At 41.3% G+C, this 142,789-nt stretch overlaps 10 protein-coding genes across 15 annotated transcripts in view; 6 read left to right on the forward strand and 4 right to left on the reverse strand.

The window, feature by feature from the left end:
- slc16a1a (solute carrier family 16 member 1a) overlaps positions 1–7,935 on the forward strand; it is an 18,845-nt gene extending 10,910 nt beyond the window's left edge. For both annotated transcript variants that reach the window (XM_048256041.1, XM_048256040.1), the window contains exons 2-5: positions 389–650; positions 5,704–5,847; positions 6,035–6,817; positions 6,995–7,935. In XM_048256041.1, the coding sequence (XP_048111998.1) occupies positions 434–650; positions 5,704–5,847; positions 6,035–6,817; positions 6,995–7,230 (1,380 nt within the window). In that variant the 5' untranslated portion in view covers positions 389–433 and the 3' untranslated portion in view covers positions 7,231–7,935. The remainder of the gene's footprint in view (positions 1–388; positions 651–5,703; positions 5,848–6,034; positions 6,818–6,994) is intronic.
- Positions 7,936–21,463: 13,528 nt separating this feature from the next.
- On the forward strand, positions 21,464–42,812 carry sycp1 (synaptonemal complex protein 1). Of its 3 annotated transcripts, none has more exons than XM_048255873.1 (35): positions 21,464–21,606; positions 21,865–22,008; positions 22,776–22,866; positions 23,006–23,049; positions 23,154–23,318; positions 23,412–23,479; positions 23,598–23,671; positions 23,756–23,814; positions 23,992–24,058; positions 24,194–24,267; positions 24,394–24,502; positions 24,623–24,717; positions 28,655–28,839; positions 28,948–29,015; positions 29,132–29,193; positions 29,304–29,420; positions 29,649–29,753; positions 29,861–29,964; positions 30,183–30,300; positions 30,410–30,480; positions 30,585–30,666; positions 31,013–31,075; positions 31,165–31,227; positions 31,310–31,372; positions 31,576–31,674; positions 32,054–32,164; positions 32,304–32,396; positions 33,923–33,997; positions 34,091–34,165; positions 34,284–34,355; positions 34,489–34,659; positions 34,774–34,848; positions 34,945–35,052; positions 35,191–35,259; positions 42,550–42,812. In XM_048255873.1, exons 2-35 carry the CDS (start codon positions 21,865–21,867, stop codon positions 42,688–42,690), a joined length of 3,180 nt encoding a protein of 1,059 aa, XP_048111830.1. In that variant the 5' UTR covers positions 21,464–21,606; the 3' UTR covers positions 42,691–42,812. The 3 variants fall into 3 exon arrangements, with proteins under 3 accessions (XP_048111830.1, XP_048111831.1, XP_048111832.1); XM_048255874.1 differs by having other exon boundaries at positions 31,313–31,372; XM_048255875.1 differs by having other exon boundaries at positions 21,865–21,993.
- si:ch211-105j21.9 (sialomucin core protein 24-like) lies at positions 42,754–46,308 on the reverse strand. Its single transcript, XM_048255876.1, has 4 exons — positions 46,184–46,308; positions 44,479–45,173; positions 43,927–44,082; positions 42,754–43,788 (listed from the first exon to the last, which is right to left on the reverse strand). Exons 2-4 carry the CDS (start codon positions 45,161–45,163, stop codon positions 43,580–43,582), a joined length of 1,050 nt encoding a protein of 349 aa, XP_048111833.1. The 5' UTR covers positions 45,164–45,173; positions 46,184–46,308; the 3' UTR covers positions 42,754–43,579.
- A 479-nt stretch (positions 46,309–46,787) lies between these two features.
- On the reverse strand, positions 46,788–69,433 carry slc5a8l (solute carrier family 5 member 8, like). Of its 2 annotated transcripts, none has more exons than XM_048255574.1 (17): positions 69,399–69,433; positions 57,770–57,899; positions 56,449–56,703; positions 55,961–56,026; positions 55,598–55,649; positions 55,179–55,246; positions 54,041–54,195; positions 53,517–53,657; positions 52,795–52,924; positions 52,523–52,611; positions 51,165–51,277; positions 49,929–49,996; positions 49,607–49,693; positions 49,218–49,408; positions 48,396–48,499; positions 47,995–48,083; positions 46,788–47,327 (listed from the first exon to the last, which is right to left on the reverse strand). In XM_048255574.1, the coding sequence occupies exons 3-17, from the start codon at positions 56,644–56,646 to the stop codon at positions 47,208–47,210; spliced, it is 1,671 nt and encodes a 556-aa protein (XP_048111531.1). In that variant the 5' UTR covers positions 56,647–56,703; positions 57,770–57,899; positions 69,399–69,433; the 3' UTR covers positions 46,788–47,207. The 2 variants fall into 2 exon arrangements, with proteins under 2 accessions (XP_048111531.1, XP_048111530.1); XM_048255573.1 differs by having other exon boundaries at positions 56,449–56,832.
- tshba (thyroid stimulating hormone subunit beta a) lies at positions 58,656–61,072 on the forward strand. Of its 2 annotated transcripts, XM_048255576.1 has the most exons (3): positions 58,656–58,975; positions 59,501–59,702; positions 60,766–61,072. In XM_048255576.1, exons 2-3 carry the CDS (start codon positions 59,529–59,531, stop codon positions 61,045–61,047), a joined length of 456 nt encoding a protein of 151 aa, XP_048111533.1. In that variant the 5' UTR covers positions 58,656–58,975; positions 59,501–59,528; the 3' UTR covers positions 61,048–61,072. The 2 variants fall into 2 exon arrangements, with proteins under 2 accessions (XP_048111533.1, XP_048111532.1); XM_048255575.1 differs by lacking the exon at positions 58,656–58,975 and having other exon boundaries at positions 59,368–59,702.
- Positions 69,434–76,153: 6,720 nt separating the features above from the next.
- slc25a55a (solute carrier family 25 member 55a) lies at positions 76,154–82,751 on the forward strand. Its single transcript, XM_048255557.1, has 10 exons — positions 76,154–76,261; positions 77,266–77,372; positions 77,521–77,646; positions 78,045–78,100; positions 79,590–79,680; positions 79,804–79,922; positions 80,086–80,275; positions 80,478–80,632; positions 80,945–81,020; positions 81,360–82,751. Exons 2-10 carry the CDS (start codon positions 77,353–77,355, stop codon positions 81,517–81,519), a joined length of 993 nt encoding a protein of 330 aa, XP_048111514.1. The 5' UTR covers positions 76,154–76,261; positions 77,266–77,352; the 3' UTR covers positions 81,520–82,751.
- A 3,617-nt stretch (positions 82,752–86,368) lies between these two features.
- tspan2a (tetraspanin 2a) lies at positions 86,369–104,478 on the reverse strand. The gene is made up of 8 exons (XM_048254680.1): positions 104,216–104,478; positions 96,683–96,785; positions 90,993–91,090; positions 90,512–90,586; positions 90,295–90,384; positions 90,131–90,190; positions 88,128–88,211; positions 86,369–88,011 (listed from the first exon to the last, which is right to left on the reverse strand). The coding sequence occupies exons 1-8, from the start codon at positions 104,282–104,284 to the stop codon at positions 87,946–87,948; spliced, it is 645 nt and encodes a 214-aa protein (XP_048110637.1). The 5' UTR covers positions 104,285–104,478; the 3' UTR covers positions 86,369–87,945.
- Positions 104,479–110,794: 6,316 nt separating this feature from the next.
- On the forward strand, positions 110,795–114,292 carry mrto4 (MRT4 homolog, ribosome maturation factor). Its single transcript, XM_048254679.1, has 8 exons — positions 110,795–110,897; positions 111,433–111,491; positions 111,743–111,846; positions 111,954–112,035; positions 112,896–112,963; positions 113,115–113,266; positions 113,368–113,444; positions 113,885–114,292. Exons 1-8 carry the CDS (start codon positions 110,870–110,872, stop codon positions 114,029–114,031), a joined length of 717 nt encoding a protein of 238 aa, XP_048110636.1. The 5' UTR covers positions 110,795–110,869; the 3' UTR covers positions 114,032–114,292.
- Positions 114,293–114,407: 115 nt separating this feature from the next.
- akr7a3 (aldo-keto reductase family 7, member A3 (aflatoxin aldehyde reductase)) lies at positions 114,408–119,422 on the reverse strand. The gene is given in 8 exon segments (XM_048254678.1): positions 114,408–114,913; positions 115,154–115,283; positions 115,626–115,664; positions 115,666–115,723; positions 116,120–116,216; positions 117,256–117,360; positions 117,893–118,080; positions 119,087–119,422. Coding segments are annotated over 8 exon segments (1,065 nt in total). The 5' UTR covers positions 119,373–119,422; the 3' UTR covers positions 114,408–114,751.
- A 3,103-nt stretch (positions 119,423–122,525) lies between these two features.
- The window catches only part of megf6b (multiple EGF-like-domains 6b), a 93,647-nt gene continuing 73,383 nt past the window's right edge, over positions 122,526–142,789 (forward strand). Inside the window, exons 1-4 of the mRNA XM_048255921.1 lie at positions 122,526–122,830; positions 124,334–124,468; positions 127,743–127,852; positions 142,260–142,364. Coding sequence (XP_048111878.1) covers positions 122,742–122,830; positions 124,334–124,468; positions 127,743–127,852; positions 142,260–142,364 — 439 coding nt within the window. The 5' untranslated portion in view covers positions 122,526–122,741. The remainder of the gene's footprint in view (positions 122,831–124,333; positions 124,469–127,742; positions 127,853–142,259; positions 142,365–142,789) is intronic.

Raw genomic sequence — 142,789 nt, forward strand, 5'->3', positions numbered from 1 at the left:
ATACTGTTGTCAACTGGAAACCAAGCTAAGCACAGTGTAAAAGACATCCTTGGCTTTCTACCTAAACAGTTAAGCATATCACACAGGACGAAGGAAATTATTTGCTTTGAGAATTGTGCTTAGATAAGCTCATTCTGACTCCCAAGTTTTCTGTTATAACAAGAAGTCTTTTTCCACTTCTTCAAGATAGTACAATTACATGTTGGTTGCCCCTCATTCTTTTATATTTTTTGGCTCCTTTGTGTACCAGGAACCCAATGTTTTTCTTTTTCTTCATGTGAACTCACTGAAATGTAAATAGGTCCTTTCCTCCCTCTGTCTTTCTATCTCATTGTCTTTTTTCTGCGTTTGACACCAATAATATGTCTGTGTTTCTGTGTCCCTGCAGATCTACATTGCTTCGTTCGTGTGTGAGAACTGCCACTGAAGAGCCATGGCACCTGCCGTAGGTGGACCGGTCGGGTACACCCCGCCCGAGGGAGGCTGGGGCTGGATGGTCGTGGTCGGGGCCTTCATCTCCATTGGCTTCTCCTACTCCTTCCCCAAGTCCATCACCGTTTTCTTCAAAGAGATTGAGGTCATCTTTAACGCCACCAGCTCCCAAGTGTCCTGGATCTCGTCCATCATGCTGGCCGTCATGTACGCTGGAGGTCAGTTAGTATCAGGATGGCGGTCCTGCACATTTCTTTTTTGTGTTTTTCAGCAAGAAATTCAAGTAAAATGTATTCCCAATGTGTTGGGGGCCATTCACAACGAGATGCTTTCCTGCTAGAAATGGTGTGCCCTGTGAAAGCTCAGGGACCCAATCATAATAAAGTTGTTTATGATGTTCTATAAGGAACCCCTGTCAGGGCAGCAGAACCCTTAGAACCATCCTTACTTTCCCCTACCTTATGGTGCCCCTGCCCTTCTTTTAAGGAAAACGCTACAAAATTGTGACTCACATTCATTTGAGCAGTAATGGCCCTTAACATACATTCTTTGCTTTCCAGTTTAGAGACTCGAGTGAATTGATCGAGGTGGAATTGAGTTTTAGCTTTAGGAATGGGGTTAACACGGTTGGCTGTTAGATTTTCCAGTAATTTAGAAATTCAGTTTCTAATATCTAATATTCTTTGTGACTCATACCACTGTTCTGTTTCTTTTGCACAGGATTAAGTCATCTCGACACAGTGTGTTAGTGTGTTTGGCCGTTGCTCATGAGGCGGCCATTGTTTCCCCTTTCTTGAGAGAGTGTTCCTCCTCTGTGTGCCAGATTTCACATTAACGGGTCTATCAGGCTTTGTTTCCCCTCCACCTCGTACATCCCACCGCTCCCAGTCTTGGGCAGCACAGTTGAGACGTGGTGTACAAGATGGAGATTAAGCACATTGTCTCACATGAAATGGCTTGAATGAAATAGATGCCATTAAACCAAATGCGACGGGCCATTAGGTGAGTTGGCAGCTCTTGCCCACGTATTGAAATGCTGCATTATCTTTCCCCCGGGTCTGTGTTTGGGCCTCCTCCACGGTCTCCCTTTTCACACAGTGATGGGTGTCAGATGTTTGCTCTGGGAATGTCGAAAGAGATAACGAGCTTCCTCTCAAAAGAACATTGGACTTTTCTTTTCAGTTCGTTACAGAGCGTGGTTTGTACAAGAGAGGTTTGTACTAGTTACGTCAACTTGATTCTCTATCCACTTCAGCTCTTAAAGCTCTGGAGGAATTTGTAATACTTATAGTAACATGTAGTTTACTAAACAAATCCCTCAAACTGCTTCCTGTTTTGATATGGTAGCATATTTACAACTGAAACACTTCAAACAAAAACATGTTACAACTTCCACTAAACTTTAGGGGCAGCCGTGGCCCACTGGTTAGCACTCTGGACTTGTGACCGGAGGGTTGCCAGATCGAGCCCCGACCAGTGGGACGCGGCTGAAGTGCCCTTGAGCAAGGCACCTAACCCCTCACTGCTCCCCGAGCGCCGCCGCTGTAGCAGGCAGCTCACTGCGCCGGGATTAGTGTGTGCTTCACCTCACTGTGTGTACACTGTGTGCTGTTTGTGTTTCACTAATTCACTGATTGGGTTAAATGCAGAGACCAAATTTCCCTCACGGGATCAAAAAAGTATATATACTTATACTTACTTAAAAACCACTGGCCTCATAGACTTTGTCCAATGGTTGCATGCTGCTGGATTAATGCTGATTATTGTTCTGTCATGAAGGATAGAATGCCATGCCTTATAGAATTCAGCCACATCATGGACGATAGGTCAAAAGATCAGGCCCACGGTCTAGCAAGCTTTTCCTCAGTATTCCCTCCTCCATGTGTGGCAACTGCTTAGCTCACGTCTTTCCACGTGACAAGTAGTCCACTGTGTGATTAGCACATGATTAGACCACAAGCCTGAACACTGTACGCCACGTACAGAGCCTGAGCAAAAAACTTCTTCAGGTAGACTCCGATCGCCTGTCTGAGCATGCAGTGCGGGATGACATATGGTACACTGTCCATATGCAATCAAAGCCAATCATGCATGCTAAGCACACACCATGTGGTTATTTCAGGAATGTGTCCTAATCGGTTTGTCATCTTGTCTCGTCTCGTTTAGCGTGATACCTGTTTTCACAGCAGGATACAGGGGTCACTTGCTTTTCCTGCCAACTGTTTCCTTTCAACAGACTGTGTAGTGTCCCTTCATCCTCTCTCACTCGATGCAGTCTTCAACAAACAGAGATTTTCATCAAGCACACACCTATTGATCCACATTTTCTTATTTTCCCCAGCCAGTGTCCCTCAAGTAATGTCCATTGTATTCTTTATTTCCTTGTTTAGAGGGGAAAGTGGAACTCTCCGCTGATTTTTCCTTTGGCTATTTGTAAGTGTACCAAATGCTCCATCTTGCTACCCTGTAGCAAATGAGAGTGGACTGCCCCTAAGCAAAAACTGTCCAACTTTATTTGTCTCCCTCCCAAGATGTGTTGAGTATATGGCGGAGAGGCTAAGGCATCTTGAGATACTTGAGTTAATGAATCCTCACCGCCATCTAGGTTGTTATCCATTGGGTAGTCTTCAAAGAGGGCTCTGCTTCAAACCATGCCTAGCTCTGTGTTGCCATCTCCTCATAGTACTTGTGCTTAATTAACATGCATATCTAACCAGCCAATTGAGTTTAATTTGGAAGAACTTCAAGTAATTTAGTGATGACCGACTTTGTTTAGGAGGGAAAAAAGGTCCCAGAATTGCTTCTTTAGATGCAGAGAGGGACTCTTTTCTGCTCTTTCTTCAATGCGTGAGTAAGCAGACTAAAAACCTTTCACAATTCCCAGACTCAGAATTCTATAGCGAAAGAGCACATAAAACTCCTTTAAAGCTCATTAAGTGTCATTAGGTTGTTGAGTTCCTCATTAGCAGCACGAACATGCTTCCTCGCATGTTCCTGAGCGCTCCTTCCTGCCCCAGAGATTGAATCCCCCCAAAGGGGAAAACAAAGGAGTTCATTGTAGGGGCAAACCTGAGGACGTGCTACTCTCCATATGCCCCTCTACAAGCTTCTCCTGCTCCCTTATTCTAGGATTAACACTTTGTCCAGTGTACTGTGATGAACAAGGGTGACCACATAACAGCAAGTACAGACTTTGACATCTTCATCTAAAGTTACCTTAATGTAACTGTTACGTTTCCATATTGAATTGACACATTCCCTAAGATGTACTACATAGACCTGAACACTTCTGTCTCTCTTTCTCTTTCTTTCTTTCCTTCTCTGTCTCTCTCTCTTGCTCTCTCTCTCTCTCTTGCTCACTCTTGCCATATGACTTGCATTGACTTGATATACTCAAAAAGGAAGGGAAATGTGGTTATATGATTCAATGTTTCAATATTTTATTTCCCCCCCAACCATAATGATTTGTAGGCTGCCTATGCTAACGCATAATCCATTTGTGCTGGGACAGAATGACTTATCTGAGTCATATCTCAATACCCAGCATATGTCTGGCTCACTTCGACCATACCCATATAAACAATCTGCCATCATTAATTTTGCAACAAAATCATCATGACCACCATCCACTCTATGACCGTCCAGCCCATTCAGTTATTCAACCTGAGGAAGTGTGAGTGTGACCAGCAATCCCTCAACTGTCCATTAATTCTCATGAGGTCTGACTCCGAACCATGCAGCCAATTTTGCTTTTGACACAAACTGGTTCAGGCGGGAATGAAAAGAGACTGTTCTTATGTCCGATGTCCCATCAAAGCATCACTGCATACCATGCTGATGTGTCCGCACTTTATAGGTACTGGGACTATATAGTGGATACCGTACAAAAAAAAAAAAAAACATAACGTATGCAGTTGCTTGGATTAAATTTGAGGCCTCTTGAAAAATGCCTTGATTGTCCATTACTAACATAGGGTTCTCCATAGAGACCTCTTTCATTGTTCCTCCCCTGATTCATCTTATAGACTCTGATAAGGAGGCTAGTTATTGAACTCACTGCAAAGCGGAGATAGTGAATTCATTCGCCATCCGTTATAGCAATCAGCAACGCAGTCCCACACATGCAAATGTATTTCCAAGATTGATATCACAATGACACTCAGGATTACCCTCCCACTTTGTGAAACACATTTGCTGGGGGCATCAAATTCTGAGAAATTGCTGCAGTGCAGCAGCAAAAGATTTTCATTGCAGAAATTACAAGAATTCTACCAAGGCGCCATCTTACGGCTGCAGCTATGGGTCCCTCTAGTGGCCAGATGTATTAATGTTTCTCTGGTTGCACTCTTTGAGTTTCTGTACAGTCAGTGACTGATTGGTGTCACATTGACTTGGAGACAGGAAACAATCCCGTAGTGCCTTGAGCACAATGCTGGAACAGTCCTTGAACATTCCACCAGTCCAATACAGTCCAGGCACACACACACACACACACGCATACACATACCAGTGTTGTAGTCAAGTCACTATGCCTTGAGTCCGAGTCCAGGTTCGAATCTCCAGTGTTCAAGTCCGAGTCAAGTCCAAGTCATTGAAAAAAATTCCAAGTCAAGTCCGAGTCGAGTCCACTACTCATCCGAGTCAAGTCCGAGTCGAGTCACTATTAAATGAAAAACTGACAACCTTCAGGGCATCCATGTCTCCAGGCATTTGGCACCATTAAAGTTAACGTCCGTTATTGTAGGAACGTGGCGTGATGTATGATGTAAGACATGAAGCAGTTTTTAGATATTCATTTAGATATTACAATCCTATACCAAATAATATTCTAATGACATATTACAATTATAGCCTAATGATATGACAAAAAGTCGAGTCCTCGTCTCAATTTCCATGTCTGCATGGTCTGAATGTACGAGTCCGAGTCCAAGTTCGAGTCATTCAGTGCTCAAGTCCCAAGTCAAGTCACAGGTCTCTAAATTTAGCTCATGACTCGGACTCGTACTACAACACTGACACATACACACACACACACACCACCCCTCCAAGCCAATTTGGTGTCATTGACACACCTGGTATGTGTTTCAACTGTCAAAAAAAGAAGGGAAGCCCAAGCATAAGGACAGATCCAGAACACACACACACACCCCAACACACCACTGTGCAACTGTGACACAATTTGTTTACATCATTTTTCATCACATGATTGGACATGTATTTAACAAATGACAGATGCTGACCTTAATCTGATATGTGTTAACCACCTCTCAGGTCCTGTCAGCAGTATCCTGGTGAATAAATATGGGAGCCGGCCCATCATGATGGCTGGCGGGTGCCTCGCTGGTATCGGCATGATCTCTGCCTCCTTCTGTGACACAGTGGAGGGCTTGTATTTCTGTGTGGGTGTGATAGGAGGTATGTCATCTAGATATTGTTACATTATACAACTATTTCAAGTCATGTCTGAACTCATGCAGTATACTATCTTGTCGAGGTGATTTGTATTTAAAAGGTGAACTTTTTATTCCATTTAGAACATGTTATGTAATAATAATGAAATGAGGAGTATGCATTTTAATTGTATTCATATGTGACCTTCTAGGTCTAGGGTTGGCATTTAATCTGAATCCAGCGCTCACCATGATTGGCAAATACTTCTACAAAAAGAGGCCCATTGCCAATGGCATTGCCATGGCGGGAAGCCCAGTCTTCCTCTCCACACTAGCTCCCCTCAACACCTGGTTCTTTGACCACTTTGGATGGAGGGGCAGTTTCCGGATCCTGGGCGGGATGTTGCTGAACTGCTGTGTGGCCGGCGCCCTGATGCGGCCAATCGGGCCCAAGCCGCAGCCCCCAGAGAAGGCCAGCAACAGCACAGCGAGCACCTCACTGGTCCAGAAGATCAACGGCTTCATTGACTTGACGCTGTTCAAGCACCGAGGCTTCCTCCTCTACCTCATGGGCAATGTGGTGATGTTCTTTGGCCTTTTCTCACCCCTCGTATTCCTCAGCAACTATGCCAAGAGCAAGGACATTCCTAAGGATAAGGCCGCTTTCCTCCTTTCCATTCTGGCCTTTGTGGACATGGTGGCACGGCCCACCATGGGTATCGTAGCCAACACCAAGTGGGTGCGGCCCAGGGTGCAGTACTTCTATGCTGCCTCAGCACTCTTGAACGGGATCTGCCATGTGCTGGCGCCCCAGTCGGTCGACTACACTGGTTTTATCATCTACGCCTTGTTCTTCGGCTTTGCATTCGGCTGGCTCAGCTCGGTGCTCTTTGAGACACTCATGGATCTGGTGGGCGCCCAGCGGTTCTCCAGTGCTGTCGGACTGGTGACCATCATAGAGTGTGGGCCTGTGTTACTTGGCCCTCCCTTGCTTGGTGAGACTTGTAATTTTGAATGTACAGCAGTATTTCATATGAATGCTTTTATAATGTGTAACTATTGGCATAGTTTATTAAAGATGCATATTCCCAAAGCATTTGCAAGGAGTCAGACCAACATATGTGGGATTTGTAAAACTACTGTTTCATTATGTGTGTTTTTGTGTTTAACAGGGAAATTCAATGACATCTATCATGACTACAAGTACACATACTATGGCTGTGGAATCATTCTGATTGTGTCCAGCGTGATCCTGTTTATAGTCATGGGGATCAACTACAGGTTGCTGGATAAGGAGGCCAAAGAGGAAGCCAAGAAAGCTAAACTGGAGGTCGAGCCCAAGGACAATGGGACCAGAGAGCGGGGCCGAATGGATGAGGATGGCAAAACCGCTGAGGATGCTGTCTAATGGATTCTGACAGCCACATGTGGGACGTTACGGTGGAAAGCCAGTGGGAGAGATAAAAACACTCTGCAGTGAAACTTCACAGCAGCTGTCTCCTTTAGAATTGACGAATCTATGAGGTTGTTGTGATTTTGCTTCTTTTCTTACCTTCACCATTTAAGTGGTTTCATAATGTCCATCATGGCACTATTAAACACCATGCCAAGGAATTCATGTCAGTTGCAATTCTCTGTGAATGGAGGGGTGTAAATAAGTGTAGGTGGGATTCTACAGTGGACATTCTCAGAGTAGAATGCACTGCCTTTTGGAATATATCCTTTCATTTTTAAATAATATTGGTAATTCTACTGATTGCCACCTCCAAACGTTAACTCAGGCCTGAGGTCAGGAAGGTAAATTAAGTATAAGATGTATTTACTACCATATTTGCCAAATGACAAGAGGACATACCACTGACCTCATAGATCACCATTAAGATTTGTTTCTATTTTGTCAAAGCATCACCTTGTTTCGTATTGAATGTACTAACAACATTACAAGACAACACAAAAAAATGTTTGATGTATGAACAAAGTGATGTTAGAATAATCGGAATGTAATTGTTTGTGTGTGAGATGTTTTAACTGATTTTTCATTATCCTATTTCTTGTTAGGCCTACTTGTTTGAATTCTTACATCTTCTTACAAACAAGATATTGTTATACCCACTCTGATACTTCACTGTCTGAAAAGTTTTTTTAAGAACAATTTGGATGGCTGAGCTAGGCCTATTTAGTTTAAATGTCAGCTTTGTTTTCCTCAGTGGTTTAAGAGAAGAAACATTCAGTGAAAAAAGATTTCAGTAGATAATTACTGTAGTGTCTACACTTTGCAGTAGCCTTTTAAGTTATCGACTACCTTTGGCCTAGGCTATTTTTTTTTTTTCCTGTTTTCAAGGACTCAGCTTATATAAGGGGTCCCCAACCTTTTATGTACCACGGACCGGTTTGATTCCTATTTTTTTTTTCACGGACCGGCGGGGGGGTTCGGGGTTTCCATGTTCCATATGTGTTGTGCATGCATTACTTGAAAAGAACTAGCTCCAGTTATGTATGAACAGTGAAGGTAACGATCTTTTAAACATGTGAAAAACGTGAACTTGAAGAAGTGAAAACAATAATTGACAATTGAACTGACAATTGAACAATATGAACTATGAATATTGAACAACTTGAAGCTACATCTATAAGTGTGAACATGCTTAACAAAATATGGGAACAAAACATGGGAACTAAACGTGCATTATGAATATAATCAGTGGGAGCCCTGTGCTTGTTTCCCTGCAACAAGAAGGTTCCATCTGGGGGTGATGGAAGACAGTGACACCCTCAGTGTGTTTGAAATGTCCAGTCGATTGCGCAATTTGGTTTTAGTTGCAGTCATTGCCGAAAACCCGGCCTCGCATAGATACGGTGGGAAATGGTAGCAACGTTTTCAGCGCTTTTACGGCTATCTCGGGATATTCTGCTTTGGTTTTGATCCAAAAACCCGCCAGAGAGGTTTCCTTATACACACTCTTAAGACCACCGTCATTTGCAATTTCGATCAACTGCTCTTCCTCCTGCGTTGACAAGTTAGGACTATTCGGGATATTGACAAATAGGTTGCGGACCCACTCATTGGTTTGCCGTGGATCTTTGGTGGATGGGAAGTAACGCTCGAACTCATTTGAAAGCGCAACATGGTGATCGCGCACCAGCTGCGAGAGAAAGGGCCCTGCCTCAGTCGCTCCCAAAACCCCCACTAGGCCTACTGTTTGGAACATATCAAATACACCCCGGTCCACTCGTCGTCCCCACAAATCAAGCTTGGCTTTAAATGCAGCGACTTTATCTGCCAGTTTAAAGACAGTCGTCATTCTCCCCTGGAGTGAGGTTGAGGTCATTAAGCAACCCGAATGTCACACAGGTAAGCGAGTTTTGACACCCAGTCCTCATCACTAAAATGTGCAGCTAACTGTGACTTCTTCTGTAAGAAAACTCTGCAGCGGCTCTCGCACACACTCTGGCCAGTGACCTGCTAAAAATGCTTGTTTTTTGTTGCTCATTCTAGCAGTTTAGCTAACTTCGTGTGACACTACCGTTTCGCCAAGAACTGATCAAGTGAAGTGGGCTGACCCGAGGCTGCGCGCTGAAGGCAATATAATAAGTGTTGAAGGCGGGACAGACACGTAAGAAAATAGACCTTGCAAAATGCAAACATGCGTGCAATCAAACAACTGCATATAGGCCTATGCCATGTAAAAACGTGACATTATTGCGAATTAAATTTAGTTTAGTTTGCATGCATTTTTTTTAAACTCATGCTGAGGCTATGGCCCGGTTAGTAGACAGGTCATCTGCTGGAAACATTAGCCCTAGTTTTTGTGTCAAAGTTTTCTCCATGGATTCCTGGTCAGAACCCCTATTGGAACAGATTAAAACTTGGGGCATGTTGAATTTTGTCCAAAAATCCAATATGGCTGCCGCATTCCAAAATGGCACATTTTTACACACTTTTTCCTATGCTATGGGGACATTTTCAGTAAAAACGGTGTCATTTTAGCAAAAAACTGTCCTTTTCTATCAAATACATATTTACAGAGGTTAACTGATGATTTTAAAACCCTAAGTATTTTTCTAACAATTTTAAATCATTAAAGGAACCATATGTAAGATTGTGGCCAACACTGATACTGCAATCACTTTCAAATGACTGTAGAGCGGTGTATCCTCTCCCCCTCCCGGCTGACTCGAGGTTGCAAACCTGGATGCCGAAACACTACTGACTTTGTGATTAGTAGATAGGTAAAGGGTGGCGCATCAGGCCAAAACACAACATGACATGACAAAACACAACATCATCAGTTGAGGGCTGCAACTTCACTTTTAAATGACAATATCCTGGCCGGACTACTGTTTGTCAGTGATATAAGTATTTGATATTAACATGATTTCTTAATGTCTAGTGACATATCAGGGCCATTTTATGATTAATTGAAATACATTTTTTTACATACGGTTCCTTTAAAAAAAATCATAATTTTGTCAGATATTTGTCAAATATCAGATATAATCAAATTTCCTTCAAACATAAGCCTCTTACAGGTTAAATACAGTTCAAATAAATTGGGTACCTTAACTTAAACAGATTAAAACATATGGCATTTAGACATTTTCCCAAAAACTCAATATAAATTCAATAATATTCCCAAAATGGTGAATTTTTGGGTCTACACTTTTGGCTAAGCTAGAGGTTTTTTTTCTATTAAAAACATTTTGACAAATGTTAATTGATATAAGAAACAAGATAGTTCCATAAAGGTGATGGAATTACAAAAAATATTATTTTATCACTCTGCTAGAAATATTGTTACTATTACTATATTAATGATATAGTAATACTTAGAGCTGCTGAGAGAAAATGACGTAACTAGAAAATGTAATTTCGAGGAAATTACCAGTGCATGAAAATATAAACATACTGTATATTAACATAAAATTCCATAAAATTGCATTTGGAAACAGTTGGCAGGAGTCATAGTTGATAACAACTGACAGTTGAAATGGCTGAACAGTTAAATAGTTGAGTAGTTTAAATAGTTAAATTATTTAATAGTGAATTATTGTAGTGAGGACATTTATTTTGAAACAGTTGTAGGCAGAGGAAATAGTAGTCTTAAAGGAGAATTCCGGTGTGATATTGACCTAAAGTGTATTGAAACATGATACCGAGTGTGAACGTATGTCTCATAGCCCATCTCGGCTTGTCCCCTGCACTCCAAAATCTGGCGCTAGTTAGCCGATGCTACCAACAGCTTTTTCAATAGTGGTGCTTGACATCGGGCTAGCCATGCAAATAAATCACTGTTTTACACCCATTTACGAGGCTCAATGTATCTCCACACTTCATTGGTAGACTTCCGAGGGCCCTGACATTTAAAACGAGACATTGAGAACTTTGAAAAAGCACTGGTAGTTTACTTACAAGACGATTTATACAGACAGTATCTTCACGAAGTTTAGCGTTTGCAGCCATCTTGAATTTAGTCACGATAAGTCGAGCAACGAGTAAGAATGAACAGGTATGATAAGGGATCAGATTCCAAAAAGAATTCAGTGGAAATGCATGGATATCGTGACTAAATTCAAGATGGCTGCAAATTTCTAATTTTGTCAGATATTTGTCAAATATCAGATATAATCAAATTTCCTTCAAACATAAGCCTCTTACAGGTTAAATACAGTTCAAATAAATTGGGTACCTTAACTTAAACAGATTAAAACATATGGCATTTAAAGTGTATTGAAACATGATACCGAGTGTGAACGTATGTCTCATAGCCCATCTCGGCTTGTCCCCTGCACTCCAAAATCTGGCACTAGTTAGCCCGATGCTACCAACAGCTTTTCAATAGTGGTGCTTCGCATCGGGCTAACCATGCAAATAAATCACTGTTTTACACCCATTTACGAGGCTCAATGTATCTCCACACTTCATTGGTAGACTTCCGAGGGCCCTGACATTTAAAAGCGAGACATTGAGAACTTTGAAAAGCACTGGTAGTTTACTTACAAGACGATTTATACAGACAGTATCTTCACGAAGTTTAGCGTTTGCAGCCATCTTGAATTTAGTCACGATAAGTTGAGCAACGAGTAAGAATGAACAGGTATGATAAGGGATCAAATTCCAAAAAGAATTCAGTGGAAATGCATGGATATCGTGACTAAATTCAAGATGGCTGCAAACGCTAAACTTCGTGAAGATACTGTTTCTACATTAAAGCTGAAACAAAGTTTCTACATTAAAGCTGAATTAGACGCAGAAATTTGGTGGGAAGAATAAGAAGAAGAAGAAGAAGAAGAAGAAGACTTCGGATAACAGAACAGTGCATTTTCATGCACTGTAAATACAGAGATGGAAATGGTCTTAGTAACTACCAGTCTTTGCTATCATCTTTTTCATTCACTGTTACACTTGCAAAAAAGACATTCTATCAGAGCAAGATTGAGAGCGCCTGACAGTAGAAAACTTTTTCAACTTTCAAGTCTCTTCTCAATCCTCCACCACTGCCATACTTCACTGTCAGCAGATGACTTTGCAACATTTTCACTGAAAGTTGCTTCACCCTTGTGTTCGTTTTATGTTTACTAGTTTTGTGTTCCCGGTCAAAAATGACAGCTGCATTATAACTTGTTATAAATACACAGTAACACACATATTATCATCTAATGTTGTGATAGACCTTTGTATCAACTTGTGTTCTATTGGATATAACCAGTTTTAAACTTCCATTTGGTATGTATGGCCTGCAGGCCTCACTGACCTGAGCTCATGCAAGTCAGAAAGGGGAAGATTCCATTGGGGAAAGGTTCCAATCGGGGCTGGCATAGAGCTGGTAAGCCCCGCCCATCCGCTAAACCCCTAGTGGACCTCTAGATTGAAAAATCGTCAATGCAAGTGAATGTGAGAAAATAATTATTTTCTGGTCCCGTTTGAATTGTGCCATAAATGTGAACATATGTTGTCTGTGTGAATTTTTAATATAATTTTTCATGTTACGATTTTGACCATATATTGTATGATTCTTCGGCTAGCAGTTGTGGAAAAGACAGAACGTGAAAGACTACATGTCGCGTATGTGACTTGAGCTAATCGCTAACATTAGCTGAGATGCTAGTTTTTGTAACGGCAGGCATAAACACACATGGTAACAAAAATATTTGAAACATGTCTAGCTTCACTCAACACATTAACACTATGATACAGTGTAATTATCAAGTTGTATGGTTCACTGTGTTCAAAGTCGATCTTAATAACCCTCTTCATTTCGACCATCTGATGGTTGTTATGGGAAAGTAGTTAGCTGTCATCTAGGGGAAAGTTGTAGTCCACAAAGTGCTCTCACACAAAGTCTAACCGCATCAAACTTCTACCCGCTAAATTGTAGCGTTCTTTACACAAAAATGTATATTAAAAATTCACAGACAACATATGTTGACATTTATGGCAAAATTCAAACGGGACCAGAAAATAATTATTTTCTCACATTTACTTGCATTGACGATTTTTCAACCTAGAGGTCCAGCTGATCCATCTGATCAATAAGTATGTGCCTGGACTCAATTTTATACACCATTTTTTCACCCATTAATTTCTAATGGCCAGTAATTTTTGACCGAAAATACACATGGGTGTTCTATAAAACAGTTAAAAAAGTTAAATAGAACACTCAAATTGTTATACAAAATATCAAAATTTGTTTTGTGTGTTCAGATGCCCTGTGTTAACAAAGCAAAGAAGCCTCATGTTAGTGAGAATAAGTTAACAATATTTTTTAGAGAGAAGAATTGTCAATCGGTCATATTTGATTGCAAACACAACAGGATAAGTGCTCAGTTTGATGAGTCCATTAGGAGAGCTTTGCCTGTGAATTGTTGGACTCTTTCTCTCCTCTTGAAGAGGTTTCTCTACTGCTTCAGCAAAGTCATCCAACAACATGCCCTTTGGATCCTGTCCCGTCTATTCTTCTGCAGTCTATCACACCTGCTGTTCCGCCAGCAGTCATGCATGTGTTTAATACTACTACACTCAGTTTTGGAATAGTTTCTTCTTCTTTTAAACAGGCAAGGGTTATGTCTTTGCTAAAAAAAGCCCACCTCATACAATTGATGAAGAACTACAGACTTGTCTCCCTTCTTCCTTTCTTGTTGGCTTTGGAGGAAGTGTTCTTCAAGCAAGTCTATGACTTCCTGTATCAGAACAAACTGCTAGACCGTATATGCAGTCTGGTTTCAAGAGTGGTCATTCTACTGAAATTGCTCTGTCTGTGACTGAAGCATTGAGAGTAGCTATGTAACCTATTTACATTTACTGTTACTGTTTAACCTGCGTGGTTCAGCCCTGCACACGCCCGGACTCAAACCTGTAAACAGCAGCACCTCAAATCAGGAGTCTGCTTAGTCATAAATCTACTAGACTTACCTGCAGTCTTTGATACTGTAAACCATGACATTCTCCTTTCTACTCTGTCTGAACAGGGAATTTCTGGGAAAGATCTTGGTTTGAATCCTACCTTAAAGGGCATTCTTTCAGTGTGTCTTGTATCAAAGTATCATGACCTCCCCACAGGTGTGCCATAAGGATCAGTATTAGGCCACTATTTACACCACTTCCTTGGGTGAGACCATTCACTCCCATGGATTTGACTCACTGCTATGCGGACGGCTTTACCTGTCTTTCCCACCTGAGGACTGTTTCCCATCAGATTTCTGCATGCCTGATATTTCAGTCTGAATGACACCTTCAGTCAGACACCTTCAACTTCATCTCTCAAAAACTGAGTGTTGTGTTCTATACCAGTGGTTTTCAAAGTGGGGGCCTCAGCAAGTTGGAAGGAAAAATAAAAACAACAAATAAATACATTTGAAAAATGTAAAATATACCTATTACTATAAGGGGTTGTTATACAATGCCATTATAATAATTTGTCGCATATCTGAACATTATATTTTCCATGATAATGACTGGTATTTGGGGGGCCTTGTCGTGGAAAAGTCTGGGAACCCCTGTTCTATACATTCGCCAGTAGGTGGCGAGAACGTATTACGCGTTATTCATATGTACATGTTCTGATATGAGAGAAGAAGAATACATGGAGAATGAATGAAACGTTACTGCTGTACTGCGTACTTATTTACTTACAAATTACTTACAGTTACTTTGCATACCTACTACCTTACAGTTCTTATTACTACTTTACAACCTAACAAATTGGCGACAAGGTTTTTTTTTTCTTCTACCCACTACTTTCAATGATGGCTGTTTCACCTCCTTTTTCTACACCGTTTTTACAATGCCCTGGCGAACCTGCTCTGCCATTCCACACGTGGCTGAACATGTTCCATAACTATTTGCAAGTGGTAGCTACAAATACAAATGGATGGCCAGATGCACGAAAACGTGCACTCCTTCTACACTGCCTGGGAACCGAAGGTCAGAGACTTTTCTACACACTGCCTGATCAAGGTGAGACCATGGAGGATGCTGTTAATACTTTAAAAGCTTACTTTACTCCACGTCGGAACATAGTGGCTGAGCGTCATGTATTCAGAAAGCGTGCACAAGCTTTCCACGAATCAGTGCTACAGTTGCAGCGTTGCAGGACTTAGCAAGTACGTGTGAGTTTGAGTCCAACTTAGATGAAATGCTACGAGATCAGTTGGTGGAAAATGTAAACAATCATCGCATACGCGAACGACTGCTTCTCGAACCTGACTTAACTTTTCAGAGAGCCATTACCCTTGCCACACAGATAAAAGCCGTTGGTGAGCAAGCTAAACGAATTGCTGGCGATCGCTCAGCTCCTGTGCAATCTGTGTCTGCAACCTCTACTGCACGCCGCCACCGCCGACCACCACCACCTCCTCCAAAGCCATCTAGTGCGCCTTCTCATTTTCCTGCCTCTGCTCTGTATCTTCATGCATCCAGCCGAACCTGCTACCACTGCGGATCGGACCGACATCTTGCAAATGACTCATCCTGCCCTGCTGCATCAGCTAAGTGTAAAAACTGCAATAAGACTGGACACTTTGCCAGAGTGTGTCGTTCATCACAAACACGTTCTGTGCGTGAAATTGACTTGCCAGAAGTTCAGATTCTTTACTTGCATGAGCACACAGCATTTGACAAGATACGATGCACAGTTAACATACAGACAGAGACTGTTTCAGTGCCTGTGGAGCTGACTGTGGATTCTGGCTCCTCCGTGTCGATTCTGCCTAAATGTCTGTATGAGAGACACTTCAAAAGAGAACAGCTACTGAATCCTACAGTTAAGTTAGTGACCTACTCCCGTGCTCCAATTCCAGTTATTGGCTGCTTACATGTTACTGTGTCATGGAATGATGCTACATGTCAGATGTCCTTCTTCATTGTGGACTCTGGTACTGCTCTGCTGGGCATGGATTTGATAAATGGCCTGAGCCTGTGCTTCAAAGGCTCTACTGTCCAGCCCGCCACTTTAATGACCTCTGCTCCTGCTCTGCTCTGCTCCACTGCTCCGCTGTCTTCTCTGTCTGCTCCTGGCTGCACTCCTGTGATGACCACTGATCCACTGTCTCCGCCTGCTCTTGGCTGCGCAAAAGGGTTTGTGCATAAAGTAAAAGTGTCACAGACTGCTACACCTGTCCGCCAGAAATTACGCCGCCTGCCTCTCTCTGTCCGAAACGCTGTGAGTGCTGAAATCCAACGTCTTCTTCAAGCCTGTGTTATCGAGAGAATAGATGCTTCCCCGTGGGTCGTGGTTGTGCAAAAGAAATCAGGTGCTATTCGCATGTGTGTGGACCTACGTGAGCCCAACAAGGCTGTGGTTGTGGACTCTTTTCCTCTCCCGCACATAGACGAAATGCTGGGTCTGCTGCACGGTGCTACGGTGTTCTCCACCATTGACTTGGAGAGTGCCTACTTCCAGTTGCCACTCCATGAGGAAAGCCGTGACCTGACCGCCTTCATCACTCATGAAGGACTGTTTAGATTCTGCCGTGTCCCCTATGGCCTTGCCTCTGCTCCTTCTGCCTTCCAAAAGATGCTGGCCACAATTCTGAAAGGCCTGCCTAATGTTGCTAACTACCTTGATGATGTGATCTTATGGGGCCGTACACAAGCCGAACATGACTCCACACTGGAAGCTGTGCTGCAGCGTTTGAAAGATGCAGGGCTACAGCTGAATACATCAAAGTGCCACTTCAACAGGTCAAGTCTGCGTTTTCTTGGACATACAGTGACCGCTCATAGAATTCAGCCTGATGAGGATCACATTGCTGCCGTTCTACATGCTCCAGTCCCTACTGACGCAGGCAAGCTAAGGTCATTTCTGGGACTTTTATCGTGGTACAATAAGTTAATTCCCAACTTTTCTACTGTTGGGGAGCCACTGCGTAATTGCATTCGTCAGGACGCCGAGTTTACTTGGTCAGAAGATGCACAGCGTAGTTTTGATACAGTGAAAAAGCTACTAGGGCACAGTCCAGCCCTAGCACTGTTCGACCCTGATGTCCCTACCATTGTCTCCACTGATGCACAGACTACAGCCTCAGTGCCGTTCTGTCTCAGATTCAGCCCAACCACACTGAGCGCATTGTCGCATTCGCCTCCAGAACTCTGACTCCTGCTGAACGCAAATATTCAACAGTTGAGAAAGAAGCCCTTGGATGTGTGTGGGCTGTAGAGAAATGGAGAACGTACTTGTGGGGCCGAAGATTCAAATTGCATACAGACCACCAAGCACTAACCACTTTCCTGACCACCAAAGGATCCGACCCGGCGCTGGCATGCGTGTATTGCACGCTGGGCTCTTGGCGGCTGCTTTGCTTTTTTACGTGCGATGTTGCCTACTTACCTGGTTCAAAGAACAACACAGCTGACTGTCTCTCCCGTCTGCCTCTGCCTGCTGCCACTGATGAAACTGACATTGAGCCCGAGTTTGTTGCCATGCTGTCTGCTGATCACCTGTCTGCTGTCTCTCCTGCGGAGTTTGCTGCTGCCTCTGCTTCCTGTCCTGAACTCTGTGTACTGCGTTCACAGATTGCTGAAGGTTGGCCTCCTTCTCCTGCTGCTTTGAGTTCAGTCCTTCGTCCATACTTCAAACTCCGTCATCAACTGTCTGTGCAAGACGACTTCATTTTCCGAGGTTTAAGGCTCATCGCTCCAATCACACTGCGTCACACCTTGGTTGGCCTGGCTCATGAAGGGCACCAAGGCATCGTGAGGACCAAGCAACGCCTCCGCGAAGTTTACTGGTGGCCAGGTGTGGATGACTTTGTGAACACACGGATTAAAAGCTGCTGCCTCTGCCAGCCTTCAGACAAGACCGCTGCTCCCTCTGCTGCACCCCTGCAACCTGTCCAGTTCCCATCAGAGCCCTGGGAGAAGCTGGGAATCGATGTGGTCCATTTGAAAGTGCTTCCCCGGACTGCCGCTATACATTCACACTGGTAGACTATCACAGTAAGTGGCCTGAGGTTGCTTTCACACCCTCCACTACAACAGCGAACATTATTGCTTTTCTCACTTCAGTATTCAGCAGATTAGGTAATCCACGAACCATTGTGTCAAACAATGGGCCTCAATTTGTTTCTACAGAATTTGCTGCATTCCTAAACAATCTTGACATAAAGCACATACGTACTGCAGTTTACCACCCTGCAGCTAACGGAGCGGTTGAACGCTTTCACCGCGTCCTGCGAGCATCAGTACAGTCTGCTATTCTGCAACAGAAGCCCTGGAAAGCCACCGAATCTGTACACCTACAGAATCCCTCCCGGTGTACAGAGCAACTCCACATGCCACTACTGGACTTTCCCCATTCGAGTTACTACATGGGAGGAAAATGCGAACACGTCTTCACGTCCTTACCCCACCACAAGCAAGCATTGACACTGAATCACTTCGTCAGGGAGTGTCCTCTAAGCAAGCGTACATGAAGTTATACGCTGACTCCAGCCGTGGCGCACGCATACAAGTTTTCAAAGAAGGGGACAGGGTGCGCGTCCGGAAGCCTACTCATGTTCCTAAGGCTCATCCACGCTATTCCCCACCACTGACAGTAAAAAAGCAAGTGGGTCCGACCACTTATCTGCTGGCTGATGGAAAGAAATGGCACGTGTCACGTCTGGCCAGATACCATGCACCTGCTTCACCTGCAACATCCCTGAGCTTGCCGCAGGATCAACTGAGTGACATCCCATCTCCTGAGCCTGACTGTCCTGACACCATGGACAACACTCAGACAACCCCTGCTCGTGTCAGACGGCCTCCAAGCTGGCTTCAGGAATATGTGACTTAATCACATTTAGTTACACTCACACACACACACACACTGAAATTTAATTCTACCGTAAATACCATAAAAAACTGAGTTAATGTAGCCGGTTAAATTTTTTTTATTATTGCTTGGCTATTGAATATTAATCATTTTACATATTTCTACTGATACTTACAATTGTTGAGTTTTTGCTTTGTTTATTACTATTCTCATTTCTACTTATGAAACATCAGTGTTAAACATGATGCAATATTTCTATTACAAATTAGATTCTAGCTATAACTGTTATAGTAGCCTACACATAGCTCTTGATATTTTCAAAACGGTACAGTACGGATTTCTACTTATATTTTAAGTGCTAAAGTAAGACATTTCTAATTACTTCTGTTCTAGCAAAATGCCTGTTCACTACATTTATATTTGTGGTATCATCCTTACGTAAAGGGGTAATGTTGTGTTCTATACTGTACATTCGCCAGTAGTCGAATGTACAGTATAGAAATACTGCGTACTTATTTACTTACAAATTACTTACAGTTACTTTGCATACCTACTACCTTACAGTTCTTATTACTACTTTACAACCTAACACTGAGCTTTTGGTGTTTCCAGCTAAAACAGCTATTACCCAACAGATTAACATCCAGCTTGACTCCTCTTCACTGACCCCAACTAGATTGGCATGTAACTTTGGCGTCATAATTGATGACCGACTTAAGCATGTAGCCTGAATTGCAAAATCGTGTTGGCTTGTCCTTTACAACATTAGGAAGATCAGACCTTATCCGACAAGATTCCACACAACTTCTTGTGCAGGCCATGGTTATATCCAAACTGGACTATTGTATTTCACTGTTAGCTGGCCTGCCTGATTGTGAAGTAAGATTGTGAAGTAAGATCGTTGCAAATGATTCAAAATGCTGCAGCACGCCGGGTCTTCAATCAGCCAAAGGGGACACATGTAACTCCTCTCCTACTCTACCTTGACTCCTTATAATAGACCTTGGCCTGTAGGACACTTACTGGATCTGCTTACGGCTGTTTCAATTCTATGATCCAGCTGTACATCCCCAACCACTCACTGGGGTCATCTGATGAGCATCTGTAGTGTCGACCAGCCATAAACGCTAGATCAAATTCAAGACTCTTTTCCTCAGTGGTAACTCATTGGTGAAATGAGTAGCCCAGTGCTCTCCTTCCTGTGATAGTTTAGGCCCAATATCCCACATTTTGGGTATATTATTGAATTTATTTTTTGGGGCTTTTTTATGCCTTTAATGCGACAGGATAGTGGAGAGTGACAGGAAGTGAGTGGGAGAGAGAGTCGGGATGGGATCCGGAAAGGACCACGGGGCGGGAATCAAACCCCGGGTCGCCAGCGTACGGTGCAGGTGCCAGTTGCGCCACGGCTGGGGCCATATTATTGAATTTATATTGAGTTTTTGGGAAAATGTCTAAATGCCATATGTTTTAATCTGTTTAAGTTAAGGTACCCAATTTATTTGAACTGTATTTAACCTGTAAGAGGTTTATGTTTGAAGGAAATTTGATGATTTCTGATATTTGACAAATATCTAACAAAATTATAATTTTTTAATGATTTAAAATTGTTAGAAAAATACTTAGGGTTTTAAAATCATCAGTTAACCTCTGTAAATATGTATTTAATAGAAAAGAACAGTTTTTTGCTAAAATGACACTGTTTTTTTTACCGGAAATGTCCCCATAGCATAGCAAAAAGTGTGTAAAAATGTGCCATTTTGGAATACGGTGGCCATATAGGATTTTTGGACAAAATTCAACATGCCCCAAGTTTTAATCTGTTCCAATAAGGGTTCGGACCAGGAATCCATGGAGAAAACTTTGACCAAAAACTAGGCCTAATGTTTCCAGCAGATGACCTGTCTAAGACAATGCAGGTCAGGTAATTTTCTGTCTAAATGAATGCTGTTGATGGTCATTTCATCTCACCAAATTGTTCCATCTTGAAGAAATTCTATGCAATCAAATTAATAAGCAACCACTGGAAGTGCAGGGATAAAAAATATATAACTTTGTGTAGTCTGTTACACTCAAATGTTCTTTGTCGACCAGGCCTAGGCCTATTGGCCTATGTTATGATGGCTGCATATAATAGGCATAGGAGAATAATGTTTTGGAAAAGAACACTGACTGTATGAATAAAGAACTTCATACTGTTTTACTATTTTTAAAATGATTGTTTTTAACTTTGGGATGATTACTTTAACTTAGGTTAACTGACTAGCTACAATAATGGTGGATACAACATATCCTAACTTACCATAATCTAGGATACATTTTATTTTGAAAGATTCCATGAGCATGCTTCCCCTCTCGAATTTGAAGGCTAGGCGCGTGCAGAGCTCAAAATAGTCCGTTAGTTAACGTTACAAGTCACAAATTAAAACGGTTCAGGTCAGGTCACCTGAATGTTGGATTGTTAACTTAGATTGCTACTAAACCTATTACGTTAACTTCAGTTATCCGAAAAGTAACCTACAAGCATATTTAAGGTAAGGTTAGTTTGGAAAGGTAATGTTGGACTTGGTGTTTGGTTTAGGCTATCTGCAGCATGGAGTTCACAATTGATAGATAACATGTGCAGTTAGTTCTAGCTAACGTTAACGTTAACATTAGCTAAATTGCAAGTATTGTGATGTAACATAACGTTATTGTTTAGTTATCATTTGGAGCTAACAACGTTTGGTCTAGTAGAATAATTTACTTAAAACATTGTATTGACTATTTGCTAATCTAACTTCAACTGGAAGATGGAGAGGGAGCGAGGTTTTAACTTCAGACTACTGGTCCCACCAAGAAGCAATAACGTTACAGGACAGGTCTCTGCAGTCAAGCCTCAAGATATTTTTGAAGACACTGGCAGCTGCGGTTTTGAGAAGGTAGCATCAGAGAAGGTTGGGTAGCACTAGCACTATGATTAACGTTAAGAACGTCAGCGTGTTATATTCTGATCTGCTAACATTATGCAAAGCTGACATTAGCTATCACAAGAAATGCACAGCATTAAGGTTTGTTTCTGGATTGTTCCCGCATTGAGTTATACAACCACTACTGTGCTTTTTGCTGTGTAATTCAACAGTAGTTATATGCCATTTCCTATTGTAAGATTATATCGGAACGTCACATATTACCAACCGTCACGTATGTCCAACCTCTTACGTGTCACTTAATATTAATTTCTATACAAACCAAGACGGCGGATTCCTAAAGAAACGCAAGCACCCACACCATAAGTTTATCTAAATTGTCTATGTACCAAAAATTACATTTTACCGTGACTCGAAGAGTGTTGTAAGGCTGTACAAATCTGCTTGGAGCTCCAGTGGAATTTTGATTTGCCGACGAGAATTCTCGGGCTAACCGTTCATGTGCCTGAGAAAGGTTGGGAATAAGCACCCACCACAGTAAACAAAATCGAATATTTCAGGCAGTAAAAGCCCCGGAAAGAACCAAACTAGATTTTGTTCAAATCTATACACCTATGGCTACTGAAAAATGTCAGGTTCATTTAGCAAATGTTATTTTGAAGTATTAAAAAGCATCCTTGTTTTAAGAATTTTCGAAGGAATGGTTGGTAATTACCACGTTTATGAGTATATCACTTAAATTAACGATTTAACATTATAGGCCTGCTTATTGAATATTTTGTAATGTTTTTAAGGGTTTCAACAAATGTTTTGAGAAGGAGCTTAACATGCCATTTACTAGCAATGGTATGACTGTGAAGTTGCCGACAAAACCAAATAGGACAGGTAAGAGGAGACTAAGCTACCAAATTAAAGGGATATGTAACAAGGGGACAATGGAATCTGGATATAAAGTGAGTTTTAATGGATCCTTGTTTGCATTCCATGAATGTTTTTTTCTCTGTGTGTGCATGCATGTTCTCAGATGTATCAAAGAAGATAGCTGTTATGCCGATGGAGAAAGAAGAGGTGTGACTGGTAGAAAGATTAATAGAATTCAAATGTTTTTTACTTTAGCTTGTATATCAACAATTGTAGTCTCTGCCCATTCTATTTTTTTTATGTTCTTTCAGATGCCAGTAAAATCTAGTCAGTTGTATTCTAAACTTTTTGAAGAAGCGGAAAAGATAAAAAACTGGAAGTCCAAACTAGACTCAGAGGTCTCACAGAAAGACAGGAAATTGCAGGAAAATAAAAGAACAATTGAAACCCAGCGCAAGGCAATTCAGGAATTACAGGTAAAGACATAGTATTTCTAAATATACTGAAATACTGATTGTATTTACTTTTGACACAATATCTTGTTTTATCTATCTTTGTGTTCTTTCAAGTTTGAAAATGAAAGTCTCAGCATGAAACTAGAGGAACAAATCAATGAAAACACAGACCTGAGGAATAAGTATGTGGAATGCATGATGTTGTAACTTTAGTTTGTTTACTTGCTCATATGCATTTTAGTTGTACACTAATGTGTGTCATACAAAGAATTGATTATCCACCTATGCCTCTATATACAGGACTAATGCCACCAGAAATTTGTGCAATATACTTAAAGACACATTTGAAAGATCTTCAGAGAACATTAATTTATGTAAGTCTTTATGGATATTTGAAGTATCAAGTGTTTCAGTATGTGCAGCAACACAAAAATGGAAGTATGTTTTGTTTTGTTTAGTTGAAACTGAAAGAGAAGAAACGCATCATCTCTTCATGCAAAACAGTGAGACTATTCAGGTAAACTTTGTAATGCTCATTGAAAATGATAAAAAAAATAATTCTGCTTGGATTGAAAAATGATTGCGAATTATGTAGATATGTGATTAATTCAAACCAAGTGAAAATGTTATCTCACATAGAAAAAAAAAAGTGTTTTAAATTGTGTCGAGTATTGTGTTGTTTATTCATTTTCAGCGTATGATTGATGCCTTTGAAGGGCTTCGGATTCAAGCAGAGCATGACCAGCAAGAAATGGCAAGAGGTACTGGCTTTTCTCTTTACATACCATATATTTTACAAGCAGACTAGATGTGAAAATTATTAGATTAATTTATGTTATTGTATGTTTTTGGTGGATGACAAAAACTTAAATAATATACATCTGATGTCCATGCAGTCAGAGAGGGCCTACAACAGTTTGAGCATCTAAAAGAAACATTTGAAAAGGAATTCAGTTTGAAAGAAGAGGAGGTAATTAAATGTCAATCCAATTTTCCCTTTCAGGCATATTTTAATTAAATTGTTTGGGCCAATTAAAACAAAAAATAACATATCAGGAAAACTGTGTCAGTAGATCTTTATGCTTAATTGTTTTAGGTTCTAACTCTTCAAACAAAACTTGCTAGTAAAGAAAATGAACTTAAGGAAATCTCTATCAGCCTACAAGATATCCAAGTGAAGTGCAATCGTCTCAATGAGGCAGAAGGTACATGTTCATCATCTCAGAAATTTGTGTTTTGAGCATCAGGAATTCAGTAGTTACAGTAAAGTGACAGGAGGAAATTCTGACAATGCTTTCAAGTGCCTGCTGTTATGTAATGTTTAGCCCAACATAAAGAAATGCTTCAGACATCTAGAGAAGAGCAGGACATCCTTGCAGAGAAACTACAAAGGACAGAGGTACTTCTCAAAGAAAGTGAGGTAAGATGTGCTTTAGCTCACATCTGGTGATAGAGTACCTAGGCCATGACGTAGTGTTATCAAGGTAGCAATTTCACTGGATCTAAACAAATCAATCTAACCATTATAGTGTCAATAGTGGTGGCTTTCTTGATCTATTTAAATAATTTTACAACGTTTCCAATATGTTAGTATACTTTTTTTACACTGTAGGAATCCCATACTACAACATATATATTCATACTAACACGATCAAATTTGTGACTACAGAGTTTTATTTTAACATGGGGTTCTTCCGTAAAAGAGACATGCATGTAACTTCACAGCATGCGGTTAAAATCTTGAAATTCATGGAAGTGTCTTGGCTTTATTTTTGAGGCAAAAACTTCACTCTTCACATCAGCATTTGATAAGACGTGAAATATCCACTGGGATTTCGTTTCTTACAGGGAATCTGTGTTATGTGGCTAAGCGGCTGCCTAGCAGGTAAAACACGTTTAAACGGCTATAGCCTACATTTAAAAACAATTTATGAGGTAGAAACGATGCCTCATGTCTAAATGCGATGCTGTCGATGCCACTTTCGAAAGTTTGTTTAGATCCAGTGACACTGTAGTCATGGAAACGGAACGTCACACTTCGGTACTCTATTGTGTGTGGCCATGATAGATTTATTATTGATCTTTTTTGAATACAGCACATTCTTGAGTAGATTTAATGGTATGTACTGTACATATTAAAGCAGGGGTCTCAAACTCAAATGAGCTGGGGGCCACTTCCGCCAATGTCATCTAATTGGAGGGCCACATCAGTGTTAAAGAATAATACAGAAAGGAATGGCTATTTTCTAAAATGCAATGGTTTTTTTTTTTCAAATACTGTATTTTCAAACACAAAACTACAAACAGAAAGTGCAAGTATTTTAATTTATTTTTAGACACCTGTGCTAGCAACCTTGTAGCTTATAAATAAAATAATGATAAAATAAATATTAATACAAATTATAAAAACAAACAAAAAAGCATAAAAACAGGTAGGCCTATGTGTGTGTTTCACACCAAATAAAAATATTAAAAATAATAAAAATAAAAAATTTTAACCTGGCAATAGGCGTCAGGGTTAAGAAAGCAACACCATGATTTTTATATCAAAATTTCAAAAGGCCATGGCTTGAAAGTGGTCAGAGATAAAGTCCTACTGAAAATGGGTTTGAGTATAAACTCAAAAAGTTTATGAAGGGGGTACATTTACCCATCTAATTTGCCACTGGATGGCAAGCACCTCAAATTATGCACCTTTCAGTAAATACTGGATGAACATATTTGAGCAGGTTTACTTTCTTTTTTGTCAAATTACTACCCACATAACAAATTAACAATAAAACACCTAAGATATGTAGGCCTATACCAACAATAGTAAACTATTACTGGCCTATAACCACAAGGCCTACAATAAACCTGGTCAAATCAGTTCCTATCAAGGGTGACTTTGTAGTTCTTCAGAGCCCTATTTCTACTAGCCCTGCTGTCTGTACCACGTCCATTACGGACACTATCATCACGATTACCACTTCAACCTCCGAGGTTGGGCAGAGGGTTGAAATAAGCATGGTATGCTTAGTGGACACCGTCGTATACACGGAAAGACGCACCTCCATTCACAGACACACCGTGACTATCACTGTCAATAGACGATCGATCATACTCTCCAAAAGGATATTCAGAATCAGAATAGGTGAATAACATAGCCTACCTAAGACTTCATCACACGTGAACGTTTTTCAACATTTGGTGTAGGCCTATTTCTGCTTCAATTTGTGCAAAACTATGGCCTGCATCGCGTCATTACAAATGCACGTCTTCGTGTTTCTCGCGTGTAATAGGCTACAAGCATTTCTGAAAACTTTGTGCAGCGATTTTGGGTTTGAATCAAGCTCTGCATGTCTAGCAAATAGTGGAGGAGAGTAGCCTACAAATGAGATTTGTCACCGTACTTGGATCTATCGTCTATTTTAATCAGTATTGTTGTTTGTCGCAATTAAAAATACCCTCAAGGGCCAGATTACATTATTATTATGACCGCCGCTAGCGAAGCTAGCAAGGCGGGCATACAATGGGCATACAAAGTTTTTTTTTTCCCATCTATCTGAATTTTTGGTCAACGGGCTAAACACCGGGCACATGAAATTTGGTGGGTATGTAGCCCCACTAGACTTTTACGGAAAAATTTTGTATGGTCCCCAGGGGCCACTCCCCCTCCGCGCTGGGCCCCACGAAACCCAAAAAATTCATTTTTCCTAAATAACTACCTGAACCGTGGCACCGAGGATGAAGAAATTTTTATGGGTTGGTCTCAAGGGCCCACATCAACCTAGCTACCTGAAAGATAACTTGTCTATGATGCATCCTAAACACCGGGCTGGGACATATCTGCTCAAAGTCTCAAAAAGCATCTGAGTCAATGTTCATTCCTAAACACCCATATAGGCTACTTCAATCCTCTATTTTCAAAGGTGATTCAAGTAAGGAAGAGCATGGCCCAAAGTAAAGTAACTAGGACTGAAACTACATAAATTCGTCAAAGTGAATAATTTGTGTCAACTTGCCGCAATGTAGATTTATTAACGCACCCGTGATGATCTACATCTCCATTTAATGTTTTAGAGCGCACGTTGAGAGATGTATCCAGGGAAGGGCTGTACCTACACATATTTGTTGCATAAAGGAGATTTTATTTGGGTCGCCAGCATAGCCTATTGACCATTTATGTTGTGTAATAGGCCTAGCATAGGGCCTACCTTATATAGTTTGTTAACAGTCACGGTTTTGTCATAACTCCTCTATGCATTTTGCATTTAGAATAGCTCTGAAACCGGGGCTTAACACGTCGCCATAGCTAAGCGCGTGGATATCTCAATAGCAAAATTAAACAATATTTCTATCGGGTGCCTACCATGGACTATAGGCTGGGTGAACTCAGCCTGATCTGCCGGCTAGTTCTTTTTCGATTTCTTAAAAGATTGAGCTTGGTCTGGCGAAAGCCAGACTAACCATGGACCTCATAGTTGCAAAATGCAAGGGAACATGAATCAGCCTATTATTTGCACGAACAATAACGGACGGTAGCTCTTCAACTTGGCCCGTTAAAATGTGTATAAACAGTCTAGCAACGCATTTCATGAAGGCCCTTTTGGACATATCAGTTATTTGCACCTCTGGGTAAAACTATATTTTGTTTTAGACTACTGGAATTTAATTTGTGCATTGACAATAAAGCTGAATATCATATGAACTAGATGACTAAACTTATACATATGTAGAAGAAGAAACATTCACAAAAATCCATGACAGGACCTCTCTTCTTGATAGCTGTTGAAAACTGCATGGAACTGACAGGGATTGTTTTGTTTAATAATAAAAATAAATAAATAAATACATTATGCTGCTACCTTCTGCTTTTCCCAAATACAATGTAGCCTACAGGTGTACCTTTCATCAGTCCGGTTGCAATGGATGGACTGTGATGAACAATGCTACAAATCTATTCACCTTTGCAGCGCCAGTAGGCGACTTTGTGTGCGGCCCGCAAACACACATTCCAAACAAGCATACACAAAAGTTTCAAGAGTGGGGGATGGAGTAGAAGATGGAGACAAATTCATTAATATGATTTATTTTCGCGGAATGGATGTACAGGACTGAGTGGCGGTCATATTTTGTACCGCTATGTGGTACATCTAGTTTTGACATACGTCGCGGGCCGGGAGTTTGAGACCCCTGTATTAAAGGAATGGCTGTCAGTAGCCATCACATGGCCTAAACAATGTTATGTTGGGTAATATTTTGTTAATGGCTGTTTTATTAACAGCGATCATTATATTGTCACTATTTCAGAATAAGAGAAGGGTTGTTATTTGTGTAAGGTGTTAAACTAAGTTGTTATGTCTGCATCTCTTCAGGAGAAAACAGCAGCCATTCTGCATACACTGGAGCTCACTAAACAGGAGCATGAAAAGATGATTGCTGAGAAGGTGGTTAAGCTGGAGGAGCTGATTACAATCCAGGAACAGCAGGCAGATCAACTTTCTGAACTCCAACAGACAGTTCAGGCTTTGCAGGACTCCCTAGCAACTGAGAAGCAGAGGTGTGTGCGTTTAACAACTGCACTTCATTTCAGGTGCCTGTGTTGCACCTGTTTTGAAAGTCTTTGAGAGTCTGATTGATGTAAAACATTCGCTCAATACTCTTACAGGGTAGAAGAACTGGAGGTCATGCTTACCTCAGCATCAGAGAAACTTAACCAGAAAAACACAGAATTTGGTAAGTTGCATGTTTAAGTGTCTTCACAATTATTTTGCATTTTATTGTGTGTACAGGACTTGCACTGTGTGTTTTTGAAGGGAGAATAAGAGTGAGTACTGTGCTGTCTGTTCCAGGCAAAATCACTGAACAGAAGGAAGAAGCAGACAATCATATACAAATGCTTAAAACTGAATTGGTATTGTATCATTTTTAGAGAGAAAAATTTTCCTTTTGTGTACTGACAGTTTTACTGTAGTAATGATAATACATTAGAAGATGATATGTTGCAATACATTTTTCATTCAGGAGGAAAAGTGTAAGTCAGTTGTGACTTTGGAAGAGCAGATAGAAACAAATGAGACCCAAATACTAGAACTCACCAAAGAGGTTGAGAAGATAAATGGTGAAATCCTTCAATTGCAGGTAATCGTATTATGGCCAGTATGCTCACTGTCTGTCTTCCTCAGACTATCATACTTTTTTTTGTCATAATATAAAAATGTATAAATGATAAATGTAAAAGTGATAAATATGTATTGGCGATCTAGAATTTCATCATTTTGTCTGACCTATGAAATGTATGACCTAGACTTATGCTAGATTCTGCTAGACTGTCTTTGGTGGTTTCTCCCTAAATTATGTGGTTTGTAGAGCAAAGTGACCATCATGTCTGATGAACGTGAGGACTTGGAGAAAACCCTTGAAACAGCTATGAATGAACAGAAGACCTTGAGGGAAATCACACAACAAATGGAGGTCTAGCTTATTATTGTGTTCTTATATTTAATACTTTCATTGTTAACTTGCGCTATATATATTATGCAAATGAAAACCTTGTAATGTAGTTTATTCTTGTTACAAAGACTAAGCTACAAGACTCTGAAGAACAGTTATCAGTTGCCCAAAGAAAGGAAGTAGAGTCAGAAAAGGAAATAGAGAGACTGAAGAAGGACACTGAGAAACATGAGTAAGTTTTAGTGTGTCATTGTGTCATTAATGTCATTGTGTATTGAAGATCCAATTTGATTACCTCTAATACGATTTCTGTAACAATAATTAAATGAAATGTTAAGCTTAATATTTTGCTATCATAATGTATTTCTAAGCAGTGTTACCTGGTGTTTCTCTATTAAATGTATGCATTTCATAAACCTGGTAACATCACAGATTTAATGTTTGTATTAGGGAGGAATGTAAGAAACTGACAGAAAATATGAATCAGCTGATGATACAGAAGAACACAATTCAGCAACAAGTGAAAGGGAGCACATCTGAGACTAAGGCTCTTGAAGGCCTTCTCAAGGTTTTATTGACTTATTATTCATGTAAAAGCCTCACGATACTGCAAAAGTTGTTAATTCAGCAGATGTCACAAAGCTAATTAATTGCTTAAATTGTATAACGTTGAACAGGAAAGTAAAGTTAATGAAGAGAAGAGTAAGAATGAAATTGTACGTCTAGAGGAGGAAAAACAGGAACTGAAGTAAGAAATATGCTAGTGTTACAAAAAAATGTGTGGATTAATTATGTGTTATGCGACTATTATTCCTTTGTGCAATTTTCACTTAAGTAATTGTACAATTTTAGAGCAGAATTGAAAGTACTCCATACTAAAATTGAAGAGCAGCATCAACAAACTGAAGAACTTAAGGAGAAGCTTGATGCATGTGTAAGAGTATATTTTATTCAATGCTTTTTGAATAAATGATGTTTGTATCATATTAAGTGTTTGTTTAGGTTATCCTTTTTTACTTGGGGAGTTTGCCTTACACTTGATAAACTGATAAGGTTATTTTAAAAGTCATATGTTACGAATACGAATTTCCATACAGAAATATGGATGCTTTTCAGTGAACAATTTGAATTTCAAATGGTAAAAGCATTACAATGTTAGTGAAATGGAACTATATCTATCCATGAAAGTCCTTGCTTTAAACTGATTGTATTTTAGCCTCATGTTTTCAGAACTTCAGAAAACTTCTCTGAAACTGATTATCACTTTCTTCTTCCTTTAGAGTAAAACTTCACAGAATGAAGCAACTAAAAAGGACAAGCAAGTGAAAGCTTTAGAGCTTAAGGTGACATGTGCATTCATAATTCTTGTGCTCTTTCTGTTCAATCACAACCTTTTTCTAGAACTTTTTTATCATTATTCTTATCCTTTTAGCTCGGTACTTTGAAAACAAAATTAGAGAACAAAACTAAAGCACATGATGACATTCAGAAAGAGGTAAGATATAGCAGCATTACAGCATATACACAGTAATCTGTATAGAAATAACCATCTTCCTTTACACATGTCTTTTACCCAGAAGAAAGGCCTTCTGAAGCAGATCAGCACAAATAATGAAGAAAAGACTCAGCTAGAAAAAGAGGTTGGCATGCTGTTATGTTTTTGCTTATAATTACTTACTACTTTTATCACTCATCTAATATAATCCCATGCATAGTTGGGAGCTAGCTGGAATTGAGTCATGTGCTATTCATTGAGTTCTCTTGTTTCTTTGCCACCTAATGCAACTGTAGTAATCTGTTTGCATTCATTGTGATGTTTTCTTGTCTCTTGATTATGTTCCAGATAACTCAGTTTAAAGAGGAGGCGCAGAGGGTTCAGAGGTGCCATGAGGAGGAACTTCGGAGAGTCAGCAGTGACCTTACTGCCAAATCAGGCTCAGAGGTAGTGCTCCAAGAAGAGGTTTCAAGAAGCTTGACTTTTACTATTGAATAGGAAGGGCTCTCTAATGCTGTGCTGGATAAGAAAATGTGTTGTATAGTACAAGTATAGTATAGTATATCTTTTGATCCCGTGAGGGAAATTTGGTCTGCATTTATCCCAATCTGTGAATTAGTGAAACACACTGAGCACACAGTGAACACACACTAATCCTGGCGCAGTGAGTTGCCTGCAACAACAGCGGCGCTCGGGGAGCAGTGAGGGGTTAGGTCAAGGGCACTTCAGCCGTGCCTAATGGTCGGGGTTCAAACCGGCAACCCTCCGGTTACAAGTCCGAAGCGCTAACCAGTAGGCCACAGCTGCCCCCTTGTTTTTGTCACAGGTGAAGAAATTAAAACAAGCAGCTGCTGAAGCTCTGAAAAGCAAAGAAGATACAGAGATTAAATGTCAACACAAGATATCAGACATGGTCGCATTAATGGACAAGCACAAGGTACAGCATTTTAGCACATATGGCACCTCACAATACAGTCATATTAACATTTTAGTAATTAAATACAAAATACATTTAGTAAATACAGTAAATAATCATATTTTTTCATACACAATTATCATTTGTTATATTCTTCCAGAATCAATATGACAATATGGTTAAGGAGAAAGACTCTGAGCTTGAGGAGAGGATGAAGAAGGCCATTGAGATTAGTGCCAGTAAAACATCATTAGTGAGTAACTAGTGCAGTACCCGTTCAAACATGCTGTTCCTGTAGAAAACTTGTAGCCCAATTACATGCCCGCAGGCAGGCCTGCTTTAAAAAAAATAGGATGATAGGGAAAAAACATAATAATCACAGCTATAAGCATTCAATAATGAATACTGAATATTATAGTATAATATTATAATATAATAGATGTGCAGTGAACAGAATTTAAACATAGCTGCATCTGATATCTTTTACATTTTTTACAGATCAAAATGACATAAGCCTAACAACTGTTTTGAGTCAAGGCTGTTTAGGCTATTGAATAACTTGATAGAGAAGACAAACCATTTTGTGGAATGATGAATTATCATATGAAATTTGTAACGATGTGAAAACGATCTCTGGTAGCCTATACGTGATATCACGCTCTGTCTGCTGAACAGTAAACTGTTCAGTATACTGTTCAGTAAACAGAATATGTAAGGGATAAATTTATATACAGCCGGTCAATATCGGGAAAATAAGTCCCAACAGGGCGAACTGGACTTGTTTTCGCCCTGAAGGGACTTATTTTTCCGATAATGACCGGCGTTTTATACATTAACCCACTTATTATACGGCTGCATGCCAAAACGAAAAAATAAACTCCACGATATGTCTCTTTACATTTATTTGTTACCGTTTTTGTTGTAGTTTTTGCTGAAAAACAAATAGTTTGCAACACGCTGAACTTAAATCAAACATTCTTTAGAACACAGCTGATCAACCGTCTGCTTTCACTTTTGAATGAAGTTCGTTTGCGAGTAACCAGAGTGATATGAAAGACGTGAATCAGAAGCCCAAAACCCGTTGCAATTGACAGCGGTCATTATATGTTTCAGCTGTCAATACATGGTCCATATTTGACCGTAGAACGTTGGGAAATCCCATTCAAGTCGATGGAGCGTTCTACTAGCATTGTGAAGATTTAAAAAAACATAACTAACCACTTGTAACTCCTGAGTTAATCATAAACTAATCATTAGTGCATGTGTTAATCATTATTTTTTATAAAGGCACATGTAGGTGTCAATAGTTTCTTAATCATTGACACATCCATGTAGTTATTATAAAGTGTCACAGTAAATTTAACTCATTTAAATTCAGACGTCATTCATGACAGACGGCTTTCAGTTCAGATGTCTTCTTTATTTCTTTTGTCATTTCTAACTGAAGCATAACAATATTTCAGTGAAAACTGAACTAATAATTTACATTTATTTGTTTTTTATCCAAAGTGACTTAAAAAAAGAGGACTAACATTCCAACCACACTGTAAAGGAGTCCTTAGGATAACAATACATAATACTTTTACAATCACCAACTGAAGTTTCAACTATGAAAAAAAATGTATTTCCTGGTGCCATATATGAGCTAGTCAGACAAGCATGTCATTATTTTATCTAGTTAAATAAGTAGGCATTTTCATGTATTGCCAGTATTTGTCCTAATACTGTAGTTACTCCAGTGTTCATTTTGTCATCAGTGTTTTTTTGTTTGCTTGGTAGGAACTGGAGCTGTCCCAGTTGCAAATTCAGAATGGACACATAAAACAACAGCTTGACAATGAAAAAAAAGAAATGGTAACACTTGACATGAATTGGGATGAGAGGAAAAGAAGGCACAAAGATTTGTATTATTTTGATTTGTTTGTTTGTTTGTTTGTTTATTGCTAGGCACGTCTTACTCAAGAAGTGAAGGAACTCAAGACAGCCCTGAAATCACAGAAAAATGACCATAAGCAAATAGAGGTTGGTGTTTCATAAAGCTGGACAACTTAGTTTCAGTCTTTGTCCAACTCTTAGTCATGGCACTTGCTACCAGTGCTTGTCACAAAGTGACATTGACTCATCTATTTCTCTATTGAAGGAAAACCTGGAGAAAGACATTACAAATTTGAAAAAACAAATGAAATCGTTAAAAAAAGACAAACATCAAGTGGTAAGGAAAAATGTGTGAATTTACCAGAGATATGGAATAACACATTTTATGATTTATTTTACATTTTAAAACCCTTTTTGCTAGAGTCCTGTTTGCTAAGGAACCATAATCATAATCCTTTCTATGTCCTGAGATACCTGAAATAAGTGCGCCAGAGTTGTCCAGAAAAGTCCAAAGAGGTTTGGCCACACCAAAAGTGTCTACTTCTAAGAGGTCGGCGTTTTCAACAACAGAAATGGAAAATGACCCTTTCTTTGCAACGCCATCCAGACACGCAACCATAAAAGTATTTGAAACGCCTCAAGTGAGTTCACAATGAAGCCATAAATATGGTAACAGGAACAATGGTCTAAACATCATGACTTTCTGTGTAACTTTTACTATTGGCATATTAACCTTTTTTTTGTTGTTTTTTAAGACAAATGTAAAAGATGTCCTCCAGACCCCATCCAGGACCTCGGGGAGTAAAATTGGAACCACACCTCGAATTAAAGTACAATTTTCTACTTCTTAACACAGTGGTCTCTTCAATGAGTAATGAGGACGTATCCTATCTAACCGAGCGGTCTGTTTTTTCTGTTTGGATCAGTCTTTCAGAATCCGAACCCCACCCTCAAGTGAAAAGTCTGTGCCATGGCAAAAAAACACTTTAGAGCTAGACCCCAAATCAGATAGCTCAGAAGCAACTGACTTACTGGTAATGTATAGCTTTTTTCTACTCATCTCTTGTCTGCGCCTTTATTTTTCAGTCAATCACTAAAGCATCTATCTTCCCCTATTTCATCACTTTTGCTTGTGATTCATGTCAGTATCTATAACCTGCTACATTTTGCAGGGGTTTGAACATGCCACGCCAAGCCATTTTTCAGCACCACTGAAGAAAACTTTGGCTCTCGACATAAAGGTAATCTGATGGAGTTAACAGTTATCCACTCTGAAAAAAATGTATCTCACACATAATGTCAGCGGAGTTCATTTTCTGCAGTATAGTTTAACACAGGGATGGGCAACTTTGATGATAGAGAGGGCCACAAAATGTTCTTGTCGCTGTCAGAGGGCCAGATGTGATCACGCACGTCTACCACTGCAAGGGCGTAGGTTTGGTCTCAGCTTTGGTGGGGACATCCAACCAATTCAGTGACTTGGTAATAGCATCTATTATGATAGCGCGACTTCTATGCGACCGTGCTGCACACCCCTAATCAATACTCCTGACCTTGGTTGAAAGATTACATAAGCTAGGTTTATCTTTAACAATATCCTGGGTAACATATGCTATCACCAGTTAATACTATTTTTTCACATAATAGAATCTGCATAATTTGAAAGCCTGGTCACTACCACTGCTAGCTTGTGTGGCTAGTTATTTTGCTTACTTACACTCTGCTTTATGAAAAAGCTTCGTATGTCCCCTTTCTTCTTCTTGAGTGGCATAGCTGATCTACACACCACAAAAAGGGGTTTGTGTGTATGCTGAAGGGAAAAGGGAATATCAGAGAATGTCTACTAAGGGGAGAACTGGCACTCTCGGAAAACTTCCGGTTTCTGAACTGGTTGCAGTTCCTTTTGTGGTTCCACATGAGGGCGCTCGTCTACGAGTGCAGAATGCATGGAGGTCTATGGAGCTGTACCCCTCAAAATCCACTTTTCTCGGGGTATAATTTTTTTTTCTCTACAGCTGTTAAAGACCTGGCCTCATCTGATCATTTTTGCGTGTTCTTTGATGTGTCTATGTCCCCACACACTCAAAACACAGCTATGATGGTAAAAAGGAGAATCATAAATGATCAGACAAGTGCTCTCTTTGAGCAAGCACTTTCACTAAAGCCAAGTCAACTGTCAGACTCTGAAGACTTATTTGATCACTTTAATGCAAAAATGGCAAACATTATGGATGACATTGCTCCATTACAATTCAAGAAAGTTAAGGACAAACAGAAAGCACCATGGAGGCAAAATCCAGCAGTTAAACTTCTAAAAAGAGAGTGTAGGAAGACTGAAAGAAAATGGCGTAAATACAAACTTCAGATCCACTATGAAATCCATAAAGAGATGCTCTGCACATATAACTCTGAAATTTGCAAAGCAAGACAGTCTTTCTTTTCTAACATTATCAATAGAAGTTCAAATAACACTCGTATTCTATTTTCAACTGTTGATAAGTTAACAAATCCCCCCTCACAATTAGCCTGAACTTCTCTCAACTAATAAATGCAATGAGTTTTCATCTTTTTTAAAGGTAAAATTGACAAAATCAGACTCAACATATCTGCTCAATTACAAATTCAACAACCTGAACTTCCAGCAACAAACAGAGGGAAACTAAACTTGATGTCAGAGTTCAGCTTGATAGACTACTGAAACACTTGAAAAAAAAAGGTACAGAATCTCAGCCCTTCCACATGTGTCTTAGACACTCTGCCTACCAATTTCTTCAAAACTGTTTTTCACCTCATAGCGGATGTGTCCTTCAAATTGTAAATGTATCATTGCTGTCTGGCACTTTTCCTAAGTCACTGAAAACAGCTGTTGTAAAGCCACTTCTCAAGAAGAATAACCTGGATGCCTCCATGCTAAACAATTACAGGCCCATATCCAATCTACCTTTTATTGGCAAAATTATTGAAAAAGTAGTCTTTAATCAATTAACCACCTTCCTAACATCAAATGGGTATTTTGATTACTTTCAGTCTGGTTTTCGGGCAAATCACAGCACTGAAACAGCTCTCATTAAAGTTTCCAATGACATAATGCCTCAACACAGATTCAGGTAAAACATCAGTCCTAGTGCTACTGGACCTTAGTGCAGCATTTGACACTGTTGATCACAATATTTTACTACACAGACTAGAACACTGGGTTGGATTTACAGGCATAGTTATCAGCTGGCTAAAATCATATCTACAAGAAAGGAGCTTCTTTGTTGCCATCGAAACTGTACCTCAACACCAACGTCCTTGACCTGTGGTGTTCCCCAGGGGCTCGATCTTGGGGCCACTATTATTCAACCTCTATATGCTCCCACTTGGACAAATCATTCAAAATAATTTGATTTCATATCATAGCTATGCAGATGACACACAAATTTACTTAGCTCTATCACCAAACAACTAAGGTCCTCTTGAATCTATGTGTCAGTGTATAGAACAAATCAACACCTGGATGTCTCAAAATTTTCTTCAGCTGAACAAAGAAAAACTGAAGTAATTATATTTGGTAAAAATGAGGAAAGACATAGGGTTGCCACTCTCCTTGACACAAAAGGGTTGAAGGCAAAGGATACTGTTAAAAATCTTGGTGTATTAATTGACAGTAATCTAAATTTCAACAGCCACATGAAAGCGATAACTAAATCAGCTTTTTACCACCTCAAAAATATTGTCAAACTCAGAGGGCTGATGTCAAAACATGACTTAGAAAAACTCATTCATGCATTTATCTCCAGCAGGGTTGATTACTGCAATGGACTGTTCACAGGCCTTCCTAAAAAGACTATTAAACAGCTTCAGGTGATACAAAATGCAGCAGCTAGGACTCTAACAAAAACTAAAAGAACTGACCACATTACTCCAATTCTTAAGTCCTTGCACTGGCTTCCAGTAAGTCACAGAATTGACTTTAAAGCACTATTGCTTGTTTATAAATCAGTAAATGGAGCAGGACCTAAATACTTGTCAGACATGCTTCAGCAGTACACACCTTCTCGTCCTCTCAGGTCCCAGGTGAAAAACCTGCTAGTAAAACCTACAGTTAGAACTAAACATGGTGAAGCAGCTTTTTAGCTGCTATGCGCTCAGCTGTGGAACCAACTTTCGGATGACATTAAAAGGTCCCAACTGTAGCCAGTTTTAAATCTAGACTTAAGACCAAACTGTTCTCAGGCGCTTTCTGCTAACTGTGCCGAAGTTACAAATTCTGAATCTGCCTCGATAATTATTCTACTTTGTCTTTTATTACTTTTTTTTACTACTTTTGCCTTTGTTTTTGCTTACTAATTATTCTTTATTTTTAAATGATTTTACCTTGTGTTTTATGTTTTCTTTTTATTATGATCTTTACCTTTTAACTATTCTTTGACTATATTGCCCTTCTATGCTTTTATTTGTTATTATCGTTTGGTTTTGTTTATGTAAAGCACATTGAATGACCTCTGTGTATGAAATGTGCTATATGAATAAACTTGACTTGACTTGACTTGACTTGACTTGACTTTTTCAAGTAATTTGAATATTGTATTCGAAAGGGGAGGCAAAGAAAATACACTTGGTGGAGTATTATATTTTTTAAAGTCACTTAATTGTTCTAAAAAGCCTTTCAAACGTGTCAATGATGTCACTCATTAGCACAATGCTAGCTTGTTATGGGCAACAATGACCCAAACTGTAAGAAATCAAAAGGACATAAGTACTCGTTCATTCAACTTTTGACCTATAACCCATGTTGAAGTTATACAAACTACAATCAAATCTGAGATTTGTCAACGACAATCAGGTGAAAGACACAAATTTAGCCGTCTAGCTCCATTGACTCCCATTCATTCTGCACTCATGGCGATCGCCCCCAGTGGAAATCTGGTGGAACTGCAACCAAAATTCGGTACAATGGGACTTAATACGGAGTGGCCAGGCTCTCCGTAGACGGGCTCTGGGAATATCAAAATGTTTTACTTTGGCCTTTTATGGGGTAGCCTATGTATTGACAGACAGCCCTGGTAACTTACCGTTGTCGTTGACACACCCGCTCGCTTAACTACCAGTGCAAGAATAAAGCAATGTGTGTGCAGCATGCGTGTCAGATAACCCTTCCCCCTCCCCCTCGGTTTTTCAGCCAATCAAATGACGGCGTTTCTTGTACTGTCGTGCTGGCTGTCGGAATGATCAGCAGCACAAAATAATGAGTTCCCTAAAATATTGGTGGGGACAATTTTGTCATCTTAAAATATTGGTTAGGACTAGTCATGAGCGTCCCACCCTAAATCTACGCCCATGCACCACTGTGATATCAGGAATCAGGAGTATTAAAAGTATATACACTAGCCTATGTCTGCACGGTTTATTAAACCAACATGCATTCATTTAATATGTTCTGTACTCAAATGCATTTTTAATATTGCTTCTATTCACCAACAAACTTGAAATAAACTAAAAGATATTACACATTCACAATAAACCTTTTTTTTCCACTGCAATGGGTAAGTGACTCTTAAAAAGGCTCTATTGTTAGTGTATCTTAACCAGGTAAAATTCCATGACTTCTCTAACAAAAATCCTGAATTTACATCGGGAAATTAAAAAATGTCCATTGAAAAAAACAGGTAGGGGTAACTAACCACTCATGGAAGTAGTAATGGGGAAAAGCTAATAACTAAATAAACACCAGTGCTGCGTGTAAATATTGTATTAGGCCTAATGTATTTTGGCAAGTCAATTTTAAAATCCTACAATAAAATTCCCTGATATTTCATGACTTTGCCCCCCTAAGATATAATTCCCTGACCTTCCATGTCTGGAATAGACTTTGTTAAAATGCTGATGGTATTTTTGAAATTCCATGACCCGTGGGAACCGTGCTTTACTTTGAGGTCGGCTACGACAGCGGCTCTAGAAGCTCCAATATAGCTATCTTCGTGCATGGTGTTGTAGTGTTGACTTAAAGGACAAGTTCGGTATTTTACACTTCAAGCCCTGTTTTCCTGTTTTTCCCTGTTTTTGATTAAATAGAACGTTTAAGATTGAAATTTGGACACATGCTGCTGTCCTGAGAATTTTCGGTTTCTGTGGGAGCCCCCCCTTCTCCACAACGCTGCATAGGTGCACTGGAACAATCCTTCCTAAAACGCATTAAACTTTCGTTTACAAAGACGTGAAACTCACCGAGTGGTCAGGGGTGTTCACTGATATGCTCACACAAAAATCGCTGCAAAAGATTCTTTCCAACAGGTTTTATCGTAGTTTTTGTCCAACTCCATTGACTTGTATTGGATGTGCTGTGAGGTACGGTATTACTCCGCTGCCGGAAACGGATATGGTGTTGTTTGTATTCTTTCTGTAGTCTTATGCAGTCGCGGTATCGTACTACGCTATCCAAATTATTGTCACGTCCAACCATGGCTAATGCTAAAATGTCTTGGAACTTGCACGATGTGAATGATAGCCTACGTGAATCATTACGTTTTCATCATGAAAGTTCCACAGCCAAAAAAATAGTAAACGTACAAAATCATGTAGCCAAATTATTCATGTAGGCTAGGGTTAGTGTTAGGCTTATGATGTGAACATGACAGGTTATGGACATAACAAATAAGTTCATTTTCCGCCTGTTACAAACGTTACGTTACAAAATTTCAGCCTTACCCCAAGTTCTTCCAACTCTGTCATCCGAGGAGGTAATGTGGGAACCGCTGTATTTCTCAGGCGAAAGAGCTTTTTGGGCGATTTCTTTCGACCTCCAGCGAAGTTCAGTAAAATGCAGACCGCAGAGACACACGGTGATCAGCTTTCTGCAGATTCTCAACAGGTGTGCTCACATCCAAGCCCAGAAATTCCATCCACAACTTTAGCCTTTCTGGATCGTTGAAAGGAAGTCTGTGACAACTTTTTTGCTACTTAATTTTCCCCGCATTGAACTGCACAAAATCGCCTAATTTTTAGCTGTCTGTTGCAAAATACTTCAAGACAGCGATCTTCTGCTTCTTCTGTGTATTCAATGAAATGCCAGTGGTTTGCTTGTAATTGGCAAGACGGTGTAAGGTGCATTATCGCCACCAACTGGGCTGGAGTGTCTATTATTCAAGCTCTCAACGGAAGAATGTACGGGTGTGAGGCGTTTGGAAAAATAGCTCCACAGTTTTACAAGGCATGTTAAAACACCTGTTGGAAAGCATCTTTTGCAGCAATTTTGTGTGAGCATATCAGCGAACACCCCTGACCACTCGGTGAGTTTCACGTCTTTGTAAACGAAAGTGTAATGCGTTTTAGGAAGGATTGTTCCAGTGCACCTATGCAGCGTTGTGGAGGAGGGGGGGCGCTACCACAGAAACCGAAAATTCTCAGGACAACCAAATTTCAATCTTAAACGTTCTATTTAATCATAAACTATCTGAAAACAGGGCTTTAAGTGTAAAATACCGAACTTGTCCTTTAAGTTCACGGCTGATTTCGTTTCTAAGCATAGCCTACTAAACACATAAGTTGACTTTGAATTCTGTGTTAAAATCAGCTGTTTCCCACCTTGTCTGAACCTTTCCCACCTTGTCTATGATCCTGAGTTTTCTTTATAAACCGCTCTCTGTATCTCTTCCTCACTCGCTGGCTGTAGTGAAGAAAGCTCGACTCCGCTGGATTTTTTATATAGGAAGCGCCCCTATTGGTGGCCCGTATAATTACAATAAGGATCCTGTTCAGATGTGGTAAAAACACATGAAACGAACATTTTAATGACATTTCAAAATTGATCCGCGGGCCGAGTGAGGAGGAAGTGCCCATCCCTGCTGTAAATCATCAAATTATGGCCGGGATTCTATTTATAACAGGGCCTCAGATTCTGACAAATAAAGGCCGATCCCTAAATAGCCTACAAGCCGGGGTAATTATTACCTACATTGTTTCGATTTAACTCAATTAAATAAAAGAGCTCTTCTTAATATTTTATATTGCCGGCAATGAAAAGTCGTTGTCCTACACTGGGTCTCCAACATGTCGCTCTCAAGCTAACAGTCGCTCGCCACCCCCTTCTGAGCCTGCCAGAGGCTGAAGCTGTACTAGCCTACATTTAAACACAATTGTTGCCGAGAGGCATTCCAGCCTACGAATTTCATAAAAAAGTAAATCATGCATAATTAAAAAAAATAACTCAATTTAGGCTACCGTAGGCCTACGCAATAATGATCCATTACAGCACATTCAATGAATGAATGAAAGCGGATGCCTTGTCTCGCAATAAACAGTGGGTGGAAATCTTGACACTCTTTCAACTGCATGAAACTTAATAGTGAACCATCAAATACCCCCAGGGTGCATAAGTGTATACCCCCCTATGTTAAATTCCCATAGAGGCAGGCAGATTTTTATTTTTAAAGGCAAGTTGTTTCATGTTATTCCACTGTAGCATGGAGATCAGTAGCATGTGTATGAGACTGAATGTTTTCATCTGTCCACTGTAAGATTTAAGTCAATTATTCTATCTCTCAACTCAGACTCCAAGTCCAGCTATCCAGAAATCTCCAGGAGCAGCATTGAAGCTGGCTGCTATGAAGAGAATGAGAGATGCTGGGTGGACAGCTGTTGCCAATTTGGACAGAAAGAAAAAGAGAGAAACAGAGAAAATCTTTGCTTAGGACATTTTCAGAGTTAAACTTTAAAGTGGCATACTAATACTGAAGGATAAATCCACTGACAAAGAGGTTTTAAACATTTATTTACTGGACTATTTACAGTTATTGCACTTTGTTATTACAGTTATTTACTTGATTCGGTTCACAGCAATATATTTACAGTTTATGCAAATGCATGATATATATATATGCTTATTTATTTACTTATTTATGTGTCCGTATAAACAATTACTGATCTGTTTACACAATCTGTTGTACACGTGACTATTTACTATCCAGTATTTTTTCCATTTTGTTACCATTAGCACTGAAATGACATTTAATCCAAATGTTTTTGTTTTTATATTAGCTGTTATTTATCATAATAAACACATTTAACATAGTTGGTTTACTGTATTGTCTTAAACCCTACATACAGTATATGGCATGTGCTGGTGATTAGTCGGCTCTTTGAGTATGGAGTTGCATCAGCATCAGTCACCATTTGTAAGCTAATTTGTCATAACGTTCTAACTTCAAATGTGACTGTGTCATTTGTTTGCAACCACAGGCCCTGTAATCAGACTAAATAATGTTGATTAAGGCAAAGAAGTGTTTATCCTTGTCTGGCAATCATCAGCCATCTTACTTAGGTTGTGCATATACATTGCTTACAGTATCCCCTTATTTCTTGCTTGTTTGATGAGCATAGCATACAGTATGGAATGCAGTCACAAATAATTTTCTAAATGCCACAATCCTGCATGTCACCATACTCAATTCAAAGTCTCAGGGATCAAAGGTTTAAATCGGCTTTAAATGAAAAGCTTCAGCTCTCATTACCCTGGAAGGAATCATGATGCCTTGGACCAAAGTTCCATATTCCATCCACAAGAGCCCATGCTCATTCAATTCAAGACCACTGAGATGGGAAAGTCGCGAAAGTTGAAGCCTGATTTGGGGTCCTCTCCGTCCCATCGTTTAGGAATTCTAGTCGCAATCGAGCAGGCTGACCTGAAAACGAGTGGTCCATGGTGACATCTCCATCAGGATTCCTCTGTGTTCCATCGTAGAGCCCACCAGAAATGACCAGTGTGTCATCAGGAGGTGCAAACAAGTCCACTATGTTTAATTAAAAAAAAAAAAAACATGTCAATGCTAAAGTGTGTATCAGCTACCAACCATATCCCTATTGACTTATACCTTTTTAATTAAAATAAAAAATTAATTTGTCTCTGAAATGGAAACATAAAGAATTACCTGTGTCATCTCTACAGTAGAGTCTCTGATGAGTGAATGGGAGCATTCTTTGTCTGCGCTTTCTAAGGGTGTAAACTATTATCGCAAGCGCAACCACCCCAAGAACAATACCTAAGACCACAGTCAGTGCCATCTCTGAAGAGTTCAGCCCACCACCTGTTAAAAGAGCAACAGTATTATTATCAGCCATTTTAAAGATTAATGAGCCTGAAGAAGATGTACAGCTATATTCATTTGACACTTTATTATTATCATTTGAGGGCAGCCGTGGCCCACTGGTTAGCACTCTGGACTTGTAACCGGAGGGTTGCCGGTTCTAGCCCCGACCAGTGGGCAGCGGCTGAAGTGCCCTTGAGCAAGGCACCTAACCCCTTGCTGCTCCCCGAGCGCCGCCATTGTAGCAGGCAGCTCACTGCGCCGGGATTAGTGTGTGCTTCACCTCACTGTGTGCTGTTTGTGTTTCACTAATTCACCGATTGGGTTAAATGCAGAGACCAAATTTCCCTCACGGGATCAAAAAAAGTGTATAGTGTAAAGCGTATATATACTTACTTATACCAGGATTAATTGCTGTTGTGTTGGATGAGTTGGTTGTGGTATCAGTCACATTGGGTGTAGAGCTAGTATTTGAAGTCACACCGGGTGTAGAGCCAGTAGTTGTAGTTGAAGTCACACCGGGTGTAGAGCCAGTAGTTGTAGTTGAAGTCACACTGGGTGTAGAGCCAGTAGTTGTAGTTGAACTCACACTGGGTGTAGAGCCAGTAGTTGTAGTTGAAGTCACGCTGGGTGTAGGGCCAGTAGTTGTAGTTGAACTCACACTGGGTGTAGAGCCAGTAGTTGCACTTTTGCTGCTGGTGGATTGTGTGGTTTGAACCACTGTGCTCCCTGTTGTGGCTGTGGACGGCTGTGGCGATGTTGAGCTGGGCTGAGAAGTCACTGTTGTTGACTTGGTCTGGGTAGTGGACATTGAGGGTGGCATGGAGGTGGTCGTGGTGGTGATGGCGGTGCTTGTGGTTGTGTGGCTTGATGTGGCAACAGTTGAACTCTCAGGTGTAGAAGGAGGACGGGTACCGATTTCTGTTGTAAGTCCAGTTGTCATCATAGATTTGTCAGTTGCTGGTTGTGGGTTTATTGTCGTGGGGTCACTGTCTTTGGCAACATTACCAGCCGTGCTCAATAGAAGTATATAAGTCAGGAAAAGGAGCCTTTGAGTGATTATTTTCATGGTCATTGTCATGTTGTAAAAGCTGTGAAAATAAGACAAAGAGCATGTCATCTACATCTTGTGAACTTAATAAGTACATAGCCCTTTGTGTTCATTGTTTCTGAAAGAAGACATCCTGTGCCAGGATATAGCCTGGGACCTTTTTATTAGTGTCCTATCGTGGCATCTGATATTCTGAAACAGTGTTTCAATTGGTTACGTCAAATGTGCGGGCCTGATTAGAGTTATTGTTTTATAGCAGTACGGGCGCCTGCTTCCTGTTTTCTGGTTATAATTATAATAAAATAATGCAGGTGTCATGCTTTGGATTTTTTGAATGGATTTTTGTCAGTTCATCTTTAGTCATCTTCAGTTTAGCAGGTTAAAAAAACATCTCAGATGCAAGTTTAAACACATTTACATTTGATTTTAAAGTAGTAATTTAACAGGGTTCAAATTTAATCTCGGCTTACTGTTACAACTAACATCTCTGAAGGGCAGACTTAGACATTTTAATAGTCATAATAATCCTAATAAATCCTAGAAAATCCCTATATATTATTTGGACAGTAATAAAACAATTTGATAAGTAGGTTAATGTCATACTTAGAGCCATTGTGTCTACTGCCTACTCTTTGCCTGTCAATCATGAAGACCAGTATTAAAGCAAAATAATACGGAACAAAAGCTACTTTTTAAGGTTTGATTTTATAGGCAACTTTTTATATAATCTTCACATTAATTTAAGAAATTATTTGATGTGAGTATTGGTATATGGTCATATGGGAACACGCATGCTGTTCTCACTAGCCACTATGCACTATGTAGTTATGTAGTATGGGTTATGTAGTATAGAGATGCCCACCCGCACAAAAATTTAAGGAAAGATTTCACGACACAACATCGTCCAAAGATACCACCTACGGTCAATGTCAAATCCGCTGTTTGTTGGTATTACAAAGGTTACTGTTGCTTTAAGGTTAATTTAGTGAAAATCTATGCTTGTAAATTAAAAGAAAAGCACAGCAGGGATTTACATTTACATTTACTCACTAATATGAGAAAGTCCAGGAAAGTCCAACCAGGAACTTGGTGTCTCATTCACTAAGAACTCCTGTTGTCCTTTCCCCTCTATACTTCTTACTGATTATACTCCACTCCCTAAAGATCAGACACCGCTCACAGCACTCTCTGCGTCACCCTGCAAAGCAGGTGGGCGGACCTGTGCAGTGCAAACTTCCTGTGCGGGTGAGTTGTCACGGTGATAGGTTTGTCACAGTGCTTCCTGCTGAGTTTGTGTGCAAGCAAGTTTCACTCCATTTCTTCAGAGCATGCCAATACACCAATACCAATACACTACTGACACTGTAGTATCACAAGCCTTCGAAGAGTTTGAACTTGTGCTTTGTCTATTAGTAGTGAGTGATTTCATTCAGTTAATGAGACAGCAACTTCTTCCCAAATTTATTCTTGATAATAAAAACTATGATATAAAACATTTAAGATTAAATAAATAATTTTGCCCCTCAAAACACATGAAAATTACACAAAATTACAATAATTACACTAAAATCTAAGAGTTTTATATTTAAATATTTTTTTTCTTAGTTTTACATTGATTGTACCACCTGACACGTAATCTTTACAAGTCCAACAGTGAAGAGAAAGTAGCTGTTTTTAATCAATATTTGAGAGGGATTTACAAACGTTTCACTCTTCAATTCAAAATAAACATTTTATGAATGTTTGCACCACCCTGACATTCCAAATATGCTAATTTAAATAATAAAATCATAAAAATATGCCCCATATTTTTTAAATGTCCTTACTTTTTAAATTCTATATTTAATACTTTGCAGAAAAAAACAACACCCAATGAGTCAAAGTGCAGTCGGTATGCCCAGGAACACAAAGTGCAGTGCAATTCAGGTTTCATTTACAGGAAAGAATCATGTGTAATGATTAACTGGCATTAGAGAGGCATAGAGTGTCAAATTGCTTCAACAATACAGGGTGGAGTCCATGGTGATAGGTGGCGTTTGTCGATGTCCAGATGGCTTTGGCTGGTCTTGGCCCTTCAGAACCGTGTGATCGTGTCCATGTCCTTTTCTTTTTTCTCCAGTTCGATGTCGCTGAACTCCGGGTTGTCAATTCCCTGCTTGCCATCAGGATGTACCTTCTCTGTGAGTTCAGAAGTCTGTACCGACAGAAAACAAAACTAAAAACATTTTTTTATGTACTTTCACCCGGAAGTTACGCATGTCTTTGGGTATCTGTGATAGCACACAATTCAAGAACACAGAAATAAAACCACATTGATTGATTATGGGCTGCCTAGGCTGGAAACATGATTCAGAGAGCCAGAGTGAACCCTTCAGAACTCTTCCCTTCATGATATCAAGAAGGGAAGCTTGTTGAATAAAATCACTTTCATTTTACCTATCTGGACCAGGTTTCCGCTAAAGTTTGCTTTTATGCAAGCTCAAGACTGCTACCAACATATCAAAGCAAAGCCATCATGTAATATGCTTTCACTCTAAACAGAGCTTCTTCCTTTTGGTATTTTGACCAAAGTATGATACTAAGTTTTACTAAGACCTCAAGAAACTATTAAACTATTATAGGAAAAAAGGGGTAAAATATGTAACATTTAAGGAATTCATGATTTACATAGAACAATCGTTCCATCAATCTGAAGTCTGTTGTGGTCCTGTTAACTGCCAGCTAAGACCAGTTACCCTTGTAGCTCCGATGAGCCCCCTTCAGCTCCACTAAACTGTTTCATAAAACCCCCTGACAGGTGTTTGATAGCACTTTTCTAGAATTCAAGGAATTTGTGTGTGTGTGTGGGGGGGTTGCTGTACCTCTGTGGAGTGTCTGTTACAGCCAAAGCAGATCAGGTCCCTCTTGCCAATGAAGAGCTCTGGACGAAGCTTCTCTCTCTTGCATCCACCTGTAAGGGAGAAATGACTATGAGCACGAATAGGTCCTCCTAACAGTCCAGTTATTTGCAGACGCTCACTTTCAGTTACATTTGAGTTCAGTGGTATCAGCAATTACTGCACAAGTTATGTAATAGTAATATGCAGCTAGTCCCTCTTGCATGCATATTTCAAGAGATTAGCATCTGAAACATGTGTTGGCCAAAACATTGTTTTGATAGCTATGACATTGTTAAATGCCCGAAGATTGCAGATACCAAAAACAGGGACCAGCTGCATATCAGAGAGGGTAGCTAAGCTTCACCTGGGGGAAGGAGACTCACCTGTGGCAAGGCTGACTACTAGACCAACCATGATGGTGATGATTGTGCCTAGAGGGCAGAAGTACAGGTAGGATAGAGAGTACCAGCTGTCTGCAAGGGGCGGCCTGTGGGTATGGACACAAGGTAGGAATCACAACTTTATGCTTCCATCATGTCCATCATTAGGTCACTTTTCATCTGGTGTTCTTATTGAGTTCAGATATATAAGCCATAAACCATACCACTGTCATGAAGCACTGCACTGGCTCAATATGCACTATTCAACAATCTATTTTTTAATTCTTATTGTTTAGATGTGGTCTAAGCGATGTTATGCGGTTTCTAAGCTAAAACATTTTTGTCACATACAGCAAACATCGCCTCATCATCCGCTAGCTGCATGTGCCCTGAATACACTATAAAAAAACACGGTCTCTGTGGACAGCCCAGGCTCCAAAAACGGCAACAAAAACAACTTGGCCCAGCCTGGACCATAAAAACATAACAAACTGCTCCAGCCAATCGCACGGTTAGGAGAGTTTCAATTTTACGGGAGGGATGGGTAGGGAGTAGCAAGCTAGCTCTCTGTTTTGTTTGAATGTCAACAGAAGTGACATTACCCAACATCGCTTAAGCACCATTAATATGTCTGCTATTTATTCTTATTATTGCTGGATCCATCCTCTGGATATTATAACAAGTAAATATCTCCGGTGTGGGATATAATAATATCTTATCTTATATTATCTTATCTTATCTTATCTTTACAAGTACTCAGTTATGTGCATTGAGTTGTGCAATGTCTTTTGGCTTCTATCTAAAGGCCTATTTCAGGAGCATGACCTGGGCACTGGGGTAGTGAGATCCATTGTTGTTGTCCATGGACTCATGGTGGTGAAGTTTGTGTCCACGATGCAGCCAGCTGTGGTGAGAGGGAGTGGGTTTGTCTTATCTGGACCAGGGGGGTAGATCTGAGCTCCAATGCCTACCCAGAGAGTGATGACCAGGCCACTTATCAGCCCACTTAGTCCTCCCTACAGAGTTCCCCCAAGAACAAAGGTCAGCATGTATAAAACTTATCATGAGATCATCATCATATACTTAACACAATGTACAAAGTATGTATTCAGATCTCTAGCCATCAGTGTATTAAGGAAATGTCACACTATGTGTGTAGCTACAGATAATCTTTTGTGTATCTTTGGTTAATCATTGTGTGAATAAATCCTTACCGTTGAATTGGCACAACGGAAGAACATGCCCAGAAGATATAGTCCTAGCAGTGGTCCACTTATCATTCCAAATATCGACAACGCAGCCTTGAGGGGGAATTAGGGGAGATGTGGAGAAAAGAGGAAAAAAGAAAGCCTTGCTATTATGTGCATGAGCCAGCAGATGGCGATGATGACCTTCATTTAGAGAGCAAGGTTCCTCTGATAGCATATTCTGTTCCAAGGACAGCACTCCCACTGTACGCCACACCGTCACAATCTGATATGATCCTGTGCCTTTTGTAAATGAGTTGTGTGTATGAGTTTCAGAGAGGAATGTTACCTGCAAGATACTGCCCATCAGTGAAGCAACTGCTGCCATCCCAATGCATACTCCACCAAAAAAAACACCTGTTCAAGAACAAACCATGAACACATTAGCAGAGATAGGCACAAAAACACCATCCATTGTTTTAATGTGTTTTTACAGACAATATCCTATGTTACTGCCTTCAGGGTTTTTTTGTGTGCTTATTTGTATGAAAGGATAAATGTCATCTGCTAGTCATTTTCTCTCTGATATAGTTTCTCCAGGAATGTAGCTGGCTCATATTACTCATGCACGCTGATACAAATGCATCATTGTCTGTGTGGGTTTAGTATTGTGATATGCTTCTGAAGTCATTGGAGTGCACACACAGTATTTGCATTCACAACTTTGTCTTAGAATGGATAAAGAACCTCTATACAAATTTCCTTTCATGCTGACCTACCATCTAGCTACCTGAATGACAGTGTCATTATAGCATCATAAATCCCTTGACTTGTCTGACAGTTTTAACTCTTACGCCAGGGATTGCAGTCGGTTTGGGTTTTGGGGGTTGAGGAAACACCAAATCGAGACTTTTAGGTTGGAAAAGATAGATGTAATGTAATATAATTTAATGTGTGTTTGTGTGCGTATAGTGTGTGTGAGAGAGAGAGAGAGAGAGAGAGAGACAGAGACATTTCATGAGGTAATATTTGTGTTGCTGCTCACACCATTGGCCTGATTCACAGTTATACATTATTCTGTTATCATGTGTCCAGTGGCGTGGGCAAACGAGGTTTGAGCTTGTGCACGGAGTGACGAGGCAAAACACTTGCACTCAGAGGTGGTCAAAGCTTTCTTGGTACCCTACAGTGCCCCCTCTCTTGAGTAAGGAAGTGTCCTCTCCTTTAAACATGATTGACATCTTAGATTTTCACCTGGGTGGTAACTTAAACATTTGATACACTTGGATGAGAAAATGACCCCATTCTTTGCACATGAAAGGCGAGTGGCAGTGTCATAAGTTATACTCAGTTGATGGTGGGATTAGTTGGAGAAATTTTGTTTGAAAACTCCATCTGTCTGTTTTCCAAACTTTCCAAAGCCCAGTAATTACACCACTTAGATGAATGCAGCCTGGGATCTCAAATGCCAGGCACTAACCGGCTTAAAGCACCAATCCAACAAATGAGATCAGACTGCAGAATGACTCAGGGTATGTGTTGGTGCTTGTTGTTGTTTGTTTGTAAAGTATGAAATATCACTTACTTAGCCCCATGTTCATCCAGGACGCATGTCTGTCAGACATGTTTGGCAGGAAGGGCTTCACAAAGTCCTCCACGGTCACAGCCACCAGGGCATTGATACTGGACGACACGGTACTGAAACATGAATCACATTCAACACACTTTTTCACTTGCACTCTCACTTAAAAAAACACAGACTAAAATGTTTTGCTTAGTTGAGGTACATGTAAAGACTGTCTACAGTGTATGTATGCTAAGGATATAGTGCCTATAAAAAGTTTTCCATTTTACTGCCTTTATAAGTGGATTTTTTTTCAATTCTTTAATACAAAATTAAAAAAAAACTCTTTAATGTCATAGTGAAAGCAGATTTCTACAAAATTATAATGCAAAATAAGCAATTGCATAAATATTCACTCCCTTTTAGTAGATGCACCTTTGGTCGCAATTAAAGCTCAGAGCCTTTTTTAGTTAGGTTTGCACGTCTTGACATTTTTCTTTGCAATACTGCTCAAGCTCTGTCAGGTTGGAAGGGGATGGGGTCAGAACTTTCTTCCATTTGACCTTGGAGTCTCCCACATGTCTTTGGGTGAACTTTAATTGAGATTTGATACGAGCTTTGACACTCATCCATAGAGCTTTGATTTTTGATTAGAACTTGGGCAAAAGTTGTTGTATGCATAGTTTCTCCCATCTCTTCTTCCACTTCTTCAGAGTTGTCATATGGGCCTTGGTGGCCTCCTCCACCATTATTCTTCTTGAACAGTCACTCAGTTTGTGGTCACGGCCTGCTCTAGGCAGATTTGCACATTTGCCATATTCCTCACATTCCTTACAATTGCTCAAATTTGCTTTCACTTTGACATTAAAGAGGGGATTTTTGTAAAATATTGTAAAAAATGGCCAATTAAATTGATTAAATGTATTAAAGCAATGAAAGGGGAAATATCCATAGGGAGGGGGGGTGAATAATTTTTATAGGCACTGTATATCTATCAAGGGTAGGCAAAATAAGCTTTTTGGTGAACTGTACACAAAGTATGCTTTTATTTGTATCATCCAATCATGTATCTGCAGCATATAGACTGCCCCTAGTAAGACAAGCCTGGACACAAACTTGACATTGTAATCATCTCAAATTACAGATTTCTTAGCACTAGTGTAATGTTCCACATATGTGTGTGCTGAACTCACCATGATGACAGTGCCAAATTTCACAAAACATGTTTGTTCATGTTCACACATTACCAGTTATCATTAACAGCAGCTCTTAGATAGCTTTAACTTGAGAAGATAATTGGAAAATTGAACACACGACACAAAGAGGCTGTTTTCCACTTGCGTTGCGATGTTTCAGATGCTATTTTGTTTAACTCTCACCTCAACGTGCCACTGTAGGCTGCTGCCACAAACAAACCAGGGATTCCTGGGAATTCTGCTAATATGTCCATTACCAGGTACGGCAGAAGCTGTTTCAACACAAACACACAAGCAGACACAGAAAGATCTCTATAAACATCCATAAACATTTGTGTGAATGCACAGGGACCAATGCTTTGAGAAATATCATGTTACCTATTGCAATGCAAAAGTATTTGAGAGCATGATTATTGTGATATATTGAGATATGTTAGACAAGGTTGGGGATTTACCTGATCCATATTGCCCACATCACCTCTGGTCAGGGGGTCGCAGTCCTTGTAAATGGAGTACATCGTCAGACCAGACAACATAGCTAAGGAAACGGTCACCCAGAGTCCTACCATGTTCACATACAAAGACCTGATAAAACACGGGTATAAGAACAAAAGGATATTATTATAAACAGAATTTATAGTCACAATAAAGCAATACTAACAATAGTTTTTTGTTTGTTTTTATATATAAATATATTTTAAAAAGATATATATTGTTAGTATATTTATACAGTACTCTTTTGATCCCGTGAGGGAAATTTGGTCTCTGCATTTATCCCAATCTGTGAATTAGTGAAACACACACAGCACTCAGTTGAAGCACACACTAACCCGGAGCAGTGAGCTGCCTGCTACAGCAGCGCTCGGGGAGCAGTGAGGGGTTAGGTGCCTTGCTCAAGGGCACTTCAGCCGTGGATGTGGGCATAGGAGAGCAGTGCTCAACCACTTTCCCTGCCCACATTTTTCCTACTGGTTAAGAATCGAACCAGCAACCCTTCGGTTACAAGGCCGAAGCCCTAACTAGTAGGCCACGGCTGCCCAAAGGCCACGGCTGCCCAAAAGTTTCATAATTAAAGTTGCATATTAAACCAGCCACACCTTGGATCAGGGCAAATATATTTACTTTATGATCTTGTCATTTCCATAACCTCTGACCTTACAGCTCCCATGCAACTCACAATTTCGCTTGTGTCATGGTGCGACAAGAGATGTAGCGCTGGACTTGGGATTGGTTGATGGAGTAGATGGACGTCCACATGAGACTCCCGCCCACCACTATGGTCCAGAAGGTGTGTCGCTGCAGAGGGTCTGGATTGAAGCTGCAAACAGACATTCAGGTCCAAAGACTAATACAATTATTTAAAATCCCAGTGTGTCTACAGAGTCTAGAAGGGTATAGTGATTCATTTTCCCACCACCTGATACATCCTACCTGTAGTCTCAGGTCAGGTTGGTGATTGATTCTCTTTATTGTTTCAAGGGCTCCACCATATTGTGTATTTTTCATCTGTCCATGCTATATATCCTATCTGATCTATTTTTTGTTGTTATATCAAGAGCATTCAGATGGAAAGTATGCTAGGTAGCCATTTTCCAGGAGGAGGAGGACAATGAATAGATCAGTACCAAACCAATGGCAATATAAATGGACAATAAAAGGTGCAGGCCAGCGTGGCCATGGTCATCATGGTGATGGACTCACTCAAAAGTCTCAAGTCGTCCTCCGTCCCCGGCATCCTTCCAGATGTTCCCCAGGCCTCCCTGCAGCACAGCTCCTCTTGCTATCACCGCCACAAACCCAACCAGCATGATGACCATCTGGAATACGTCCGTCCAGATCACCGCCTTCAGACCCCCCTGCACAGGACCCTCAAGCTAGTCAGAGCTGTCTACTAAAATGTAAACCATTGCTTTGTTGTTGTTTTATTCGTTTTACATTCACAATTATTATTATATATATATATATATATATATAATTGTATATAATTATATATATATAATATATTATGCTTGCCTTTTATTTGCAAAGAAAACTTGAATTGAGACTACAGGCACACAACATGTCAACTTTGAAAGACACGTTCACTGGAGGATAAAGCATTTCATTGCTCTCAGTTGACTTTGTATTGTATGAAGGCGATCCAACCACAGAGCATCTACAGATGCTCAGGGGTGCGTTTTCCAAAACCATAGTAGCAATTTAGTTGGTTGGCAATGGAAATTGCATTGCAACCAACAAAGTTGCTGACGTAGTTGCCCCAGATTATCAACAAACTATCTGATAACACTGTTAACTACAATGTATGGTTAAGGTTAATAATAGAGGTTGGATTTGGTTAAGGTGACAAGCTGATCTCAGTCTCTGTGGGCGGACTATCCAGGTAGTAAAGTGTTACCAAGTTGCTGTGTGACACAACACCTCCAAGAAGAAGCTATCAGTATTTATAAGATACAGAGCCAACAAATGAGCCGTTCATGAGATTTTGATATAGTGCTAAATATACCATATGAATTTGGATGGAAGAAAGTCAGATTTAATGCCTTTAACAATCATTATGAAATTATGCATTATATGTTCTTGAAGTCTGTGCATGCTAAGTACCTAGTTAACATGATTCATGACAGTGCACTTTCCCTTGCACTTTATGGCTTATTAAATCTCACAATGTACAGTATCAGAAAAAGGACTGCTAAGCTATTTTAGTTTCTTGGAGAAAGCACCATAATCTTTGATATGTTGGCTTTGAGATTGACAGGATGTGTACTCTGAGACAAAGACACTTTCAAATCTGGATCAGTTTGCAGGGTTTACAATAGAACCTTTCAACCCCGTAACTTACCAAGGTGCAGTAGATTATGCAGACCACCCCAGTTGCTACCAGAACACCCCATAGATCCAGCCCTGTGACTGTTAAAAAGAACACCAGAGACCAACAGGTTTACGACATCTCAAAACTATTCAAACTGAAAAGGCAAAGATATAAATACTATTGGGTGTTATTTAAGATGACTTCACACAAACCACAATCATGTCTTTTTTTAGAACACACAAAACAGATTACATAGAACAGTGATTTACTTGATTGTGGGTTAATAAGTCATTGACTCTGATGTTATCATAGGTAGAGTAATAGTGAGAATAGTGATTCAAACACTTTATCACAGAAGCTGTCTGGAAAGGTCATTGACTTGTGTTACTTCCAAATGTGATGATAGCACTTCAACACAAAAGGAAATTACAGTCTCTGCCATGACTCACTTTGATTTAAGGCAAGCGCTGGAGCGTAGATCACCATGCCTGTGTACAGAGCCTACAGAGACATAATAACAATTAGATGATTGACTGAACACACTTGTTTGTTGTTGTGTTTTTTTTTACTTTTTACAATTTGTCCCCTTGTTTCAATGTTTCACTGAAATGTGAATTATTAACACTGGAATCAATCAGACTAAATGGAATGGAATGTTTTCTTTCTGAAACAAGATAATCTCTGTGAGTGCCTATCCTTAAACCTTCCATGGGGCCAGGGCTCCTCTGAATAGTCATCACGCTTATCTGCCATTTGGCAAACATCAACATGTGCTTGTGGAGTGCTTTCCAAATGTTTTCGTGAACACTCACTGTTTGAGTGATGTACATGGAGGTTCCAATCACTCTTATCACTTTATTGTAGCGCATCTCGAGATACTACAAAGGAAACATAAGGTCATTTTCACTCAGTAACAAAGGAGCAGTTATTGATTAATGTGTAGTCCAAATGCATATCATTCGGTCACACTTCCCGAAAGTTTCTTAAACAAAAGAAAATCTTACTAACTGTCACAAATGATCACTTTATTTTTATAGACTGACTTTATAGACTGGATTATTTGGATAAGAATGCTTTGGATACAAACATCTGCTAAATACCAGTCAACTTTAACTTTAACTTTAACTTCAACTTAAAATGTAAATACCAAAGGTTGAGTTACAATTCTTTATTATTACTGTTCATTTTTAACTAATAAAATATACTAATAGCAGTGAGAGAAAGCGCCACTGCCACTTATTTTTTGGCATTGCATTGTATTGCTGGCAGATGGTCATTTCTGCAGTGTTGTCCTGCTTACCTCATAGGTGCTGGTGATGCCCAGTCGATAAAACAGCGGGACAAACACCTCTGCGCTGAAAATGGACATAATGGCGTAGGAGAAGACAAACAGCCAGAATGCCGTGCCGTAGCGATAGGCCTCGGCCGGCGTCCCAATGACGGTGATGCCCGACATGAAGCTGGCGGTGAGCGACATGGCCACGGGCACGGCGGTCATCTGCCGGCCGCCCAGCAGGAACTCCTCACTGCTGGTGTTCTTGCGGCTGCGGATGGCCTGGAAGAGGCCCACGGCAGCGGCCGCCAACACAATGCCAATGAACACCACATAGTCCCATACCGAGAAGAGGGCCACAGGGCCACCACCCGTCATTCTGCTGGTCAGCACCTCAGCACAGACCTTTAACTATGAAAGGCTTTTTTTTTTATCTCCCTTACAAATTCAAAAACAACTTCTTTTTATATCTTTCAAGTTTTTAAGTTACAGTCTCACAGTCATACAACTGAGCAGATAAAAGTGTTTCAAGGTGCTTCAAAATGTAAAACTTTAAAAAGCCTCCAATAAATACACTTCTTCAACTTAGATAAAATGTGGAAATCGATAATATCATCCTTGTGAATCTTTACATGATAAATAATATACTTTCAGCTTGCAAAGTAAATGCATTAGCACAGTAACTCTTAAAAATAAATAACAGCATCCACCTAGGGAGAGACACAAAAATTAAATATTTCCTCTGCAGGTCATTGTCCACTAGTCATGGTCCTGGAAATATCTCTGAAGAACTCAGGCTCCTGTGTGCAGAAAGCTGATTTTCAACTGATAATGAATATATAAATAGTGGCAATCCAGTGTATCCTAGTGTCCTGGAATTCCTTAGTCCTGTAGAACGGGCTTCGGAAGTTTCGGAAGCTGATCTTTGTGTCTGTCTTAGAAGAGTGTACGAACACTCCGTGTTTTTGGGTTGACCAGAGAAAAGGCTTTAGTTAATAATCCCTCAAGGACAAACTATACAAATGTTGTTCTCCGCCCTTTGAGATAGTAAAAGAAATAAGTCCTTTATAGCCCGGTTCATAAATTAAGTTCAGCTTGAGTTGCTCAACTGAATCGATGCAGACTGACAGCTTCTATTCAAGACAGAACCTCGAACTTGATTATGTCAACTGTTCTTGGCAAGATCATCGAAGCACATATTTATGGGTGCCTGCACCTTATTAATGCCATTTCTGATAAGATAGCAACATGACTGTCACCAGCAAGGTTAAAAAACATGTGATAACAGTGAAGACATTTCTTCTTAGCCACACTGATTTGGTTGTCAGAAGATGCTCTGATGACTTACGGTGAAAGGAAGTTTAGCGGTCGGGTCTTTCTCTGTAGAATGCCTGAAATGCCTGACCACTCTTTGCTGGTCTTGAGGGACATTTGTGGTTGTGAGGAGGAGTGATGCCAGGTCAGGCACGTTTCTGAAGCTGGTATCACAGAGAAGAGTAAATGAGAAACAACCACTGAGAAACAACCGCTACAATCAGTAACAGGCTCCATGTTATGCAAATGGAAATGAACTCTTGTGAAAAAAATCATTAACCAAACTGTGAAGCCACTTCGAGAGTTGACAGAGGCCCATTTTATCAGTGAATATTACTTTTTGAGACACCTCAAGCTCAGTTATTTTATAACCGTATTACATTATTACTGTACAATTACATTCAATACCATTATAGAGATATTCACATGTTTTTTATAACTGCCCTACAGAGCCTGTAGTGTTGATATACTTTGCAGCACATGCAGTCAAAAATATCATTGAGATGAGCTGTATCTTCTGATGTGATGTGTGCATTAATGATATGATGTAACATGGACAGAACTTGCAGGACATCATTCCTATCCATTCTTTAAAAGATGAAACTCTGGATATCGAATTACCCTATTAGCTAATTACTTTGTAATTGTGATTACTTTAAACTGTTGTTAATTCATTAGCATATGGGCTGGGCATTTTTTGTTATTATTGCAAAAGGAACAATGCTGACAAACACACATGCATACATATGCTTAAAATTCAGCAAAAAACGAATGATACAAAATAATAATGATAGTTAATTTTATACCGTCTTCTTATATAGTATGGTACCGTGAATTACTGAACAAATTCAGTATTTGTCAGATTGTTTTCAATTCTTAAATGTGTTTTTCATTTTTTCACTCTTTGCTTTCATAATCCAATCAATTTATATGTTACAGTAAATACTTAAAACTGTATTCTTTTCACTTCCCATGATGCAGGAGCCTTTCAAAAAAGTGGTAATTTAAACATCATTACAATGTCTGCTGCCAGATGCCTGGGCCGCCGCTCTCAGCGTCTTAGCTCATTATGAGGTCACAGTGGTGGGTGTAGGTTACCATGACAAGGGAACGCAGGTCCCTGTCCTGCGGAGTCTTTTAAGCGCAGGGAGATAAGGGATGCCAGGGATAAAGTGGGATTAGAGTAGAGGTATAAAGCACCGGAAGCACCTGACAGAGACAGAATAGTGTAGGCACCCAGGTGAGTGGGATGCGTGCAAACCTCTGAAAGAAAGCCCAGGGTCGTGCTTTGGTTAACTTTTTGAACGTTTTTATAATATAACGTTTTTTGTCTTGTGCGTCAATTGTTATTTTGTAAATTTGTTTGTTTGTCTTGGTGTCACGGGAACGCTGGCGACTACGCCACTCCGTCCGGCATCTTTTGTCTTGAGTGTAAATGTCTAGTGTGTAAAGCGACCTTGGGTGCTTTGAAAGGCACTATGTAACAAATAAAATGTATTATTATTATTATTTATTATTATTATTATAATTATCATTTTATTAAAATATAGTAGGGCTTATGTGACTTATATGTCACATATGACAAAGCCAATCTTTATTTGTGACTTTATAAATCATTCTCAGCAATATTTTTTCACATCTATTTACAAAAATGACAATGACAATGATATGACTCATGCCAGTCAGTGTAAACACACCTCTATTTGAAATCATAATAGTATGTGACGGTTTTGTTGAATCTTTCTGTCATGTTTTCCACCAACAGTTGTGTGGTGTATAGGCTGCGGGTGGTGATGGCTGCGTCAGGATCTGCGTCTGCCTTTCTCAGCACCGTGCTGTGTCTGCTCCTCCGTCTGGCCTTGCCCATGTGTGCTCCCACCGAGTACACGCTGTACGTGGAGAAGCACGAGTGTGACTTCTGCGTGGCCATCAACACCACCATCTGCATGGGTTTCTGTTTCTCCAGGGTAAGAGCCTGCACCAGCGCCCACCACTCATATCTGTGAATACTGACATGTCTATGGTGTTGACATTCTTTGTGGATGGTGTTATAACAAGTACATTTCCTGGTGTGGGATTAAATAAAGTCTTATCTTATCTTATCTTATATCTAAGGGTGGTGGTATATCTATGAATGTTATTGTCACTTTATTGTATATCTAGAATTGTTATTGTCACTTTGATTCTTCACTTTAACTGAATGATGGCATGTCTGAATGCTGACACGCTGGCATCCACTGTGTTAGATAATCGTTACCTAGAGACGCTGCCTATAATGAAGAGGTGCCTGACTGAAAATGCCTCTCCATGTCAAAGTGCCCTTCAGCATACGTCAGGGCCTCCATGAGCTTGTTAGTCTTGCATGGCAACCTTTTTGGTGGGTGTGTGAGTGCCTGTGTGTGAATTCAACAGACGAATGTGAGGAATTCAGGGGACAGAACAGTGGATGCCTGATGGAAAAGTAGAAATATCATCACGGTCTCGGTGACGCAGCTCAATTCATGCTATGCAGGAGGAGCGTTTTTGACACCACACCAAATGCCTGGGAGAATTTAAAGAAGAAATTTGATCTATCTATACACATTGTTTTACCTGAGAGATCTTGGAAAAGACCATTTCTGTGACATTTTTCTGTGTTGTATTTGGAAATTTCCTCCCTGCTTGCACACAAAAAGCAATGTTGTAACCTTAAAACAAAACAAGTTTTATAAGGCCTAGTTATGCAACTGTACACTTGAGTTACTGCATATCTAATGATATGCAAGTTTCTGTGCTATCCTTGACCATACATAATCTGGCCTACTTCCACTGTTCAGCATACCCGGCCTTGAAACCAGGTCTCTGGGGTACCAAACCTGACTCTTGACCATATATTATATAGCCAGGCTTGTGACAGTAAGAGCCTATGCCTAACTTTAGTGATGGAACTGTCATGTCATACCTATTTTTATGTCTTTGTGTGTGTGGATGTGTGTGTGTGTTTGTCTTATACATCCATATGCGTGAACTCATGTAAACACTCCAAAACAGGACAGCAACGTGAAAGAGCTGGCTGGGCCTCGTTTCCTGCATCAGAGGGGTTGCACCTACCAGGAAGTGGAGTACCACACGGCGGTGCTGCCCGGCTGTGCCAGCCACGCCGACTCCCTCTTCACCTACCCCATGGCCCGGAGCTGCCACTGCGGCACCTGCAGCACCTACAGTGACGTCTGCGCCCACAAGACTCGCAGCGTGGGCAGTGGCCAGTGCTCCAAACCCCTCTGGCATCTCTACCCCTACCCTGACCAGAGCAACTACATCCAGTACAACTGAGGGAAGAGAGTGAGGGAGTGAGAGAGGGGGGTAGTTTTATTTTGTGTTTGTTTCGTTTCATGTTGATAGCATGACATTTGCTGAACTGTGCGTTCTTGCTTGTGTGGGCTGCAGGAGTGGATTTGTTTCTAAATGAAAACGAAATCCTAAGTGCTCAGACATGTACAGAATGCCGTCTGGGTGAGTTGTTGTGATATCTGTAGGGGTGCACCATGGTTATTGTGTTTGCTGCTGCCGCCGCTGACCACCTCCTCCTCTCTACCGGCATTCACGTGATTGCATTGTTTATAGTTCTATTATTAGGAGGGATTGACCCGTAGTAGCCCTGTCAAACGTCACATGTGTGTGTTTCTGAGTCACCCTGCTGTGTGTGTCTATCCGTGCCACAGAATACTGTGAATGTGATGCCAATTAAAGCTGGACACTGCAAATAGCCCGGCCTAATCTGCATTAATCACATCCTGTGACACTACGTCACTCAACCACTCCTCACTTCACACTACATCCTCAGCTGCCTCACACTGTAGCTTTCCAGCTCTGGAGTAGTGGAAAGTTTTACCCTTCATAATGTAGGAAGCCTGATTTTGAGATATGGATGAGTAGAACATTATATCAATATAATATACAGATGAACTCATGAAAGAACACCCATAATTGTTCATATTCACATAACAGCATAAAACCACTGACACACATGAAAGCCATGTACCAAAGCACAATTTAACAACCTAACAAAACTGTCTCAGACAAAAGGCTGACCGAAGTTTAAGATGATAAAACATACAGCCATAAAGTCAAAAAGGTTGTGTTTCCGAAAGATAGTATAAAGAGGACGATAAACATGAAAGAGCACATCTCTTTCACATTTTATTGTCTGGACTTAGTTACACTCTCGAAACTCTTTTATATCTAAGTTTGGATCTCAAAATCTGGCCCATACCATAAAAAAATCAACAAAACTGCAAAATAGACTGAATTGCTCTTTGGGCTAGATTATTAGGTTTGCTGACTTGTGCTATAGGTTGAAAATGTGTTTTATTAATACCTATTAACAGCTTATTGTCTGTCAGTGATGAAGTATCAACACTAAGTGTCACAAAGGTCCTCGATATGTTTGGGTATGGCCGGACACGTGCCCACCACAGCAGGCAGTGAAGGTTCCAGCAAGACAGCTGGAGTTTATTTATAAGTCACCAGCTCAGATACTAATGTTTGCTAATACTCTGGGCTGTCATGTGGAAACCCGGATCAGTTGTCATTGTTTAACTGCTCTCATAAGCACATGGCTCCCTATTGATTTTTCACCTCTCTGTTTGGGTTGGTGTTTGGGCCACATGTTTCAGTCAGCACCACTCAGTATTCCAGGAAGAACAAACATGACAGCATGCACAGCATCTGAAATCCCCACAACTTTCCTCTACCATGTACAATTCCTGTAAATCTCAGCTATCAAGTTCATTTACATAAGGGCTATTGAGCTAATTTATATCTCCATATAGAGCAATAGGTCTTCATAGCAGACGCGGCTCGTTCACTTGGGCAGGAGGGGCAGAGCCCTACTAACGATTCATCCACTAGAAAAGTAGATCCACAAAATATTTTTTTAAATAAAATGTTGTTTGTTTATTATTGTAATCAGTGGCAAAGTACTCAATCATGTTACAGTTTTGTATGATTTGCAAAGACATTTCGAAAAGATCGCAAAGATCTCGTTGATCATATTCATAGTTGTTGTAGGTCTACTGTAACGTTACATTTCATTTCTGGTAGGGCAGTGACGCCCTGAAGAAATTGAACAGCGCCTGCTGTTTGTCTATGTAAATCTGTCGAACGATAATGGAACTGCAGCTAGGGCGCGGTTAGTAGAAGGTCGGGTAGGCAGATCATGCCCTGCCTACTGTACTGTATTACTGTGCTTTCTATTTGTCTCGTAAATCTGCCGCCCGAGTTGGAAAGTGTAAATTACCCAGCTTTCTTGCGGCATTTTGGGCAGGCACGCCCACTTTACCTCTCCAGTACTTTGAGGGTACCCCAGGTGGACGTCACGACCTTACAACAAACATGGCTGCCCATAGTTGAGCTGAGATGACATGTATTTTTTTGCATATGTACTGTGTTGGTCATGTTAATGTTGATGTAATGCTCTTACACACTAGATTACATTGCTGCTTCAATCCGGGTCGCCAATTCATGCATTGCGGTTTTGCTGTGCCTGCAATACAAATGTAACAATTTGTTTTCCAGCCGCTTAGCTAGAGGCTACATGTAGCACAAAACAATAACAATGACTAGCCTCCTGCTAATGCCCCTCGTGGCTCGAGAGAAAGCAGCGTTCCTGTACTCATTCGTACATGTTTACGCAGTGGGTGTACGATGATTTACAAGACAAATAGAAAGCACCATTAGTCTGCACGAAGTTTGTGAGGTCAGACAGTTGAAAAATGGCGAGTGAACAGCGTGTGTGCAATAGTGTGGAGTTTCTCAAATAGAACTCATTCGAAAGAGTTTGTAGTTAAATTAGCTATCAAAGACCTAGGACCTGATCAGCCCGACATTAACATCGTATACCAACAAACAAAGGACAAGAGTCGGTCATTTAATCGGACATTTTCACGTTCGTGGTAGGCCATATGTCTGATAAGAAGCTCTGGTTGTCCTAAACGCAATAAAATTTTCTGTTTTCCATGCCTGCTTTTCAGATCTTCTGGGGGACAATGGGATGTTTGGAGTAGGCTAGTGTAGGTGTGTGTGACATGAAACATTTTCAGAGAAGGCAAAAAACATGAGGCTAGCACTAGCATCTGAGTTGTGCAAATTAGCCATGCTGGGGAAATCTAATATTGCAGCACAACTCGATGAGGGCTACAGTGTAAGTGCTAAATCGTGTAGGCCTACGAGTTTGTTCACCTAAGAGTGACACAGATAAAGTAAGGCTGATTGCACAGACATTTGATGGGGCTAGTGTCATGAGAGTATAGAGCTGGTAAGTCCATACTTTCCGCTATCCCGCTGGACCTCTAGATTGAAAAAATTAATGCAAGTGAATGTGAAAAATAATTATTTTCTGGTCCCGTTTAATTTTTGCTATGAATGTGAACACATGTTGTCTGTGAATTTTTTAATATAAAATTTTTAATTGTAAAAAATGCAATTGGCCGGGTAGAAGTTTGATGCGGTTAAACTTTGTGTGAGAGCACTTTGTGGACTACAACTTTCCGAGGCGACAGATCACCTAGTTTCCCATAACAACCATCAGTTGGTCGAGATGTAGAGGGTTATTAAGATCGACTTTGAACATAGTGAACCATACAACTTTACAATCACACTGTTTCATAGTGTTAATGTGTTGAGTGAAGCTAGACATGTTTCGAATATTTTTGTTACCATGTGTGTTTATTCCTGCCGTTACAAAAACTAGCATCTCAGCTAATGTTAGCGATTAGCTCACGTCACAGGCGACATGTAGTCTTTCTTGTTATATCTTTTCCACAACTGATAGCCGAAGATTCATATAATATACTGTCAAACTCGTAACATGAAAAAATATATTAAAAATTCACAGACAACATATGTTCACATTCATGGCACAATTTAAACGGGACCAGAAAATAATTATTTTCTCACATTCACTTAGGTCCACTGGGGGTTTAGCGGATGGGCGGGACTTACCAGCTCTATAGACCTCTCCAGAATAGAGTCCTCACACAGTGCCGTATCCATCAGATCCATTGTCCAAATGTCTATGGGGAAATAACATGCATGCTTTTAAAGATCGCATTGCCTGTCAAACTCTGTAGGTGACAAAGTAGAAAAAGCTGCTGGGCAGATTGGCCTACACACTTCTGCCATCGGCCAATCTGCCCACCCATCGCTACCCTACAGATGTTTTACGGTATGATATTTTCAAACGCCATGTTATTTCCATAGACAATCGCCGGAAGTTGGATGGATAATGAAGTTACGGAGGGCGGACTTATTCTGAGAGAGTCTATAACGAAGAATGATGCCAAAACCTCCCTTCCTACCAACCCGGTGGATCCATCAAGCGTCATGTCAAAAACCCTACCAGCACGTTCATTGCTTTATCATGCAACAACAAATGTAGCTACCTCTCCGTTAGGTTTTGTTTTGGTGCATTTTTGTCTGTTGTCTAAAATCACAGACAGTAGAAAATGATGTTTAAACATAATTTTCTACTGTCTTAGATTTTAGTTTCACATTGCAAGTAACGCTTAACATGACCAATAGGGCTACAAATTGTGGTTACAGTTTTTTTCAGTTAAAACTTTGGTGCTTTTTTCAGATCAGAATTAAAATTCTCATAACTATTAGTGCAACCTCCACAACATTTAGTCATTTGTGCACATCATAGTAGCAATTTCTCCTTCCTCTGAACAAATTGCAAATACTTTTGGACATGTATCAGTTGCTTTCATACAATTCTCTGCTGTTTTTAACATTATCATTTTGCTTATGTCATGTCAGTCAAAATGAACTATACTTATGAATGCTGAATAGTTAAGTTCCCAATAAAACTAATAGTCTTCATTTCATTGCTTGAGTCATTACATACAAAATTGTTGAACTAGTTATCAAATTCTGTCACAATGCTGTAGAATTGCAAAGAACATACAGTAAAATGCATTATTCAGTGTCTTGTACTCCTTACTCACCTAACTACAGCAATGTGTAGCTTTACTGTAGTTTTCAAATGGCTGTACAAGTACTGTATAGTGCTGTCTTGAGCATGTTCAGGTAGTGTCACCGAGTTCTGACCTTTTTTTGCATTGGAAAACACTGAGAGAACTGTCATAATGAAAACATGACAAAGCCATTTGACTATCTTGTTCATAAACAATGGTGTCAAGACTTCTCATTTTGATGACACTGACAGTTTCATTGACATGAATACCTGCTTTTGAGGAATGGACTATCCATTTTGAGCAAGTGACGTGCTTTTGCAGGTCATCCACTAGGTTTTGCAGTTTGCACTAATTGTTTTGAGAATTGCACTAACTGCTGTGCAAATGTTAATAGTGATGTGAGAAAAGCACCAAAGCGACTGAGAAAAACTGTAACTAGTGTCGATAGCATATTGCGAGTAGTTGTGAGCCATAGGAACTTTAATCGTAGCCTATAGCCAAATTGAAATAAATGCGAATTTATGATGATAAGCCTGTCAGGTCGACTGGCGACCCATAGTTGGATAAGCAGGTACCCCCGAGCAGTCTGCATTGCTACACTGAGGGCTTCTCTGTCTGCTGATGTTTTGCTCAAAGGTCCAGGCAGTCCACATATAGCCTTCATGCCATTTCAGCTGAAAACACTTTTCATTTGTTAGCCTACTTAATAAACGTATCTTTATTAGTATCAACATTACAGTATTTAGGCTATGTTAATCTCAAGTCACTCTAAGAAATGGCCGTAGCCCTACTTTTACAGTACAGCACAGCAAAATCTATTCAAATTGCAGTCCGAGGGATATTGTCCATAAAATGTTGTTAAACTTAGCCTATAGGCTAGGATACATAATCACATATTTGGAGATGATTTGAAGTGGGCTCATATGCTTCCATAACATACTGATGTAGGCCTAAGAAAGAGAAAATGTGGTAAGGCCAGCCTATGGCATTTCTCATATCTCGCAGATATTGTTAGTCCTGTTTTGCAGATATCATGGTTATTACGCATAATAGTTTAAGCAACAATAAAAATAGCTTGTCACTAATAACGACACAAATAGACTAAGGAATGTTCATTTAATGAAGTTTCAACATTGTACAGTTTTCCTACATGTATTCATGTTCCAACACAAGCCTACATGTATCCATCATGAAGTACATGTTGCACCAATTCTGGGCACATGTTGGATACGTGTAGGTGCATGTAGGTATATGTAGGCTGCTTATAAAAAGGCAATTATTCTGATACATGTAAGTAAGGCGGGTGGTATGACGTTCGGTTGGTCGATCGGTTGGTTGATCAGATGGACGGTCGGAAGGTTTTAGGCACGATTCCCGCGTCATATGAGAGGAGCATCTTGTGGAGTGCGTAAGAAAGTACAAGACGTGTGTATATTGTATGTTGCAATAAAATAGAAATCAGGGCTGTAGTACTCGAGTCCGGTCTTGGACTCGAGTCCGGACTCGAGACCGTTTTTCTACGGTCTCGGACTTGTCTCAGACTCGCTAGTATTTGGACTTGGTCTTGTCTCGGTCTCGGCCACTGGTCTTGCCAAATATGGCTTTTGGTCTCGACCGAGTCCAGGTGTCTTTAGGGCCATCAAAATTAACGTGTTAATCGCCGCGATTCATTTTGAAATACATAATGCGTTACAAAACACTCAATAGTGTTTACCTTTGTGGGGGGCTGATGTCACGTAACGGAAACCGCAAAACCTAAAACCGCAAGCCTGAGAGTTTATTTTACTGTCTGTGGAGTTAGCTGAAGATAAAGAGGAACCAACATTTAGCCAAATAGTAGCTTTACTGCAAACTGCTTTTCACTCTTGTTAGATAACGTTTACAATGTCAAAATGCACCAACAGCAACAGTTACATAAAGACGATACTTTTCGGGTCCTCTCCATTAAGATCCAACTTGAACGTACTCCATTTAATTGAGAGAGCGTCTGAGCTAATAATGAGAAGGAGAGAAAACGATTGGCAGGCTCCAGCTGGCTTGGAGTTGTTGATGATAATTGATATCTCCTTTTTAATATAAGAAACTTATAAAAGGAAGGCAACAAAGACGAGGTTAGAGGAGATTGCGGATTTATCCGATTTCCACTACTGACCAGTTATAAACATGTATGACATGTAGGCTGCACTCACTGTGATTTGAAAAATGGACAAAAATATGAAGAGATGTCTTTGCCTTTGTGTAATGGACCTGGTGAGTCTTGAAGTCTTCAATAATTTGTTTACATGAAGCACATATTATGCCGATTGAAACACATTCCATTCAGATAGCTAGGTGACTGGCTCAGGCTCATCATTCACTTTTAATTGCAAACAGAAAATGTCTAGCTAGCATCATGTCATTACATGCTTCTATTTCCAAAGGAATGAAAACTGTTTATACCAACTTAATATCATGCTTATCATTGTTAATATTGTGCAATACATGTGGTACAAACAATATTAGAGCTTGTGGACTAGCTATAGTCTTTAGGAACTTTTTAATTGCGGTTAATCGAGATTAATTCATTTCAAAATATATATTTTGAATCATTTGACAGCCCTATAATAATATTGGAGAAGGGGAATGGCTACACTTACAAATCCTGGGTGTGTTCACACTGTTTTTGCTTTTAGATAATAATAATAATAATAATAACCCAAAATGATTGTCTTGATACTGTCATGCATAAGACTTTTTTTCCTATCCTGGACTCGGTCTTGACTCGGACTCGAACCTTTTTGGACTCGGTCTTGTCTTGGACTCGAACCTCTTTGGACTCGGTCTTGACTTGGTCTCGACTAGTCCTGGTCTTGGACTTGTCTTGGACTCAACAAAGGTGGTCTTGACTACAGCCCTGATAGAAATACATGAATACATTTAGATTAAAAAAGCAATAATTGCATGAAATACAGCTTGTTCAGGAGTCTCGAAGCGTCCGAGTCTGAAATCTTTTGAGTGGAGTCGCAAGTCAAGTCTGAAGTCATTGTTTTTGGCGACCTCATTGTTTTAGGCTAGTGAAAAATAGTTTTCGCAAGTGCAAGGATATGTGGATTCAATTAATCATTTGCTATGTCATTAGATAAAATAAATGTTCAAAAAACTAACAAGTCAAAGAAAAGCTTTATGGGATGAGATCATAGAAGAAATATCTGGTGTCTCGCAATGTTTTTTTAATTTCTATGGAAATGCACTTAGTTTATCTTTTATTTCTTTGCATTGTGCAGGCTACATTCACAAATACACTGCAAGATTGGCAGCGTAGTGGCTTCTTTTCACTGTGCTATAGCCTATGCGACTCTCGTCTGGCACACCCATATTCAGCATGACTCCTAACTTTGGTTGAAAGATTGCAGAAGCTAGGTTTAGCTGTGACAATATCCTGGGTAATCCTAACAGCTAATGTTATTTTACACAGTAGGCTAAAATCCGAATTTGAAAGCCTGGTTACTATAGTCGCCAGTTTGTAGGCTATGGCTAGTTTGCCTACTTAGACTCTGCATAATGAAAAAGCTTTGTATGTCCCCTTTCTTCTTGGGTGGCATAGCTGATCTACAAACCACAAAAAAGGGCAAACATGTACATACTGAAGGGCAAAGGGAATATCAAAATGTTTTACTTTGGCCTTTTATGGGGTAGCCTATGTATTGGCAGACAGCCCTGGTAACTTACCGTTGTCGTTGACACACCTGCTCGCTTGACTGCCAAAGTAGCCTGTGCATTGGCATTCTCCATGCGTGTAGCCTGCGTGTCAGATAACCCTGACGTTTCTTGTATTGTCGTGCTGGCTGTCGGAATGATCAGCAGTACAAATAATTTCGCTAAAATATTGGTGGGGACAATTTTGTCATCTTAAAATTTTGATTAGGACTAGTCCTTAGCGCCCCACCCTAAATCTACGCCCATGTGAGAACGATAGGCCTACGTGATGTCCTGTGCCTTTGTGCAAAACATACCGCTGTCCAGGATAAGCGCATTTTGTTACCTATAATTTATTTTATGAGTAGGCCTACATGACAATAAACAACTTGAACTTGACTATGAGAGCTGAGTGGTGTAATGCGGCCCGAAGCCTACGCTTGGAGCTCCTGTGGAATTTTGATTTCGATTTCGAATTCTCGGTTAATTTGTTTCCCTCTTGAGTTTTTCCCCCAAAGTAGTTCTCCACTGATCTGAGCTAATGAGCTGATTACCGGTACCTACCTTGTAGCTTTTATTTGTCTAGAATCTCAAAAATGTAAACTTAACTTCTTATGAATAAAATAATTATTAAGTAGGTTAACCATAGGTTAATAATGCATGAACAAAACGGTGTTTTAATCGCAAGTGGTAACATTGTGGGATTCCATTCCCCAGATTTCACTCATAGCCTAGCCATAGAAAGAAAGAGCCGTAAAAATGAACAAAATCTCCGCGGACCGTCCTTAGTGTGCCTTTTTTTTTCTAAACTTGATCATCAGACTCCCCACATTTGTCAACCCAGGAGCCAGTAATGGATTCTTCTAGGAAAATGTAGGGGTGTTCCATTCTATTTCAAGAAAAGATTCTTCTATATTCTGCGAAATATAGGTGTTGTTCTTCCCTGAAACCCACACGTCTGAACATTCTTTAAAGGTTTGTTTATCTAGCATAGGCCAGGAACAAATCCAACACACCACTCCCACTTATATCCGATTGCATACCAGGTGAGTGAAAACAATTCCCAAATTCTGCACCAGCGCACCCCAGAGCTAACGCCCCCGTTACAATGATCAAGGCCAAGATAATGGATACATACATCCATCGTATCAGTTGGGCAATATCAAATCCCCATCGTCCTGTAAAGCCAATGAACTGCAATCCCACCACATTCAGATGTAGCCTATTACTGTATTATTATGACCGCCGCTAGCGAAGCTGCCGTCATATAGGGATTGTCAAAGTTTTTTTTTTCTTTTTTTTTTTTTTTCCACATTGACCTGGCATTCTCTGGGGGTATGCCAAGTTTCGTAGAATTTCATCCATGGGGGCTAAAAATTAGGTTTTGTGTACATTTAATGACTGTACACTCATTGGCCTGTAGATGGCGGTGCACACATATACACATGCACACACACACAGGCACCTACATACTATCGGTATTAGAACGGCCGATACATAATTACAAATTCAGTAAGATTAAAAGAAAGCCAAAATAAATATTCGTCATCATCATCATGGCTGCATTTCCAGTATTGGCGATAAGTAGTCGTTTGTCCACTAGATGGCGCATCGTTGCAGTGAGACGTAATTTTGTTGGAAGTTAAAAGTGGGTTGGAAAAACAATGGACGCTTCCTACAAGGACTAGTTTACCGCAGAGAACGTCTAATAAGGATAGGATGATGTTCACATGAAATGTAATTCCCATTTATTCATGAAGCCGAAATAAATCTGAGGATGTTTATCGGACATGCTTGGTTTTTACTGCAGGTACGTTAATCTTATAATATAAGGACCTAGGTAATGTTACCGTTAGCGTTGATTGAGTGATGGAGGCCAATTTGATTGATTGCATTTGTAGAAAACTATAAATGCGGTTATACCAAGCAAATTGATAACACTGTAATTGTATCTTTCGACTGTCATTTGTTGCACGTGCAACAAAATCATTCTGTGCAATGGAAGATTTACCAACGTTACACCGGTCTGATACAGTTTTGCCTATACATGTGTAAGACTGAGATGCTTGTTTATTTTGTTTTAAGTGCGTGCAGGGTGTGAGAGGGGAATCGATGTGCTTTGATTCCAGCTTGGTAGTTGTAGTCTGTGAAATTAAAAAGCACGTGTGTGTGAAGTATCCAAACAATGACACCTTCATTTCATTATGGCTGCTTTAGCAACACACCTTAAGCTACTGTGTAGTGCAGGGGTCTCAAACTCAAATGAGCTGGGGGCCAATTCTGCCAACGTCATCTGATTGGAGGGCCGGCTATTTCTGAAAATGCAATGTTCTTTTTTTCAAATACCACACAAAACTGCAAACAGAAAGTGCAAGTGTTTTTATCTAGTTTTAGACACCTGTGCTAGCAACCTTAGCTTATAAATAAAATAATGATAAAATAAATATGAATACACATTATAAAATAAATGAAAACATAAAAAACAGGTATGTGTGTGTGTTTCACACCAAATAAAAATATTTCCTCTCATAACTTTTTTAAACCTGGCAAACTAGGCATCAGGGTTAAGAAAGCAACACCATTGGATTTTTATATCAAAATTTCAAAAGGCCATGGCTTGAAAGTGGCCAGACTGTAAATGTAAAAATCCTACTGTAAATGTAAAAATCTTTGAGTAAAACAAAAGTTTATGAAGGGGGTAAATTTACCCATCTAATTTGTCACTGGATGGCAAGCACCTCAAATTATGCACCTTTCAGTAAATACTGGATGAACATATTTAAGCAGGTTTACTTTCCTTTTTTCATATTACCCACATAACAAATTAACAGGAAAACACCTAAGATGTATACCAACACCTAAGATGTTGTGGTTTAGTAATAGATTACTACAATATAGGCCTACAATAAAGTATTCTGGTCAAACAGTTCCTATCGCGGGTAATCTGCAGTACCCAGAAGTTCGCATCATATTGCGGGTGACTGTAGTTCTTTAGAGCCCTATTTCTACCAGCCCTGCTGTCTGTACCACATCCATTACGGACACTATCATCGCGATTACCACTGCAACCTCCAAGCTATGTTGGGCAGAGGGTCGAAACAAGCATGGTATGCTTAGTGGACACCGTTAATACACGCACCTCCATTCACAGGCGCGCCGTGACTATCACTGTCATAGACGATCGATCATAATCTCCAAAAGGATATTCTCCTTCAGAATTAGAATAGGTGAATAACATAGCTTACCTAAGACTTCATCACACGGGAACGTTTTTCAACATTTGGTGTAGGCCTATTTCTGCTTAATTTCTGCTTCAATTTCTGCAACACTATGGCCTGCATTTCTGCAACATTACAAATGGCCTTTGTGTTTCTCGGCGTGTAATACAAGTATTTCCTGAAAACTTTAAGCGATTTTGGGTTTGAATCAAGCTCTGGATGTCTTGCACATAGTGGAGCAGAGTAGGCCTACAAATGAGATTTGTCACCGTAACCTGGATCTATCGTCTATTTTAATAATATAATAATTTTATAAATTATAAAATAATTTTAATTGTCGCAATTAATAAGGGCCGGATTACATTATTATTTTGTCATACGTCGCGGGCCGGAATTGGGCAGGACGCGGGCCGGATTTGGCCGGGTGTTTGAGACCCCTGGTGTAGTGGGTCCCATTTAGAAGTGGCTACTTCATTCGCGCTTTCCTTGACTCATGGAGCTGCGTGAATTTTATTACAACTTTTCGCCACGGGTATGGCAGTTTAAGTCCGCTTGATACTGTAAAGTAAAGCCATTGGTTTCAAAGGAGATTTTATTTGTTTCCAGCATAGCCTATTTTTATGTTGTAAATAGGCCTACCTTTATAAGCCAGCATAAGCAACAGCTTTCTATTAGGATCTAGTTTGTTAGTTACAGTTTTGTCATAACTCCCTATGCGCACCCCAGAGCTAACGCCCCCACGTTACAATGATCAAGGCCAAGATAATGGATACATACATCCATCGTATCAGTTGGGCAATATCAAATCTCCATCTTCCTGTAAAGCCAATGAACTGCAATCCCACTACATTCATATGTAGCCTATTACTGTATTATTTGTTACATCATACCCCAGTGTATTTAGCAAAAAGTGTATGACCTCTGCTCACGTAACAACAAAAAAACATGTTGCTTGTTTTTTTTATTATTAGGCTATTATTACATGGTGTAATCAATCTGCCAGAATAAATGCACAGGGGTGCAAATAGCATACCCTGATATTTGTACCAGATGGGGTATTAATAGAACACATTGTTGTGTGCACCAGGGTACGAATAGCATACATTGATATTTGTACCAGACGGGGTACTAATAGAACACATTGCTGTGTGCACCTGGGATCGAATACATTGATATTTGTACCAGACGGGGTACTAATAGAACACATTGCTGTGTGCACCTGGGTATGAATACATTGATATTTGTACCAGACGGGGTACTAATAGAACACATTGCTGTGTGCACCTGGGTACGAATACATTGATATTGGTACCAGACGGGGTACTAATAGAACACATTGCTGTGTGCACCGGGGTACGAATAGCATACATTGATATTTGTACCAGACGGGGTACTAATAGGACACATTGCTGTGTGCACCGGGGTATGAATAGAATTCACTTCTTATTGCATCAGGGTATGAATAGCATGCACTGCTAATTGTACCAGGGGTGCAAATAGCCTTACCCAATAAAATAACATTAAGTAGGTTAACCATAGGTTATGTATGAAAAAAAATGGTGTTTTGACCGCAAGTGCTAACATTATGGGATTCCATTCCCCAGATTTCGCTCATAGCCTAGACATAGAAAGAAAGAGCTGTAAAAATCAACAAAATCTCCGTGGACCGACCTTAGTGTGCTTTTTTTTCTCTAAACTTGATCATCAGACTCTGCCCCGCCTATTTGTCAACCCAAGAGCCACTACTTTTTCATAGTGTGTTATGTAATGTTCTAACACATTGCTGTGAGTTTCTGCCATTCCATGCTAATCCATTAACTAAAGTGTATGATCCTGTTTAGTGTGGGCACGATCAGACTAATCATGTAAGAATGGTATGAATTGTCCTGCCAACAAAAGAGAATGGAGCTTTGTTTGGGAAACCAAAGCCCTGATATCAGAATGGATAAAACCATCAACTGGAATACCTGGAATTTGCCAGGAATTTGCCTCTTCAGCATTCCACCGTGGCTCTGGTGCACCCCTCTGGCCCACTTTGCTCTTGACATGCTTTCCTCTATCTCTGTCTCTCATTCTGTGTGTATGACTATTGCATGTATGTTTACAGTAGCACACCCACTGTGAATGCAAAGAGTAATCTGAGAGCAGTAGTTTGTGCTATGAGCTTGGCAATTGTTGGACCCAGGTGAGGCAATAGGAGGGGGAGGTAGTTATCTCCTGCTGCTTATCTCAGCAAAACCATGGTAAAAAAAAGGAATTCAATTACCAGAAGCATTTAGACTCAACTTTAGATATAGATAGATAGATAGATACTTTATTGATCCCTATTTAAAATCAACCTCTACACAGCATTTTTAAAGGCTCAATGTACCAAACAAAAGGCTGGCATTATGTTTTTCAGATTTTCTGACGGCCAGGGAATGCAATTTCTGTATAAAACCTTCTATAAAACCTTGTAAAAGTTTTCTCGGTTATAAATGCAAGTTGTGTAACACATGGCAAGGCCCATTTCAATGTCATGAGCTGTCTTTAGGCTTACAATGTCTTGTAAACTTGACTTGACTTGACTTGACTTGACTTGACTTGTAAACAGCATGGAGATTGTTACCACCATACACTCATACGCACATATTTACATACACCTGCATATTTACATACACCACATTTCTACATCTGCAAACAATGGCTGGCTCACATACCAAGCTCACACATTTCAAGAACCACAATGGAAATAAGCCTTCTGGCTTTATTGTGTTTATCCTTTTGACCGATAATGTACAAATACATTTTACTTATTTATTTATTTATTTGAAACATCCTTTATACAGAAATGTCAATAAAGAATTTCAATCAACATTGAATGTATCCAGTAGATTGTCCTTTTTGACAACACAAATGTCAAGTGTTAACAGTCAGTTTCTAGATGGCAAAGAGGTTTGGAAAATGGCCAAGACACAGCCTGGCTGTGTGTAAGAGTTAAGTCTTAATCATACAGAGAAATAACGATTAGGAGGTATACCTTCCTATAGGTGCCTTCCTGTGTCTATTGAGATTATAGTGTAGGCCTTGTGCCCATTAGTCTTGGTTATTTCGAATCTCTCAGGTTTTAATTAGTCATCAGTGAGTAAGTCACCTCATCTTCAGTTTCAATAAAATAGCGTGTAGCCTTTTATAGCAACATCAGGGTTATTCTTGTATTCTAGGCTTAACCAGGCCGGACCTGATGTTAGACTAGGACAACTTCTAGTTTCACATATTATGTGTAATAGACCAATGTATTTTTGGTTACTTCTGATTAACTCAATTGAAGTAAGAGTTTCCATGGGGAAAAATCTGCCTCTCCTTTTTTGCTCTTCTCAACATAGACAGTAAAAGCTCATCCATTGTCTAGGGGCCCCATCTTCATGAAATTGGACACTAGGCTACAAGAACGCCCACTCTCGTCCCCGACGAGACCAATAGTAATGAGTTGGACCAATAGTAATGAGGCATGTACATTTCTGGGCGATGATTGGACGAAACAAACAAGTGACGATTTACGCCTCCCTCCCTCCTCATCCTCATATGAAGAAAGACTCATTTGCATTCAGTCCATTTCAGACTCCTGACGAAGATAGAAGAAAAGCGCTTGAGTTTTTGACAGATAATAAAACTACTTCCAAAGGCTTTACACACCAGGTAAGTGTTATTAAAAAACAACTATTAAACAAAATATCTAACTTTTAATCGGGTATTCGCTGATCTAATACTACATTCCGGTTCTCTTTAACATTAAGTTAACGTTAACGTTTCTTTTCATCCCTTGAATAAGTTTGCTTGTTCGGATATCTTAACATACTTTTTGCGCCTGTCCCCGAATTCCGTTAGCTGTGTTAAGATAATCTCATGCACTTAGGTTAATTTAAATCAATGAATGCATCCACTTTTAGTTAATAATCGTAAATTAACGTTACCGCTCTGTGCCGGGTGGCATTTCCGGGCCGGCTTCAAATTAAAATTCATTGAAGTTTAGTCATTTGAAGGTTTCACAGACGTCAATTAACATCACTTTCTAGCCTTTAAAGTTTGAAATAAGACTATCCTTTTACTGTTTAGATGTTAACATTTAGCGAAGACACGGGTAGTCACTCAATTGTAGGCTGTGGGGGAGGGGCGGTTTCATATGTTCTTGCTAGCAGTTTCCATGGCTTGGCAACCAGAAATGACAAAGGCAGCCGACTGTAGCCTACGTTTCAGCCCTCAACACTGAATGAACTTGTATATAATTCATCCTTTATAGAGGAGTTCATATAATGTGTACATTGCAGTTTTTAACTGTCAAGGCATTGCAGTCTGCTTGCAGAGATCATTATTGTTAGGTTGTCCAGTGCTTAATAGACATGTCATGTCTTGACTTGGCTTGCGTGATGGTAAATACAATATTGCACAAGTGCATCACTAGCTCATGGACAGCCTATAGTGAATCCAATTACAGGGTCTTTTGGCTAGTGTGTGTCCGTATATCCACGCCCCTGTCACTACTCCGGAAGTCCTTTTGGCCCATTTGTGGTCTTTGTGGATGGGGGAGGGTAGAGGTCAAGGGGGTTGCAATGTGTGTGGGAAGAGATTAGTGTGGCCATGCTCTGGGAAGTGTTCAGTGCATAAACCTGCTGCCTTTTGTCTCTTTCGCTTTTCACTTGCAGATTACTTATCGTTGACTACCTACCACAACACCAAAACTTCTTAGTCATCATCTCCTGTTTGCTTTTGTTGCCTTTCTGAAAGTCATCATGTCTCAGCAACCCATCAGGTAATTTACACTTGCACTCATCTCTGTTGTCATAACTCTGATTGTTAAACAAGGAACATTTAAAGTATAAATGTAGACAGTTATAATTACATCTGAAAAACTTTCAATGCATATCTAATTCCCATTATTTTCTTCCACTTTCTTGTAGTCTCCCTGCCAAGCTGATAAATGGCGGCATTGCTGGCATTGTTGGGGTGACCTGTGTGTTCCCCATCGACTTGGCAAAGACCAGGCTACAGAATCAGCGACAGGGCCATCAAGTCTACAAGAACATGTGAGTGATATTTCCCTTTTGTCTCTTCATATAGATGGGTTTCAGCAAGCTGTAGCCTAGGTGTCTTTCAGTTGACAACAGTGAAATTTGAGCCCAGTGGTGGTTACAGATACTGCAGCACACTCTAACTCGGGAGAGGCTTTGATCCCTGTTGCCCTTGGTTCTCGCATTCCATCCCTGTAGCAGACTAATCCCATTGGAATGTGTGTAGTGGATAGGCTTGGATCTCTCACTCTCTCCCTCTCCCTCTCCAGCTGCATGCCTGCATGTATATCTCTGGCCCTCATTGCACTGTTTGCTCTTATGTTTACGTATACAAAAGCTTCCCAGTTCCTGGAGTATGCTGGTTATATATAAACTAAACTAGTTTTGCTCTTTGTATTTGTTCTGCTTTTTAGGATGGATTGCCTATTCAAAACTGTACGATCTGAGGGATACTTTGGAATGTACAGAGGTAAGATTCTCACTTTTTTTAAAAAAATTTTTTAGAAGTAGTTTTATTTAGGGTTTTATTCAGTAGACAAACAGACAGAAATGTGAAACAATGAATGATGCAGGAAGTGACAAGATAAAGGGCCGTATAAGTTATTTTTTTACAATTGACGTCCTACCGTTTCATGCCTAAAGCTGTTCTCAGAACTGCTGTAGAGACACTAGTGGTTACCCTAAGTGGAGAAGTGTATTCCACCACGTTTTATGGACGTGTCCCTTTCTCCTTAGTTAGTTTAATAGAGGAGTTTGACCTGAAACACATCTGAGTGTTTCACATGTACTCTGTGCATCCTACAGTCTCTACCAAGTAGTAATGCTTCTTATCTCCACCCTAAGACGAGAGACTTGAATCTGTGTGTTGATTCTCATTTAACACGTCTTAATGATCTTATCAGAACTTGAAAGTAAGGTTATGGTAGTTTTATATGATCATCAGTGCTCTGAAGTGCATTTATGTAGTCCTTTATACCTGCTTAGAGAAATTGATTTGTGCAAACGTGAGGTTGGAGAGAGGGGAGCCAGTTGTATGGGCTCCCGTTATGTGAGGAATGCTGTTTGTTTGCATCTGTGTTTTTCATATTACAGACGTGGGTCCCCCTGGGAATATTGAAGGCTAGCCGATATGGCGCAGCCACGCTGGAGGCAAATCATATAATGGTTCTTACAACATCGCTTTATTTCAATTAGGCACCAATATCTTTTTATTTATTTATTTATTTATTTATTTATTTATTTATTATTGATGTTGTTTTTTTTAATGTCTACAGTCCCTTTGTTCCTGGTCAGCCGACTCTTGGCTTCTTTTGTCTTGTTATTTCTGTCACCGTTTGTATCACCTCCTTTCTGACTAAACATCTTGTGCCACTGAGCTCTGCCTAATTGTCTCGTCATCGTTTCGTTGGCCTTAGCTACTTGTCTGGTCTCACATCTTTCTTGCATTTTTTTTTCTGTAGCTAAATGTTGACTGTAATGGTAGTCTGTGTGCCTTGCTCTGAAGGCTATGGGATCTTGAGAGAAACCTGATCAAGATCTGATCATTCCTTCTTTCTGAACATTCTTGTCTAGATTGCTCTTGTATCCTCTGTTTCCTACTCAATTCAGTCTCTGTTTCCTACTCAATTTTCTCTCTCTCTAATCTTTTTTTATTTTATTTATTTATTTTTATTTATTTATTTATTTGTAATTATAGAGAAATATTGCGTGATTATGTGTATGAGCTGTTATGCAAAGATTCCCTGCCATCATCATTCCAAAGTATTCACACCACACTTACAGCCTCCCTGCAGACATGTTTGTTTCTTAAAATGTACTCTTAGATTGTTTAAGTATGTGAGGATCTCTGGTGTGATGGTGGTGGGAAATGTCTGACTTCTTTAACCGTAATTGAGTGTCACTGTGTGTGTGAGTACTCCTTCTGTTTTTGCTAATCCTCCATGTTTTTGTGTTGATAGGTGCCGCAGTGAACTTAACTCTGGTCACCCCTGAGAAGGCTATCAAACTAGCCGCCAACGACTTCTTCCGCCACCACCTTGCCAAAGATGGGTAAGTACTTCTGATCAACACGGCTCAAGTCTGCCAAGTAGAGTCTTCCAGTAGCTCTTCTGGGAATCATCCCTCTGTCTGTCTTTGGCTGTTTCGTAACAGTGTCCCTCATTGGCTTTGCAGGAAGGGCTTGACTGTGTTTAAGGAGATGTTGGCAGGATGTGGTGCTGGCATGTGCCAAGTGATCATCACTACTCCCATGGAAATGCTGAAGATTCAGCTTCAAGATGCTGGAAGAATAGGTAAGTTATTTTTTTATTATTATTTTTCAAATAATGATTTATCCTTTTAAAATCTAAACTTATTCAAGCAAGATGATTGGTGTTAATATGCCTATTTGAAATCCTGTGATGTAACTTTTTTTTATTTATTTTTTTTCTGTCTCGCTGTCTGTCCCTCTCTTAGCTGCCCAGCAGAGGAAGCCTGGCATCATGTCTCCCACCAAGCTGGCTGCCACCAACACGGTGCTGAGCCGCTCTTACACATCCAGCCCTGCTCCAGGCCGCGCCGTGTCGGCCACGCAGATCGCCCGCGAGCTCCTGCACACGCAGGGCATCCAGGGGCTCTACAAGGGCCTTGGGGCCACTCTCATGAGGTATGAGAAGAGCCACGCCATGGTTATGAAGCCCTATATTGTAACTAAACCTACTGACTACAGTACAGTAAAAGCCACCATATAAATGGACTGTTGTCGGATAATCACCATAGTCCGCCATAGAAATGGACTGTTGTGAGATGATCTCATCGTATGTGCTGTCTAATTTACTCATGCTGTTTGTGTTTTGTATCTCTTGCAGAGATGTGCCCTTCTCCATGGTGTACTTCCCTCTGTTTGCTCACCTAAACCACATGGGCCAGTCCTCACCCGATGGCACCAGCCCTTTCTACTGGTCCTTTGTGTCCGGCTGTCTGGCTGGCTCCACTGCTGCTGTGGCCGTCAACCCCTGTGATGGTATGTTCTGCTTCCATCCCCAGTCTAATGCTTTATACATCATGGATCAAGCCAAACTTCAAATGGCTGAATTGGTCTATAACAAGTTATATACCAAACTTTTCTACTATGGGAACTTTTTCAGTATTTGGATTCAGCGTCAGTCTACAGTTTCATTTTTATGTTGTGATTGAATGATTTGGACTCAGTAGCAAGATTGTTGAAAAACACCCCGGTTTAGAAAGCAGTTGAACTGGAAAATAGTTGAGTCAATGAAGTCATCAGTTTCAGTGGGCCTAATGTGTCTATGTCTCCTGTGTTTGTCCTGTGCAGTGGTTAAGACCAGGCTCCAGTCCCTGAGCAGGGGAGCCAATGAGGAAAGCTACAAGGGCGTTGTGGACTGTGTAAGGTAAGCAGACGCTGATGAGCTTCCATTGAAATTCATTTGCATCGCTTAGGGAGGGTGTTGCTTTGCATAACCAACCAACTCTTCTTGTTCTTGGAGTAGAGCCAAAAGCTTTCACTTCCAGCCCTGTGGAAAAAGTGAAAATGTACACCTAACATGCATTGAATGGTGAATTAAAGGGATTGCCACTACTATTGTTAGTTCTTTAGTTCTTCTTAAATGATCCGTTGAATGAGAAGCCAGGCGGTAGCATTTAGCTTCGGGGTAGTTTTGCATAACCTGCTCTTCTAGTTCCTGTGTGTGGTTGTTAACCTTATCTCTCCTCTCTGCTTGCCTCTGCAGTAAGATTATGCAGCGGGAGGGCCCCTCTGCCTTCCTCAAGGGTGCCGGTTGCCGGGCGCTGGTCATCGCACCGCTCTTTGGAATTGCCCAAGTCATGTACTTTGTGGGCGTAGGCGAGTTCATCATGGGCCAGACCCCATTCGGCCTCCTCTCCGCCTAAGGTGGAACAACAGAGACACTTTGCGGACTCCCTGAACTATTTAATTAAGGAAAACAAAGGAAAGAAAGATACTAGTGGCAGCTACACAACCACCAATTTTGAATGAAAAGGACAGACGACAAAAAGAGCTTAGTTGTCAGATTTCTTTTTGAGCCTCACATGTATGCTGTCGTTGACTTCCTGTGTGTGTGTGTGTGTGTGAGGCTCGCCAGCACTTCCTCTTTTGGCTTCCTGGATTGTTTGTGTGGCTAAAGTCAACGGTTGCACTTGTTGGCGGGAAAGCCTCGTTGAGAAGCTGAGGAAGGCTTACTACAAGGGTTTATACTCAATGGTCCACTCTTTCTCCAGAAAGTTCTCCTCTTGGAATTTCCCTCAGTGAGGGAGGGAAATATGGTGTCCTTTTCGGCACGTAGTCCAAAAAAAAGACCTTATCAATCATATTGCTTTTTGTATGTATATATTTTTATTTCAACTAAAATATGTCTATTTAAATTCCCACAATTGCTGATTTCTTAAAGTGTTTGGACAAAGTTGCTTTTGACAAATGACAGGCCTTCTCATGTAAAAAAAAAAACATGCAACAAATAATACTTTTCTGTTTGGAAATTCCCTTATTTCAAATTTGACTGCATGAGCAGTACATTTTAAGATCAAATACAATTTCATTAATGGGAACATTTCAACTATATTTTGCATATTGTTACTATAAGGAACAATAAACAAGCCGTTTATATGTACTTTCACACATTTCCCAAAGTCGTGATTGGACCAAGGAAAACAAACCATTTTGGTTATGGGATCACCGAAGGTTGCATTCAAAGACACTACTTGTGTCTTACTCGATTGGTCACAGTGTTAAGAGGTGTGGGTGCAGCAGTTTACTTTTATGACCTGCTTTTTTGTTCTCTGTAAGTGAGTGTTCAAGTTCTTGAAGCAGTCATTAATGTTACGTTCAGTCCTTTGCATTGTTTGTCTAGTTGTATGTGGCTTCTCTGAATGCCTGTGTCTTGTCTGTTATGTCTGCCTTATGAGTGAATTTGCTTGTCTTGTAATGTGAAGGGTAATTGCAGAGGACGATGGTTCAATGGCTGTCGTTAGGCGGCCCTTGGGCTCTATATGTTACACCACAACTAATATAAAATTGTGAAATTTTTAACCAGAATGTTACATTCTCACTGAATCCTGTATTTTTCTATTGTGCTAAAACTTTTAATAAACAAATGTTATCATTGCACTGGAGTCTTGCATTTTTCTGTAAGTAGACATAATACAGAGCTGCACATTGAGAGTGAGATTCATTAATTTGATTGGCTCCACGCGCTCTTACATCAATCAAATGTGTGAGTGTAGATATGATCTGTAGTTGGATAGTTTGCTGCTTTGTCAGATTTGATTCTACACAACTTTGATGTGTTTCTTTTAGACTAAGTGCCACAGGTGTACAAAATCACCATGCTGTCTGCTCGGATCTGATTTTTTTAAAATGTGGCCTATTTTAGATTACAGCGTGAAGTGTTTGCAGTGCCGAACTGACCCACTGACCCTACTTCTGAAGAAGTCTGACCTGGTCACTTTACCCCCCAAAAAAAAATTTGGGCCACATTTGCCTGGCGTCTGAAAGCAAGGCCTATAAAGACATAGTTGGATGAGTTTTTTTTTACTTGACTGGCCCGCTCATAGCCCTAACCTCAACTCCAAGAAACACCTTTGGTATGAACAAACGGAGATTGTCAGCCAGCCTTTCTCATCCAACATCAGTGGCTAATCTCACAAATGTTCTTCTGGATGAATGGTGGAAAAGTCCCATAGACAAACTCTAAAATCTTGTGGCAAGCCTTCCCAGAGGGGTGGAAACTGTTAGCTATCTTATGCCTAAAGACTTAATATGGGATGTCATAAAAGCCCCAAAGGTATAATGGTCAGGTATCCCAGTAATTTTCATACTTAATATAGTGTGTATCTTTCACTTATGGAAATGGCACTATTGCAAATTCCAGTGATTATGCACAGTAGTATAAGCAACAGTAGTATGTAAAGGATAGTGGAGGACTGTGTTTTGGTTACAGAAAATATTGTATGCCAGTCGCCGCCCAGATAGCAAGAGGCTGGCGGACCACTGTCTGTCTGTCCATTGGGGGCATAGCTGGCGGTCCGCTGGCATTTTGCTCATCGGTTCTCAGGCGGTCCACTGGCGGGTTGCAGACACATTGGCCAATATTTTGCCACTATTGGTTTAAAATCTTTTTCATTTGTTCAGTTATACTCCATCCATCATTCTATTAACTTTTCTTAATATTCATGACAATTTAAATTTAAAGAGATGGTGGTCCAACGGCGGACCACAAGTGGCACGCCACCGGTGCCAATCTGATTTTGCTATCTGGGCGGTAACATGGCCATGAGTCAGTTAACTATCACAGTTGAGTGAATTCTTTTGTGAAGTTTTTCCTTTTGTGACAAGTTTGCAGTTGAATCCCTTTTATAGACTACATGGTAATCATTTTCACAGGCAAACTATCCCGCCCATAGGCTGCAACCATACTGAAGGGAGTACTTCAAATGGATGGTGTTTGGAATGCAATGAGGTGTGGAACATCACCTACATTTTTTATTGGTTATGAGAATTCATAGGTGCCTTTGTGAAATCACAATCTCCTAACCAAGCTTTGAGTAAGTACTGCAATTGATTTTTTCTTCAAAAATCAAAGGCCACAGTAAATGCTTTTAAAATGGGTTTTTTGGCACAAAGTACAGGTGTGTCCAAATGGCCAGTGTTCCAAGAGCCTGAAAAGAAAAATCTCAAAATGGGCATTTCATTAAAATCCATAGATCAAAAATTGCCTCTTTTTATGCTGGCTACTTCAAACTTTCACAAACAGCCATTGCAAAGAACTACTAGTAAAAAAGTATAATTCCAGGCGTGCTACAGTTCTACAATACATATAACCCTGTGTCTTTTATTACTTTTCATTTTACAAATCATTTTGTAGACAGTTATCTATGACAAAGTGCAGATCAGGTTGATGTGTACAGTATGTGTGAGTTACGCTGTTAGGGAAGGAGCTGCTCTCAGAAGAGAAGAAATGAGATTTATTATTTATTTATTATCCCAATTAGACTTGTGGTGCTAAAACTTTTTAGAGCTCGTGTTAGAACTTGTTCTGTAATTTATAGCCTACGCATTTGGACATAACAGTTTCGGAATTTTTCAGTGAAAATGTTTCTATGGCTCTCATGTCGCATCCCACTTCATTTGAATTCCAGGCCACTGATGTTCAGAGTTCCCCTTCGAGTCCGTCTGTCTCAAAGTGGTCACCAGACGCAAGTGTGACTAAGCTCATTTTGTGTCACAGGGGCAAACGTGATGATAGACACTCCAGTGTTGTAGTGAAGGCTCGGTAATGCAAGTCTAGTAATCTGCCTAAAGAGGATATCGCGGTCACTGTGCCTTTAGCAAACAGTGCTACCTATCTCAAGGACACAGCTGCATAGCTAGCAGTGTGTGTGTATCTCTCTCTCTCTCTCCTGTATGTTGACTTTCTAGCTGGGCTGGAGTGTGAGGTCCTTCAAGGCTGTAAAAACATGTCCAGGTAACACCTCAAATCAAAGGAGTCTTTGTGATTCTGGGTCGAGGTGCTTCTAGAACTTTCTCTATGCCCTATGCAGGCAGTCATTTCAGATGTAGGCCTAGTAATCAAAATCCCATACATTGAAATGTGATATCATTATTTTTATTTCTCAAAGCAATTCATATTTAGAAACTGCTACAAAACGTCATGCTATGAAAAGCATCCATTTTTCTTTTTTTTTCTTTTACATGATTAGCAAACACAAATCTACACACCAGCCAGAGTATACACATCTTGAGTCCATTACAAAAAAGGACTGTCACAACATAGAGAAATTACAGTTTGACACAAAAATGTACAGTTCTTCACAGCAACAGTTTACACACACACACACACAGAGCATGCTTAGAATGAGCCCATAAACAAACCTGTGCCTGTCCAATACACTCCCAAAAAATGGGTGCATTTGAGAACCCTAACCAGTTCCTGTACCTCATGTTCAGAAAGGATAGGTTCTTGCTGGAACACTTTGAGGGTTCCTGGGTTGTCAGCTACTGTATAGGGTGGGTGTGTTTCTCAAAAACGTTGTTTGACCACCATCATCATTAAATGATAGAGAGTATCATCATGAACACTCTCTCTCAATCACCACCGTGGTTGCCCAGCGACGCTTTTAGGAAATACGTGCAAGAGTGATTTTCAACTGAGATTCCAATCCAAATGGGGGCAAATTTGTACATTTAAAAAAGCTATCTGCTGAACACCCAGATTCCCTCCTCAGTTCCAGAAACCCTCTTTTCTAGGAGTGTATGCTTCTGAAAAGGCACAGAAAAGTTGGACCCCAGTCCAACAGCTGGAGACAAAGGGATCAGACCAAACCCACATGGTGTGGAGCCACCCTGATCTGACACGAATGCTGGCTTTGGGCCCCTCCCAGAGCCTCCAGCCATTTAGGCAGTGCTGGTTACAGGTAAGCAAGCGAGTTCTGAGGTCGAGTTCACTTCACCTGAAACAAATTCAGTTCATTTCTTTACAAAATAATCCATGCCTTGGGAATTTCAATAATCCAAATGAATTTCACATCCCGAAGAGAGTGGCTAACACCCTGGTTGAATATCATGACTGACTTTTGCCGGTTACTTCAGTTTTTTTATATGGGTTTTTACACATGACTAAAAATTCAGGTATTACAGATAGCACCTAGTTATTTTGCTACAAATCTGTATACACTGTCATTATGTACAAAGTTTAATTTGTTGAACCAATTATTATAATTATAATTATAATTATAATCATTATAACGAATTATCAATGCATTAGCTGAGAAATATCCTGGGAATAGTTCACTTTCACCATTGTGCTGTTGTTGTGATGCTGCTGTTATGGTCCTGCGCTAAAAATATGGGTGAAAACCCATGTCCACTCTTTATAAGGACTGGCCTGAAAGTAAGTTAGTGAACCTTGAAAGCTGGTCATGACATCACCAGGCCTTGCCACGGGACTGGCTGAGTGTACTGACCAGGATTAAGTCATTATGTTAAACATGTTAGAAGCACATTCACCCCGGTTGTATTAGCAGCAGCGCCAGATGATTCGTCAGACTTTGTGAGACTTCGTGACACTTCTTTAGACTTCGCAAGTGAGAGCTTCCAGACTCGTCATACCTGCTGCTGTGACAGTGACAGCCTATGTAGTTCATGTGCAGGTGTCCTCAGTCGTGATGATGGCTTGTACTTTACAACCTAGCTAGGCAGCTGGCGCATTTTAACGCAAACAACATGATTTATGACCAAAGGCAGTTAGAAAGTGTGAATAAGGCTGAAGGGTGAAACTGGGTTATGCCACACAACCCCAGCTGAGTAATGAGGAACGACACAATGACAGATGTGGAGAGAATGACAAACATCTGGACAATGCATCTTATTTGAGATATTTACAACCAATCTTTCAACCTTGGAGTACGTGTCAGCACATTCGTGAAACGTTCACCATAGAGGTACCTTAGGGTCAGAGAGTGAGAGTCCAACATTGGTTGTTATCTTATCTAAGCCAGAGCTTTTCAGCACAGCTCCTGCATCTCCCCTGTTTAGAATACTCTATCTATCCCTGCACTAACTAAGCACTAGCCATACTGCCTGACGTCAGAATAATTATAATGCTTTTTACTGGCAGAATCATCTGTCATCGTGTGTTTCTCTGACAAGCTTAGGCAGGTATGCTGAGCAGAGACAGATGGATCGCATGCAGAGTGGGGAGGATTTGAGAGGCCCTGGTCTGGTCTACACTGAGTCAGATTGTGTTAGGTTTACTGGTGTGTGAATCGTACCTCTGTGTGGTCAAGAAGACAAAGCGGACTTTATGAAGACTCTCACCATCCGAGCCTCAGCTGTATGCACAGTACAGTGTGCACCTCTGTCTACACAAATATGGCAGGCGGGCTATGTGTGTGTGGAGGAGGGGTGAGGACTGAGCAGGTATGTGTGATGTGCAAACAAAAGCAATATGCCAGCCGGGGGAATTACTTTTCAAATGGGTAGGGGCAAGTCAGTGCAGGTCCAGTCCAGCTTTGAGGGAAACCACTGCTTCTCCTACGAATGATGTCATCAGACCCCGCACACACCACTGAAATAAACCCCAATTGGACAAATATGGATGTTTTTGGAGTGTTTTTTTGTGCTATGTGTCCCTATGAAAGAACAACCACCCCCACCCCCCCAAACGTCAAAGTCCAAATGGAGTGACCCATCCCACCACAAATGCAGAGGTTGGGACAGCTTAACTGAGCTGAGGCTGGGGACGGGAATGGGAGATTTGGGGGAGGTGAGGGAGTTGGGGGGGGGGTAGTTAACTGAGGGGATTAAATGACTTCTCTGTTGTTTCGGATGGCACAACACAGAACCATACTGAAGATCATCCCAATAATCTAAAGTGGGAGAAAGAGAAGGAGAGAGGGGGGCGTGCATTAGGAAATTTACTTTTATGTAGTTGAGACAGAATGTTTAATATTTTCATGATTAATGCATGATTTCTGATGCTTACCATAACCCCTGCGATACCAATCCCCACATATCCGATGATGAAGAGCTTTTCATTGAAATACTCATCGATGGCCTCCACACAATTCTAAGACAGACAAACACAAACAATGGATTTGCATTTTCTCTTCTCCGTCATAGTACAAAACTTCTAATAGACAAACAAGTTTGAATTTCCCCTTGGGGATCAATAAAGTATCTATCTATCTATCTATCTATCTATCAATGGTATCTATCAGCCAGGGGAGAAAGCTCAACAAATGCATTGTGGGTAATATCACTGGAATTACAGTATGTATGTACAGGATGTTCTTACACCTCCCTGCTTGATGTAAGCAGATTACATGTCTACATTTTGTGTACACACATGACAGCACTAGGCTTTTAGTGCCATGCAGTTGTCTTGGAACAAGGGCAAGAGCTGAACACACAAAGACGTTTAGCCAATCGAATTGTCTGCCGGTGTGCTATAAATAACATCATGGCGCCTTTGAGACCCTGAAGGCTTCACGAGCTCACTGGAGACACCAGGACAGGGGGCTGGACGGAACTGTCACACATGTGTACACACATACACACACACACACAAATACACACACTCACACGCTCTTTCTCTCTCTTTTGCAACTGGACGACTGCCCAGTGTAACACAGACACACACACACACACACGTAGACATATTTCTGTACACCCATCTGGAGTAACACACACACACACACACACACACACACACACACACACACACACACACACACACACACACACACACACATGTATAACACACACACACACACACGTCATGTATAACACACTTCAACCATCTCTGTTAGCCTTTTACTGAGTAATGTCAGGTTAGCACTCAGAATATGTGGTTTCCTCTGAGTTATTTATAAGAGAATACCTCATACCAACTACACCAATGTCTGATCTGGGACAAAATGCATGACTTGAAGATATCACTTAAGTAGGGCTTACTGGCAGCTATTCAACAAAAACTGCATTTTCAGAAAAAACGTAAGGATTGAACAGAATTCTCATATGAGGTGTGTGTACTTTTGGGGAGGTTCTGCATTTAACACATGAAAGATTTAGCTAATACATGAATAAACTAAAACATTAGCAAATGTCAACATAATGCTCAACATAATGATTTAATTGCTATGATGTGATTATATAGAAGTATGTGTGTTTCTACTGGACACTGTTATATAAATACAGTATTACTTTTTACTATAACTATAATACTATAATTGAACAAAATTCACTATCTACTAAAATACTTTTATGATAAAACTATGAAAATGGATATATTCATGGATTTATATTTACCGATATATAATGTTTTCAATACAGCTTAAAAAGACCATATCAATTCAGTCACTGTAGTGCTACACAATGCTCCATTCCTGCAATAGAAATGGTTGTGCAGAGGCTGCAGCTGTCTGTCAGGTAAGTGTACGCCATTGCAGGGGGAAAGACCAGCAGAAACAGACCATCGTCTCCTCCCAGCATCTCGCCATCGGCTGCTGTCTCACTACTGCCCTCAAATGGTACTGAGGAGTAAGTCTTTATACCCAACTATCACTAACATCTGTTTGTTTCTATTCCATTATTTTAACTGAAGGTGTGGCCCTAAATCCTGATGTAAGACTGCCAATATTTGAGTTAAATACACACCTAAAGCATAGTTGTTAATTGGAACACTGGAATCGTGTATTGCTCTATTCAAGCAACTTTTTTCCCATTTACAGAGGAATATGAAGTATGCTGGAATATGCTTTCAGCGCATCCAGAGGAATATGACAAGAACGTAGCTGAATTTGATGGTGTAACAGATTACGATAAAGGACTACAACTTTAACCGCTTTAATGTCCTGTGGAGCTCCGATTGTTCTTCCCAATGCTCCTGTAGCATGTCTGTGTTATTGCTACTGTATATTGCTCCACACTGCTGCCTTGCAGGCTGATGGTCAGCATGAGGCTTTCATCTACAGGACTCAGGGTTACCTCAGTCTCGGCGTCTGGACACAGGGTCGGGTTGGGTTCGGTGCCTCCACAGCACTGCAGCTGAAAGTGGACCGGAAGGGAAGAGAACACACGCGAAAATAAGCTAGATGGCAACAGATCCTAAACAAAGGGTGCAGGGGTCAAAGGTCATATGGGTTACTCACAACAGTGTGGTACAGGGTGGCGACGTTGGTGCCATTGGTCAAATTATCCTGCAGAGAGCTCAGGTAGAAGCCCTCAACCTCATTAATGATCTGGAGTCATTCAAAGATAGAGAAACAGAGAAAATGAAAGGAGAAAATAGGTCAAATATAAGTATTTCTAAGATTAAGTGATCATATCTGAGGTGAAATGTAAGTTTTATAGTGGTGAGAAAAATACCGTGTCTTTGTTCAAGAATCCAAAGACTCCTGCGGCCACCTCCGCCCCAAAGATGATCATTAAACAGGCGAAGAACTGCAGAATACAGTTAGAAAGTCACTATCAGCTGAGCAGCTGACCTTCTGTCAGTGTGGATTCAATGGTTCAGCTATAAATTATGAATGTTTCTCAGCATATAATGTTGACTACCAATACAATATAGAACCCTGAATGAACTGAGACACACTGAGTAACAGCACTGTGACTAAATTAATCTTAACACAGTAATTTAATTTAGCACCACTGTTGGGATGACAACAGCTCATCAGCAGATATCACATCCACACAGACTTAATCTTCTGTCATGATTTATTTCCCTCATGAAAAGTCATTTAGGCCAATCATTTTATTAAGAGCAAATTTTAGAATTTCAAAGGAAGTGTGAATGTGTGCATGTGTGAATGTGTGTGTGTGTGGATGGAGGGAGGTAGCATTAACATACCAATCCTAGAAGACATTGTGACTCCCGCACAGCCCCACAGCAACCAAAGAATCCCACCAGCATCATGACCCCTCCAGCAACGATGAGGATGTACACGGCTAGAGAGAGAGAGAGAAAGAGAGATAGAGTCAGAGAGAGAGAGAGACAGAGAGAGAGAGAACATTATAATTAACTGTTTTATAATAAATAGTTTATGCTCAGATACTGTACAGCAAAGGAAAGTCCAATATCCGATTAAATTTCCTGAGCAAAATGGTCAATAAATCACAGAACAATGCTTAATGCACTCTCACAGGTATTTCAAAATGACCTCATACAGGCCTAACAATCCACGATTTATTCCATTTTTATGTTCAGCAGCAAATGACTGCATTCACCATTACGGGAATGCAAAATACACCTGCCCATTAGGGGGCACCCTAACCCAACAGGGTTTACAGGACTTACATATTTACACTCTCCTCTATGAAGGAGAGATTTTATATGATTTTAGACAAACATTTTAAAGTCAGATTCTTTCTCACCTATTAAAAGAGTACTACTTTTTACTAGTAAAAAAACCATGAGAAACTTGGGAACAGCAGTGATAAGTCTTTTATTGGACTACTGTGAGGAAATCGACATGCTCTTTGAACACTGCTGAGTGAAAGTGAAAATGTAAAAAAACCCCTCATTGGTTAAAATTTGATTTTTGCAATTTCCCCCCCTTTCATGGTTTCACACTTCTGATAAGCAGATGTCAACCACCCACACAGTTGGCTGTGGAGGCACACCCTTATTATTGACACCGTATCTTTTCTCTTACCCACAGCACAGTATAATAGCACAGAACCGTGAGAGCCAGAGAGAATAGGCCAACAGACTCGCCACAGGGCAATAGACATGCCACATGTTCATCATCGTCATCATTTTTACACAGTAAACTTGAACTTGATACTCCGTGGGAGTTTCTCTGAGAATATGAATCATATATAAACATGCTGTGAAACAAAGTTCAGTGATGATGACTATGAAACAGAGGTAGAAACAGAGAGATGTGAGCACGAGCTTAGGGTCACATGTCCCAGCAACACATGTTCTGTGCCTCTGCACACCAGCTCACCACCACTCCCATTCCTCTGAACTCCCCCCACTGCTCATCTGGTCTCTCCTCACAGAAACAAGGGGCGCATTGAGGGCACCCTGTGTAGGCATTCATTAGGTCAGTCAGGCCCCCCGCAACAATGGCCTCCACACACTGACCAGGAGCCCGCCACTGCAGCCTCTGCCTCTGGAGCACAGAGGAGAGAGAGGGGGAGAGAGGGAGAGAGAATGGGGGGTGGGAAGGGGGGTGGAGATGAGAGGGAAAGAGAGAAAGAGAGAGAGAGAGGGAGAGAAGCAGTCTTGAGACTTATGTGATAGAGGGAGAGAGACCAAGGAGAGAACATGGTGAGAAAGAAAAGAAGATAAGGAGAGAAAATGAGAGAGGGAGAGATCAGAGAGTGTGAAGGAGGGAGAGATCAGAGAGTGTGTGAAGGAGGGAGAGATCAGAGAGTGTGTGAAGGAGGGAGAAGGCGGTCCATGTTTGCTCTATTGACTGGTCCCAGCCTATTTGCAAATAATATGACATTTACCAATGGCAGTGGCTGATAATTATGTGTTTATTTGTTACCTTGCATCAATTCTGCACCAGCTAAATACTGTTATGCATTAACTGGCACATTCAGAGATAGTGCTATGAAGGACTGAAAACATGATTTTCAGTTTTTTAAAAAACATTTTTTATCATGAATATTTTGTGTCCCTGCCACTGAAGGGTATAATTAAGAAATGTCGGCATACATTTTCAGCCGTGGGCCTGAATTGTTATTTTCAACACTGGTATTGGCCCAGAATCCCACAGTCGGTGCATCCCTTGTAAAAAGGTGGTGGGAGAAAGGGCCTGCTGATAAAGAATGAAAAATAGAAAGACGTGGGTTAAAAAGAGAGATGGGAGAGGGGGGTTGTTCAGGAGTGAAGAGCATAGGGGCAGAGGGAGTGACTGTGGGAGCTTGGGCTTAAAAAAGAGACGAGAGAAAGGGGTTGTTGTTGTAAAAGAGTGTGAGGCACAGAGTGAAAGAGACGAGGGCGGGCGGGTGGGTGTGTGGGTAGGCGGGCGGGTGGGTGTGTGGGTAGGCGGGCGAGCATCTTTGCTGGGCTGGCATCTGTGGTAAGAGTGGCACTCTTGGGGCCTGAAGTGGTGTGGATGGCGTGGCGTCATCTCTCTGGCGACTCACTGAGCTGAACAGTACCACTCTCCTTCTCCCCCTCCTCCTCTCCTCTCCTCCCTCCCTCCTCCTCCCCTCCTCCTCCCCTCCTCCTCTCCTCTCCTCTCCTCTCCTCCTCTCCTCCGCCCTCTCTAATAGTGCTCTAGCAGCTAGCATTTGTGTTTCACAGCCTCATCAGTGCCTCTAACCAAACCAAGCACTATAATTAAACCTCAGGGGGTGGGAGTGTGTATGTGTGTATGTGTGTCTGTGTGTGTGTGTGTGTGTGTGTGTGTGTGGGGGTCACAGCAGGTTGTTTTTCCTGTTCTGGGTCAGAAGGGTGGTGGAGATGAAATGGGGCAACCCTCAGCGGACTCACCAGCAGAGAAAACAAGCCCTGCTGGCAGACACCACTGCCGAGAGCGCTCCGACAAAAAGCAGCAGCGTAATAAATATCCATAAAAACCACTGTCATGTACATCGCTTTACACACTAATGATTCCTTTTGTGTAGGAAGCTGTTCTGGCACCTTGGGGCTAAATGGCGGCTTGCGTTTCACAGTCGGTTTGGCCAGTCATGCAGGATGCAAATGGCAAAGTTTGATAAATGCTCTTTATCAGCACAAAACCCTTATAACCAAAACACCGCATAGAGCAACAGTCAGGAGCGGACGACCGCATGGAAAGTGGAAAGTCAAGTCACCTGCACGGAATGTGGCGTATCTGCCTGTTTGATCTGGTAATAACAGCACGGGTCCTTGTCTCTCTGCCTCACTTTCTCTCGGGCATCCTGCGTGCACGGCTTCCGATAATATTTATGTGGTTGCCAGGGTTACGCTGGAGAGGCCAACATGGCATGTGCCGCTGCAGAGCTGCAAGCTGAAGCTAAGTGTGCGGCAACAAGCCTGTGTCAGTTCAGGGCACCTGTGAGCCTGGGCCAGCTCAGGGCCAGACCCAGCCCAAGGTTGCACCTTATCTGAGACGCCAATAAGCATCCCTCAGTCACCACTGAAACACAATCTGCAAGACATTTATGGGCTACATGAGCTGCAGTTTGCTAGGATGTCTGTATGTCAGTAGGTGACTAGTAAACCTTATCAAGAATTATTATAACTATGCAATAGAGAGTGAATAAAACACAATAAATAACAGTAAATTGATTCATTGCTTACATTCTACAGTTAGGAACATAAATGGTGGACTTGTGTGTGTATTACCCAGGGCCTAATCAGTAATTTTGCTGATTAAAATGCAAGACTTGCGTGTGTGTATGTAGGCAAATGAGATTAACACTAAATTCGTGCTGTAGGGGAAACACACAGGATGTGTGGGAAATGAAATGAAACAAATGATTAGGCAAAACCAGGAAAGAAAGAGATAAGGTAAAAATACGCTCATTTGTCTTTCATATTCTTATAAGCCACCCAGTTTCACTGCAGCCAATATCTCTCCTGCTGTAGTACGCTTTAAAAATGACACCAATTTGGAGTTAACGAGGGACTAATGTGCTCATCTATAGCACCTTTTCTGGACGACGCTATGTCCGCGAGATCACAGCGGCGTGTGGGAGTCAGGGCACACTGACACACACACTGTGACATCATGGGCCTTGTAAGGACTGGGCATGTGTCCAACCTCTTGGATGCCAAAGGCCTTCCAGGGCAATACCAGGCTGTCATACTCGGCATGTGGAGTTCAGAGACTTCATAGTGCTCTTCATAGAGTACAGAGAGCTCATAAATCTGTAAGGTGAGGAGGTCTACCCCACTGTGATGTTTGGCAACCTGACAACAGATCTTACTCTGACTGTGAGAGAAGCAATGCTACTCTAATTGAATGTTATACACCGTAGCTATAGTGGTCACTATGTAATGGTCTCTTTGATGAGCTCTCATAATGAATATAAGCTTATACCATGTGACAGCCACAATAACACCACCACTAATCATCATGCTGTTTAGAAACTTTAAGATATGCGAATGACGTCACCCTTAAGAATGGAGAGGTTTGGTAAATGACGTCAGTGGGCCAAGACAGGACATCTGCCTACTCCAACCCAGACTTTAGTGGGGAGTGTTTTGAACGCATAGAGACACAAAAATAGAAACATACTCAGTCACCTAAAATTACATGCTTGCTTGCGTCAAATTCTGACAACAGTATAACATAGCCCTCTAGAACACACCACCAAAATTAGAAACTAGTCCTTCCATAACTATCTCATTCTCTTTTCACCTCATCTCTGACGAAAAGATTTCTTATTGGGTTCTTTAAGCCACAGCTCTAAATAGATCATTCCTGCTCGCGACTTCCATCTAGGCAGTAACCGTTTTGAAGGTTATCACAGCTTTAAACTGAAAAGCAGAGACGGTCTCCCAAAGATGGCTTCCACTGGGCACGTGGAACTCCATTAAGGCCTTCAACTCTGCAGACTCATCTTTTTTTATGATGGTGGGAAAATGCAGCTCTCTCGCTTACCTCCCAAAAAATGCAATCAAAATTTGTAGACATAAAACACTTTTCCTTTGGTTTCTAGGCTGCATGTCTAATCTCTCTGAGAGTGGGTGGTGGATGTTTCTGGTAATGGCAGATGGCCTCCGCTCTGCGCTATCACACTCCACAGTACGCCATCAACCAGGAGCCTCCACTACGCCTCCAGATCCGATCCAGAGATCTAATAAAGCAACGGCGAGCCTCGGCAGCCGCCTTGTGAATAGCGCCCAGAACTCGGCACCAGATAGCCAGCCGATGGACGAGAGAACTGTTACCGACACTCATTTATTTCTCTCTCCCCGGGTCCCCCAGAAAGTATTTAGGTTTCATCCCCACTGCCAGAAGGGCCAGCACTCCTCTGGTAAGGTCTGTGTAAAAGCATCCAGACTGAGATTAATTGGCCTCATAGATGGAGCAAAACCTCAAAACTCTTACTCACCCCCCCTGCACCCTCCGGAAAAGAGAACGCCATCAGGGACAATAAAATGATTTCATTTGGCAGGGATAAGCGAGAAAATCACCTGGTTTTGGTGGGAAACCCCATTACACCGCCCCTGCCCTGCTCTCACAGTAAACGAGCGCAACCCCAAAGCTCTTCTTCTTCTCTCAAAGGGGTAATAAGATGAAAGGGCTTCCTCATCCCTAATGCCCTGCACCAACCACGGACACCGCGGTGGCAGAGAGTGGACACTCGGAACGAGGCAGACATTAACACAGTTCCCAGGGACACTCCCTATAAATAGCTGTATGATGTATATATAAGAACATTGAGCGCTCTGTTGACAGGTTGGCATCCAAGCAGCCGAGTGGAACTGGTAATGCGACTCCATACCTCACATATAAGCCACACAGCAGATAAAAATGGCATACCACTGAGACAGCAGCAAACAGTGGGGCGACGCCTGGCGCGGGTCAATCCCACTGCCAGCCACTTCTCTGAGCAGCTGCGCCGCCTGACGAATTGTGAACTCACCAATGAAGTAGGTGTCTGGGGCGTCATCTCCGTTCAGGAGCGAGATGGTGTCCGGGTCGAAGCGCAGCCACAGGCCCACGGCCACCACCAGCGAGCCGGACAGCTGCAGCACAGAGAGAGGAGGACACATAAAAACGCATGAAAGCTCTGCAACAAAATGTCTGCTGATATTCTATTGAAGCTAAACACAAGCAGACGGCCATTCATCTGTTTGAAAAAACAGTATTTTCACTGGAAGGCTACACCCTACACGGCAAAAACTGTTTGTGGGTGTAGTCAGAAATTGCAATACAAAGTGCTTCATGAGATAATAAAATATAGGAAAAGGAAAATGATTTAAGATAACAACAAAAACAATAAACTATCATTGCTGAAACAGCAGCTTCATCATTTGACTTGGAACTGAATAGACATAGAGTACATAGACTAGCTGGGAGAGGACCCATGGAGAGTCTAAATTCAACAATGCCCTATAGTGCTGCACATGGCAAGATCATGCATGAACACTGCCACCTTTCTCGCTAGAGCAGGTGTCTTTGGATGAATGGCTATGCTGTAAGTAGAAATAATTTCAAATAACCTCTGGCCATCTCTGGAAAGGCCACAACAGTAAACAGCAGCACTCACTCGGGCTGAGTGACCATTACTGACTTTGTGGGCCGGACGCCCTTTTAGGCTCTCATTTTCTCCACATTGTTCCCTCGGTAACCTTGGCCATGACACTTCATTGATTGAAACTCAGTAAGATAAAGAGTGCCATGCCATCCTGCCTGAAGCTTGCCATCTGTCCTTCCAGAGGGACACCAGTGTCATTTAGTGGACTATATCCACATAAAAAGCACTCAGGCATTACAGAGCAATCCAACGACTGTGGCTTCGAATCAAGGGCGCGGTGGACCCCGCTATGCAGTCATACATTTTTAATGCACTCTGTAAATCAATCGCAATATTTGTCTGAATAGTTAATTGTGTGAAAATAAACTCATTCAAGTGCATGTTTGTGGCAATCAAACATTATCATCATAATTAGTAGTCCCTATTAAACGGAACGCCTTTTGGGCCTAGGGGGATTTCTTTGTGCCGTGGCTGCTGCCTCTCCTGGAGAAACGGTCGGTGTAAGAAAGTTGGTGTAACTGCACTGATTAGAAGACACAAGCTCTTGCATAAAGCCCCAGTTTTATATCTTTGTAAAAGCGGGTTTTGGCCATTTTAGTCATTATTAACAAACTGAATTAGCTTTAACTAGATATCACACGATAGAGCTCAACCTGCAGAGGCAGCTGCGCAGGCAAACAGGAAGTAGCTATGGCAGGCCATGTCTGTGCACTCTCCCCATCACAACCACACTGTTCACTCCATCACACATAATGACATTCTGGGTCTACACGGAAACAGTCCTGGTTAGTTTTTTCCTCAATCCCACAGTGCCTTGCGCTAATGGGCCGGCCATGGAAGCATTTATCTGGACAGAACCACTTCCTCATCTGGGGACACAAATAAGAGGGAAACTGGCGGAGTAAGGCAGAACAAAATCCTTTAACGTTTACACAATGCAGTTCCTTTACCGTAGAATAATGGTTTCAACCTCATTCTAATGCTACATTGACTGATAATATGGATAATGAAGTCCCTGACATTGCCAATGCACGTCCGGAATGCTTGATATTACACTATGGAATGTTGTTGATCAGGTAGGATCATGACCCTTTCAGTCGGTTTTTGGCTAACTGTGTACTGTCTTAGCGCTATATTGACGCAAAGGCGCACAGACATCAATTCTTCCATCCCATTGCTTTAAGGACACTGGACCGGGTCAGGGCCAGACGTGCACCAGCTGTGGGCCTGAGCTGCTCCCTAGTGGGCTGCCAAATGGGGATGACATTCACAGGGAACGGGGATGTATGAGAGGGGGGAGGAAGCAGACAGCACAGAGGGGTTGGACCCCCAGACGGGATGACTCAGGAGAGAAGGCACAGAGGAAGACTGCTGTCTAATTGATCCCAAAAGGAGAAGGTCTTTGATGTATTTTTCTCTAGTTCTCTCTAGCTTACCTTCTTCTTTATTCTGTTTCTGGTTCTTAATGAGGAGAAATATGTAATTGCTCTCATTTCATGGCCAAGTAGACTAACTGGATATATGAATGTGCTTTCCGCTTATCCTAAACATGCAGTCCAATTTTTAAAATGAAAAGACAAATACAGTCCATCTATGCCAAATACAGAACAGTCTGGTTATTTATTTTTAGGACAACCTATGCCAGTAATTCTAATTATACAAGCTAAATTACAACTGCTTGACACCCACACTGTCCAATGGCATCCAGTTGGCCAACGCCTTGTCCGTGTGGGTGGGCAGTCAGGTCGTGCCAGCCTCATGGGACGGCCCAGGCCTGGCCTGGTGTGGCTTGGCATGGTATATGGCGTCACCCGCCTTAGCATCAGCTGCCCCCTGGCACTGTCCCCCATTGCCCCTTGATACCCACGCTGTTCCCCCTGATGTCCTGGGTGCCACCCCCTCCCCTGGCATCGCAACACAACGGCGGGGCTTATCTGTGGGCCAGGCCCCTCCACAAAGACAGGCCTGTGTGCTGCACGCGGTGGCACCGCTCCACTGATGACCGATAGCAGAGATGGCAGCTAAGATTTAACTCACAGGCCACTAGACTGATCTGTGCGGGCAGGCCTTGTTCACCCACTTCATTAGAATAATGATAAAATCATCAGGCCAAAGTAGTGCACAACTATGTGTGATCAGCTATGGATAAGGAAGGGTGGAGTTTTCTGTTCATGATTTGATGGTTAAAAAAACAACAACAAAAAAAAAAACATATTAAAGGGACACCAGGCAACGTTTTCGTGTTAATTAATCATCTTCGTAAGTCGGTATATGGTGAAATGACTCATTATGGGGCGAATGAAGGCTCTCTCGCCCGCCCCTACTGCCTGTAGGAAGAATATCCCACTTGCAAGTTCGGTGTATCCTACCTGCCGACCGAAGCAGGATCAGTTTACAGCACAGAGGCAGGCTAACGAAACGCTAGAGATTGTTGCAAACGTGTGTATAATGGCAGAGCAGACGAAGAAGCAGCGAAAACCCTTGACGGAAGACGCAAAGAAAAGGAAAAGAGCTTCAGACCGAAATGAGGGGAATTTCAGAGAAAAAGCATCAGGCTTGCCTGGTGTCCCTTTAAACCTGCCAGCCTTACCAGTTATTAAGAACAGTATAACATGTTTCATGAGGGTTAGGTTAAGGACTTAGGGCCTGTCCACACTGAGACGCTTTTTAGGTTAAACGCAGAGGTTTTGCTTCTTGGCCGAGCGTCCAAACGAATCCTGTAAACGCACTGCCCGAAACCGCACTTTTCTGAAACCTGGTCTTAGAGTGGAGAAATCTGAAACCGTGAGTCCCGCTTTGAGTTCGTTTAGACAGCTTAAACCGCACATCCTGCTTGGCGTGATGATGTCATCGCCACACCTCAGCTGCCCTGGACTTGCACTTATAGTATTGCCTAACAATACTAGTTTTCATACATGACATTACCTACGATTACACTCCATTAAGATAAATATCACAACTGATGTTGCGCAGCGCCGATAGCTTATGACTTGGTGGACTGAACACTGTTTTTCCCGGTGTTTTTTTTATGCATTCTAGCTACTGTCAGTGACGCGAGAGAACTTAAGTTATTAGGAAAGTGCGGTGTAAGTTTAGGCTACATTAATTTGTGCGTAGTGCCAGTGTCATTCATTTATTTTACATGTCTTACAACATATACATGCATTCACAGTCGAGTGAAATCAGATATAAGCATACAAAGACGCTTAGAACTCACGTTAAGCCGATGGTAGCACACTGAATGCGAATGCACGATTTGATGCAGGCAAAAGTATTGACTGTTACTAACGAAGGTTTTATAGCAATATTATAAATGTGGCGACAGAATAGCCTAGAACTTGGGTAAGCCTTGCGTTTAGTAGCCTAATTGCGGTGATAGCCAAAACTAATGTGAATCACGGACTATCCTACAACCAAAGAAAGTAGGCTAAAGGTGATTAGTAGGCCTACCTGCGTTAGCCAAATAAAGGACGGGATTGCACCCTTCACAAACCGTAAAATAAAGTGTATTGGTTTTACAGTTGGCTACAGTTGACAGTTCACCATCAGTCCACACAAACAATTCTGGTTTCCTTGCACTAGCCATTTCGCCGTAGCCTATTCTGTCTGTTTTTAAAGCGCAAGTTTTGCAAGTTTTGGTGAATTTCTGTAAAGACACAGTGCCACCTATAGGCCTGGGGTATGAAGTAACGTGTTGAGTCGTGTTGAGATGGATCCGTTTGGACGCAAATATTCTTGATACGGTTCCAGGGAAGACGGAAGAAAAAAAGATCGGTTTGGTACGTGTGGACTAGGCCTTAATGCGCAGTGTAAGGCCGATATCAGATAGGACGTGTTTTTTGCATGGAGATCCGCCTTTTTTTATGTTGTTTCATATTGGCAGTAAACGTTTTGCGCACTGCTTACGCTCCCGGAGTGCCTCAAGTTTTGTGTGCCTGCTGCGCCTCACGTTTTGAGGCACCCTGAGCACCTCGAATTGGAAAAAGTTATTCTACGTCATTCGTGTTTTCATGAAAGCATAGTGCACCTCGTGTTTTAATAGTGGCAAAACGTGTCCCTGTATTGCTTTATGGTACATCAACGCTATAGCAAGGCCTATGTGGATTAGAGAGCCTCAAAATTATACAAATCAAAGTTGAAAGTCCAGATCAATCCAGTTCTTGCTGCATATCCTCTTGTGTAGCAAGAAAACACATGAATAGGATGAATCTTATCTTGAAAGCACACAGAACCATCTTCAGGTCAATAAAAAAGCTTACAAGGCTATAAAACTGTAATAATACAAGTGAGAGTTTGACCTTAATGATACTTCAAAGGGTTTGGAAATTCTCATAATTAACCTCCTTTTAGCAGAAGCTGGGCCAGATTACAATATAGACAGGCACTGAATACCAAATAGTCTCAGCTTTGCTTAAAAAAATATTTGTCAGGCTATTCTTAGCAATTGGCGGGCATGTTTGACATGGATAAAGTTAGCATTCTAGAAGCTGATTTGCTACATTGCATCATTACATCAAGGTCCACCATACATACAGTAGCAGAAACCAGACTAAGCCTTTGACAGATACTTTTGTTGTACTGGCTGCCCAGAAGGGACATTTCACACATGCAATGGAGAGACATATTTCTCCGAGAAATACAGCTTGGTGCAGTCTAGTTTTACAGAAACAGGAATTAGTTTCAAAGAAACAGGAATTACCGGAAGAATACTGGAATAATATTCTAAGTAGGTACCAAGAGATGTATTAGACTATAAAATCAAAGCTTAATGCAGTTTAGACAGCCTGTCCCTCTGTGTTTATTAGAGCACATACTAAATGCACTGCGCTTGAGAAGTCATTGCCCAGCACACTATAGACAGACCCGACCTCACATTCCTCACCACACAGAGGGAAATTGGCATGAAAATGCCAAATTGTTGCACATTTACAGATTGCCTCTATAGATTCCCCACAATTGTGGATTGTACTGCACTAACAGACTCCAGCTATGCTTTGAATGTTACAACAAAGTGAAATTCTGGCCTTGGTTGGCCTAGTAGCACCAAAGGCCTAGGACACCAAAATGAAACGAAGCTGGTGACTAAAACGGAGGTGTAATTGCAATCATGGTGTCCACACAACAGCACACAACACCAGCTAACATCAAATACCTGTGTGGAAAATTACGAAGTGTGCTCTTTCAACAGAGACGGTGGGGGTGGGGGTGGGATAAGATTGCTTGATGACAGACAAATGAACACTACAGCGCAACAGTTCCCAGGGAGCAGTGCACAATCTGCCTATAAAGGCCTGAAGCACTCCACTCAGCTGTTTCGGAGACTGTGTACACCAGGGACAAACCACATGAGTGTTCTGGGCTTTCTGAAAGAGGCCAGTGCACAGAAAGCAGGGAAGCCCTCAGACATGAAGAGCAGAACATGCATTTGTGAACTCCAGTCTCTCAGTATCCAGGATGACCCCAAAACATTTGTCCGATAGATCACTGCTGGAGTGAATGAGTGATGTCTAATTGCAGTGGCAAAACAGGCAGCTTATTGAGGCAAGTGAATGGAGAGGGAGCATGAGGGCCTGGGACTTGGAATTGGGGTGGGGGTGGGTTGGGGGCAGACTCTCTGAAAAGGCTCACTGACACCAGTGCATACCAATAACAAGTCTGGAGAATTCCCTTAAATCCAAACACATCGCTGCCTATGCTGTTACAATATGTCCCTGGACACTCGGAGTGAGGACCACACATACATCCTTATAAGGATTCCTATGGAAGCACAGCTCCATCTGCCAGTGGGTTTGGCAGCAGTAGTGATCTGTGTTAGGCTAATGTCAAATGTGACAGAGCTGTCTGGCTTCCTTCCTAAAAGGCCTCATTGGAGAATTATGCTGAATTATGTGTGGATTTATGCTTCAGTGTGAGACACTGGATCCTTGCTTGTACAACACAACACTGTTTTCTACCTTAATATGTGTTAAGCACCTACAACTGGGAATTTACCACCATGCTAAATATGTGTTGTATTTACACATGAATAAACATCTGGCGGATGCCAACTGTAAGCGTATGGAAAAAATAGAAATTGACTGCCCATGCATTCTGAAGAGATGAAAATATAATTTGCATTGTGGAAATTACCCTTGAAAAACTTCCATGTCCCCATTTATCTAATTTACGTCACCTTGGTCTCTGAATCAATTAAAGAGGTATCATGTAGCCTAAATGAATCATGAAGGGTCCTCTTTGTCTCATCCATCGTGATTAAGGTCTGTGAGTTTAATCATTTAACAGAAACAATTTCAGCTGCCTCTGCGCATTGCATTCTTTCGGTTTCATAGTCCACTGTAGGCGTATAGTTTAATTACGCTTAACATACAGAATGACATTTATGATGTGCTCTTGATGAAATTCCACCTTCAATTATAAATATTTATTTTGATTTGTATATCTAAAATGGGATAATGCATTCTCGCTCATAGAGTTATTTCGCAGCCTCCGCCACCCGAAGTCACCGCAACAGCGACAAAAGACCTCAGACCAGACCACCACCCTAACATGTTTGATGTGACAACACGCACGCTTGTGCTGGGAAAAATAACAGACAGGTTAATCCAACACAATATCCAGATAGGCATTTGAGACTAGGATACAAACGACTCCAGACACACCGAGAGCCAAGGAGACATTCAAACAAAAAAGATCTAGCCAGATACATGGACAATTCGTAACGTGGAGATGCTTAACGAGATGTGATAAATTGATTAGGCAAGCACTAGCAACCACCCCACACTCTGTAGGCTACCCATCTTCTCCGGATTCCCAGCGATTGCTATGGCAATGCATTCTCGTTTTGTATGACAAACAATATGCACAATGACATTATTCAGGTAGGACAGCAGCAGTTGCCTTCCCCTGGCATTCACTTACCCAGAATATGAAGTTAAAAACGAAAAGGAGGTATTTCACACATTTCATCCCGCCTTGGACTTTGCTCATGTTTCTAGTGGTTCCACGTCGCGCGTGTCCTCGATTACAATAGATTCTTTAGCACACTAACAGAAGAGAGCGCTTTAAAGAAACAAAGGCTCGGAAAGAAACTCAGTTTAGGTAATTTCAGTTCACGGTCACAAGCGTGGATGCAGTCAGTCAGGTCTCTCTCACCACAACCGCGGTAGAGTTGTGTTGGGTTCGTAACGGGACCGCCCATTCGCTTCGAAGGGGCAGTGGCGTACCGTGGGAGTGTGCAATTTACCGCGCTTTGTTTACAGAAGTGGTTAATGGGAGACCCAAATGCCCCTTACCTTTCCACATTCAGCAATCTAACAATTAAACCACAATACCACGAGGAAGATTATGAGAAAACCGCCAGTTAAAGAACCAAGTATTTCTCATTGTTTATGTGAGTATAGTGGACTTGTAATCATTATTATTGCAAGTTCATCATTATTTCTTAATAGTTCCACATCCTACGCAACTGAAATAGAATGGCACACTGCAGACCTACAATATAAGCATTTACGCATCAGACCTATGCAAATTAATTAATTAATTTAGTCACATGCGCAATGTCTCGACTGTTAATGCATCTATAGACTACGTGTAGGCTCTGTAGGTTAGAGTCCAGTTCCATCTGGTGCTTGTGGCAACAGACATATCAGTCCATTTGTATGTTATCATGTGCCATCTGTTACAAACAAGACAACCACGCTGATGTAACAGTGTGCAACAATGCGTCCTCTCCTCTGCTCCAAAAAGGCATATGTGAAGGAATTCTAGGCATTTCATCAATCATGTAGGCTAGTTATTAAGTGGGACAATCCTGACCTCTTCACCAATGCTGTTAAAAAGGTTTCCTTAACATGTAAACTCCAAATATGAATAAAGTATCAAAACAGAAAGAGAGAATAGCATGACTTCAAAAACACCTTCATCTGAGGCTATTTGCATGGCTGCACCAGACTGCACTGTCAAATGCACTACTGAACATTTTAAAAAAATGTGCATGTTTTTTCATTGTATGACTCCCAAGGGCATATCCAAGGTAAATCAGTTAAGTCTAATGTAGGTTACTGGAAACTAAGAAAATACAACCACTTTATTTGTTAACTTGTGGAGGCTTAGAACAGTGGTATTGTGCCGAAGTGTTGTAATAGTGGTGGCATTTAAAAAATATCTAAACAAAGTTTGTGTGGGGCCCAAACAGATGATTGACAGCCATCATTCACCCCACTTCCATTTCCAAAAGATTTAAACCCTCCTTACTCATCCTCATTACACACTCTGGCATTGCAAAGCCTCCCACCACCAGTCCTGAATTTCCCCTTGGGGATCAATAAAGTATCTATCTATCTATCTATCTATCTATCTATCTATCTATTCTCCTCCATTTCACTAGTAGTTCTAAGATCACATTACCCCATAAATGGGGTGTCAGCAGACATCGATTGCACTCAATCTCTGCTATTGGCATCCCAGGACCATGGCCAGCTACCAAGCCAAACATGTCTATTCTCAGTGCTCATTATCAAGTATTCTGATAGGTGAATTGGTGAAATGGGCAACATACAAAAATGTCATGTTTGGCCTACCAACACCACATGGCAATATATGTATATGCCTATGAAACAAATCCATTCTTGCTAAACTCACTCAAAGTGATTCATTTACAGAAGTAGAAACTCAGTAAGAAGATTGTTGTAATGTTTGCCAAGGTCTCACCTTATGCTGCAAGAGACTCTGAATGCCTTTGAGAACGGTCTCAACTCTCAACTACTTTATTTGTACATTACACTGGGAGCAGGTGGGTCCTGAAAGCCTGTCAGCAGATTGGAGTAGAACTTCACTTTCTTGCTTTGTTGTTTTCTGCTTTACACCCTCATTTGAGAACTCCTTACTGATGTCAGTTATTGGTCTGATAGACTCCTTCAAATCCTTTTCAGAGGTAACGCTCAGTCAGGGCAGATGATGCAGAACTTGAGACAGACCCATTTCCTGCAAGGTGTCCCCACCATCTGGTTGGCATCCAGTCAGAGCAACAAGCTTTATTATCTCTTTGAGGTCTACTGTTTGTTTGAGAGGTACAGGAAGAACGCTTTGAGCCTTATCTTTGTTTGAGCCTTATCTTTGTTGAGTCAGTTCAAGACTGCTATAGGTGTAGTGCATCTTTCCCTATATCTTCCATCAGTTTTTATGGCTTTGATCTTTATTGAGCAACTAACAAAAATGTTTTCCACTTTGCTCAGTAGGCTGTAGTAGGCCTACATTTATATTTAGACGTGACAGTCCATGGAGTTTGCCAGTTCAACTCACTTTGGTGGTGAATTGAAAAGCTATGCAGACATACAAGACACAACTGAAAAAGTTATAGCTACAATCAAAGCAGATGTCATCGATAAAAAGTTTAGTATTTAGCATATTATTGAGCATTAACGAAAACTACAGCTGCTGCTCAGTCCTCAACATTAAAGCTGTGTGTCATAAAACATGTTTACTCTCACTACTGTGCTCACAGTAAACGTCCCAAGTGCCCACACTGCCAGTTAAACAGTTCTGATATGCTAATCCAATCGGACCTGAGCAGTAATTGTTGCATCTTCTAATCGGGTGTCGTGAACCTGCTCAAGTTGCATGACAAATTGGACAAGAACTTGGCCAGATTCAAAAGTTTGTCAGGTCTGACAGAATTGTGGTTAGAGTCAGAGCAAAATTAACAGTGGCAATTTTCTAGCCTACAATGTGTCATCATACTTTAATGACACCACAGTCGAGTACTCATGGTGGCTATACCTTTGAGTCAGTATAATGTATGTAATATTCAGTTAACTGCACCTATTTCCTTCATTGGTCACTAACCTGCATTCACAAACCTAATAGAGACTGGTCACTGTCAGTGTCTCCTGGATACGCTACTTTAGGCGAATCTGTGCACTAAATCCATGTGAAGTTGGAAAATGCATGAACAAATGCTGAGAAAAATAATCTCAGCATTTGACCAATGAAGAATAATCTCAGTGTTTGTCTGTTTTTCACTGAAAGGAGAGAAGAATGTTTACCAAGGTCTGACTTCATTATGAGCTGTATGATCCTGATGTTGCTGACAGTAACCCTCATTCTCGGTTGGTTGAGCAACATCTGAGGTGATGCATGGTGTGAACTGACACATGGCCATGAGGAAATCCCCTAGACTTGGGTATTGGGATGTCTAATCCACAGGTCTGTTAAACACACTTACAAATGTCAGAATAGGTCTGCTGCGTCAGTTACATTCAGTTAGCAAGGTTACAGGACAGTGTTCCAAATATGAAAAGTAATCCTTACTGTGCCTCGACAGCAACAGACATTATGTGATTGTTATCATAGGTGATGTGTGTCAGGTTGCTATACAATGCAGTACGTGGACACACAAATGACCTTCAGCTCATGTGTGACATGAAAACACAGACTGTTTTTCCATAAACAAATAAAACAAAAGATACCAACCTCTAACAATAAACACAAAACAAAATGGTAAGACATGGACTTAGCCATGCATTCATTAGGAACCACCTGAAGACAAGCAATACAACTAGTATGGATAGCAACAGTCTCTGGGCTGGATCTGGGCCTGAGGCCTTTTTTTCATATGCACAGAGCTGAAGTTAAATTATATGTTTAGTGTAAATTTGTTTGATGACCTATATATTGTTATTGTCTCTCTCTCCCTCCCTTTCTCTCTCTCCCTCTACCATTCTCTCTTTCTCTCTCTCTCTCTGTCAGCCTGCTGGCCTGCATCTGCTGTGTAGAATCAGTGGGTAATTGGTAATTCATCAATTAAAGAGATTACATGCTATAGTCTATTAAAGGGGAGAGAAAGTTTCCGGTTGTTAAGGGTAGACAAATAATGCAGAGACTTTGCATGCACCTCTTTGATTCCCCTTTAACCCCCCCACCCCCATCCAAGAATAGAGATATAGAGAGTCTCCCATCCCATTCCTGACTAGACTTCTAAATGGGACATTGAAGTCGTTTTAAATACCTAGTGAAAAAGTAAAATGTATTTTTATGTATTTCATCATAAAAGTGTAGCATTTACCTCACATTCAAACCCTGAGTTTATGCATGGACATGCAAGTCATATTAGGCCTACAGATTAAAGGTGTTTCAACACCTGCTAGGTCATAGAGGTGTGAAAGGCTTCAACCGGTAAATGTTGCATGTCAAAATTAAATGGCTATATTGATCCATAACTTCACTGGGTGAAAGGATGAGGAAAGAAAGCAGGATCATTCCAGTTTGCCGTTTCTGCACTGTCAGATTCTTGAAAGCTGACAAGCTGAACAACACCACTGACCACTTCTGCATAATTTCATGGAGTGCTGAAATGTATACTATTTTTGACCATAAGTGAAACTCATAACTTTGGCTTAGGCTACAGCACAAATTTTCGATCCATAGATAAAAAAATAAGCAAGTCTGTCCTCTGAATTGTGTTTCAAAACTGCATCAGATTGATACATTTAAATGTTAAAATATACAACATTTTCTTCCGCGGGAGCATGCCCCCGGACTCCCATACGATACACAACATCATGAACGCGGGTTCAGCCAATAACCAAAAATGTTTATTTCTATTTATTTTGTTTGGTAAGGCTTACAACTTATGTTAATCAGTGGTGCATTCTTTAGCATTTCAGTGGTTGTAGATCCTTTTGGATCTAATGTTAATTTAAGGGTCAGCCGTGGCCTACTGGTTAGCGCTTCGGACCAGTAGGAATGGCTGAAGTGCCCTTGAGCAAGGCACCCCTCACTGCTCCCCAAGCGCTGCTGTTGTAGCAGGCAGCTCACTGCGCCGGGATTAGTGTGTGCTTCTGTTCACTGTGTGTTTCACTAATTCACAGATTGGGATAAATGCAAAGACCAAATTTCCCTCCCGGGATATACTTATACTTACTTATTTAACCCTGGTCCCAACACAAACCACTGATGGTATGAAATGGTATAATTTTGTATCTTTTATTTTTTACAGTAATAATGCTGAACGAGCCATATGCGGCAAAATTTTGGTTGGCCCCAACAAATCTCACTCCAAGGATTTTTGAAAAGTTGGCAGCTCTGTTAGGACTGTGCTTTTGCCTCAGTTAGCCTACATCTCCATTCTCAAGCTTTGCAACAAACACATATTTTGAAATCTCTTAATACTTTGTTTACTTGCAGATGGAATGAGTATTGCTAGCAGGCGACCCATTTAGTAAATGAAGGGTTTTACATTCGAGAACAAAGTGTGCAGATTAAGAAAGAATTACACAATCCCTTTAGGTAATCTAGCTTCTTGAAGGCCTACAGTGGTTTGCATTTTAGCCCAGAACTCATTAAATCTGTAGATTACAATACATAGGCTATCTTTGTGTGAGAATGACATTTTGGAAGGGATTTGACCAGATTTAAAGTTGTACAGTAGCCTAATTAAGAAAATGAACTTTATAGAAATAGTGTTGTGTAGCCTAAATTTTCGTTAAGGATATAGGTAGATGAAAAATAAATTGACCACAGATAAAGGTTGTTGGCTCAGATCCATCGATGGCTATGGTTAACAGTGAGTTAGAGCTCCACAGAGGTGGACATCCCAGCTTCAGAAAGTAAAGGTACTACTACCCCATACTTGTTCCAACTGTTCACATTCTAGCTGATTCAAATTAACAGAACCCCTCAGCCAGGTAGAGGAGCATATTTGTGAAATCTCTTGCATTAAGTGCACAGACAGAACCAATGTATGGTAGGGCTTTCACTTTCTGGATTTTCCTCTTCCAGGATGTCCAGCTGGACTGTCAGTCAGCACATTTTTTCTGTCTGTATTTCTCTCAGGGTGAATCACATCAAACAGGCATATTAACAAAAAACAGATGTGCCACAACAATCTAGGGTATACAAATACATAATATTATGTCTTATGTCTTATGTCTTATTCAAATATGTTTGAAGTGTGTGTGTGTGTGTGTGTTTGAGAGAGAGAGAGAGAGAGTGTGTGTGTGTATGCTTGGTTTTGGTTTATTTTTACAGTCTGTGATCTGTGTTATTGCAATGCAGTAGTGCAATAACATCAAAAATAATGATTTTTTCGGACCGATTTTGCCTCACAATAGACTGCAGGCCATATCGATAAGTGTCACACAAATAACATGAATAGAATTTATAGGCCATCTCAATTCTGGGACTGCGTGCTCAGCAGACCATATAGGCAATGACCTGAAATGTATAAAATATTTAAACAGCACAACTGTACCACTTAGTGGAGAAAAGAAGAATCGCAACACATATGCCTCTGTCTCGAGATGGTGTGCCCAATTTTTAGCCTGACTCATCTTTTCATTCGTGTAAGAGACAATCAGTCCATACAAACTATAATTACACTGTAAAGTCACTGTAATTATAAACTAACTAAAACGTGTAATATTTATATGTAACATATTTTATTGAATCAAATGTGAAATGTATCTTTTATCCAGTTTGCTTTTATTTTTAGACAGGCGCTCCGTGAAAAACTAGGAAGACTAATAGAAACATTTGGGGTCCTACCACAGCTACTGCGACTACAACGTGAGAGCCATGCCGAAGTCGAAGAGGGATAAGAAAAGTAAGATAGTTGAAGTTATTGTGGTAGTTTTTAGAGTTGTCAACAAGTTACAACGATGCAATTCTATATATATTAATGTAATAAGACTATGATTACAATTACGCTTTAAACCATTGCAAAAGAGCTCGATTTTATAGCAACATTAGCATAGTTGTCTTTACCCTTTAACATTAGCCTCCCAATACTTTTGTAATAAACATTACATGTTGATCCGTTCTGTCTTTGTCGGTCAACCCTGCCTGAAATTGGCATTTATTGGTGTAGCCTCTGATATATGTGTAACCTACTACACTGATACCACGGCGACCTGTTATATTGTCAGTTGGCATCCCTTGTAGCTAAGTACAGTGAGAAATGTAGATATGGTAGGATCATGTTATTCGTTTAGATAGATAGATAGATAGATAGATAGATACTTTATTGATCCCCAGGGGAAATTCAAGTTTAGATAATTGGCTTTAACTTTAGCCAGATCCTCAAGCTGAGTATGTTGCCATTGCAAAGTGATGGAGAATGCCGTTTTCCTCTTTTACAGTATCTTTAACGAAAACAGCCAAGAAGGGGCTGGAATTGAAACAGACTTTAATTGAAGAGGTGTGTATTCTTTTTTTCTCATTCCCTTACAAGAAATAACTGCAGTTGTTTTCTGAAGTGCAATGCGGTACAATTCATTTTCATGTCGAAAATACTGCATGCCTGCATATGAACTGCAAGGAATTCCTCAAACTTGTGCAGTGCAGATTTGACACGTTCAAAACTGCAGTTATTTTTGTACGGGTTATCTTAACATTCATGGGATTGGTTTGATTTGGTTTCCTAACTCTTAATGTTGCATGGCTCTTCAGTTGCGGAAATGTGTGGACATATACAGAAACGTTTTCATCTTCTCTGTGGAAAACATGAGGAACAACAAATTGAAAGACATAAGGACAGCGTGGAAACACAGTCGGTAAGATTGCTTCCCCTGGGAAAGTGTGGCTCATCCAGTTTTGAGGTACTCTACACACTACACCAATGGCCAGCATTGTATCACCTGTTGTGGATTTTCGATTTCAGGTTCTTCTTTGGGAAGAACAAAGTCATGATGATTGCTTTGGGTAGAGGACCAACAGATGAATACAAGGACAACCTACATAAGGTAAACATGTTTTACAGTGTCTGGATGATGCACTTTAAAGTTTCCAGACTGTGATCTAATTCATTGTGATTCATGTCCTGTGTAACATTGACTACATTTCCATGCACACCATATTCCAGTTTTATTCTGAATAATGACAATATTCCGATTACGCGATGAGTCGTGTAAACACCTTATTCCAGCTGCCATAACCCAAATAAGGTAATATTCTGAATACTAAAAACCGGAAGAACACCCCTAGCAACCGGAATATTGTGACATCGAAACACGCTAGTCGGAAAATGCCCTTTTCAGAATATTAAATTCCTTCTGCGCGTGTTCGTGCAAGGAATTTTGGTAGCTTGCTTTGATGCCCTGACACGTTGCTAACATAGCGAAAAGTAGTGGCAAAAAGTTTGCACTTCTAGAGTGAAGACGGGGTCAATTTATCCATTAAAACCTGAACGTTTAAATGTTAAGATAGAATTTTTGGATGGGGGAAAGCATCGTAATGCTCAGACGCAGGTTTGCGTGCACAGCGAACAGATGAAGAATCAGTGAAAAACCCTCAGAGCGGCCTATAATGCAAAACAATAGCGGCAGTAATCTGGCCTAATGAACCTATTTTGTGGTCATGAATGAAATTCATGGACAGAGACCATTGAGACGTCCTGATGCAGACACTACTTCTACTGCGCTTGCTGCCTGCCTTATTCACCATATGCTGATTAACACGTAAACGGAAATATTCCGTGTATGCTACACATGAAAACATCTTATTCTGAATATTACCATAGCCATAATGTGGTCCCTAATCTGAATATGGTGTGCATGGAAACATAGTCTGTCATCGACTCTCCTAACATTTGATCATATTCCAGGTCAGCAGATTCCTTAAAGGAGAAGTTGGCGTCTTGTTCACAAATAAAACGAAGGAAGAGGTGCAAGAGTAAGTACAAATCTGACTCCAACGTTTGTTAGTGAAAGTTTTTACTTACTTTAATACTGCAGTGAGCAAGCCCTCTGTAAGACTTTCACATTCCACAATAAAATCTTTTCAACTGTATTTCTCAGTCCATGATTATTGTCTGTTTTGACAGATATTTTGACAACTTCAAAGAAACAGACTATGCCCGGGCAGGAAACGTAGCACAGATGGCTGTGACCCTAGATGAGGGGCCACTGGAGCAGTTCCCACACTCAATGGAACCCCAGCTCCGACAGTTAGGGCTGCCCACAGCCCTGAAGAAAGGTAAGTAGTCAGGCGGAGGATGGATTCCGAATGCATTTAGTGATTCTACCAGACGTATAAGTTTCCGTCGTAATCTCATTGACTTCTGTATCTGCTATTAGGAGTGGTCACTCTCATTAAAGACTATGAGGTATGCAAAGATGGAGACACGTTGACACCTGAACAGGCTCGCATTTTGGTGAGTGATTGCTTGTTCTTTTTTTATCTGCTTTATAGTGCAGATTCTAATGTTTTACCCCAGACTTGTCTTATTGTGTTTCTGAACTTAGCCGAGACTGTATTGTAAAAAATTACTTCCCTTGAACAGAAGACTTGACTTCTGCAGCCATTTAAATTGCATATGAATCTAACAAACTCTTAGTGCCTTTCTTAATAAATTATGCATTAAGACATTTGTTAAGGTGTAGTCTTTAATTCTAATCCAGTGCACTTTGTCAAGTTCAGCGCATTTCTCCTCACGTGTCTCTTCCAATTAATCAACAACATTGCTTCAGGAGCACCAAAGTGAAGGGTGTATTTGATTCTTTTACAAGGACCAAAGACCTTACCTTTAAATTGACTGCAGATGTTGCATACAGTAGGTTCTGTGTCAAATATGAGTTCTTTGTGTTCTTTCAGAAACTCTTTGCAATTGAAATGGCAGAATTCAAATTGACGTTAAAGTGCATGTGGAACTCTGAGACGGGAGACTTTAAGAAGCTATCAGAAGAGAGCGAGAGTATGCAAGACAAGGAGGACATGGAAGACGATGATGGGAGCGAATAAAATGGACATTCAACATGTTTAAGACATTATCTCTCTCTCTCCTCCCCTTCAATTTTATTTTGTTTCCTGCCTTATTGCATTTGACAAAATATCTGGACTTGTCTGGACTGTGGAACATGTGAGGACATTTGCTGGGAGCAGTGTTTGAGATTCCCACTAATGTATGATTATTATGTGTAAATTCCAATCTTGAAACGGCAAAGGATGTTTTGTAACTGTCAAACTGTCATAAATACATTAAAATATAATGTAGACAGGTCAGCATGTTGTTTTTCCCCCATTTTTGGCATGGGACCGAGTATACTGTAGAGTAAGGAAGGCATCACAGTACAAATAGTATTTACCTGTAAATTAAATACCCAAACCACACCATAGCCATAGAAAATTAGACTTTTAATAATATTGGAAACAAAGAAGTAGAGCGTCTTGTATAGCAACTGTCCAATCTCCATAAATTCATCACATTTTTGCAGCCAACAATGCTGAACTGTAGTACAGTGCAGCCACCTAAAATGACTTCTATGTCTGTGAACTGCAGCTTGTCATAATTAAGGCAATTTTTCCACAACCAGGAATAGATTAATATCCACTGTCTTGCATAGATTGAAAAAAATACCAATGGGGAATTGATTCACATCTCAAGTCCTCAGTGTGTGGCCATCTTCTCATGTCCAGTTCAGTCCTCCCAGATCCCTAATAAGCAGGCTTACCCTGGTGCCTTTAGCGGAAATAGTTGGGACACTCGTGGGCGACTAAGTCCCAGGCCTGCTTGAAGGCCTCCACCACCTCTACCTTCAAAGGACCCTCTTCGGAGGCATTGAGGTTCTCAAGGAGCTGCTCCATGGTAGACATGCCAATGATCATGCCATCGCCAAGCTCTCCCTACCAAACAACAGGCATTAAGAGTTAAAAGAGTAGTTACTCATACATATAATAAAACAGGCCAGATGTCTTACTGTTATATATATATATATATATATATATATATAATAAAATATAGTATATTATATAAAAGGCCTTATAAATAATAAAGCAGTTCAAACATCTAAAAAAAAACCTGACTTTTCAGCTAAGATGTCCAACATATGATTACGGTGTACTCATGGTCATCAAAATGGCTACCTTGAGGTGAGAATGGTGGTACATCCAGCGGATAGCGGCTGAGGTAAGAGTGGGTTTGTTTGTGCCATATGCCGCTTCCAGTGCCTTCCGAACTAGGTCAACTCCTTGGAAGTGGCTCTCTTTCCAATATCTGCATGACACAAAAATACAGAGCTGTGTAAGTACATCTTCCATACAGTGCTCTTCGGTTGTTTGAAATGTAAGAATCCAATAGCATACTTTTCCTCACATTCATCAAGGGAACATTTGATCCACTACACACCATTAGGTCAAAAGAGTGTCAAGTCTTTTTTTAGTTAGGTAAAACTTGTGAAACTACTGTGAAGTTAGTTTGATTTTACTTGCACCTAATTTAAGTGACCACAAGCATGCAGTGTAATGTGGATAATGGTAATTTCTTAATTTTCATTTTGGCATAAACATCGCAAAGATTATTCCATCCAAGTGTTTTTGCCTGTGTGTGTGTCCATACCGATCTCTGTAGGCTCCTGCCCAGTTGTTGCCAAAAAAGCCCAGCAGGCTGGCTTGTGTCTTTGTCCTCGTAGTGATACTTCCCCGTGAGGAGGCCGCCTGTATGGACAGACCGGTGTGCTGTTAATGTGGCTGACCCATGGAGCAGGAACATGGTGAGACTACTCTAATCATCACTCTTAGGTTAAGTTTACTGTTGGCTTTTATAATAGTCCAAGGCACTTTCTTTTCAGCACTGAAAATATTCTAAGAGTATGCGACAGCATTTGCCGAAGACATAGACATGTAATGTCGACATCTATGTTTGTTTCAATTTTCTTCACTTTTATATTGAATTATTGAATTCCTTGAATTTCCCCTGGGGATCAATAAAGTATCTATCTATCTATCTATCTATCTATCTATCTATCTATATGTAGGCTGTGTATTCAGAGTAGAGACATCAGTAATACCGATGGGAGATAATGCACAAGTCAGATTTTGTCATCACAGTACCTGCCAGAGGGTTGTATGCATAGAAGCGCATGCCAAAGTTTCTAAGACATGGGAGCAGTTCTGTCTCCACCTGTCTTGTGGTGGAATTGTACATGCCCTGTAAGGAGGAAGAGCACATCAGTGCTGAGTGGAAGACATGAGCCGTGTATGTTCAACAGCTTAGGGTTGAACATGAAGGCACGTCAGGTTTATAATGATCAAACCAGAGATTAGAAACGGTTCAAAGAACGAAAATGAAAACCAGAAACAAACACAATTTTTGGAAGAATGTAACCAAAAATGGGAACAAAACCAATTTTACTTGTTCCGGAGTGAAAACGCAACGCGCACACAATTTTACATAACCGATTAATAATGGTATTTATCGTTCCAATGAATCTTTCTTCGAATATTATTCAAAGGTCCTTAGGCTTGGAAAGTCACCTGCCCATGCAGGCCCCTCAGACCCCTTATAGGATGAATTTAGTCAGATTTTATGAATCAGTTTCTCCCCTGAATAATAGTCTAGACCTACTAAAAGGATTTTCATATCCGACACCATCTAATTGCCTTTTCCATGTATGTAGCCTAAATTACTGAAACGTTGTGAAATAACATAGGCTACCAGAGACACTAGGAAAATATCTATAGGGCTGTCATACAGTTGGTAGCACCAGGTCTTAAAGCAAGGACATTTTCTGTGCCTGAAGTTAGGACACAGACATTTAAAATCTGATAATATATAGGCTAATTGCCTACTTTCAAATCTCGCCCCATGACTGAATTCAGGCAAGCTTTAAGGCTGTTGCGGGGAAAAAAAGCCTATAGTATCGTGCCATCAGCCATAAATCAATTTGTAAAGGCAATGTCATTTTTACAAGAATTAACTTTACAGTTCTTCCATAACATTCTAAACGGTTACCATTTAGAGGAGAGGCCTTGGAACACTGGAACAGGAATGAAAAAATATGTTTTTGCTCAGAACAAACCTAAATGAAAATCATTATGTTCCTGGATCAAACAGACACAACAACACCAGATTTGTGTTCATTTTGTCTTGATCTCAGGTTAAGTTCAGCTGCCTGGATTTAGCCATTCACTGAATGAATACTAATGTCAGTTTAGATGAAAGAATAATCAACATCTTATTCCCTTACCTGATAGACTGTGGGAAGAACCCAGTTGTTGTGTTTGCATATGCAGTAGATTTCTGCAACCTCCCAGGATGCATAGTTAGATAAACCAAGCTCCTTGTACTTTCCCTGAAAAAGGATTATAACATGTTTACAAATCTGGATTGGTTTATAGCTTTTTAGTTTATAGCTTTATAGTTTTCTTGGCCATGTATCTGTAATCTTGACAAGCTATCCAGGGAAAAATATATTGTCCAGATAGCAAATAAAAGGATCTGGGCCAGAATAGCTCTAGTCAAAGGATGAGAATTGGGGCAGATCTGTTTCTATGTCTGCTATTATCTGGTCAGTGCCAACCCATGAGGTGGAAATTCCCTTTCCAGCTGACCTGCTCTGTGGCTCTCCAAAGAAAGAGAGAGAACCCAAGACGTGCCAGAGAATGTGAAGAGGTAAGAGCAAAAGTCGCAAAATATAAATAAATGTTACTACATGTCTGGTATGTATGTCTGGTGGTGCTCAGCCAACTACAAGAAAAGTCTCTATAACAAGCCTATTGAAAAGTACAAATAATCCATGTGAAGGTTATAATCAATCAATGGTCCTAATGGTCATAAATAGTCAGCGAGAGGTCATTAATGGTCTTCTAGCCTGGCTGACATACCTCCTTGTGCAGCTCATTGCAGGCTCGAAGTGTGTCCACTATGGGATTCTGGTGGTCTGGAGCATGCAGGTAAAAGATGTCCACACACTGTGTGTGTAGCCTTTTCAGAGACGTCTCTAACTGCGAGCGAACACTCTCCGGCTTCAGGGTCTTTCCATCCCATGGGTTTGCTTTGGTTGCGATACTCACTGAGGACAGAAAGATTGAAATCAAAGTGTGATCAGGGTGCTTGACATTTACTGAAATACAATTTTTTGCATACCCAAACTATTTTTTTCCCTTTCTAAGACCTCTAATCTTTTAGCATGTTTTACTGAAGTATACCTTCCAAACTTTTTCAAGACTTTCACACAAATGTCCATAGCCTACTGTTGTGTTCTATTCATGGGTTTCATCAGGTCCCTGTCCACAGGTGTATAAAATCAAGCACCTTGATTATCAATGCAGACTGCATGGTGCTTAATTAATTAATAAACCTGTGAAAAGGGACCTGATGAAACCCATGAATACTGTACATTCGCCAGTAGGTGGCGAGAACGCGTTATTCATTATGTACGTGTTCTGATATGGGGAGAAGAAGAATACATGGAGAATGAATGACGTTACTGTTGTACTGCGTACTTATTACTTACAGATTACTCACAGTTACTTCGCATACCTACTATCGTAGAGTTATTATTACTTTACAACCTAACTCTCCCAGACTTTTCAGACTATTGTTTTAGTTTTGCAACATCATGACTGGCCCCTTCACCCTAACTGCAGCAGTCACCTTTTGAAAAGTAACCTGGCGTGAGTTGTTTATGAAGTAATTCTTTAACTATCTAATCCAGATAACAACTAGGCCTAGAAGAACCGCACCGGATCAGGGCCGGGTGTCCAGATCACCCCAGACGTCGGGCAGCACGTCAAAAGTTATGGCTGTGTGCGTGCACATTAATTTGATTTAGGCGATTGCTAATGGGAGTAAGTTCGAGCTTCCTGCATTAAAAACATGAAAAAATTGCAGAATGATACACAGAACATGCGTGTAATAAAGTGTTTCAGGTGTTTGGTTGAAGAAGCTCGTAGCTCACTCATTCATTCAATCATTCTACTATTTGTGCAAAATTGAACAGCCTACCCTGGCCATGGCAGCTTTACACAATCACTCGAAACGATTGTAATGCAATAGTCCACAATTGAGACAGTTACCATTCTTGGGTAGGTCCATTCCACCAATAATCGTCTCTGCCTGTCCATCTGTGTACATGAATGCTGTATCTAACTCTCTGTGTCCACGGTCCAGGAAAGCTTTCACCATTTTCTCACTCAACTCCGCGTCAGCGCGCCCCCCAAATGCCATCGATCCCAGTAGCGTGATCGGGATTTTGGCGTTTGAAGACATGTTTTGGTGTTGGACCAGGGCTATATTATTCAATCCAGTGAAAACTCGTTGATGTACTGAGCAAAGGCCTACTCTAGCTATTGCAGCGAGCATAATAAAACCACGGCGGGTCAGCTGAGTATAACGTGGGCAGGGAACGTTCACGTTCGAGCGAAGATAAGGGACTGTCTCAAAAGTGTTGTGGATGACATGCACGTAGGGGGGCAGGGCTGTCAACAAAATATACCATTGGTCAAAATTGGGAAGGAGACCTTGAACAGTACAGGGTCCATATATTTCTCTTGAAGATGTACGGCACACGTGCAGTAATAAAAAAATATTTTTGATTGAATAAAAAAATATCCTTGTTCCAATCCTTTGACTGCAATTTAGGAATAATTTAAGTCATTGTATTATTCCTTGTTCTATTGTTCATACCTGTAGATGGCACTAAAACACAAATGGCTCCCCTGTTAAAATGTTTTCTAATCGTGGAAAGGGCCAAGATAATTCGGACCTATGTAGTGTAGTCTTTAATATTAAAGGCTTCGAGGACATTAACAAATACGGCTGTGATATTAATTTAGGTCCTATTGGCAGTCTGAATAATGCAGGCTACCATTCACATCTAAAACGTTGTCTAATAAAATGAGCTACAATGAAGATTTGTCATTTCAAATTTTTACTTGGCCTACCTTGTTGTGCATACTAAAATGTCAAACTGACTTCTACCCTGTTATGTGGTATAGCTTGTCTGGACAGATCGTTTTTTAGGTTTGTCATACTTTGTCATAGGCCTACTGTTTGTCATGATTTTAACAATGTTTATCACCCCTGTGATATTTTTAACTTCAGTGCCATTAGCCAGTCAGCAACTCTTAGGAAGGAGTGTAACATACCAAATTAAATAGCTGGTGTCTCTAATAGCCTATACATCATACATACAGAGTCCAGCATTTCACATTTTCAACTTGAAACACTGAGTAAAATCTTGGAAGTAAAAAAAATCCCTGTATTACCTATAGATGGCAGCAAAACACAAGCCAGTCTGTAAACCTTTTGAGATGGAGCGCCATCAGTTAAGCTTTTTCAGATTTTCAAAGTCTTTCAAGAAATGGACAACCTATTGGATGCAGATGCTGTCTTGATGTAGGCCTATAAGCAATCAGCATTATGGGCCAAATATTCACATCTAAAACGTTTTGTAATATAAATATTTGTAGTATCAGTATTATTATTATTATTATTATTATTATTATTATTATTTTACTCTGGAAATGTTCAAGTTATAAATGAGATGAATGGGATCTGATTGTTTTTGGTTTCCAACACTGGCTGATATCAACTAAGTCCAGGGTTTTCATATGTTATGCTTGTGACATTGTAGACCCATCAACCACATAGCAGTTAGTTCTAATTCATATTTGCCCATACTTTACCTGTTGCCCATTAAGCAGAGTCAGCCAAAGACCTCTTCAGTTCAGTCTATCTTATGGGGAAGCAGAGACGTGCTTACTCTTTTTGCCCAGTGGCATGGCCTTTCACAGACTAATTACATAAATATATTACAAAATTAGATTGCTTTCACATTATTTCAAATTAAGAAATGCAAATCTCATACAGAGTGGTTTATCTGCATGGACTCCCTTGAGCAGGATGTAATGGTTCTAGCAGTATTCAGTATTCCTCTGGTGATGCATGATGAACTAAGGTCCTCTCATTCAATGGTCCATTATCAGTGACTTGGAATCTGCCCTCCCCCTTGGTTGCATGTCCTAGACATCTGTGTAGACAGTCTGCATAAGGTAAAAATAATTGTCTCCAAATGTCAGAATTCAGGGTCCGTACGTCACCTCATTGACCTCTGCTGTTGTCCAGGCCTCTTCACTTCTGTTAAACCAAACCCCTTCCTGCTTGTGACTGGGTAGAGGGTCTGCTTTTCTCATATGTTGTTGTTAATTGCCTTTCCAGCTAAAATAAAACATGTTCATAGTAACATGCTCATTACAGCCAGCCTGTATACTGCAGAGTGTACAATGTGTTAAGACAAGTAGAAAGGATGTGCAGCAACCTTTATTACGTTTGGTATTTATAATACATGCCACATCCCAGTTCTATAAAATTAGTAAGTAGGCCTACTGGTCCTGGACCGTCCTGGCATTACAAGAATATGGCACCAAGCATTTTCCGCTACCCAGATTTTTTTGGTAATTCTGTTGCAGCCTGAAGTGCATTGTACTACTGAGGATTTAAAAGTCAAAGTGCCATCCAGAATGAGGTAGCGTTAGTAGACTCTCCCCTCAATGCAGACATGTTGTTTTAGGTGCAGCTGACGATGGTGGTTCTGCTGAACTGGGACTGGCATTGACCCTTGAGACCATGCACGCCTGGTAGGGTCAGATGATGATGCATTCCTCCAGGGTCTATTATGTTCTGCCCATGACCCCTTGATATTTGACCTGACATCCGTAGTAACCTGAATGACCTCAGATACACATTTTTTCCCATTCCAGTGAAAGACCTGAATGTCAATGTAACATGGAGGTGCCATTTCTTATTTTTCTACTTGCATAATTTAGGCCCAAATCTCAGAATTGCTTCACCTTTCCTCATTACTCTCATGTTTGTTCTGCTAACATATTTAGATAAAACAATGAATTATATTAGTTGTGATATTTTTATAATGCAGAGGGTGTTGTCAGACTCAAAATCATGTAGCCTATAGTTGTCAAAAATACATTTTGCAAAGATGTATGGTAAGGAAAAACAACATGATGAATTCTGCATGTGCACATTGTTTCATTAAATTCATGTGTAGGTCTGCTGAATTTGTCAGTTCCTTAGAAATAAATGCACTTTTACAGCTCAAAGGAAAGCTGCCTGGTTTTACTGTACTCAGTTTATAATTTAAATATCTTTCGAAGCCTCAAAGCTGAAATAATAAACGTTGGAGGGAATTTGATACAGAATATACAAAGTACTTTTTAGTAAATAAATATTAGGCCTATAAGGAAAATATAGCCTAGGCTATTTAATCCTAAATCAATTTGCACCGTATCATCATTTAGGAAAAGTGCAACTAAACGCATTTTTGTGTTAAGTAATTCAGGTTACATCTGTCTTCTGGATGTTAATCTAGGCTACTTAATTAAAGAACTCCATGGCCAAGTGATTCGCGCGTGTCAACGAATGACGGGAAATTTCTATCTGTTAAAGCCCGGCTTTCTAAGGAAGGAGTTGTGCCCTGCGGATATTTAGGTTTTGGCCTCCCACGGGGACTACGGGGGACGGAGTTTTCCCCTCCTCGTTAACTGTCTTCACTTCACTCTTTGCTCCCTAGACGTCAGACATCAGCGCTACTTATGAGAGACTTCACCAAATTTTGGGACTTTTCCAACATGATTTGAGCGCGATTTGACTTTGTTTGCTTGGTTCCGTTACCGTTGATGTGTCTTCGCATCTCTTTTTCCTCAGCTAGTGATAATGGATATCTTTTTCATTACAGTGCTTATTTTCTTAATTAACGGGCTACAAGCAGCATCCCGTTATGAAAGAGACCTCATGCCATACATGTAAGTAAATATCAAAACATCGTCTGAGCGAATTAAGTTGAATTAACTTTAAGGGGAGAAAGTTTCAGTCATGCTCTCTTTAGTGCCAGTCTGTTGGGCTAAGACAAATTGATCAGAATAATAGGATATTTCCACATTCAAGATTAGCCTACATTTCGGCTACGTTTTCCCTAAAATACCACTGATTAAAAGACATTGCGTGAAATATAGTTCTAAGCTGGACTACTACAGTCAGAGGATGCAAGTCCACAGCCACACTTTATAAAAACTATGTTGCATGTCTCCAGCGGTAATTTCGTTTAGACGCTACAGGTAGAGACGCACTACACCATATGAGTTGAAACTCAATCTTGCCCTGACTCAGTGCAAGTCCATACAAGAAGATACTATTAATATGATAACAGCAACGTTGGCAGAATGATTATTATCCTCCCTCCATAAACCTTGTTTCTATGCTGCTAATTAGGTTGTCCTCTGTAAATAGACCTAATTGCAATTAGTGTTGAAGACAGATCGGAATGGGAAACATTGCCCCCAACCGCTATGGTATTTACATTGGATCTGACATTTAATGCTAGGGGAAAACCTCAAAAATATTAAATTCAAGTGTAAAAGTATCCTTAGAAGATACAAGTCTCTCTGGCTTTTACCTGTTTTCACTTAACTGTAATTTGCTAATAGCTACTTTCAGTCATTATTGAGGTTATCTGAGAGTTGTCATTATGTGAAATGGAAATGCGCCTCTACTCTTGCTGAACAGCTTTCCAGTCAGTGAACACTGATTAGACCAAGCCACAGCCCCCTGATCACCTCTCCAGGCGCTGTCTTTATCTGCTGTCAGCTGGCCCTGGATGCTCACAGGCTCCATAAAAAAGTGCCCAAAAGAGTCTGGTGGTCTTTGGGGCATGAAGCCATAAAGATCAGTTAGTTCCCATTGAGACAGACTTATGATCCGGCTCTTTGATTAGTCATGTGTGCAGTGCTGTGACTTACGGCTGAGTCAGAAAGTATCAGTCACAGAAGAAATTATCTTATGTGTGTGTGTGTGTGTGTGTGTGTGTGTGTGTGTGTGTGTGGATGTGTTAGGGGAGAGAGAGAGAGGAACAGAGAGATTGTGTGTGAGACTGTGTTTGTTGAGAGAGAGAGAAAGAGAGAGAGAGTGAGGAGAGAGTGTGTGTGTGTGTGTGTGTGTGTGTGTGTGTGTGTGTGTGTGTGTGTAAGCATTTTCCTGTTCCTTCAGGTAAGTCTCTTACCATGTTTTCAACAAGCCCTGCTGCAGGTAGAGTCTTGTGTGGTACTACTTAGTTATTCTGCTAATACTGGAGAGGAATTCCCCCTCGGAGGATAACAAAACCCCAGGAGGACTAGAGGCCTGTCAGATCCTCAACAAACAACATTAGTCTTACAAATAATGGCATCACAACAGGGTACCGGAGCAGCGGATAGGCAGGTGTAATGTTTTTTTGTTTCTAATGTCAGCCTGATGTTTGTCGCCCCCGACAGGCCGAATGTGTGCGCTGAGCGCGAGGTGAAGCTGGTGGCGCAAAGACAGCCGTGCGTCCAGGCCTTCTCGCGCATGGTCAAGGTGTGGAAGCAGGGCTGTATGGGCCAGTCCTGGTGCATGGGATATGAGAGAAGGTATGACGTGTCTATGTATGGATGATCTGCTACCATCGCAGTTCTCTCGCCTTGCTTCCCTTTACCCCTTGCACATCACCCCACCTCCCTTTCTTATTCTTTCCCCAACCAGCCTCAAGCGAACGACTACCCCCCCCTGAGCTTTTTTTTCTGTTTAAAGAGAGTTTTTCCTTTCCTCCATCTCCTTGTGCTTGTTCCTCAAGAAGCTTGTTCAGGCCATGGGCGTTTGGATCTAGTTATGTCTAATTCTTGATTATACACATCACATTTTATCAGTCCACAGTCCACTCCAGACCATGATCAACTGAATAAGATCCATGGGAAGGCAAAGCCAGACATTTATCTGTCTGTCTATGCATCTGTCCATGTGTGCACATCCATTCAGTCGCATGCCCATCTGTCCATCCATATGTTTCTAATGCCATTTATGACCTAGTCATCCATGCATCAATTTATAATGGGTCCACCAGTGTCCTCTACTCCATTATTCATGTATGAATGTCTAAATAACATGTTTTATGTTTAACATTGTTGTCAATGCCACTTCACCAAAGCAAATGGTGCATGTGTTTGTGGCCATTATGTCAGCTTTAATAACGGAAAAGCTTCTTTGAAAGAATTATTGATTCTTCCTCATGGATGCCTTCAGAACTTGAGTTTAAGGAATTCCCAAAGCCTGCACTATGTAGAACAGGTCAATGATGTGAAGACAATTTGTTTCTCATTTACAGAGCCTACTATGTAAATGAGGACTATGGAGGTTTTTTATAACACTCCACATTAGAGTGACAGCTTAAGTAACTTGGGGAGAATTTAACTAAACTTAACAAAAAGCATAATGGTTTAAGCATTCTCTGAGGAGCCCTCTTACTCTAACAGTGTGTACCATACAGATTAGGCTTAGTGTCTTTGCCTGTGCGTCTTCAAACACATGGGTTGTGTCCTTTCACCTCAGCTCTTTTTAAACCCGTGTCAGGTTGGTTCTGGTTCTTGGGCTGTTTTTCCCGTTTCTGTAATCAGGGCCTTAACCCCCACCCCCCACCCCCCTGGCCTTTAAGTGTAAGGTGTCCTCAGCGTCAGCCTGAAAGGTACAATTTGGAAGGCATCCTCAGAACACGCATACCTCCAAGGGACAACACTGGAGCTCTCTTTGCTATAGCCTCTCTCCCAAACATACTCTATCTCCAACACACACTCTCCTCTCTTCTTCCTCCCAAGCATCATTCCTCTCTTCTTTTTCTCCCCCCACACACACTCTCCTTCCCTCTTCCTACTCTCTCTCCCAAACATACTCTCTCTTCCTCCTCTCATTCTGTCTCTCTCTCTCAAACACACTGTCTCTTCCTTTCCTCTCCCTCTCCCTTTCCCTCTACCTCTCTCTTTCCTACACACACTCTTCCTCCCTTCCTCTTTCCTTCTCTTCTTGTTCCTCTGTTTTCCACTTTTCCTCTCACACATTTTCCCCATTCATCCCTCTCTCTCTCTTTCTCAGCACTATCTCTTTCTCTAGTTCTGTGTGGCTCTGGTAGTGTGACCTCACAGGCTGAGATGTTGAAGTATGAGCTGACAATATGAAAACAACCTTGGCAGACAAATAATAATAATTATAATACTACCACTACTACTACTACTACTACTACTACTACTACTAGTAGTAGTAGTAATAATAATAATAATAATAATAAAATGATAAATATGGTCAACAGGTATACCTTAACCATTTATAAGTGTGCACGCACGCCTACACTTACTCAAAGGTTTGATATGCACATAGCATCTGTATGTACAGCTGGTGTTCCTGTTCACTGTCTGAGGCAGTGACAGGGTGGAGTGTGCGGTCAAGCAGAGGAGCTGCCTGTCTCTACACTCTTACAGTAATCCTATTCAGCTTGGCCATCTCCATCAGAGACATAATGATTTGATTTAAGCTTAGCTCTTTAAAACTTTTTTAAGAATTGATTTATACTGTTTTGTTGTCAAAATGTGTACAATTTCTCTTTCCCCCTACCCTCTTTATACCTGTTTCTCTTTCTTTCTGCCTGCCTCTCTCCTTTTCCCCCTACCCCCTTTATACCTGTTTCTCTTTCTTTCTGCCTGCCTCTCTCCTTTTCTCCCTCTCCTTTTCTCCCTCTCTCCGTCTGTCATTCCATCTAGTTCTCTCTCTCCCTGAGGAGTGTTCCAGGAATCTATCTTAAACCCTCACTGAGGGATGTCTCCCATGTGTGTCACTGTGTGTGTGTGTGTGTGTGTGTGTGTGTGTGTGTGTGTGTGTGTGTGTGTGTGTGTGTGTGTGTGTGTGTGTGTGTAGGGGGTACAAGTCAGCAGTGCTGCAGCTCTCTTTAACAGAGGCCAGGGCTTCAATTAGGGCCCATAAACAAAGAGCCGTGGGCTGCTGGGGAGTAATGACTGTGTGTGAGAGGCGTCTGTGTGCGAGACTCCAGAAAGGCCTAACTACAGGGACATACACACTGATGCTCAGGAGTGCGCCAGCGAGTCTCTCTCTCTCTCTCTCCCTCTCTCTCTTGTTCTCTCTCTGAAGAAAATGACATGAAAGACATGGAGGAGGAGTGGAGATGTCAGACTAATTACGACAGTGTTTGTGTTTTCCTTTTGACGCCCACAGAAACACACACGTGTACAAACACACAGACACACTCGCATACACACACACGCACACACTCAAACACACACACACACACACACACACACAAACACACACACACACACACACACACACACACACACACTCAAACACACACACCTGCACCACCACGTCTGCAAATATTAGTCATGCCTTTCAATCTGTCACGCAGGCATACCCACATCCACACAGGCTTTAGGGAAAACCACAAGCTCCCCATCAGACGGGGACTTGGTCTGCCTATCAGGGTCGTCATTATCTGAAGCGTAGCACTTTAATTCCCTGAGTAAGAGGAATTAAGATGATGATAGATTTGTTCAGGGTTCTGAAATTAGAGTCATGAGTCATGCACAAAATAGGCCTGGATTGTCATTACATTCTACTGTCTTGATTTAACTATCTACAGAACCAAGTGTGTATTTCTACTCAAATGTCCTTCTATATGTTGTCCTTGAGTTTTCATGTAAATACACAAATGTGTAGGTACACATACCCAAACACTGCAAAGGCCAAATACAATATATCAGCCTGTTTGGACATTGAGTCACATTGTGTCTAGTCTTGCATGTGTAAATAACTGAGTTGGTATGGATCTAATCACTTAATGATCCATGGTTCTCTGTCTGTCTACAGAACTGCCTACTACACAGCCTACAGACAGGTGTACCGTCAGGACTACCAGACAGTGTATAAGTGCTGCCCTGGATGGTCCCAGCTCAACGGCGAGGCCGGCTGCCTCTATCGTAAGTGTCTCACCCTCTTCTCCTCAGATAGCGCTCACCAGCCTGCCAGTGTGTGTGGTGGTCAGTCACGTTCACGCATTTACTGTTATCAGGTGATGAAATTCTTTGTTGAAGTTGCGGGAGTGATTCTGACAAGTGTGTTTATATAAATTAGTTCCATTTTGGTGTTCTTGATGTGGGTTTTTCTACTTTTAATGAAGTAGGTTGTTGCCAAGGAGGTGTGTGTTGTTGAGTGTTTTCACTAAATGTCGAACTTGAATGTCAACCAGTGCAACAACAAGAAGTGCAAATGATGTTGCTTAATGATGTTAATGTCCAAAGCAGCTTCTTTGACAGGAATGGCACTCTATCAGTCAAGTACTTCCTGTGCCTCGCGGTCACTGACCTAGTGACCTCAGGTCATCTATCAGTTTATGTAGAGGAGGTCAAAAATGAGGATCACAGATACTGGTCGAGGGTCGACTCAGGAGACACATGGTTTTGATCAAACGCAGAGGCGGAGCCCCCAGACTCTTTGCCGGATTGTGGACTGAAACACTCGTAAAGATTAAAGGTGATGCTGCCTCTTTATGACGTTTTCGGCAGTTCAGCTAGCACTTCAGAGCAGCTCCTTTAGATTCGGTCCCTAGAGTTTTAGTGTCCTAGACCTAGACCAGGACTGATGGCCAAAAGTGCCTGGCTGTGGAGATGGGACCTTTTTTTTTTCAGGGAGGTACCCCAAACAGATGACAGAGACGTGGAATTTATGTGTGTGTGACAATGAGCGACTGACAGATGAATGGCGAAGGGGATATGGCATTCCCATGCACTTAAACAGGCTTCTTGTTGAACACTCTGAGCTTATGTCTTACAAGGAACTGCTGCAATCCTCAGTGAAGGCTGTCACGCATGGCTTTGTGTGCTTTACGATTTTTCCATAAAAGAGAGGGGGTTGCTTGTAAAAATGCTGAGTGAGTGGATGGGTTTGCAGTTATGCTTCAAATAGCAGAGGAGACTGGAGTGGAAATGGATTGGGATGGACTTGGCCAAAGACCGTGGCTAAACCTTGGCTAGACTAGGGCCTTGAGCCAGATCTCTTTGATACTCCTGTTGTCCGACCCCCTTCGGTCTGTCTGCCGCTGTGCAGTATTTAGGGTGTGTGATGGACGTGAGCGGTCATGCCAAAGGTTAAAGAGCAGTATGGAGGCTCAGAGTGTTCTTACCCACGTACCCTTCTCTGGCCCAGGAGGCCTGGTCGGCCAGTGGCACCGCCCGTTGGCCCTGAGTTGGTGCGAGTGATGGTGCCAAGTGGAGGCCGGCACAGTGACCTGGACTCAACCCTGACCTCCTGTGGGCAGTGCCAGCCTGTTATTCAGATGAAATGCACACTGGTTATAAACATTTATCAGCCTTAGCTGCATGGATACATTTAACACTGGTGTTTTTTGAGGCCACTCAAGGGGATGGACTGCTAGATGAATGTGAGGAGAATTTTCCTGCAGGCAGTGATTATAATTAAGCATACAATGGATTATAATTAAGAATTGGGCCTTTAACTTGTTATGTACAGCGGGGAAAATAAGTATTGAACGCGTCAACATTTTTTTCAGTAAGTATACTTCCAGTGAGGCTATTCGCATGAAATTTTCACCGGACATTAGTATTAACTTAGGTAATCCACACATATATAAAAACCAAACAATAATGTCTAAAAGTAGTGTTCCCTGACTTCAATTCAATTGAACAGTTAACTAAAGATCAGGATTCACAAGAGGGACCCCTGAAATCTTCAATATTAAAGGACTATCTGTTTAAAAGAATGGGCCAAACTCACACCAGAATACTATGACTGATTAGTTTCGTCATACAGGAAATGCCTTGAAGCTGTCATAACGAATAAAGGCTTTTCCACAAAGTATTTAAGAAATTTCAGCAGGCGTGTTCAATACTTTTTTCCTGTGTCATTCCACTTTATTACACATAACTCTACCTATGGACATTAATGTTTGGATTTTTTTATATGAGTGGATTATCTGAGTTAATACTAATGTCTGGTGAAAATGTCATGCAAATAGCCTCATTGGAAGTATACTTACTGAAAAAAATGTTGACGTGTCCAATACTTATTTTCCCCGCTGTACATATCCACATTTCAATATTAATTTTGTTCACAGCAGTTATTTCATCATGAAAAGTACTATTTGATGAGGTTCTTGAAGTCAAGTTCTAGAAGCTTGCAGTGATTCCACACACTAATAGCCAAACTCTATTTTATTTCGTTGCATTGGACCGTGTGCTTTATTCTCTTAGGGATAATCCTTAGGAAAGACATTTTTTCCGCATGGCTGTAACTTCTCGAGATGTGTGAATGAGAGGTATCACCTTCTCAGTGTGTCGCCCTCTTCAAAACTCCCATGTGACGCTTTGATGGCCCAGCAGAGGCCATGCTGGAGTTGTGTAGACCCACTGACCCAGGTCACTGTATAGCATATTGTGTCGAAGAGAACAGAGGGACCCATTGGTGGCATCCAGCGGATGGATGGGCAGGCAAGGCCGAGGCTTATCCCCATATAGAGGGCGTCCAGCTGAGATCCTCCTGATTGGATTTTATGGGGCCTGGGTCCAGCTTGCATAGCTTACATACCGCGGGGCAGTACCCCCTGACGGACCATGCCTCTGTTCGTCCGCTCCGCTGTGAACTGTCCTTGTGCTTTATCTTGGCGCTGGATAGAGCTTCCTAAGTTTCCCAGCCCAGGAGCCACGGTGCTCTCACTGAGATGGAACAGAGCCCGGGGACCTGGGACCACCCCTGGTGTACTGCTCCCTGAGCTAGATGCTGCCAGGGGGTAGAAGGCCTGGAGGATGTAAGAGGGATATGTGCAGGTGTGTGTGTGTGTGTGTGTGTGTGTGTGTGTGTGTGTGTGTGTGTGTGTGTGTGTGTGTGTGTGTGTGTGTGTGTGTGTGTGTGCGTTGGGCATATGTGCTTGAGAGCCAGACAGACAGACAGGTCATCTGAGAAGCAGACAGGAAGTCCAGAGAAAGAGCAGGACAAGAGTGAATAGCAGGGAAGAGTTGGAGAGAATAAATGATTGGAAGGAGACAGACTGACAGACAGACAGACAGACTGAAAGAGGGGAGGGAGAGAAGAAAGCTAGAAAAAAGAGAGCAGAGAGAGAAAGAGAGAGAGAGAGAGAGAGAGAGAGAGAGATACACAGTGAGAGAGAGAGATTCTCCTGGTTGTGCTTTTCAGCAGGCTCTCATTACCGGTGCCAGTGTTATCCTCAAAGACGTCTTTGTCTGCAGGAGAAGGTTATACTATTAAATTATACTGGCAGGCAGAGGGCTGTCTACCCAGAAGTCCTAAGCTCCCTGGTTTGTGTCTAAACACACCAAAAGCCTCGATGCACATTCCCCGTGCATTGCCCGAAATCTCCTGGAGTCAGAGCTTTACGTTTTTGTTTTTTTCTTATGTGACACTGCCTGGTCTCCTCAGTTTGTGTATTTGTGTGTGTGTGTGTGTGTGTGTGTGTGTGTGTGTGTGTGTGTGTGTATGTGTATGGATACGCATGCGGTTTGGAAGAGTGGCTTTTATCTTGTGAAACTTAAGCCGCAGCAGCACTTTGAAACGGGACGAGCTAATCACTCTTTTCTCTGACCCATTTAGCAGAGATAAAGCCAGGATGAAGGAGACTTGCGGGGCGAATCCCCCCAGTGCTCGCGCTCACTTAGAGATGCGCAATCTGCACTGTTGCCGCTGCCGCGGCTCATTCAACACTGGCCAATCTGGGCCGCGGGGGTGTGTGACATCCAAGACAACAGAGCCCCTCTCTGGTGGCGACGGAGGGAGATAAAGATACAATGTCTCCGTAAAGTGACCTCATCCCGAGAATTGAGAGCGAATTGTGGAATTGTTGTTTGCACATTGTCGGGTTTGTGTTTGATCATGTATATCACCTCGGCAACAACTTCCCTTGCTCTGTTCTCTCTCTCTCTCTCTCTCTCTCTCTCTCTCTTCTCTTTCTCTATTGAACTCACCTTGTTTCTCTTCTCTTTCAGTCACTAACTCACTCTGATAGTTCTTTCTTTATTCTCTCTTTCTTTTTTAATTCTTTCTTTCCTTTTCTCTCTCAACAAATCAGTTTTCTTTTGTAGGCTTACCTTCCTGTACCATTCTGTTCAGCAACTATCTCGTTATCATTTTCTCAATCTTCCCTTGTTCCCCTCTCTCTCTCTTTCTCGTCCAGCTGTTATCTCTCACGTTACTGTACGTACTTGCCAACTCAAACTCTACATTTGTTTAAGTTCTCTGTCTTTTTGTAAATGATATACTCATCACTGTATTCCAGTGAATAATCCACTGTAAGTCCTCTGGTTATTTTCACAGTTAAGTTGTGTATGTTTAAAGTATCTTATACAGATGCATCACGTAGTCTCAACAATAGATAAAGGAAGAATGATGCTCATGTGGAAAACACGGGAATTCACAAAACGTTCCGCCTTTATTGAATAACAATAGATTCTGGAGTTCATAGCCATCACTGGAGTCTGCAAGGGAACACCCAGTCATTTGGTTATTGTAGGCCTACTCATGCAGAAAATAAATGTTTGGTGTGTGATTATTTTATCCCAAAATATATGGAAATGTTTTGTTAAATATGCAGAGACAAATGTCTGCTGCCTGGTCCTTTATCACTAACAAGCACCCAAAAAACATCATCAATGAACTCAGGATAGGGTCAAGATCTCATTTTGCTCCAGTGTTTGACAAAGAAAGAGGAAAGAGCTGATTGGAAAAGCATGGACCTGGCTTGATGGAACAAGTGCATTTTAGGTATCCTCTTTGTGTCTGTGAAGGGCAGCCAATTGACTTGATGACTCCTCTGACTGATTCTGTGTTGTGGAGAGGAGAGGAGCTCTTGTCTGGCTAGCCGCTCCCTGTGTGCCCGGACGTCCTTCCACTTTAGCAGCACACTCGAGTGGCCTCTCCAGTCGACACACAATGACTGGTCAGCTCCAGGGTTACTGAATGCCCCCAGGGACGGAGAAAAAAAAGGCAGCAGAGTTGATTGATCACAACAATGGGATGGCTATGAAATGGGGAAGGGGTGTTCTGTGTGTGTGTGTGTGTGTGTGTGTGTGTGTGTGTGTGTGCAGTTGTGGGTGGGGGTTCTGAAAAGTGGAGACAATGTCTTGACCAGTTTGTAGCTCTTGTTAACCCCTGAATGGGAAAACTGGTGCTATTGTGGGGACTCAAAACGCCAGGGCGGAAATCGTAGAGCCAGAGCAGCCCAAGCAGCCCGGGCCATGAGCTTGAAGTCCATCTCTGGGTGGTCTGCCAGCCCGACCCGGCCCGCTGGTATGTTTGTGTGTGTGTGTGTGTGTGTGTGTGTGTGTGTGGTGGCCCTACAGAAGCTCTGTCCTGCCATCGCACAATGCCAGTGCTGCAGAGTTACTGCAAGGCTGTTAATTTTAACGTCACTAACAAACAGTGAGGATGAGCCGGGGTGACCTGACCCCTGTAGGGCTGCTGCTGGGTGGTTTGCGGTGGAAACTTTAGGAGGATGTAAATCAGCCTCCTGTGCTGGGTGGTGCTGAGTGGAGCTAGCGGCGTGGAGCGGAGTGGAGCGGAGTGGAGCATCTAATGAGTTTGGGTCTGTGCCTGTCTCCTCACTCCCTCCCTGGCTAGTGACCACCCAAATCGTTTATTTGTTTCTCTTGCCATGTTGGCATCCAGGCCACTGCCAAAAGACAACCCACACACACACACCTCTTGGGATTTTCCCATTCCGTGGAATCTCACCATTATCATATCTCACCTGACAGCACTTTGAAAGTTGCTGTACTCAAATATAAACATTTCAATTGCAAATGACAGAGACACTTTCTTTCAATGTGTAATTATACCTGCTCGGGCAACCTAAGAGCACAGCCGTCACCTTACGGTGTTTCAGTGGTGAGAAACCATTAGTGGAAGAGCTGTCTTACCCTGGGTTTAGCATCGGCAGCCTTTTATTTGCCACATTCCTCTGCGGAGCTTAACACGATTTGCAGCTTGAAATACAGTGTTGCCCTTTTCGCATGCGTGATTGTAGCCCACCAATTACAGAGAGCTTCACATACTCTAGCTGTAGGGCTCTCATAGGTCAACTCACATGGCCTGATGCATCACTAGTAAGGTTGGGTATCATTTGGTTTTTATCCGATACCGGTGCTAAATCAATACTTTTAAAACGGTGCCAGTGCCAAAATGGTGCCTGAACCGGTACTTTGTTTTTTACAATAAAATGATTTAAGCATGTTTCAGTGCCCAACCCTAATCACTAGGGATTCACCTCAAGGTCAAGGGTTCAATTCAATTCCCACTGGACTCGAATACTAATAATATAGATACCCGGTGTCTGCAGACTGCAGAAGGGGATCCTTAAAAGGACTGAATTTTATTATTTTGAGTGGGAAAATCATTAAATATTTATTACTGCCATAAATGGTGGCTCAGTACAATTTTGAGTGATATTCTGTTGAGTGTCATGTTAGCAACAGTGAAGGTTGTCTAGTTGGATTAGTTATTTTTGGAAATTATCCTAATATTGATAAGACACCTGATTTTGCTATGAAGCAAATATATACGGCTCAAAAAAATTAAGGGAACACTTCAATCATACACTGGATCGGTACTCTGACACTGTTTGGCTCTGAGCACAAGTAAAACTTTTGAGGCGAGTGTTTTATTTTGCAAGATCTGTCAGACATTCTGTGAATGTAGTTTGAGAATGGAGAAAGGGTGGAAGGTCAAATCTTTACTCTGGAATGGCTTTAGCTGTGAGTTAAGGAGTGTAAAATGTCCTGACTCTTGGAGAAGTTGAGCTGTGAAAGGCTGACTTTTGGTTGAGTTTAGCCGTTAGTGCTAAATTATAAGGTTCTAACATCATCTTTGTTCTCATGGGATGTTCTGATGACAGTCAAGTTTTCAACCCCCCAATCCTTCACCCCACTGCCCCTCCTTCAATGGGAGGCATTAATCCCGTGAGAGGAGTCGTCTGCGGAGGCGATCCCACGGACGGACGGGGTGAGGGAGAGTCTTAGCCCATTCGCTTCGCTGCGCCGCTTCTTGGGGGAAGAGATTATTTCAGGGCAGATTATCGGGCGTGAGGGAGCCAAGAGTGGCCTGGGCCGGCGGGAATGGATCTGGTTAGCTGCCCGACCCTCTGTGGCTCACACCTCTATTGGTGGAAACAGGGCTGTCCTGAGATCAGTGGAAGATCACTGAACCCTCTGTCATGATGTTTCTATGGACAACCATCTGATATTAGGTTTGCCCTTTAGTGCATCAGGAATGAGGTAAACGACAGCAAATTGATTGAAGGTGACAATGCAAACAAATTGACTACAAATTAGAGGAAAACGATCAAATTTTCATGCTCTGGGTGTGAGAGCAGAAAGAACCATGCACTGTTCCAGCCAATCAAAACATTGCTTCAGGAGCACAGAAGGCAGGGGTGTCATTTGATTGGCTGTTGAACTCAAATATCAGTAACCTTTTGCCAGAAATGCACCTTTGATGAAGCTGACATGTACATGTTTATGTTTCCATGTGAGTGAGTTTTGTAGAGAGATGTGGGCATGGCTTATTAGCTCTCAGGGGCGCGTCATTTGAGGCCTTCTAACATCCAGATCTCACGAGGAATCTGTGAATAGTGTGAATTCAACTCCGCTCAGCTCAGTGACACTGAACTCAGTTCAACTCAGGCCCATAATCACTGACCCCATGTCCACTTCCTATTCCGACTCAAACATCCCAATGCAAGCCTGTGGGGATTGACACATTCCCATCACAGATGATCTATAAACCAGGACTGATAGATATACTGAAGACTGATTCTACCCCTCTCAATTAGTTCTGATATCTCAGAGGATGTCCACATGTGGTTTGGAAGTTGCCCCCAACCAATGCTCACAAGACTTGTTCACATCTGATTTCGTGACTGGGGTAAAAATCATGTAATTTAATCCCGCTGTGGCTAGTCAGGAGGTTGGTCACAGCGCTGGACAGACAGAGAGGTCACCATTCAACAGGCACGCGCAGCTGGGGGTGATGTCACTGTCACTGGGATGTTTTGTGGTGTCGGAAAAAGTGATCCTTTGAACCGACATCCAATCCCATTCCTGGGATTGTCGGAGCGCTCGTTGCTGTTGGCAGTCCAGCGTGTTGATCGTGAGCAGAGCGCAGATTCCTGCTACTTTCCCCACTGTCACCACACTTCCTATGAGGATGAACTGATTAGGGGAAGTGATGCGATTGCCTTGCAACACTTTTTCATGCCATAAAAAAGAGTTGGAAGTTGGAAGCATTGCTAGTTGTTGTTGAAAAATGTTTTTTTTTCAACTTTGAATTAGCAGTTTGTTCCTGTGGTCCAGGTGTGTGTCAGTTCACTGTGTGTGTCCTCGCAGTTCAGTTCAGTTCAGTTCAGTTCAGTTCAGTTCAGAGAGCAGCTGACTCGGGAGCGGATCTGGCCCATGTCCGGTCAGGCTGGCCAGAATCTGGAGCCACATCAGGCCCACATCAGGGCTACATCTGCTCAAAGGTCAGCTGCTGTGTGTGTGTTTGTGTGTGTGTGGTGTGTGTGTGTGTGTGTGTTTGTGGCTAATGATGCGTTGTATTGCCCGTGAGCGGGGCGGATGGCCTGGACCTGTTGTTGTGGGTCATGGTGACACGGCATTCTTCGGCTGACATCGCCCACATGCAGGGGCCAGACCAGGTGTGAGGGGCCACGGCCAGACTGCAATCACAGAGGTGACCCGCGGGGGGGGGGGACAGGTTTCTCACACCAAAGCAAACATTTGCTCTGTTTTTCACACTTTTTCTCTCTCTTTCACTATCTATCTATCTATCTGTCTATCTATCTGTCTATCTATCTATCTATCTATCTATCTATCTATCTATATATATATATGTCTATATGAACTCCCCCTATTACCGTCGGTCCCATATTTCCGCCGTCTTGCGTGTATGTGTCACTTAATCTCCATTTCTATAAACCAAGACGACAGATTCCTAAATAAACGCAAGCACCCACACCATAGATGTATCCAAATTAGCTATGTACCAAAAATGACATTTTACCGTGACTTGAAGAGCTGTAAACAGTGTTGTAAGGCTGCGTGTAAACATTCGCTTGGAGCTCCAGTGGAATTTTAATTTCATGACAAGAATTCTAGTCTAACACAAGTCTAACCGTTCATGTGCCGTTGAAACGGTGTAAATAGGCGACCCATCAGGCCAGCACTATAACTCCGAGCGTGGTAAACAAAATCAGATATTTCAGGCAGTAAATGCTCCCATTAAGAACCAAACCAGATTTTGTTCAAATCTACACACCTACCTGGCTACTGAAAAATGTAAGGTTCATTTAACAAATGTTATTTTGAAGTGTTAAAAACATTGTTGTTTTAGAATTTCCGAACAAAAGTGGTGATAATTGGGGGTGTTATGATATCTATCTAGCTTTCATTTTCTCTTTTCATTTTTATCTCTATATCCTCTCTTCATCTCCTTGTTTTTTTTCTTTTTTCTTTATTTTCCTCTGTCTCTTGAGCTTGCTTTAATTACTATTTCTAATTCTGTCTCTTTCTTTCGGCACCTTTCTTTTTCTCCCTCTCCCACCCCCTTTCTTGGTCTTGTTTCTGGCCAATGCTATAATAGGATTTAAGTTTTTAGTTTTCCCACCTTTGCATGATCTGAGAGCTATCCGGTTGCACTGTACTGAGTGACGAGATTATTTGATTTGTTTGATAAGGTTAGACTCATCACATATGTTAGTGCTTCCCTTGTGTTCATGTTTCATGAGGATTGAGGAATTTCACATGGCAGTCTGTGTTTTTGCACTGTGGCTTGCACTGCAGTTGAGCTGTGGGAAAGTATTCCTATAAAGGACACCTGTATTCATATGAGGAAATCCAAACAAAAGGGAAAAAAACATCTCTAGTTTATCACATAGATTTGGCATTAGTATTTTCATAGTGGAGTTTGTATTTCTAAAAACTAGTTTTTGACTCTTTCTACTTAATCCTCTCTTCATTTTTGCCCATGTGTGAAGTGTGCTGTGTGTGTGTGTGTGTGTGTGTGTGTGGTGTGTGTGTGTGTGTGTGTGTGTGTGTGTGTGTGTGTGTGTGTGTGTGTGTGTGTGTGTGTGTGAGGAGTGGGGATTGTGGAAGATAGTGGTGGGAAAGTGATGCTTGTGTAATTGGTGTAGGGATTAGGTGAACAGAAAAATGCAGATGGCCTCCTCTTTTTCCACCTCCCATTCTCTACCTCTCTCTCCCTCCATCCCTCCCTCTCCCTCTCTTTCTTTCTCTACACCCCCCTGCCTGGCCTGCAGTCTCAGGCTTATCTTCCCAGGAGTGCTGGGAAGAGAGCAACATTGAATACCTCTACAGATTAATCTAAAACACACACGCACGCACACACACACACACACACACACACACACACACACACATAGAGACAAAGACACACATAGAGACAAAGACACACATATACCACACGCATACACATGCACAGAGAAAAAGAGAGGGTTGCTGTCCACACATTTCCTCACACGTGGGTAGTACATACCAATGTTCTTATGTTCTCTTAATTAAGACACACACACACACACACACACACTTTTCTGGAGAATATCATATTAGGTGCTGACAAGCCAATAGCGTGACAGATCAAACAGACATTTACTACAGACATACACACTCACATGAATACACACATGCCCTTACAAACAAATTTACAAAGGGTTAGTGAGGTCTGTTGGAGGCTGTCTGATGCACACACCAACACACACATATTTCTACTAGAGATGCACCGATATGAAATTTTAGGGCTGATAACGATAACCGATATTTATTGGTTTGTTGTGGCCGATACCGATACGATAACCGATAATATTACTCTTGAAAAAAATTTGTGAAAAGTGATTTGGGGAAAGCATTTAATAAGCATAATTTTATTGCAGTAATTTTACCTACCACCAAATGATGGACAGAACTCATAATAGTCCTCAATAGTACGGCAGTCAACAAGATAACAGTAGCCTAGCCCTACAGTATGTGTGGCTCCTAGTGAACCTGACGTCAGTGAATTGCGAGTGAGTGGCTAGAGAGTTTGAATCGTTTTAGGACTAAACGCTCATAAACGGCTCAGCTTGGAATAAGCTACAGTATAGCGACCAAATCAGAGTTTGTGAGGGAAACTTAGGTTTAGTTTTAACTGCGGGTAACTGAATAAAGCTGCAACTCCTCAGACTGTATCTTATGTCCGTCTACTCTGTTGCGCACAACCTGCTGCAGCAGAAATGAAAGGAGTTAGCCCCGAAGGTTTTAATAACTTATTATGATGACTTGTCTGGAACTGAAGCACGAATGGTTAGCATATTTCTAGGTAATAATACAAAACCCAAGCTAAAGTAATGCAAATATAATACTAAAACACAACTTAGAACTAGGCCTACTTATGTACTCGTCCCACTAACGAGTTTGTTTATTTGTTTCCCCGACCAGCGCGGTAAAGTGCAAACACACCAGCACAAGACGGCTCTAGATAGGGCTGAGCTCCGCTCTGTTAAGGTTAAATGGCGGATCATTCACGAGAGGATTTTGAGATGCACAGATTCCCAAATTAATGCATATCCACAGATTTTCTTTGAGTGGTGAAATACATTCACACCGCTGACATTATATTGAGGAAAAAGTATAGCCAACTAAGCTCAAGTAGGCTAGCTCAGTGTAGCCAGACGGATCTTACGTAGGCCTAAATTAGGACTTTAAAAAATATCGGCGCAAATTATCGGCCAGAATTCTGTTATCGGACCGATAATAATATTTGTATTTTTTCACTTATCGGCTAATAATATATCGGCCGCCGATATATCGTGCATCCCTAATTTCTACATATGCACTCTGATGTATTCACTTACATGCAAACACACAGATGCTCCTGCAGGCATCCTGTGTTTGTGTTTGTGTCTGCATGTGTGTGTGTGTGTGTGTGTGTCTGTGTGTATCTGCGTATGCATGGGTATACGTTTGTATATGTAAATGTGTCTTTGTGTGTGTGTGTGTGTGTGTGTGTGTGTGTGTGTGTGTGTGTGTGTGTGTGTGTGTGCGTGCGTGCGCATGTGTACAAGTGTATCTGCAAATGGATTGGTGTGTGTGTGTGTGTGTGTGCGCGTGCGCGCATGTGTACGAGTGTCGAGTGTATCTGCAAATGGATTGGTGTGTGTGTGTGTGTGTGTGTGTGTGTGTATATATATGTGTGTGTGTGTGTATGAGTGTATCTGCAAATGGATTAGTGTGTGTGTGTGTGTGTGTGTGTGTGTGTGTGTGTGTGTGTGTGTGTGTGTGTGTGTGTGTGTGTGTGTGTGTGTGTGTGTGTGTGTGTGTGTGTGTGTGTGTGTCGAAAGTGTCGTGTATCTGCAAATGTGTGAGTGAGTGTGTGTGTGTGTGTGTGTGTGTGTGTGTGTGTGTGTGTGTGTGTGTGTGTGTGTGTGTGGAATGTGATGGCTGCACACTCCGACGCTGTCTCCTCTCCAGCTGTCTCTTTGTTTGTTTGGCTCTTCTGCTTTGCCAGAAGTTCACACCTTTAAAAGGAATACCGATACTCTGCCAGGCATCAGCCTGCACGTGCAGTCCATACCATGAGGAGGTGTGTAAAGGTGAATTTATATGGGGGTGAGTGTCACTTGACAAAATGTTTTTGTCCGCAAGGGCTTTGTTGTACATCAGAACATTTGAAAAAGCACAGACATTGTTGTGTACTCTGATTGGATAGCAACTAAGAGTTCTATGTTGGAGTGTTGTCATGGTCATGGTTTGCGGCTGTGTTTATTTTCGTTTCCTAAATGAGATGTAACGCTTGAAAATATAAACAGGCATTAGTACGTTGTCATACCAGTTATCATATTAACTAGATAATGTTCTATTTGATGTTTTACCGCTGGAGAAGGACTATGAAAACCTACAGCACTGCACCATCTGTTGATAAGACTTTGACACATGTTGCCTGGACTATAAATTAGCTTTAAGGTGAAAGCTCTGCCTGCCTGCCTGCCTGCCTGTTCCACGTATGTGTGAGGTGAAATGTCTTCCTGTGGGTAGCGTCCATGCGATGTGTGTGAAAGGTCATTTTTCTATTAGACGATGAATAGGCTGGACCGACCCTGCGGCTCGGGTCCCTGTGCCAACCTGAACACACAGTGCGTGGCTGCAAAATGCCGTTCCACATTGCTGCACCCTCTGCAGCAGGCTTGGCCCAGAACTTACCCTTGACCGGCCTGGATCCGGCCTTGATCAGGGACAGATCCAGCTGAACTGTAGCAGGTAAAGGTCAGATCCATAGCAGAGTGAAGTGCTCTACTCCCTGCCATGCTGTCTGAATTGTATACTTAGCGGAGCCATGCATCAGATGTATATGAGGACCAGCACTGCTAATTAAACTGTATGCGTTGATTTGCAGTCTATCCTTAGGTCTCACCTGGGTTATCAAAAGCTGCAGAGACTGTTGTTTTAATCCCTTGACAGCAGTATCACTTCTGTGTCTTCATACTTCACTGATAGTCGGCGGGTCTAGTTTCAGGCTGATTGAGCGTTGGCCCGGCTCCCCTTTCTCCAGGATAAACAGAGTAACCAGTACAGCTGATGGGTATCACTGATCACAGGGAGATCCTCTTCTTCCTCCTCCTCCTCCTCTTCTTCCTCCTCTTCTTTTGATTCTGCACTTTTCTTTTTCTGCCTTTGGGCTTGGCTCAAAGCCCAGAGAGAGGCTTCATCTTAGCCGGCTAGCCTGGTGTGTGTGTGTGTGTACAGTGTGTATGTACAGTATGTGTGTGTGTGTGTGAAACGTGTGTGCAAGGAGTCTTACTGTGTATGTGTGTGTGTGTGTGTGTGTGTGTGTGTGTGTGTGTGTGTGTGTGTGTGTGTGTGTGTGTGTGTGTGTGTGTACCTATGCCTGTGCCTGTATGTGATACTTTGTCAGTGTCAGTAGGTCATCAGGTCCCATGTGCTATCAGGTGCTGAGGCGGCCGTGATAAGAGCAGGTGATGAATGGGGAAGATGATCACATGTTGTGATGGTCAGATCGGCCAGGTGTTTGCTCTCCTCTGATCACTCGTTCGTTCTCTCCTTCTCTGTCTTTATTTCTTTGAGCTGCTGTTTTCTTTCTGTCTCTACCTATCTCTCCCTTTTCTTTTTCTTTTTTCTCTCTTTCTTTCTTTCTTTCTCTCTTTCTTTCTCTAAGTTGAAGTTCCTGAGAGACTTGATTCTGAACTTGATTTTCAAAATTTTTAGACAGAGATGTTTTAAAAAGTAAAAGACTTCTCTCTGTGTGCCTGTCGTTGTCTCGGTCATCCCCTCATCTCCCTCGTTTTCTCTCCTCTTCCAGCGGTCTGCAGTTATGGCGTGTGCTTTAATGGCGGCGTGTGTCGAGTGGGTTCGGCCCAGCTCTGTGACTGTGCTGCGGGCTTCACTGGGGCCAGTTGCCAATATGGTGAGTACCCACTTTATTTATTTCACCATTCACACACACACACTCACACACACACACACACACACACACACACACACACACACACACACACACACACACACACACACACACACACACACTCATTCAGATGAGAGGTAAATTACGGATCATTTAATTTTATAGCAGCAACCAACTCTCACTTTCCCTTCACTTCTTCATGATGACAGCATCGCAGACATCATGCCAGTAACACTCCCATGTATCATTAGTGTTAGTAAAAGGCAGCATGCAATGGTGAATGGTAGGGATTAATGCTTCAGGTGGATACCTGCTGCGTTTGCCTCCTGAGCAGGATGCATCCAACTGGAAAACTTCAAACGAGTCCAGGAAAGTGCAAGTGCTGCCATGTTTGCCCCATATTTCTCCTCAGCGGTTGCGGTGCATTA

This window comes from Alosa alosa, chromosome 10, assembly GCF_017589495.1.
Source record: "Alosa alosa isolate M-15738 ecotype Scorff River chromosome 10, AALO_Geno_1.1, whole genome shotgun sequence".
In the NCBI taxonomy this organism is placed as follows: Eukaryota; Metazoa; Chordata; class Actinopteri; order Clupeiformes; family Clupeidae; genus Alosa; species Alosa alosa.

Coding starts and splice junctions, on each gene's coding strand:
- sycp1 (XM_048255873.1), top strand. CDS start 21,865: ATGGAGAGGGAGCGAGGTTTTAACTTCAGACTACTGGTCCCACCAAGA. Junction 23,815..23,991: donor AAAACAGTGAGACTATTCAG/GTAAACTTTGTA, acceptor ATTCATTTTCAG/CGTATGATTGATGCCTTTGA. Junction 33,998..34,090: donor ACAATGAAAAAAAAGAAATG/GTAACACTTGAC, acceptor GTTTATTGCTAG/GCACGTCTTACTCAAGAAGT.
- si:ch211-105j21.9 (XM_048255876.1), bottom strand. CDS start 45,163: ATGACAATGACCATGAAAATAATCACTCAAAGGCTCCTTTTCCTGACT. Junction 44,083..44,478: donor AGCAATTAATCCTGGTATAA/GTAAGTATATAT, acceptor CTCTTTTAACAG/GTGGTGGGCTGAACTCTTCA. Junction 43,789..43,926: donor CTACTGTAGAGATGACACAG/GTAATTCTTTAT, acceptor AATTAAACATAG/TGGACTTGTTTGCACCTCCT.
- slc5a8l (XM_048255573.1), bottom strand. CDS start 56,799: ATGACGGGTGGTGGCCCTGTGGCCCTCTTCTCGGTATGGGACTATGTG. Junction 52,612..52,794: donor ATGTGGGCAATATGGATCAG/GTAAATCCCCAA, acceptor GTGTTGAAACAG/CTTCTGCCGTACCTGGTAAT. Junction 49,409..49,606: donor TCCGTTGTGCCAATTCAACG/GTAAGGATTTAT, acceptor GGAACTCTGTAG/GGAGGACTAAGTGGGCTGAT.
- tshba (XM_048255575.1), top strand. CDS start 59,484: ATGTTTTCCACCAACAGTTGTGTGGTGTATAGGCTGCGGGTGGTGATG. Junction 59,703..60,765: donor TGGGTTTCTGTTTCTCCAGG/GTAAGAGCCTGC, acceptor ACTCCAAAACAG/GACAGCAACGTGAAAGAGCT.
- slc25a55a (XM_048255557.1), top strand. CDS start 77,353: ATGTCTCAGCAACCCATCAG. Junction 77,373..77,520: donor ATGTCTCAGCAACCCATCAG/GTAATTTACACT, acceptor ACTTTCTTGTAG/TCTCCCTGCCAAGCTGATAA. Junction 79,923..80,085: donor TCAAGATGCTGGAAGAATAG/GTAAGTTATTTT, acceptor TCCCTCTCTTAG/CTGCCCAGCAGAGGAAGCCT.
- tspan2a (XM_048254680.1), bottom strand. CDS start 104,284: ATGAGCAAAGTCCAAGGCGGGATGAAATGTGTGAAATACCTCCTTTTC. Junction 90,587..90,992: donor CACAATGTCTTCTAGGATTG/GTATGTTAATGC, acceptor TGTATTCTGCAG/TTCTTCGCCTGTTTAATGAT. Junction 90,191..90,294: donor CCACCCTGTACCACACTGTT/GTGAGTAACCCA, acceptor GTCCACTTTCAG/CTGCAGTGCTGTGGAGGCAC.
- mrto4 (XM_048254679.1), top strand. CDS start 110,870: ATGCCGAAGTCGAAGAGGGATAAGAAAA. Junction 112,964..113,114: donor ACGAAGGAAGAGGTGCAAGA/GTAAGTACAAAT, acceptor CTGTTTTGACAG/ATATTTTGACAACTTCAAAG. Junction 113,267..113,367: donor GCCCACAGCCCTGAAGAAAG/GTAAGTAGTCAG, acceptor ATCTGCTATTAG/GAGTGGTCACTCTCATTAAA.